Source organism: Equus quagga, chromosome 12, assembly GCF_021613505.1.
Source record: "Equus quagga isolate Etosha38 chromosome 12, UCLA_HA_Equagga_1.0, whole genome shotgun sequence".
In the NCBI taxonomy this organism is placed as follows: Eukaryota; Metazoa; Chordata; class Mammalia; order Perissodactyla; family Equidae; genus Equus; species Equus quagga.
In genome coordinates, this window is record NC_060278.1 from 82629716 (window position 1) to 82771401 (window position 141686).

Below are 141686 nucleotides of genomic sequence, written 5' to 3' on the forward strand. Positions count from 1 at the left end.
TGTCTCTGTCTCTCTCTCTGCCTGTCTCCATCTGTCTCTGTATCTGTCTGTCTGTCTCTCTCTCACTCTTTCCGTCTCTGTCCTTCCCTACCTCTCTCTCTTTTTTTCTGTGACACTCTCCAGGGAACGCATCGAAAACTGAAGTGGCCGGATTTCAAGTGACAAACAGCTCTGCACCCAGGATCCACCCCCCTCCCGGCAGGGCTGCCTTCCTCCTCCACATCCCCTGTCACGAAGCCTATTGTGTCGGGCCCAGGGAGTTCAAGTTGAAGGGCCCGGGGGTCTGCGCCTCAGACTGCTCGGTGCTCCTTCCCCATTGGCTCCGAGCAGCCTGTGCTCAGCAGGGGCTGAGCGACAGGGGGAGGCTCTCGTTCATAAAAGGGGGGTGAGGCACCAGAACTGCCATTCGAAGGGGCTTTGGTGGTGCTCACAGCTGCCTCTTGGGCACCTCCTTCTGAGCCGGAGTCAGTGAGGCCCCTGAGTCTTGGACCGGCCTCCTGCCACCACCATCCGACCTGCTCGGCCAGAAGCTGCCCAGGGAGAAAGAAGAACGCAGGTAAAAACCAGAGGGGCACCGGCATCCTTTCTCTGGGCTCTGTTTGTTCTTCCTGGTCCTCCAGACCTGGAGGCAACAGAGCTCGGGCTGGGGAGGTTTCAGGTCTGAGTCTGATTATCCGGGAGAAGTAGTTACAGCCAGGAGGCTGGTTTACAAAAGCCAGGTCAGTGGGAGATGGACTGCTCTTTGGAATTTCCCTCTCCCCGCAGCCCTGGCTTACACAGGTGGGTGGCTGTCTCCCCAGAGGACCACCCCTCGGTGTCAGCTCCAGGGTCTTCTTCCCCTTGCCACCTGCCACATAGTGGTTCCCGTGCGGGAATGGGACGACTGGGTGGAAGAAGTGAGAGGTTGAGTTGATCAGCGTGATTTAAAAGGTCCTGATTCTCACTGGACTTAGAGCACAGGCTTGGGGACATTAACGAGATTCAGGGCTCGGGCTTTCCCCACGCGCCATGCACATCAACAGACGACCAAGTTCAGCCTTTTCATTCTTTTTGGGTCGCGTTTAATTGCTGACAGGGTGCTGGTTGGAGTGGCTTCCTTTGACGCAATTTTACACAGAAATGAAGTTTGGGGTGGTTTTTTTGGGAGGGAATGGCGAAAGAGAGTGACAACAGGCCAGGAGACCCAGGCTGAGCAGGATTTTTCTTGTCAGTGTTACTTTGAAAGGACTTGTTGCTTTCGTGTAAATTCCAGAGGAGTCTAAGTTCCGCAGGGGAGAGGCTCAGAGGGGGCAGCCGTTATATAAAGACATCCACGGTCACAGAAAGTATTATAGAATCTCGAAGTTTGACTCTAGCAAAAAAGCCGGTGAGCTTCAGAAAAAAACCTGCCGATGACTCCGAGGTTGAATAGTAAATTCTGCGACCTCGTCCTTTTCCCTGGGTATCTTTTATCTGGAATAGCTCTCCAAGCTTTATAAACATTCCTTAATTAAGCCTCCAAGCTTCCCAGGGGAAACGAGGTCTTCAGCTTATCGGATCTGATTTCAACTCCCCTCCCACAGACAGAAAGTCTTCATTACCATCTCTCTTCCAAGGGTTGGGAAAATACACAAGGCTTCTCTAATTTGACAGGCATTCCGTCAGGATCTATTGCAACATGTTTCAGAATGTCAGCCCTCTTCTCTTCATTTTCTGCCCCCACCGGCCCCTCCTGCGGCTGCCTCTGGCTTCTCTTTTCCCCTCACCTTCTCCCCCGAGCCCACCCCACCTAGCCTTTTGTTCTATTTTTGCAGGTCGTTTATCTCCGGCCTTTGAGATCTGCGTGGGGGAGCTGTTGCAGCAGCCGAAGCTGGTGAGTTATGCTGCCCGGGGGAGGTTTGCATTTGCTGACGGGATCTCAAGCCCACTGCTTTGCCCCAGAGGAGCTAGAGGTGTGATGGGTGTCAGGAGAATCCTGTGTCTCCGCTGGCAGCTTGGAGTGGGATGTTCCAGCAGCGGCTCCTGAGGAACCCAGCACGTGGAATCCAGCACCTTTTAGCAGAGCAGTCAAAGGGACCGGCACCAGGGCTGTTTGAGAAATGCAACCCCCTTAAAGCATATGGAAAGAGATTAGGGTGCTGAGGTAACTCCTGGGAGCCAGGAGTTTTCCATATATCATCTGAATGTGTGTCTCACAACACCCGAGATGGTGCTGGGTTCAAATCACCGATCCCACCACTCATTTGCTGTGTGATTTTGGGACAGCAGCTGTCCTTCTCTGAGCATTAATATCCTCACCTGTACAATAAGGATAATAATAATATTCGCTTCCTGACGTTATTGTGAGACTCCTATGGGATACTGTAATGTGCTTGGCTTTTAGTAGGTACTCAGTAAATGCTAGTATGACTGTTCAAGTTCGAGGTGGCAGAGTTGGGCCCCTCCCTCTCCCCCCAATCTTTTATAAAGTCCTTGATGTCCTGCTCCATCATGCTGTGCGCAATGTCCAGGAAATAGGATCGAACATCTACTGTTTCTGTTTGTGGGGCTGCCACTCCTCTCCCCTCCCCGTCCCATTCTCTCCACACCAACAGAAGACTTTATTTCTTCATCTGCCGCCCCGGGACCATGAAGTCTCTTCTCGATCGATCCTCCCTAACTCCCCTCCTTGGTTCATTCTTGCACACCTGCTATATTTATTAGATGTCTTCCATCATTCTAAGCAGGATCAATAGTTGGTGGTTTGATTTCAACGCATGTCTGAGAAAATGCGGTCAGCTAGCTGATTCCTCTCCCTGTTTCCCTCATCTCAGCCCGTAAATGTTGGTTGATCTCACTGAGTCTGACAAACGGCCAAAACGATTTCACTGGGACAGAGCTGGCCATTGTGGCGGGCAGTATACATTGCTGGAGACAACCAGGCAAGCCCAGGATCAGGCCCTGGAGATGGAGAGGTGGCCCTGGGTCCTCTGAAGTTGGACCTTGTTAATCTCTCCCAGCCTGGGTTCAGATTGATGCTCCTGGCGGGACGGTCAATGGCCCAGATCCATGGTGGCCATCCCCTGGCTCAGGAGGCTTCTCCCTGAGGCCATCCAGCTGTCCCATGTGCCAGAGTGGTCGCTGCAGGCATATTCACCAGGAGGCAATTTGTCTGTCATCATTTGGTCCCTTGATCTATTACTGGACAGTTCAATTTAACCTGACAAGGGTTTACTGAACAGTTACTATGTGGTGGGGTCTCTGGTCCCCTGGCAGGAGCAGAGAATTGGTGTTTGTGACTCACAGGAGGTCAGCCTCCTGCATCCAAGCCCACTCTCTCTCCTGCCTTCTCTCTCTCATTTTGGTCCCTTCCCCCTTCTTTTTCCCTCTCCTCGCCTCCTCTTCCTCTTTCTTATACTCTCTCCCCTTCATTCTCATTCGCCGTCACTCCATCTCTAGTTCTCATCTTTATTTTCTTTTCCCACAGGGGCCGTCGTCTCACTCGGTGCTTTTCTAGGTGTCTTTATCTCTTGCTCTGTGTATGCAAGTCACATCTCTGCTGCTCTTTTTGCACCCCCACTCTGCCCCGCCGTCTGTCTGTCTTTTTCTGTATCTCTTCATTTCCATCTCTCTCTGTTCCACCCTCCTCCGCCTTTCTCCCCATCCCTTAATTACAACAAATGACAAAGGGTGGGGATTCCATGTGAATCCTGCTCTTGAAAAACATTCTTTTAACCCCACACTTAATGACCTACTGTGACGGTCATGGAAGGGCCGTCTCTCCTCTGGTGTCCGCACAACGAACGGCCTGAGAGAAGTGGCCGCCCTCCCCGTGGGCCCTCATCCTGTGTTCTGTGTTTCAATTCTTGCTGGACTAAATGGTGGGTTCACTTTCCATTCAGAGCCCGAGCCCCCCGCCCCCCCCCCCCCCAGTTGATGATCCATTCTTTGTTAATGATGCTAAAGGCCTGACAAGGACATAGTTTCTCCAGTTTTCGGAGTCTCCATTTGCCAGCCCACCGGAGACCCACAGAGATGAACTTGATGTATTTTCAAGTGCAGTAGAACTCCTGAAATAGGCTCATCTTCAGGAACGCGAGAGTTGGGGAGGGGGCGTCCACTGGGCGTTTAACGCATGGCTGAACCCCAGGCATGGTTTGTGGGGCGGAGGCTCAGACTGACTTTTAGGCCTGCTTCTGCTGTGTCCTTGCCTCTTGGCCTTGACTCAGTCATTTTGTTTCTCTGAGCCTCTGTTTCCCTATCTAGAAAATAGGGCTAATAGTGCCCAGGCTACTGGGTTCTCCAGAGGGTGAAAACGCAATAACTGAGATTAAATGCAGAGCAGTGAGCTTGGCCCCCTGGCTGTGCCTTACACAGGGGATGCTGTGGGCTCAGAGGATCCCAGCTCCGCCGTGCGCGTGCTTGGGACCTTGGGGCTGCTCTGTCACTCAGTCCGCACTCTTCTGACCTGGAAGCTGAGCCTGTGATAATAGCGCCTGCCCCACAGGGCCCACGGGAGGCCCCAGGCCTGGCCCAGAGCAGTGGGGCAGTGCTGTTGGCTGTGTGAGTGTGTCGTTGGAAGGTCATTGAGGACACCATCTCCTCAGTGCGAGTCACGGTCACCGCCCGCGTGTGGGAGGCCCCAGCTCTGTCTCCATTTCCCTCCTGACTCATGATGTGACCTTAAACAAGTGACTTCATTCCTACCTTTTCCCATTTCCTCTTCTGTCAAATAGGAATAATCACATGCGATAAAATGCTCTGAGAGATAATTGCGATGTTAAATCAAGCCATTATTATTCCATGCTGGCTTTTTAAATAAAAGTGCTTGCTGCTTCTGCGAGCCCTCCGACTATAATATAGAAATATCATCAAGAGGAGGTAAGAGGGCAAGCAGTCCCTTCCCTTTCAAGGAACTCTGGGCCCTGGATGAAAAAGGACCCACTATGCGCTGGCCTTTAAAGGATGCTGAGCCCATTTACAGATGGGAAGAAGGAGGCTTGGAGCTGGGGGTGATTCCCCTCTGATTGTCCCAAGAAAATGAGCTTCAAAATGATTAGAATAATTAGAATTAGAAAATGGTTATAAAAATGATGAAGGCAGAGGTCAGCAAACTTTCTCTGTGAAGGGTCAGATAGTCAATCTTTTTGGCATTCCGGCCCATACAGTCCCTGTGTCAACACTCAATTGTGTTTCTGTTGCATAGACTTAGTGTAAACAGACGGGACACGTGTCGTATCCATCAGGGTTCTCCAGAGAAACAGAAACGGCAGGATGTGTGCATATGGAGAAAGAGCTTTAGCGTAAGGAACTGGATCCTGTGATGATGGAGTCTGAGGGGAATCACGCCCCCAGCTGCCAGCGGAGCCGCCCTCACTGGGCTGTCTCAAAGCGCCAGGAGGTGGGGGCTGAGGAAGTGCTTCATAAGCTTGCAAGTGCAGAGGGTTTTCTCTGGGAGGGCCCACAGGAGGCCCCCTGGCCCACCAGGTGTGTGAAAGAGGCCCCTCCCCATCACAGACCACACAAGCCCTCCACTGGGGCGGCTGTGCCTGGGGCTGCCCCTCGAACTCACCAAGTAGGCTCTGTTTCCACTTCCCACACCCGTGAACGGCCGAGTTCCTTTTCTCCTCAGCTCGTCCCAAATCAGAGATGAGGAGCAGGCAGGGCTATCTCTGATGTGCGGCTTCCAAGCAAATCCCAGTAGCAAAGGCGGAGATGCTCCCCCTGGGACCCATCTGACATGGCTCAGTAATTTATTTATCTTACAAAAGGAAGGAAACAGGATTGCTTAAGGAAATCTCAGGGCTGATGTGTCTCTATTAGAGTCACCTTTTAACCCAGAGAGATCTGGTCGGAAACCTGACCCTCCCATTTGCGAGCCACGTGAACTTGGTAAGCAGCTTCTCCTGAACCAGCCTCAGCTTGTCCTCTGTGCAGCGGGTATACACACCCTCACCACTGGGTTGTTGAGAGGATTAGAATGACAGGAGCACAGCCTGGCATCCAGTAGGCTCTTGAGGGGTGGTGGCTCTCGTTGGATTGATGGGACCATGAATGAGGAGCACTCAGCCCCGCCTGACATACAGTAGGCCCTCCACATAAGGCAGTTAATTCATTTGACAACTCTTTTTGGGTTCCCCCTGTGTTCCAGGCCCTATGTTGTTGTTCCTTTTTGCCCTTTTCTTTTCCCATCTCCCAGAGCCCACGTAAGATTGGAATGGAGCCTTCCTACTCTACTATTTAAAGCACCTACTGTGTGCCAGGCACCGTGCCACGTGCTCTATACGTGGTCTCATTTAATTCCTACACCAACCCTCTGAAGCCTTATTATCAGCCCCATTTTAGAACTAAGAAAACGAGACACGGCAAAGTTAAATAATTTCCCCAAACCAGTGATAAGTGGTGGCTGGCATTTGAATCCACATCACTAACCACTTGGTGATCCTGCTTCTGGGTCAGGAGGGGATTGGAGGTCTCACCTCTCCTCTGTCACATGCTGTACCCCTCCCACCCCCTGCTGCACTCCCCAGTGATGGAGGAGGCCATTCAGATGTCGCAAACTCAAATGTCTGTCAGGCGCTCGGCATGGACGGACATGAGAGAAGCTGCTGGTGGGGACAGTGGTGACAGGGCCACAGGCATCTCTCTGTGACTATTGCCAATTCGAATGCAAGCCTGATGTTTTCAAGGCCTTTGATCTTTTGGAGACAAGTGGGAAATTGAGACTTTTTTAAATGTAAAAATCTCTCAGTTTTAAAATATTGGCAACAAAATTTTTAAAAAATCTTTGTGCAAGTCCAAACGCTTGTGCCCACCAGCTCAGCTTGTCCTGCAGGCGAACAGTTTGCAACCTCTGGACGGACATTCGCCGTGTGCAGGGCTGCGGAGGAGGGAGCCAGAGGCCTGGGTCCTGCTCGCCTGCACAGCTCTGTCCCTGTCCTCAGAAGGGCCTCGCTGGGCTGCCCCCTGCTGTTGGCCCCATCCCCTCAGAGTCCGCGTCCTGGCCCTCCTTCCTGGGGGACCCCCTAAGGCCAGGGCGCGGAGGGGGGCGGGGGTGTGGGGGTGAGAGGCTGAAGTCACTGTGCCTGAAGATGGTGATTCAGGGCTGAGCCCTTATCGTGTCAAGGAGCCATAGCTCGTGAGCACCACCTGTAGCAAGCCAGAAAAAAGGTTAAAGCCTCAGCATACAGTCCCTAATATTCAGCAAGTGACGGCTGGTCCCTTCCTTCTGCCTCTCCCTCTGCCCTCAGGCTTTCTTCCTTCTGTGTCTCCCCCTCGTTGTCTCTATCCCTCCTTCTGTCTCTCCATCTCTCCGCTTTAGTCTTTCTCCCTCCTTTCCCCCTTCCTTCTCTCCCTCCATCTCCCTTCGGACTGTTTCTCACTTCCTCCTTCTCCCCCTTCCCCCTCCCCTGTCACTCTGCTCTCTTTCTCTGCCTCAGTTTCCCCCTCCCTCATATCCCCCCCAATTCCTGCTGCCTCCCCTCTTCTCTTACTTCCTCTTCCCTCCTCTCACCCCTCTCCTGGCTTCATTGACATTTGCTGAAATTCCTGTAGCAGGTGTTGGTTTTAGACAACCTGCAGACCTTGAGGTTTCTCTGGGGGCATAAAGGTGTGATGCAGAAAAGTGTAAACTGGGCTTCCAAGAGGTCAAGGGGTTGCCTGTTGTTCACTGGACAAACTTGTGTGGAGCTCCTGCTCTCATTCCAGCCCTGTATTCAGAGCAGGGACACCATTCTTTCATTCATTCATTCACAAATCACTCAACCTTCCTCAGTCTCCCCATCACCTTAGAATGAAATGCAAACTCTTTAACCTCAGCCTGGGAGGCCCACGCTATCCAGCCACTGTCCACCGTTCTGCTTTTTCTACCCCAGTCTCCTCCCTTCATTATCTTCATCCGCCCTGGGCTCCCTGTCACCCTCAAATACACAACACACTCACCTCAGGGACTTTGCACTTGCAAACTACCACCTGGCAGGGGACTCAGGAAGTAAGAGGCGATTATGTGATAGAGCTGGCAAGGGGATTCTGAGAGCTCAGCAGAGGGGCCTAATTCAGACAGACTTCCTGGGGGAGGCAACCAAGGCTGAGTTTTGAACAAATAAGAGTTAGCCGGGTCAAAGGGAGATGGGAGTGGATGGGGGGGTGAGAAATGTGTTTCAGGCAGAGGAAACCCCTTGTACTAAAGCTTGGAAGCTGGGGCAGTGGGCCTTCATTTTGGACTTGCAGGTGGTTTGGTCAGGCCCAGGTCAGGCGCTCATGCCCAGGCTGGGTGCTGCCCATGCGTGGGGATACCTTGAACAGGCGACGTAATCTCTCTCTGCCTCCATCTTCTCATTTGCAGAATGAGGAGACCATCAAGCTTGCAGGGTTGTTAGGAGGATCCCTCACATTAAGATGCTCAGCCCAGGGTGACCCCTAGTAAATGTCAGCTGGCCCCATCCCATCATGGAGAACCCGTGAGCACGTGGCTGAGGGGCGGCTTCCTCTCAAAGGCACGGGGAGCCTGGGAGACTCCTCTGGCTGCTGTTGGAGAGCATCTCAGAGGTGAGATTGGAGGAGGCAGATACGGACCCCTGAAGGGCAGAGCTGGAGGCCGGGGAGCGGTGGATTGAAGGGGCGGGGTCAGTACACAGCGGTAAGAGAAGGGCTCCAGAGCCGGCCTGCCGGGGTACCAATCCCAGCTTTGCCACTTACCAGCTCTGGCGTCCTGGCAGGTGTCTTAGTTCAGTTTCCTTGTCTGTAAAGTGGGCATGACAACAGCACCCACCCCACAGAGTTGCTGTGAGGATAAACGAGTTCATCCATGAGAATCGCTCAGAACATCTCAAGTCCTTAACAACCATCAGGTCAGCTGTTCTTATTAAAGACAAAGTTAACGGAGGAAGGGGAAGGATGCTAAAACTGTCTTCGTCTGGGACACAGATCTCAGGTCGGGCTTCCTACCTTAGCAGCCAAGCTGTGCGCGAGGCCTCCGGCCAGCAGTTAGAGGGTGGTAGGCTCCCCCGCCCCAGAGGTTAATTCACTGCTAATCTTGTAACAGGCCAGCCCAGCCATCGCTGATATCAGAGAAAACATGAGCTGCCTGCCTCTTATCTGCACAGAAGTGGCACAGCTCACTCGCCTGGAACCCAAATCCGCTCAGCAGCCGATAGAGCATGAGAGAAACCCGAGGGCAGGGCAGAGACGTGGGATGGACACAGGTCCGCTTCCCTGTGTTTCCTGCTCTGAACCTCCCTGCTTAAGGTGGCAGACCCTGCCCAGCCTCAAGAGAGGCAGGTGGGCCTGAGTGCTCACCTTTAATCGTTGTGTGACCTCAGGAGGTTTGCCAAGCCTCTCTGAGCGTCAGTTTTCTCATCTATAAAGTGGGGCTAATGATGCCCAGCTCTGAGAGTTGGCGATTGGACTGAGAACAATATGCAAGTCCAAGACTCTGCACATGGGGGTCTCTGGGCCTCAGGGAGGGTTCAGCTATTAATGAATCAAAGTTATTCTAGAAATGGTAGTCATTGAGGGCACACGTGGGGAGTCAAACAGAACAGCCTTGCCCAATAGCACCAATAACAGAGCCCCAATATCACCGCTTGCTGTAGGGCATGGGTAATCCACTGGACTGGAAGTGCCTGCCTCGCTGGGGAGGAGTAAATGAGATGATGGACTTAGGAGCTTAGCTCAAGGCCTGAAATGCAGCGGGGGCTCCGTAAATGCCGGCTGGGATCATTGTTAGGCATGCTTTGGTGGGGAACCTGCTGCGTGCTTTGAGGAGGGAGACCAAGCTCTGAGGTATGGTGTGGGGCTCTGGGGTCTTGGAGCAGAGTCTTCTCAGCCCCCTGAACACCTGAGCAAACAGGGAAGTTAGCAGGAAGGGGCACTGGAGGGGTGAAGGACAGCCATCCCCGAGGGCTGCGTTAGAGGCGTCCGCTCTAAGGACCAGCCTGGGAAGAGCATGGGGCCCCTGCCCAGGCCGGGGTGTCTCAGGGGGTCTCCCCATGTCCAGTTGGGAGAATGCACTACCCCCCATTTGAACAGCTTTGAGTCTTGATAATTGGTTTATAAGAAGTTGACTGTGAAAGGGACAGCTTTTAACAGGCTATTTGTGAGCATTAGTGCTTACTGAGTGCCTGCTGTATGCCAGTCAGGATTCTGGGTGCGAGGACACAGGAGGAGACACAGGTATGGCCTGTGCCCTTAAGGAGCTAGCTTTCTGGTGGGGGCGATGATAACAAACAACACCAGCAAACATCAGGTAAACAGGACTGCACGAGGCGGTGAGCGCTCTGTGCCACATAGCAGGGCAAAGCCAGAGAGACGCAGGAGGCTGCTGTGAACACAGCGGTCAGCAGACGCCTCCCTGGGGATGTGACATTTAATTCATTTGATTACAAGAAGGAGCAAGCCATGTGAAAATCTGAGGTCAGAGCAGTGCAGCGGGAGGAGGAGAAAGGGCAAAGGCTCTGAGGCAGGAGCAGGCTTGGCATGTTTGAGGAACAGAGAGTATTTCAGAAATGGAAACAAGGCACAGCTCCTGCCTTCATGGAGCCAAAGTCTGAAGACTCACGTAGAGAATTACCAATTAGTGGGATATTTTGATGGAGGAGGCACAAGTTTCTGGGAGAATAGAAAGGAGGAGCAGCCCATCCAGCCTAGGAGATCAGGGAAAGATGCCTGGAGGAGGCGATGTCTTAGCTAGGACCTAAATGACAGGTAACAGAAGAGGAGAAGGAGGGGTTTCCAAGCAGAGGGAACAGCATGTGCAAAGGCCCAGAGGTAGAACCAGGCCTGATACATTCTTTAGGGGAATTGCAAGTAGCTGGATGTGGTTGGAACCCAGAGCTGAAGCATTAGGGTATAGGGATGGGATTGAGGGTGTCCCTGTCATTTAGGAGAAGGGCCAGGCCTGACTCAGTCCAGTGGGTCTGATCACAGAACTGATATACCGAGAAGGACATTTCAGGGAGGGCAGGAGAGAAGGAACTGGAGGCGGGTGAAGGTGGAGCTATAGCCAGGGTCAGGAGGAGTGCTGGGGTGGAAAAGACAAATTCCAGAGTCCTCTCACAGCAGAAAGGATGGGCTTGGGGACAGCCTGGGGAGTAGGGGACAAAGGCAGGTGACAGAAGCCTCAGAGAACTCAGAAAAGCAGATGGCCAAATGTCTTCAGCTTGGTGGGTGGTTAAGGTGGGTTTTGAAGCCTGTCAGCCACAGGTCAAGTCCTGGCTTGTCCACTGCCTAGCTGTGCGGGCAGTCACTTCCCCTCTCTGAGCCTCAACTTCCCCATCTGCCCAATGAAAATAGCACAACCCACCCTAAGAGCTGTTCTGCAGACTGAACGTGAATGCTGTGGGGAAGCTCCTAGCACAGAGTAGGTGCTCAGCATGTGTTAATTCTCTTCCTTGACCCTTAGCCTTGGGCACCCATGGCACCTCTCGGGACCTCTGTTTTCTCGACTGCAGAATGGGAACGAGCATGTTTGCCTTGTGGTGCTGCTGGCAGAAGCTGCCGAGATGACGCTGCAGGCTCAGGAGACCCCCACAGAGTCGGTGCTCACAGATTTCATTGTCTTCTCTTTCTCCCTTCCCGGCAGGAAGAGCTGAGACAGAATGGCGTGGCAGGGGCTGGTGCTGGCTGCTTGCCTCCTCGTGCTCCCCTCCGCCACAGCGGACTGCCTGTCCGGCTGCTCTTTGTGTGCTGTGAAGACCCAACGTGGACCCAAACCCATCAACCCCCTGGTAGGTTTCAGGCAAGCTTCTAGATGCCCAGGTCCTGGGGCCTGTGTGTGAACAGCACCATCTGTGTGAGGAGCCCAGAGAGGGAAAGGAGCTGTGTGCCTGTCCTGTAGACTTGTCCCACCTGGGCAGGTCATGTCCTGCCCTGTGGTCAGCCTGGGCACCAGGGGCTGCTGTTTTGCTACTCCCATCCCCACCCCAGACCTCACCACCACGGGCTCACTCCAATCTGGGACAGACACTCTGGTTTCCAGGGAGCCTGATGCCTGGCAACAAAGAGCATTATCCATCAGGTGGTGCTGACTTTGGGAATCGGCAGCCCTGGAGTAGCTCCTCAGGGCTTCTCACCACCAGGCTGATGGCACCTGCAAATCTAATCACTCCCATGGATGGAGCTCTTTCCACCACCCCTGATCTGGTTGACAGGATCCAAGCCTTGACCCCTCTCCTAGGTCTTGGCATCTCTTGGTCCAGCCTTGTTGGCTTTGCTTTGTGTCACACTCCCCCATGTGCCTCTCCTGTGACAACAGATAGGCTGGAGTAGAGGTACCAAGGGTTTCGTGGACAGAACACAGGCTTTGGTTAAGCCACTTTCTAGTTCCATGACCCTGGAACCCCCTCTCAGTTTCTTCATCCACAAAATGAGGGCAATTCCGTGAGATGATGATGCAAAATATTAAGTATACAATTCTAGCCACTCTTCATAGAGATGCACACAGAGTGCCAGGAGCTGCCCAAACGTGGTCTCAGAAGAGCACAGTGATTAAGCACGAGGACTCATGGCATTGGACTGCCTGGGTCCAAGTCCAGTATTGTACAAAATTGTCATCATGGTCATCATCATGATCATCGTCATCATCGTCATGTTTGAAATCACCCAACGCTCTTATGAAGGAGATAGTATTGTCCCCCCAGTTTTGATGAACCCTCAAACGTCCCCTTGCATGAGTTCTTTCCACCATTCTGCATTGCTTCCGTCCCTCTCTGTAAAGTGTTTGCAGCATCCTTCACACTCAGGAAAGGTTGGGAGAACCAACTACTCCCTCTGGAGTCAGAAGTGGAAGAGGAAGGGTGAGCACAGCAGAGCACTATGGGAAGATCTTAATTCCAATTTTGGCCTTGCCACTTGTAGCCATGTTTCCTTGGAAAAGCTGTTTTACCTCTCCACGCCTGTTTCCTCATCTTCCACTCGAGCACAAAGTCACCTACTTGTATGCACAATTGGGAGCATTAAAGTGGGCAGCCCGGGGCTTAGTAATGGCAGCTACTTTTGCTTTTCTCAGACATTGGACAGGGGGCTCTCTGGCACAGGGGAGTGCATGTGCTTTGACAGTTTGATGGGGTGACATTACCACTGTGGTATTTTTGGATCTCTTGCAGATTTGCTCCTTGGAATGCCAGGCTACCCTGCTGCCAGCTGAGGAGTGGGAGAGATGCCAGGGCCTTCTGTCTTTTCCCAGCCCCTTCACCCTTGGGCTCAGTGGCAAGGAAGATTTGGAGAGCTGGCCAACTTTGGAAGAGCCCTATCGTGAGCTGGCCAAGCGCATGGGACCCTTCTTGAAGAAGCTGGAGGAAAACAGACTCCTCCTCAGCACCCCAGCGGAGGAGAATGCTCTGAGCAGGAGCCTGGTGGAGAAGCTCAGGGGTCTCTCTGGCAAGCTGGGGGAGGGTGTGGAGTCTGAGCTGATGGGAGATGCCCAGCCAAACGATGGTGCCATGGAGGCTGGAGCACTGGATTCTGATGAGGAGGAGCCCAAGGAGCAGGTCAAACGCTATGGGGGATTTTTGCGTAAATATCCCAAGAGGAGCTCAGAGGTGGCTGGCGAGGGGGATGTGGATGCGGATAGGGTGGGCCATGAGGACCTGTATAAACGCTATGGGGGCTTCTTGAGGCGCATCCGTCCCAAGCTCAAGTGGGACAACCAGAAGCGCTATGGTGGTTTTCTCCGGCGCCAGTTCAAGGTGGTTACTCGGTCTCAGGAAGACCCCAATGCCTACTCCGGAGAGATTTTTGATGCATAAATCCCTCCCCATCGTGGAGTTGAGTCAGGAGCTTCCCCTCAACCCTTCCAGACTGGAGTGCACTCATTCGTCTTCCCCTGTGTCCCCCGGCTCCATGCGCAGTTCAGCATTGTCTACGCAACATCCAAACCCAGCCTGCTTGGGGTGCAGTGTTTGTGTGAGGTCAGTGAGGGGGAAGGATGGAGTCCAGTAGACTTAGTGCTTGGCTCAGACCCCAGACCTCTGAAACTACCACCAGCAGCAGCTTTTGATATCAATCCTCCACCCCATGCATATGACTCCCCAATTCCAAAAATTTGGACTGACTTGTTCTTCATCCCTCTGGATCTGTGATCGCCAAACTTTACTGATCACGTGCCCCTCTCAGAAGGAAAATGAGCATATCCCCTGCTGTGCAGGTATATTCATCTAGATAGCATATAAATGTATCATTATACATACAAATGGTAGAAAGTTAAAACCAAGACAGATAAATGAATAGGAATCCTAACATTTTATTCCTAAACCTCAAAGGATCTCTTTGTGCACCCCACTTTGGAGACCATGCTTTAGGTAAAAAGCTCAAACTTTGCCTTTTATTGGAGCAGGAATTCCTACTAGTCTTCTAGTGGGTTGAATGGTCAGTTACTGTGGTCTGACTTCTCATAGCGTAGAAACACGTGTCTTGAAGAGCGGAGTTCCCGGACTCCAGTTCATGTTGGTACCCTGGACAGCGCCCAACTCCTCACCGGAGAGAAGGGCGTGAAAATGCCTCTCCTAAATGGTTAATGAGAGCAGTTCTCCCTGTGAATGCTGGAACGATCAAGGAGGGAGCAAGGCAAACCAATTTTCTCTGTGCAACAAACTCAAAATGTGGACCAGTTCCCTCAGCCCTCATTAAGCTAATTAAACTGATGGGTATCACTCTCCTACCCCAGGATGAACTGAAGCTGAGTCAAGTTGATGAGGTTAAGCACAACCATGTTCTTGAGCAGCTGAATTGGCCGCCAAGAGTCCAAGCCATCTGGTCAAACATATGCAGTGGGCATTGGGTAAGGGAATCCAGAAGCAACAGCTAGAAAGAGAAAAAGATGCTCTTCAACCCCCAGCATGATTCTTTCCTCTTAATATCTCAAAATAAAACCAGAAAGAGGAATGAAATGATTAAGTGCTTGAGGCTGAATGAGTTCCCTTGATTCGAATAACCCAGAATCAGAGGCAGAGACCTCCTGATGCCTTGGTTTCAATCAAAGCCCCCTCCCCCTGCCCCCCGTATCTCTGTCTCTGTCTCTCTTGCTGACTCGTCCCTAGGAACTACGGTTTGGTTTGTGGATCCAGAAGCCTGGGCTGGATAAGAGAGAAAATACCCTTGGCTTTGGTTAATTTGTACGAGATGCTACCAAGCACACCTCTTCCTGCACAAACCCCAGATCTCTCATGATGTTTTGAAATGTATAAGTTGTTTTAGGGTTGTTTTGTGTGCTTTTAAAAATTCCACTTACGCAAATTACTTGGAATTTGCTTAGTCCTCAATAGGCCTGTATTATTTCCTACTCCTCCAGTATAATAAATAAAAGAAAGATGCTGATGACTTGGGGTGTGTGTGTGTGTGTGTGTGCGCCTCAGTCCCCAGAGAGTGAAAAGACCATTTGCAGAAAAGAGTGCTGGGGAATGAAAAAAACATATACACATACACACACGTGCATGCCCACACACACACACACATTCAGATTAGAAAGCTAAATATAGGATAACAGAAATAGCACAAACTTTAGAGTGTCATCACCCTACAATTGAGATCTGTGTGCCCTTGAGTGAGTCATCTGACCTCTCTAAGCCTTAGTTCCCTCCTCTTTAAAATAAAGACTAATGGTGCCAACTTTGTAAGGTGGCTGTGAGGAATTAGGTGCACTCATAGATGCAAAGCTCCTAGTATATAGCAGGCACTCAGTAAATGAGTTTCCCTTCCTACATTGTCTTAAGGGACAGTGGGAAAGCTCAAGCCTCCAGCAACACAGTGGGGAGAGCTGGGAGGGGCTGCAGAGGGAGTCTGAGTCGCAGGGAACTCCCAGGGGCTGTCTCCTGGGCTGGATGACAGGGTGGGAGGGAGAAATGTTCTAGACGAGGGTGAGTGTGCTCCGGATGGAGAACACTCTAGAGAACGGGTGCCATAGTGTCCTTTACTAAAGTGACATCCTTCACTAAACGGCATAGATGAGATGTCTCTACATAGGGTTGGTGTGAAAGACACCGAGTGGCTCCAGATCTCAGGGGTTCTCTTTGGACTCTGGCTTTCTGACTGACTCCGTAGAAAACACACGTCCAGGGAAGCCTCACTCTTTCTCTCACGCATTCAACAAAGTACTAATTGAAGGCCTACTGTGTGTACGCCTTTGGCCAGGTGCTGGAGGTACAGGAAAATAAAACGGACAAGGTCTCAGCTCTTATCGAACTTAGTCTTGTGGGGGAGACAGAAATAAACAAGTAAACAAAAATATGAACCTAAAACTGGAAATAAAATTAAGTAAATTAGAAGTTAAATAAAATTTAAAATATTGGTAATTGTTGTGAAGGCAACAATTGGGATTTAGTAATAATGGATAATAGGGGTAGGGGAGGAATTTTCCCAGGGTATTCAGGAAATCTTTCTTGAGGAATATTCTAGTCTTGACATTCATAGGATCACCAAGTTGGAAGGAACCTAAGGTTGGGATTACCTCCTCCAACCACCTACCCTGTGTCAAAGTGACACATTCATAACAAATTTAAATCTACTTGAATACTTTCATTGACTGGATTCCACAACATATTGCTATTCCTTAGTGATTCAGTCTTGGAAAGTTCCACCTTACATTGGGGTGAGATTTAGGTTCCTGTTACTTTTACCTACTGGGTCCTTATCCTGCTGTCTGCTAGCCCAGGAGCTTCTCTAGGGAAGAATTTTCTGTTACTTACAAACAAACGGCTCCTAACTCTCTCAAATAGGTTGAAGAAACAAACAAAAACCAGGTAATTTATTGGCTCACATCAATGAAGAATACAGAATATTTAGCTTCAGGTAGAGCTTGATCAAGGGACTCAATAAGGACACCAGGACCTCTCCATCGCTAGGCTCTTTTCTCCTGTGTTGGATTTATTCTAAGACTCCATATGCTTTAAAGATGGCTGACAGCAGCTCCAGGCTATCCCACGCAGGTTCAAGTCTTGCATGCTATTTTCCCAGCAAATCCCAATCGGTTTCCTTGTACCTCATTGGCTCTGATTGCCAATCAGCCTGAGCGGATGCCAATCATTGTGGACAGAGTAATGTGATGCTCTGATTGATCAGGACTGAACCACATGGACACTACCACCAGAGCCAGGGATGGATTCAATCCAACTCAAACTAGCTGGACTAGGAGTGGGTAAGGGGGTGGTTCTAGAGAGGAAAATTGGAGCATGGGTCCCAGGAGGACAGCGAATAAATGTTAGCCTACCAGACAGTAGATGGTCACCCCCTAGTAAGTGAAGGTGGCTGGGTGGAGACTGGGGCAAAGTGGAACATGATGCCATGGGGACTGCGGACCCGGAGCAGCCAGATTTGATTTTTAGAAGACTGCAGAAATCTAGATTTGCATTTTTTTTCAAGGTAGGCAAGTAGTTTTTTTAAAAAGTACTGAGCAGGAAGAACAATAATATGTTTGGGATGAGACATCACTTTCTCATTTAATTCTATTATTTCCTTGTTGATTTTCTGTCTGGATGTTCTGTCCATTGGTGTTAATGGTGTGTTGAGGTCCCCTACTATTATTGTATTGTTGTTGATGTCTTCTTTTAATTCTATTAAGAGTTGCTTTACAAATTTTGCTGCTCCTGTGTTGGGTGCGTATATATTTATAAGCGTTATGTCTTCTTGGTGGAGAGTCCCTTTTATCATTATATACTGTCCCTCTTTATCTTTCTTTATCTGTTTTGCTTTGAAATCTACCTTGTCTGATATTAGTATAGCGACACCTGCTTTCTTTTGTTCATTATTAGCTTGGAGTATTGTTCTCCATCCCTTCACTCTGAGTCTGTGTTTGTCTTTGGGGCTGAGGTGTGTTTCCTGGAGGCAGCATATTGTCGGATCTTGTTCTTTGATCCATCCTGCCACTCTGTGTCTTTTGATTGGGGAGTTCAATCCATTTACATTTAGAGTGATTATTGAGACGTGGGGGCCTACCACTCCCATTTTGTGTCTTGTTTTCTGGTTTTTTTCAGTTTCCTTTGTTTCTCGTCCCATGGTTTAATCTGTTCTGATGTAGAGCTGCTACTCTCTGTTGTTGTCCTTCTACTTATCTCCTCTGCTCTTGGTTTTGTAGCCCCTTTCCTTTTTTGGATTTTTCAGGAATGAGGGTTTTCCTGAGGATTTCCTGAAGAGGAGGTTTTGTGGCAATGAACTCCCTTAATTTTTGTTTATCTGGGAAAGTTTTTATTTCTCCATCGTATTTGAAGGATATTTTCGCTGGGTAGAGAATTCTCAGCTGTAGATTTTTGTCCTTCAGATTTTTGAATATATCATTCCACTCTCTTCTAGCCTGTAAAGTTTCTGCTGAGAAATCTGCTGATAGCCTGATGGGAGTTCCTTTGTAGGTTAGTTTCTTTTGCCTGGCTGTCCTTAATATTTTCTCCTTTTCGTTGACTTTTGCTAGCTTCACTACTATATGCCGTGGAGTTGGTCTTCTTGCATTGATAAAGTTTGGAGATCTATTGGCTTCTGTCACCTGAAGATCCATCTCCCTCACCAGATTTGGGAAGTTCTCGGCCATTATTTCTTTGAATAGGTTTTCTGCCCCTTTCTCCTTCTCTTCTCCCTCTGGTATACCTATAATCCTTACGTTGCATCTCCTAATTGTGTCTGATAATTCTCGGAGAGTTTCTTCATTTCTTTTAAGTCTTGCTTCTCTCTCCTCCTCTGCCTGCAACAATTCTATATTGCCATCTTCCAAATTGCTAATTCTTTCCTCCATATTATCAGCCCTACTATTCAGAGCATCTAGATTTTTCTTAATCTCCTCTATTGTGTTCTTCATTTCCAATATTTCTGTTTGGTTCTTCTTTATCGTATCAAACTCTTTTGTAACATAGCTCCTGAATTCGTTGAGTTGTCGGTCAGAATTCTCTCTTAACTCATTGAGAATCTTAATGATGGCTGTTTTGAAGTCATCGTCATTTAGGTTATACATCTCATTTTCTTTGGGATTGTTTTCTGTGTATTTGTTGCTTTCTTTCTGTTCTGGAGATTTAATGTATTTTTTCATATTGCTTGATGTTGTTGATTTGTGCCTCCGCATGGAAATAGAGTTTAGTTGCTCCTTTCACTTGTTTCAGCTGCTGCGGAGGGAGGAGCAGCTGTTTATATTTCACCAACCAGGAATCCTGCCCGTAGTTGCTAACTGGGCCTGGGCCCCTCTTCGTAGCCACAGTGGCCCTTTGGATTCCCTCCTCTGCTGTGGGGGCCGTCACAGGGGGGCTTCAGGCTGCAGGTGCCTACTGTTGCAGCCCACCTAGATGTGCTCTCTCCTTGGGGTCTGCAACGGTGTTATGGGCTTTTCCAGCAGCCAGGGGTGGGATCACTTATATTTGTCGCTCCGTTGCTGTCGGCACCCACCAAATCTCACTTGTCCTCTATAGGTCACAGGATAGCTATTGGCATCTTCTACAGTCTGTGGTTAGTACACCTAGCTATGCTGCTTTTGCCCTGGGGTCTTCCAGCCTTGTGGCTGGCGGCTGGGTGCCTTCTACTGGTGCTGTGCAGAGGCTTTCCCTAAGGCTGCTGTGAGCCTGTAGGGTTCCCCCCTAGGCTACTAAGCTGGGTCTCTGGAACTCTCTCCAGCCCCAGTCCTCTCTGAGATCTCCAGCAATCCCTAGCCTCACGGGGTGGGCAACGGCAGCTGGAGGTCGCCCCGCCCTCAGGGCTTCTCTCCGGGCCTCTGCCGGAGCCGTGAATGCTCAGCGTGGCCCCTCTGCTAACGGCAGGCAGAGAGTTTTGTCTGCTGCCCGGGCGGAGCTCCGGCGCTTCCCCTCCGGGTCGCAGGACCGGCCTTTGAAACTTCCCCCGGCCCTGGTCCTCTCCGAGATCTCCGGCAATCCCTAGCCTCACGGGGTGGGCAACGGCAGCTGGGGGTCGCCCCGCCCTCAGGGCTTCTCTCCCGGCCTCTGCCGGAGCCGTGAATGCTGGGCGTGGCCCCTCTGCTAATGGCAGACAGAGAGTTTTGTCTGCTGCCCGGGCGGAGCTCCGGCGTTTCCCCTCCGGGTCGCAGGACCGGCCTTTTGAAAGTTCCCCCGGCCCCGGTCCTCTCCGAGATCTCCGGCAATCCCTAGCCCCACGGGGCGGGCAACGGCAGCTAGGAGATCTCCGTGCCCTCCGTGTCTCTCTCTGGGACCCTCCGGGCGCCCCGAGCACCAGGCTGGATCCCCCCGCCAATGGCGGGGAGAGACTCTCCCCGCGGGCTCAGGTGTGCAACTCCAAAGTTTCCCTCTGCGTTTAGGAGTAATTGCAGGGGGTTTAGGTAGGGTTCTGGTCACCTGTTTCCAGCGTCGCTCCTCTGTTGTGTTCTCGCTCCTGCCCTAGACGTGCGTGGATCCTCTGGGGGCGTCCGTTGGAAGAAAGCCGCTTGCGGGTACCAGGCTGCCCGTCGGGGTCGGAGAGCCCTCACCTATTTCCACCTCCTCCCGGAGGAAAGTCCATCCGCCTTCCGATGTATAGTCGCGTGTGTGTCTCAGACGTCCTGAGATGCTGTCTGGATATCCTTTGTCAAGCGATAAGTGTCCAAATAATTGTAGACTCGAAGGGCGAGAGACAAAGAGGACTACTCACGGCGCCATCTTGGCTCTTCTCCTCGAGACATCACTTTCTTACCACTGTTCTGTGACCTGTTTTTTTTAGTGAGAAAAACTTTTTTTGTTGTTTTTAAATTTTCCCCATATACTACGAATTCCAGAATGCTGTTGCTCTGGATTCTCCTTTCTGGACACAGTTCACTTGGTCAAGGGGGCATGCCCACATGAGGCGGAAAGAACATGGCTAGGGGTCACGGAGACCTGGGCTCAGATCCCACTTCCCTGGGTGGCTCTGGGCAAGCCACTGCGCTTTGCTGAGCCTCAGTGTCCAATCCATCAAATAGGGAGAAGAATACTGACTTCCCTGGATGGAGGCAAGGATGCAGGGACATGAAGTCTGTGATGTGCCTGACACACAAAGTATGTGGTACGAGTTGCTGTCCCCTCAAGGGTAGTGCTTCTGATTACAGTATTCCAATGTCACCTGAGTGAGGCAGGCCCTTGCCTTTTGAAAGGACAAAATTCTCCTGGTGGTAAGAAAAGGACGAAATTAAAAAATAAAAATGTATCCAGCTATAATGTATGTGCTGTAAAATGTTCTTAATCTTGCGTGCAGGTCCATGGAGTCGTACATATGTATCCACCCGTGTGACCAGCACTCAGATCGCAATACAAAACACTTCCAGCGCCCCCAGAGGGGTGATCATTTTTTATGAGCTATTTGTGGGGATGGAGAATGAGCTAGAGGAAGAATTGGAACAAAAACATCACAGGCCTTGCGGAGTACTGATTCTTTGTCCATGTCACCAAGGCCACTGGGCAGCAATCACAGAGCAGGCATCCGTTAAGGGATGCCAGCATCCCGGTGACCTTAAAAGAGCGCATTACTAATACGCGTGTGGTTTCCACGACAACGCCATACACCATCGCCGGCGAGGCAAGTCTTGTGATAATGATCATGACAATCATAATGATCCCTCGGATTTGGATCGCCCCTCCCCCACCCCCAACTCCAAGCCCTTCACACAATTGAGCCCAGCGATGGGCTTGTCTATTAATTAAAGGCCCCAAAGTGAACACAAAAATCCCCACGACAGTGTCAGGAACAATGGTTCCCTAATAGATGTCATTCCGGCATCCTTGATTCATGCACTGGGTCTGTGTCGCCTCCCGTTATAACAGTGGAAATTTATAACAAAGATTTATAATTACTCTTCTCATATGTAAATTTGTACATAAGTTGCCATCCCGCATTACTTATCTTGTCTCTTGCCTAATTTAAGCCAAGCCCCATTATTCTTTGTCCCCAGGGCTCCCCTCATCCTTAATCACCTTTGACATGACGTTTGCCATCTGAAAATGCCATCTGCCTCACTCTCAAACCCCCACTACAGCCACGTGGCTCCTCAAGGACCCGCCCTGGTGTTGGGGAGATTCGGGAGGGCTTTCCCGTCACTGGTGGGATCCACACGGGATTTGGACTTGGAGAAGGAGCACTGGGCTGAGAGTCTGGGGACCTGGAAGCCTGAGTGTGGTCCCAGGTCACTAACTGCCTGTGAGAGATGGGCTTTGAATTCTTCAGGACACAGGTTTTTCTTCTGTAAAATGATGTAGATAATATTGTAAGGGCTTTTGTCCTTTCGAAAGCTGACGGTAATAAATACCCACCATGCATCAGGCACTGAGTCAATGAATGATGAACAGAGCAATGGACCCCCAGTTTCCTCATCTGAAAATAAGGGTGATGGTTTCCACTCCGGTGGGAGGTGGGAGGTCACAGGAGACGCAGGGACCGTCCCGGCCCAGGGTTGCTGCCGTATCAGTGCTAACGCCGCCCCCCCCCCCCCCCCGCCCCCGAATTCATCTCCTCACCTGATGACTATTTATTAAGCACCTGTTGTATACCCTGCATGGGGTGGGGGCAGGGGATTCAGTGGTGATTAAGCAGAGTCCCCGCTTCATGTGGCTCAGTTTCTAGTGTGGGAGACAATCCCCTATAAATGAATGCAGGGGTCAGTGTTCCGGATGCGTATGAATGCTGGGCAGGAAAAGACAAGGGTTGGGGAATGTCAGTGATGGTGGGTGGGAGGTGTCAGAGGGTCACAAAGGCCTCTCTGAGGGGGGACATTTGACTGGAGATGTGTAGGAGGTGGGAGGGGAGCCTGTGGGTGTCTGGGTAGAGGTGGGGGAGGCAGCACTCCAGGCAGAGGGAACAGCAGGTGCAAAGGCCCAGAGGAGGGTTGTGTAAAGAAGAGTAAGGGAGCTAGGGGACAGGTGAGGGCAGAGGGCAGGGAGCAGGCTGCAGAAGCAGACAGGGACCAGATGGCACATGGCCTCTGGGACCAGAGCGCTGTCCCGGGTCACACTGGTATCCCGTGGGATTACTAGAGCCTCCTTTACTCCCAGAGTGCCCTGGTCTGGATAATATATCCTATTGTTGCCCAACTTGTGGGCCATGGAAAGGACCTTGACCTTTGCTCTGCCTGAGATGGGAGCACTGGAGGGTTTTAAGCACAGGAGGGATGTTATCTGACACAGATTTAGAGAGACCAGGCTGGCTGCTGTGTGGGGAGCAGGCTGCAAGGGGCATGAGAGAACATTCTGTGGTCCTGCCAGCAAATGGCATCCTCCGAAGTGAACGTGAGAGATTCAGGGTACCAGGAATGATGCTGGAGATTTCCTTTCTTGAGATCAAGGCCCCAGCACAACGTTCTCCCCTTAAGAGGCAGCGATGGGCATCAGGACGGTCAGGCAGCAGCGAGCTCACCATCCCCCACTCCCACCCCCAGCCCCATCTTGGCCTTGAAAAATGTAGCCTCGGTGGTTTGAGCTTTGAGCTTTTGGGGAGAAAAGTCCCTGAATTGGGATTTTCTTTGCATAAAAGATGCACCATTGGAAAGTGTATAAATCAAATTTTTGCAAATTGAATTGTATTTTAATGCACTTGGGAATAATGCTATTCAATTCCCTTATTGATTTTCAGATTACAACGGTGTCTCTCAACCATTTAAGAGCAGTTGGAGAAACTCAGAAAAGCATCAAGAAGGCTCATGTGAAAGGGATCAACAGGGTTCAGATAGCAGATGCTTCCTGGGCCCCTGCCCTGGGCCGAGGCACAGTGGGGACCAACACACGCATAACCTTTGCCCTTGAGGAGTCCACAGTTCAATAGAGAAGCCCTCCTAGAGCAAGGAACCGGGGAAAATAAATGAAGAGTTCTTCTGGGGAGGAGAGTGCAACAAAGGGAGCTGCCAGTGTGGGGAGCAGGAGCCTGGCCTCATGGGGTGCTGAGAAGTCTTTGGGAAGATGGGACTTTGAAGCCGAGGTCTGAAGGAGGAGCAGGAATTAGCCCCGTGTGAGTGTGGGTGAGCGCTAGGAGGGTTTTTAGTAGAAGGACCAGCATGGGCAGAGGTCCCGAGGTAGAAGCAGCACTGTGTGTATAAGAGTCTAGAGGAAAGCCAAGGCATGGAGAGGGAGCTTGATCACACAAGACCTGTAGGCCATGTTGTGATGGGTGGGCTTTATTTCAAGAAGAAGGGAAGCAACTGGAGGATTTCAAGCAAAGAAGTGACATGGTCAGATGTGCTGAATCTGAGTTTTCTGGAACAAGGTGAGGCATAAATATTTATATATAATGCTACAGCAACAAAAACACCTCCTTTGATCCCACCTCTAAGAGAGAGCTGCGATTAATGTTGTAGCATAGCTCCTCCCTGGGTGATTTCTCTGCTTGTCTCTGAACACTGGAGGACGTACTTTTCTCTTTTAACATTATATGCCTTAAGCATTTCTTGCACGTTTTTCATAAGTGCCATTTATAAATCTGCAATCATAATAGTTAACAAATTGGATATACCATAATTTACTCAAGCATCTTCCAGTGGGAGAAGGACTGAATGTCCCTGTTTGCCAGGGACATCCTTGAGATTGTGTCTTTCCTCTGGTATCATGACTAAAAGCATTTATTTCACTTTTAAAAGAGTCCTGGAGGAAAAATTATACAGTCACCCTTCCTAGGGGATAAACATTTGAGTTGCTTACGTTATTATTAATATTATTGTCATTGCTGTTTGTAAACAGTCCTGTCATGAATATATTTCAGCCAATCAGCTTAAACAAACCACATAATTGCAACCAGCCTTTGCTAAAAGGACCCTCAGAATTCACCCCGTTGTGTTTCTCAAACTTCCGGAATGCACATGCCACCCGCCCCAGCCACGCCCTCCCCACACTGCCCTGCACTTAATGTTCTTCTTCAATTCGATTTACTTTTTAAAACTTCTGTGAATGAGTTGATTAAGGAAGGAGATTTTATGTTACCACCTTGAGTGGAAAGCCAGTATTATATTCTATTAATAGAAATGGCGTTAACAATGAATTCCAGGAACAATATTAGGAGGGACCAGCTCTGGGCCGGAGCCTGCCGGAGACAGAAGAGAAGGAAGCTTTGCGAGCATCAGAAGGATGGTAAAGCAACAGGGGAGCCTTTCTCTTTAGTACAATTGGAAGGTTTCAAAGAGCATTATATATATTCTCCTCTGGGGTCGCAGGTGGGAAAGCCGGCCCTGCGTCACCTGAGGGAGTTGTGTTCATTGAGGGCTGACGCTGCCTAAGGTCGAGCTTTGTGCACCATGGTGAGGAGTTTGGAATTTCCTCCGAGGCTGTAAGCCTGAGGGTGCTGTGGTTATACAGACGTACCTCGGAGACACGGCGCATTCCGTTCCAGACCACTGCAAAAGGCACACATCGCAACAAAGGAGTCACGCGAACTTTTTGGCTTCTCAGTGACTATAAAAGTTACGTTTATCCTAAACTGTAGTCTACTGCGTGCAATAGCTTTATGTCTTAAAAAAAAATGCGCGTACCTTAATTAAAAAATACTTTAATTTGCTAAAAAATGCCAGCTATCACCTGAGCCTTCAGTGAGTCGTAATCTGTTGGCTGGTGGATGGTCTTAGAAAAAATGGAACTATCTGTGAAGCACAGTAAAGTGAAGTACAGTGAAAGCCTGCCTGCTCCCCGTTTCCATGGAACGAATGCTGCTCTATGCCGAGCCCTGGGCTGTCAGGTGACTCCCTAAGTCACTCATTCATTCATCACAGGGACTTACACGCCGGCTTCCTGTTCTCCTGGCGTTCACGCTCCAGAGAATGAGATAGCGATAAACAAACAAAACCCCATTTTCACTTTACGTAAGTTAAGTGCCATAAGAGCTTTAATTTTTACAAAATTAATAGACTGTCTTTTTTAATTTTAGGTTTACCGAAAAACTGAGAAAAAGTACAGAGTTCCCATGTACCCCTTCTCCTCCCCCAACACATACAGTTTCCCCCACTATTAACATCTTGCATTAGCACGATACATTTGTTACGACTGATGAGCCAATATTGATACACTGTTATTTGAGTTCACTCTTTGTGCTGTACATTCTATGGCTTTTTACAAATGTATAATGACATGTATTCACCAATACAGTATCATATACAGTCGTGTGGCTTAACGACAGGGACACGTTCTGAGAAATGCATCACTAGGTGATTTCATCGTTGTGCGAACATCCTAGAGGGCACTTACATAACCCTAGATGGTGTAGCCTACTGCACACCTAGGCTCTACCGTGCTATTCTTATGGGACCACAGTGTATATGCCATCCGTCATTGACAGAAATGTCATTATGCGGTGCATGACTATACAATAATAGTTTCGCTGCCCTAAAAATGCCCTGTGCCCCACCTATTCACCCCTCCATCCCTCCCTTCCCCAACCCTTGGCCCCTACTCATCTTTACCGTCTCCATAGTTTTGCCTTTTCCAGAATGTTGTATAGCTGGCATCACACAGAGCGTAGTCTTTTTAGACTGGCTTCTTTCACGTATCAATATGCATTTAAGTTTCCTCCATGTCTTTTCACAGTTTGATAGCTCATTGCTTTTTAGTGCTAAATAATATTCCCTTGTCTGGACGTACCACAGTTTATTTATCCATTCTCCTACTGAAGGACACCTTGGTTGCTTCCAAGTTTTGGCAATTATGAAGAAAGCTGCTACAAACATCTGTGTGCAGGTGTTTGTGTGGGCATTAGGTTTTCAACTAAGAGCTGTAATTTTTGTTAAAGTTACAATTTCATTATGAAAGTTATTTTTATTTCCTCCGACAGGTGGAGGTAAGATGGGATAGGCTGGCTCTTTCAACGATACGGTCAGGGAAGATGACTTTTGAAATAAGACCTGAAAGGTGGGGCAGGAGCCAGCAGTGGAAGAAGAGAGGGAGGAGCATCACCTACAGGGAACGCAAGGGCAAAGGCCCCGGGGTGGGGACACAGAGGGGCATGAGGAACAGCACGAGGCCAGCGTGGCCGGTATGGAGTGGAGGAGGCGGAGAGTGAGGCAGGCCTCCAGGCCCCAGTGAGCATCTGAGACTTTATCGCCAGTCCCCTGGGAAGTCATTTGGGGCCTTAAAGCCCAGAGCAAAGGAGCTGAGAACCCCAAGGTGCGCACAGACATCATCTCAGGGATCTCCCAGCAGCCCCATGAGGCTGGAACAGTCTCCATCTGCAGATCAGAAAACTGAGGCTCAGAGCTGGAGAAGGCTCACAGTCGCTGTCTAACTCAGCGTCAGGGACGCTGTAGCACAGAGCATGGAAAAAGACAGATGCGGAAGCCAAAAGGAAGCCTCTGAATAGCTATCTGACTTGCAGCCTGGGCAGACAGCGAGGGTAAGAAACGGCTTTAGAATTCAATTAGGCTGTAAGGAGATTAGCGAAGGAAGGGCTTTGACCTCCCGGGCAGGAGTGGGCAAGGCAGGAGGGTGGGGAGGTTACAGTTTCAAATCAGACAGAAGAATTAGGTAATGGGTATGGCCAGAATCTAATTGCCCAGGAGACCAATCTCTTTAGAGGAAATGGAGTCCCTTGTTGTCATGGCAACCAACTAAGAAAGGGCTCAGTATGCCCGTCAGCAGCAAGAGAGAATCGCCCTGGACACTGAGGTACCACGTCCCCGCACGAATCTCTGGTCGGCCGGTGCGTCACTCAGGATCCACAACGATGACGGTTCAAACAAGATCAAAGTCTCTTTCTCAGGAAAATGTCAGAGGTGGGCAGCCTACGGCTGTTTTATTTAGCTTTGGCTGTGTTAACAAACTGCCTTAAAACTTAGTGGCTGAAAAGGATGACAATTTATTTCTCCTATTCTGTGTGATGCTGGCACCTCCCCGGTAGGCTTCACCCGGGCTGCCTCATGCAGCTGCCATCAGCTGGAGGGCTGCCTGGGCTGGGAGTTCCCACAGGGCCTCACACGCATGCCTGGCAGCTGGTGCTCCTGGCTGGGCCTCTCATCCTGTGGTCAGCTAGACTGGCTTCCTCATGTGGGGTCTCGGGTCAGCACAGCAAGAGGGCCAAGGTGGAGGCTGCACGGCCCCGATGGCCTCAGAAACCACCCAACACTGATTCTGCTGCATAGTCCCGATCCAAGCAAGTCTCAGGACCAGTGCAGATTCGGGAGAGGGGTGTAGACTTCATTTCTTGAAGGAAAGAGGGCAAAGTCACATTGCCAAGAGGTATTGGGGTGGGAGGGATCCTTCCAAACCATCTCTCACCAGCTGAAACGGATGCTCTGCTCCATGAAGTCATCTGAATCCCAGGACCCTTCCGTCTCACCTTCTCCCTCCCCAGAGTGGGGCCCTGGTCCTCCAGGTCCAAGAGCGTAAAGGACATCAACCATCACACCCATGGTTCAGGTGGCCAGATGGGGGAATAGACAAAAAACAGGGGGAAAGGACACACACCCCGTTTGTCTTTTCAGAAAGATTTCTGGGATTTGCCACAAAATATTTCTGCTTGTATCTCACTGGCCAGATCTTAGTTATAGGGACACACTTAGCTGCAAGGGAGGCTGGGAAATACTGTCTTTATTCCAAGTGGCAAGCACCCAGTCAGAACCTGAGGTTCTGGTTCTAAGGAAGAGGGGGAGCATGGATATTGTGACCCAGCGGTTTCTGCCACCATATGAAACTTTTGCCCTTGAGATGGCACAATGTACTGAAGGACGTCACCCCAATGCCCTTAGGATGGAGAATTGTCCCCTTACTAGGCAAATACCTGTAACTCTGCAAAGGTTTAGAAGTCAAACCCATATCATTGTGTATTTAGTACTTAAAAGTATTCAAAACATTGAAGGGACTTTTTTGGGCATGTTAGAGTAGGAACAAATTAGCCTTGTGACTCCAATTTAGAACATGTAATTGATTTTAGACTTGTGATCCTGCTGTCAAGAAGCATGTGAATCTTCTTATACTAAATTTATAAATGATCCCAGAATATATGAGATCTTGAGATTAATTGTATGTATAAGTTTTTGAATTAGATTTTCCAAAATAGTTGAAGTACTTTGGAAAGTTTTGGTTGTCAGGTCAGGCAATGGGAGTGTTTGAAAAAGGAAATTGAATGTGTTAAATTAGTAAATCCTGTGTAAAATGTTGAAGATAAATTAATTAACCAGGTTTGCTAATGGGATGGATCATTGAACTGAGTATGAGCGGACTGACCATTAATCGAAAGCCTCTTAAAAGTGTCTCATAGAAATGGAATAATGGTTTGTAAATGAAACTTAAAAGCTTAAGAATGAGTAGGGTTTTTTTCTTAAAAAAGCTACTGTAATACATGGAATATTAATTAAATAACAAGTACTTGCAAGGAACCTTTTCTGTACAGAAAAATTCTCCCCTGACACTGACATTCCCAAGCTCACTCAGGAGCTAAGTTGGGTTTTGGGTGACTCCAACGCTCCAGCTTGGCCCCTGGTCACACAGCCGCTGCCAGCCCAGGTGGGGAATGGGACAGGGATGGAATTGGCAGGATGTGGCTCCTGCCTGGATGGGGGAGGGCAAGAGAAAAGGCATCAAGGATGAACAGTCCACAGGTCAGCACGGTGTGCGCTCAGATTGCCCGGGCGGGCTGCAGGAGCCCCTGGGAGAGTCTGCACCGCCCCATCCCACTCATCCCCACCTTCCAAGGTTACACGTTGATCTTCAGTGAGACTTTCCTTTGGAGAGAGGAAGGACGTACCTGGAGACACTCATGAGAGTAGGACAGAAGAGCCCTGGAAGCAAGGGTGTGTCCTAGAACCATCTCTGCACTCTGCCTGGAATGGACCATCCTGGGTGTAATAATAATCCAGGAACAATCGTTGCAGTGGGAGCCACACCCAGATCCCTGTTTCCGGCCTGTGCGCCCCTTCTCCGTGCTTTGAGTCCAGGTGCTCACCACCGCTACCCTCTTCTCCAGAATCCTGCCCTCTGCCTGGGGAGTCTACGCTTCCCCGTCCCAGACCTGGGGACAGGAGAGCGGACTCTCACCTCGTGTTGGTGCAGTTCACGCTCCAGAGCTGAGTTGGGATGGCGCTGCAGCTAGTCTGCAGCCCAGAGCACTTTCTTGCTTAGCAACGTGTTGTGGGAAGCAGTGCTGGCCGCCAGTCAAACTCATCTGAGGGTCCAGTTTCCTCCCATCCTGAGAGCCACCACCAAAGGCCCTTGGTGCTTGTGAAGGGAATGACTTAAGTTATGTAAATCCCTGGCACATAGTAGGGCCTCCATTTACTTCTCATTGCCTCCCCAGAGGCCCAGTCTCTTTTGTAGTGATCCAGGGAAGTCTGAAGAAACATCCTGTTCCTCTACAGTGACCTCGCTCCAGTCTTCAAGCCTGCATCTGGTCTTCATGGAGATCTTAAGAAGGTAGGAGCCACCTGGTCCAGCTCTCCTGGGTAAGTCTGCAAAGACGCTGCATCCACAGGAGGTGGCAGCAGAGAGACAGGTGGCCTGCAGCCACCTGTGTCTGATCTGGGAGCGCCCCCTTGTGGCGAGACAGAGCAATACATGTCGAGGAAGGTGTTCCCACCATCCAGTTGGTCTCGTGGTTCCAACTTCAGGAGACAGAAAGAAAATGAGAATTTAAGGCGGGAGCTCAGGGGCCTATACAATATAAGTGGGCGGTCGTTAGCACTAAGATGAGAAGTCTTCTCTGTACTTCCTATTAAAATAGGCTGTTCTTCAGCGCTGTCTTTTCTACTTGGCTGCAAATGATTAAGCAATTTCCTTACTGGAAAGACGAGGCAGTAAGGCCTGCCATAGCTCTTACCTGAACCAGTGGAGAGTGAGCTTGGGCTACTGGCTTCCAGAAATTTAATCCTCACTCGAGAACAAAGCGCTTTTCTTTCTCCACTCATTCTATCTTTTCTCCACTCAAAAATTTAAAATGGAGAAAAAAACAGGCTCAACTTACTTTCTCACCTGGCCCTACCTGAAGCTCTGGGGGAAATTTTAAATAATAATGATGACAATAAAAGCAACAGTAATGAACAATAAATGCTGAGGGCCCTCAACTAAGATTGAAACGCCTGAGTGGAAGAGCATTTCATGAGTACAGACCAGAATCCAGGAGGTGCCACGGGTTAAATTCAGCTGCTTGGATGTATAAACGACAGTGCGCTTCTGTGAGAGGGGAGACACAGTGGGGCTTTGTAATATTGAAAACATATATCCAGAAGGTATTTCAAATAGTACAAAAAGAGTGGGGGACCGGAAGGAACCAACCTCTGCTGAGCCTCTGTTATTGTCTCGTAGCTCTTATTACTGCGTCTTTCAGTAGTCTTGACAAATAAGGACAATCGTCCCATTTTACAGAAGTGGCTCAGAGAAGGAAAAGGATGAACTCAAAGGGACATAACTGAAAAGTGAAGGACTGGGATTAGAATCCAAGTCTCTTAATATCAGTCCCAGTGTTTGCCACAGCACTGGGTCAACTGGTCTACCAACATTCATTCAGTCATTCATTTATTCAACAGATGTTTACTGAGTACCTACTATGCACCAGACCAAGTTCCAAGCTATGATTGTTTGGGTGGCCCAGATTACCCATGGCATTCTCTCATTCACCAACTTTATTCCTTGACTTGTTCACCCGTCTAATTGTTCTGATTTTATTCATGCAAAGAGTTTACTTATTTATTATTTATTCTCTCAGTCATTTATTTCTTTTTTTTTGTTTGTTTGTTTGTTTGTTTTTGGCTTGTTTGTTTTTTTTTTTTTGGAGGAAGATTAGCCCTCAGCTAACTACTGCCAGTCCTCCTCTTTTTGCTAAGGAAGCCTGGCTCTGAGCTAACATCCGTGCCCATCTTCCTCTAGTTTATACGTGGGACGCCCACCACAGCATGGCTGCCAAGCAGTGCCATGTCCGCACCCGGGATCCGAACCAGCGAACCCCGGGCCGCCGAGAAGCGGAACGTGCGAACTTAACCGCTGCGCCACCGCGCCGGCCCCTATTTCTTCATTTACTTATTCACTTACCCCACTCATTCATCAATTCACTTGCTTATTCATACTTGATGATCATTTACTTATTCATTTGTTTATTTATTTGCCTGTTCATTATTTGCTCTTTCTCTTACTCCAACCATCATTCACTCGTTTACTCATCTCTTCACTAATCCATATACTCCCTTATCTGTACGTCTCTCCATCTGTCTATCCTTCCATCGCTCCACCTATCCCTCACATATCCATCCATCCCTCTCTCCATCGATATCTCCATCCACCCAGCCATCCATCCTTTCATTCATTGATTCCTCCATCCACTCCTCCATCAATCCCTCCCTCTATTCATCCATGCCTCCATCTGCCTATCCATCTTTTCAGCCCTCATGTTGACCTCGAAAATCAAGAAGTGGATAAAACCCAGTTCCAACCTCCAAGTCACTCATCATCAAATGGTGGTGAATAAGAAGAAAGACCATCACTTCCTTGTGATTAGAACCATGACAAAGGGCTGGCAGAGCACAGAGGGATCCTCTGTCTTCTGGGGGATGGGAAATCCTGGAGGCGATCGAGGCCAAGTCCTAAGGGAAGAACTGGCCAAATGGAGCAGGATGGAGGCAGCAGGAATTTCAGGCAGAGGTAATAACACGTAAATAGGCTGGGAGGCAGAGCAGGCACAGAGTGATCACTGACCTCCAAGTGTGGCTGGGACTTAGAAACAAACAGGGATGGGTAGGGAGGCAGTAGGGGTGGGGCTGACCGCCTGGGATCACACTAATTACTCTCCCAGGTATTGACTCTTAAGATTTTTAGCTTTGGGCACTGTGAGGGCAGCTGTGTTAGGCACTCTGTCTGCCTAAATCCCCTTCTAGCCTCCAGCAGCTCTGAGAGAACAGCCCTGCAGGGCTGCAAGAGATCCAGTCTCCCCACGGTGACCTTGGTGACAGAGCCCACCTCTCCTGATCACTGGCAGAGGCGTGGTGAGGAGTCCCCCTCAGCCCTCTCCTCTGTCTGTGGTCATAGTCTGAGCCATGGCGCCTCCACAGAAATATCTTCTAGATCAACTCCAGCACCGCCCTCCCCAGCTGCCACTCGCTCCCCCACATATGATACGTCTCCAGGCCCTGACCATTCCACCTCTTCACTCCATCCACCTCCTCCTTGTCAGCCGCACTGACATTTACCCAAATCAGAGCCCTGTTATCTCTTGCCAGCATCTCCCTACCAGCCCCCCTCTCATCTCTGCCTCTAGCGGCTTCCTTCAGCCCCACATGGCAATTCCTCTGCCTCCAGAGTGGCCTGTCTGAAACACCAATATTCTCATGTAATCTACTTGCATCAAACCCTGAAAGGGCACCTTTTTCCAGGGTAGGGGGTCAAGTCCAAACTCGCTGGACAGCTGTTCAAGGTCCTTTCATTCTGTTTCTCCAGCTTGCCTGGCTTCACCTCCTCACACGTGCCTTCATGCTGACCCAAGCCCCAGAAGCCCCCCAACACACCCGCTCCTACCCACCTCTGCCCCTGCCTCTGTTGCCCTCTGCCTGCCATGGCCTCCCTGCCCTGTCTCCCCAAAAGACTCCTGCTCATCCTTCAAAACATGGCAGGATGTGTCCATTATTCCTTGTCATGACTCTTATTTCACCAGTCCTCTTGCTTTATTGCAAGGACTTATTTTCCATCTGTCTGTCTCCCTCCACTAGACTGTGAGTCCCTGGGAGGCAGAAGACCATTGACAAAGGCCCACGTCTCATCGCCTGAGGATGCTAGGACCATTTTATTGCTTGGCATTTGGGACTGGTTTCCATGGGCTTGTCTTCCCAGAGAGATCCTGTCTCTAATGCTGATGGGCAGAACAACATCTTGAGGGTGGGATGGGCCGCCCAGAGATCATCCAGCTGCTGGGCTGTTGGTCAGCTGAGCTCTGGAATCAGAGCCAAGGCCCTGGGAGAGAATGCGGTGGCAGATGAAGATTCACTCAGAGGTGCTAGCAGCTGCTTCCCGAGGCTGACTCATTGCTACTCTGTGCTCACATTCCTGCAGCACACGCTGGGAAGTCCTCCCCATTCTCAGTCCCAGGCACAGATGGCCCTGCCTTCCGCTTTGGCCTCACATCTAAGAGAGGACGTTAGAGCACAGCTGCTGGGGCCGCCTGGCTCCATCTCTGACTAGGAGGTGACCTTGACACCTTCCTTCACTTCTTGGGACCTTAATGTGGGGGTGACATTAGTCCCTACCTCATGGGGTTGTTGAGAGGATTAGATGAAACAAGACATCTCAAGCCCTTGAAACCCTATCAGGCATGCAGGAATTGTCCAGTAAGAGTTAGCTGTTATCACTTCCTGAGCCATTACTATAAAGGCAGCAAACTCAAGAGCCTAAAGGGGCCAAGCGTATTTTGGGGTCTTGATTTTTAATCCAATCTAACAATTTGTGCCCCTTTAATTGGGGGTGTTTAGACCATTTACATTTAATGTGATAATTGATAGGGTTGGGTTTAAATTCACCATCTTGCTATTTGTTTTCTATTTGTCCCATTTGTTGTTTGTTTCCTTTTTTTCTGCTTTCTTTTGGATTGAATATTTCTTATGATTCCATTTTATCTCCTTTGGTGGCTTATTAGCTCAAACTTTTTATTTCATATTAAAAGTCTTTATTTTTTTAGAGCAGTTTTAGGTTCACAACAAAATTGAGAGGAAGGTACAGAGACTGCTCTCTGCCCCCACACATGTGAAGCTTCCCTCATTATCAATATTCCCACAGAGGGGTACATTTGTTACAACTGTTGAACCTACATGGACATGTCATAATCACCCAAAGTGCATAGTTCACATTAGGGTTCATTCTTGGTGTTGTACTTCCTATGTATTTGGACAAATGTATAATGACATAAATCCATCATTACAGTGTTGTACAGAGTATTTTCACTGCCCTAAAAATCCTCTGTTCTCTGCCTATTCATCCGACCCCACCTCAACCCCTGGCAACCACTGATCTTTTTTTACTATCTCCATAGTTCTACCTTTTCCAAGATGTCATATAGTTGGAATCATACCATGTATATAGCCTTTTCACACTGGCTTCTTTCACTTATCAATATGTATTTAAGGTTCGTCCACATCTTTTTATGGCTTGTTAGCTCATTTCTTTTTAGTGCTGACAATATTCCCTTCTAAGGATGTACCAATTTACTTATCCATTCACTTACTGAAGGATGTCTTGGGTGCTTCCAAATTTTGGCAATTATGAGTAAAACTGCTATGAACATCCATGTGCAGGTTTTCGTGTGAACTTGAATTTTCAGCTCCTTTGGGTAAGTACCAGGGAGCATGACTGCTGGGTCATATGGGAAGAGTATGTTTAGTTTTGGAAGAAACTGCCAAACTGTCTCCCAGAGTGGCTGCACCGTTTTGCATCCCCACCAGAAGTGGATGAGAGTTCCTTTCGCTCCACATCCTCACCAGCATTTCGTGTTGTCAGTGTTCTGGATTCCCGCTGTTCTAATAGGTGTGTAGCGGTATCTCATTGTTGTTTTAATTTGCGTTTCCCTGATGAGGTATGATGTGAAGCATGTTTTCATATGCTTGTTTTCCATCTGTATATCTTCTTTGCTGAGGTGTCTGTTAAGGTCTTTGGCCGTTTTTTTTTTTCAGTGAGGAAGATTCACCCTGAGCTAACATTCGTTGCCAATCCTCCTGGGTTTTTTTGCTTGAGGAAGCCTAGCTCTGAGCTAATATCTGTGCCAGTCTTCCTCCACTTTGTATGTGGGATGCCTCCACAGCACGGTGCTGAGTGGAGCAGGTCCGCACCCCGGATCTGAACATGTGAACCTGCTTCGGCCCATTTTTAAAATGAGTTGTTGCTATAAGTCTTTGTTGAGTTATTTTAGGGTTTGTTTGGAGTTTGTAATATACATCTTTAATGTATCACAGTCTGCCTTCAAGTGACATTATACCAGTTCTCATAGGAGAACCCTACAACATTACGCTCCCATGTCTCCTCTTCTTCTGTTGTTATTTATAGTATTGCTACATATATTATGTGTATATACGTTATTATTTTTGCTTTAAACAGTCAACTTATTTTAAAGAGATTTTAAAAATAAGGGAAAGAAAGGATTTTTATTTACCCAAATAGTTACCATTCCCAGCGCTCTTCATTCCTCTGTGTGGATCCAGACTCCACCTGGTGTCGTTTTCTTTCTACGCGGTGAAGGACTCCTCTATGTAGAACAGGTTTGCTGGTCGTGACTTCTTTCAGCTTTTGTAAATCTGAAAATATCTTTATTTTGCTTTTATTTTCTTTGATTAAAAGACTAAAAAAGATATTTTTGCTGGATGTGGAACTCCAAATTGACTTTGTTTTTCCTTCAGCACTTTAAAGATGCTACTCTTCTCATTTGTCCTGTTTCTTTTGAGAAATCTGATGCCATCCTTACATTTGTTCCTCTGTATGTAATATGTTTTCCTCTCTTGTCTGCTTTTAGGAGTTTTCTTTATATGTAGTTTTGAGCAATTTGATTATAATGGGCCTTGGTGTTATTTTCATAATGCTTCTTTAAGGCTAGGAGGGGGAAAATAGGAGTATAATGTTATAAGATCTCGAGGATAAGGTTGTAAAGTTCTCATACTGTATGTGAAGTAGCATAGTATCACTTGGAGCAGGAGGCAGGCTGTGATAAGCTAATGTTGCCTGCGTTCATGGAGCTTCTTGGATCCGTGGGTTTATAGTTTTTATCAAATTTGGAAATTTTTCAACCATTATTTCCCTTTCAGGGACTCCAAATCTCTCTCTCTCTCTCTCTCTAGCTATCTGGCATCTATCTATTTATCTATTTATCTATAATCTGTCTATCAATCGTCTATCTATCTATTTAGTTCAGCTTGAAGTCATCCCACAGCTCACTGATAATCCGTTCATTTCTTCCTTCAGTCTTTTTTTACGTCTGTGTTTCATTTTGGATAGTTTCTACATCTTTAAGTTCACTAATATTTTTGATTTGGGTCCTTTTAATAACTTCCACGTCACAATTTAACATGTTCAATATTTCCTCTACTTCCTGAACGTATGAAATCCAGCTGTAATCACAGTTTTAACGTTTTTGTCCATCAATTTTATCACCTATGTCTTTTCTGAGTCAATTTCAAAATGATTGAATTTTATCCTTATTAATAGGTGAATTTCCCCGCTTCTCTGCATGCCTGGGATTGGTTTAATTGGACACCAGACATTGTGGGTTTTACGTTGTTGGAGGCTAGTTTTTTGTTTGTTTGTTTGTATTTCTGTGAACATTGAAGAGCTTTCTCGGGGGCTGCAGTTAAGTCACTTGGTTTACGGTTTAAGATGGGCCCCGAGCAATGTTTGGTTTAGAGCTTATTTTGTCCCACTACTGAGGCATAATATCGCAGGGGTGCCTACCTCTCATAGGCATTTGGTGACCGTGACACCACAGACCCAAGCACATGTGATTGGACCCACACCCCGTGCAGCAGAAGACAACGGTAAACCACTGCTGTCTTTTCCTTGTTTTTTAAAAAAACTTTTTTACCTTGAAAGCCCTATGATGAGATGGTCCAAAGTGAAATATGAGATAGTGCTGGGAGAGCAAAGAACAAGGGCGAATAGCACTGCTGCTACTGCTGCGACGAGACCAAAGCCGGGAGACAGCTAGGGTATGAAGTGCACAGAGGGGCAAGGAATGTCCGACGCTGTACCGCACACAGTTGGAACACAGGGTGTGGGAAGCAGGAGCCAAGGTGAACTGGGCATTGTAGAGCAAGAAACAGAACGTTTAAACATCGCGGGGCTTGGCATTAGTGAACGAAAATGGATGGAATGGGACTCTTCCAGTCAGACAACTACGAAACGTTCTATTCTGGAAATGACAAATTCAGAACAAACAGAGTGGCTCTAATCCTGAGGCAGGATGTGGCACAGGCAGTGAGGGCTCTATGCAGGGATTGATCAAATAATATCAACCAGACTTCTGGGAAAACCTGCTAACACAACCTCATCCGGGTCTGTGCTCCAACTGCAGACGCTGAAGGAGATGAAATGGAAAGTTTTTATGCAAGTTTCCAAGAAGAAATTGATCATACGCCAAAAGAAGACGTGGTGTTAATTATAGGTGACTGGAACGCAAAACAGGAAATAAAACGGAATCAAATGTCATTGGAAAATTCACACTAGGGGTCAGAAACGAAGCGGGAGACCGGCTCGGGGATTTCTGAGAAGCCAACAATCTGTCCATTGCAAAGACGTGCTCCAAGCAACCGAACGGACGACTGTCTACGTGGACGTCATCAGACGCCGAGACAGAGATCAGACTGACAATGTAACTGAAGCAGGAGCAGGAGAAGCTGTATTCTCTCGGGCAAAACAAGACCAGGAGCAGATTATGGTCCTTCCCACGAGCTGCTCATATCAAACATCACAGTAAAGCTGAAGAAGAGCACTAGAAGAAGCCTGGTGCCAGCTGTAACATGAACAGCATTCCCGATGAGTTTACAGTCAACATACAAGACAGACTGGCTTCGTCAAACTTAACAGACTGACAACCAGAAGAACTAAGAACCGAACTCAGAAACAGTGTTAAGGAAGAACGTGGAAAGATAATACCTGAAGTAAAAAGAAACGAAACATCGAGATGACAGAAGAGACACCAAAAATTGTTAAGGAAAAGCAAGAAGCAAAAGTAAAAGGTGATAAAAGCAGGGTTAGAATCCTGAATGCAGCTTTTCAGCGACTGCCACGTAGAGATAAAGAGAACCTCTCTAATGGCCAATGCAAAGAAACAGAAGAAAACCACAAAAAGGAAGAACAAGAAGTCTTTTCCAGAAGATTCAAGAAATCAAAGGGAAACTTAAACCGAGACTAGGAATGCTGAATGACTAACAAGGAAGCACTGTCTGATTAGGAGAAAATAAAGGGAAGGTGGAAACAGTCCACGGAAGATCTGTACAGAAGAGGCGAAAGGACGACAGACGCCTTTGAAGAAGGTTCCTCTGAGGAAGAGCCCGTAATTCCAGAAAGCCAAGGGAAAGCTGCCCTGACAGTACTGGGAAGAAATAAGTCACCAGGGGTAGAAGGGATATGAATAGAATTATTTCAAGCCACACAGACTGAATCTGTTGAAATCCTAACAAGAATACGCCAACAAACATGGAAAACAAAACAATGGCCTACAGACTGGAAACGCTCAACATACATCCCAATCCCCAAGAAAGGAGATGCCAAGGAGTGCAGTAGCCATAGGACCACTGCTCTGATTCCTCATGTGAGTAAAGTGATGCTCGAGGTGCTGCAACAAAGGCTTTTACCTTATGCCTGATGTCCAAACTGGATTTCGAAAAGGGAGAGGCACACGAGATCTAACTGTGATCAGTCGTTGACTACTGGAGTGCTCCAAAGAATTTCTGAAAAAGGTTATTCTATGTTTTATAGACGACACTAAAGCCTTTGACTGTGTGGATCAAGAAAAGCCATGGGCTGCCCTGAAAGAACTGGGCGTGCTCAGCGCTTGATTCTCCTTGTGTGTAACCTGTACTGTGGACAAGAAGCCACTGTCAGGGGACAGAATATGGAGAGAAAGAGTGGTTTCCTATTGGCGAAGGTGTCAGACAAGGGTTCATTTTATCCCCCTATCTATTTAGTCTATACGCAGAATGTATCATACGGAAAATTGGCCTGGACTCAGAGGAAGGAAGAGTGAAAATTGGTGGGAGAAATATCAACAATCTGAGACGTGCAGATGACACCATCTTTATGGCAGAAAACGGCAATGACTTGAAACAACTTCTGATGAAAGTGAAAAAGCAGGACCGCATTTGAAGATCAAGAAGCCAACACAACTACAGAAGAGCTACACAACTTTAATATAGCCAGCGAACACTTTAAAATTGTTGAAGATTTTGTTTACCTGGGTTCAGTCATCATTGACTTCAGCCAAGAAATCGAGAGAAGACTGAGCCTTGGAAGGGCAGCAGTGAAAGAATTAGGAAAGATCATCAGTGTAAGGAAGTGTCATTAGAGACCAAGGCCAAGAGTATCCATACCCTGTATTCCCAATTACAATGTACTAGTGTGAAAACTGGACAGTGAAGAAGGCCGACAGGAAAAAAAATGGATTCATTTGAAATACAGTGTTGGAGAAGAGCGCTGCAGATACCCCGGAATGCCAGAAAGACAAGGGGGTCCTACAGCAAATTAAACCTGAATTAGCACTGGAGGCAAAAATGATAAAACTGAGGCTCTCCTACTCTGGGCACGTCATGAGAAGGCAGGATTCTTCGGGAAAGACAATAATGCTGGGAAAAGTAGAAGGCAGCAGGAAAAGAGGAAGACCAAATGTGAGATGGATTGACTCCATAAAGGAAGCCATAGGCCTGAGCCTGCAGGAGCTGTCGAGGACAGGACACTGCGGACATCACTCATATTCGTAGGGTCGCCGGAAGTCAGCTGACTTGACGGCATGTAACACACACGCTCAGGCATAAGCTTCGTGAGTACTCTACCTAGTGCCTTGTGAATTATGAGATTTTTCACTCGGCCTCCCAGGAATAGGAACTATTCCCAGCCCTACGTGGGCTCTTGGGATTGTTTCCTCTAATCTTTTCAAGTGCTTCTTTGCTGGTCTCAGGTAGTTTCCACACACACATGTTGTGATGGCTAATTTTATGTGTCAACTTGATTGGGCTAAGGGATCCCTAGATAGCAGGGAAAACATTATTTTTGGGTGTGTCTGTGAGGGTGTTTCTGAAAGAGATGAGCATTCGAATCTGTAGGTTGAGTAAAGAAGATCACTGTCATCAACGTGAGTGGCCTCATCCAATTCATTGGGGGCCTGATTAGAACAAAAATTTGGAGGAGGGGCAAAATTGCCCTTTGCTTGAGCTGGGACTTCCATCTTCCCTTGCCCTCAACGTTGGTGCTCCTGGTTCTCGGCTTTTGGACTTGAATCAGGACTTATACCGTCTGCCCCTCTCCCCTTAATTCTTGGGCCTTTGGACTCAGACTAAATTACACCAGCTGCTTTCCTAGTGAGACTTCTTGGCCTCCATAATCACGTGAACCAATTCCTATAATAAATCTCCTCGGGCCGGCCCTGTGGATGAGTGGTTAAGTTCGCACTCTTTGCTTTGGTGGGCCAGGGTTTCGCTGGTTCGAATCCTGGGCATGGACATGACACCACGCATCAGGCCATGTTGAGGCGGCATCCCACATGCCACAACTAGAAGGACCCATAACTGAAAATACACAACTATGTACTGGGGGGATTTGGGGAGAAAAAGCAGAAAAAAAAAGAAGAAGATTGGCAACAGTTGTTAGCTCAGGTGCCAATCTCTAAAAAAAAAAGAACTGTTTATAGAGACACGCACAATATCTGCATTGGATACTCCTCATCAATCTAATCAATAAGAAGCTAGGAGCTGGGTGACTCTATATATGATACTTTCAAACATTTTTGGAAAACTCAGGAATATAATGACGTTGGTTGGTTGTTCCTAATGTCTCTGGACAAAGTGGAGAAGGAAAAGGATGAGCTCAGGGATTCCAATTCCCAGCTCAAGTGCTGCATAAATGACCTACGAGTTCTCCGTGTGCCCTGAAGGAGCGCCTGCCTCCTGTAGCCAGCCGCAAGGTTGGAATTGCTGAAAATCAAATGCAGAGCATTATCCTTTGATTGGCTGCATTACTGTGTAAGCTGAACTCTCGGTCTTGCAAGGTGTCAGCAGTTAAAGTGAGGGCATTGATTGGGAAGGAATGGGGTCCTAGGAGGCGAGAAGGGGACATGTAGAAAGATTCTGGCGAAGCTGGGGATACCAAACCCCTATATTTTGATGAGTCTTCTTTGCCAGTGGAAGACGTCTCCACACCCTCAGTGGAAGTGGCCACCACCCCCCAGTAGAATTGACCCCTCTGCCTCCAACAAAGGTGGCCTCCCCAACCTCAGCCTTTCCACCTGCAGGCTCAGGGAATTAACCCTGCCTTGCCTGAAGAAACTGTAATGGCCTCCCCTGAGGCAGTTGCCAGCAAAACCATGCTGATACTGATACCCAACCTCTTAATCTCACATTCGTGTGCCGTGTGCCGTGGGCAGTAAACCAATCACTGAGACGTGGTGCTTCTAGATGGAGAAAGCTTTATTAGAGTCGGCCAGAATGAGAAGGTGGGATGATAGGTTCACTCAAATCCACCTTAACAAAAGGAGACAGCAGGGGGTTTTATAGAGCTAAGGGGATTGGAAGGAGGAGTTTCAGAGAAACAAATGGGAAATCCCTGTTTCTTTCACTCTGGATAAGCCCTTGGGCAATCAGACTTCCGGAAGCTGGGAGCTGGTTATCTGGTGGCTGTGACTTCCTCAAAGGCATTATTTTTCATTTGCAAAACAAGCTCATAAATCCTTGTGACCCTGAGTCACCCCTCCAGTTAAACAAGGAAACAGCAAATTAACAAGATTAGCTTCTTTTCATCTGTGTCTGTGTTGGGAACAAGGTCAAAGGGTAATCATGTTCTCACTGAAGATTTACAGTAACCCTCAGGTACCCCGCTTCAATGCTCCTTAGGATCCACCGCCACCTCCACTCTTTGCTTCTGGACCTATAACTAGACTCGAATCCCAGCCCCTAAATGTGAGGTACAAGGTGAGCTACCCTCCCAAAGAACTACTTGACTCTTCTAATTCGTACAGACAACATCCTAGGAACATTTCTGGGAAAGGATGTTTGGGTACGGGATAATGGTGGAAGGAACATAAAATTGAATCAGGGCGAATTTATTGACTTGGGCTCACTGAGCAGAGATTCTGCGTTTAATGTTGCAGCCTGGGAGTTAGGAAGGGCGCTAACGGTTTGTTTGGTTGGTTGGCTGAAACATGGACCAAAAGGTGGCCCACTGTGAGTAAATTGGAAATGCTTGACCTCCCATGATTTAACGTAGAGGAAGGGATCCGGAGGCTGAGGGAGATTAGAATGTTAGAGTGCATTTGTCATTTAAGACCTGCTCGCCCACACTGGGAGGGCCCAGAAGACATACCATTCACCACCGCTGTGAGAAATAAATTTGTGAGAGGAGCCCCAGCATCCTTGAAGAGCTCTGTGATCACTCTTCTCTGTGGGTCAGACCTCACAATGGGCACTGAAGCCACTCAATCGGAAAACCTAAATGTAATGGGAGTAATTGGATCCTAGGGTGGCAGGGGCCCAGTGGTGGCCCTCATTACCGAAGGCAAGGTGGGCATGATTACCATAACGGGCAGCAGAGCCAAAGCACTCAGGATAGTCTGACTGCATGGACCTATGGCATTGGCTAGTTAATCGCGGGACTCCTAGAAGTGAAATAGATAGGAAGTCTGCTAAATTCTTCTTGATCTATACAAGCAGGGGAGTTCTAGGTCAAATGAACAAGCTAACTTGAATCATAAAAAAAACAGAGTCATGGCCCCTCAATTAATTCCCAGACTTGAGTCAGTTTATAGACTCAACCCCTCGAATAAACGGAATGCTGAGTCCCCTGCAGCATGGACCCCGAGACACTACCAAAAATTTATACCGTTAATCTTTCTTCTAACCTTCCCCGACAGGGACATATAGCCTTTTACCAGGGCAACTATACATTAGGGAAAAGGAAATAATCAGACATTTTTGGGACTACTGGACACTGGTTCTAAATGACACTAATTCCAGGAGACCCAAAATGTCGCCACGGCCCACCAGTCAGCGCAGGGGCTTGTGGAGGTCGGGTGATCCAAGGAGTTTTAGCTCAGCTCTGTCTTACAGCGGGTCCCTGAACCCAGACTGTGGTTATTTCCCCAGTTCTGGAATGCATCATTGGAATAGACATACTTAGCAGCTGGCAGGTCCCCACATTGGTCCCCTGACCAGTGGAGTGAGGGTTATTATTGTGGGAAAGGCAAAGCAGATGCCAGTAGAACCGTCTCTACTTAGAAAAATAGTAACCCAAAAGCAGTACTGTACTCCTGGAGGGACTGCAAAAATTAGTGCCACCATGAAGGACATGAAAGATACAGGAGTGGTGATTCCCACCACATCTCCATTCAGCTCTGTTTGGCCTGTGCAGAAGACAGATGGATCTTGGAGAATGGCAGCGCATTATCATAAGCTTAACCAGATGGTGACCCCAATTGCAGCTGCCATACCAGATGTGGTTTCATTCCTTGAGCAAATTAACACATCCCCTGGTACCTGGCATGCAGCTCTTGGTCTGGCAAACGCCTTTTTATTCATACACATCTATAAGGCCCACCAGGAGCACTTTGCTTTCTGTTGGCAAGACTATCAATACACTTTCACTGTCCTACCTCAGGGCCATGTCAACTCTCTGCAGCCCGAATTTATCATTTAGCTCATGTCGTAATTTAGTTCACAGGGATTTTGATTGCCCTTCCCTTCCACAAGACATCACACTGGTCCATTCCATCGATGACATTATGCTGACTGGACCTAGTGAGCAGGAAGCAGCAACTACTCTAAACTTAGTGGTAAGACATTTGTATGTCAGAGGGTGGGAAATAAATCTGAGAAAAACTCAGGGGCCTTTTACCTTGGTGAAATTTCCAGGGGTCCAGGCGTGTGGGGCATGTTGAGACATCTCTTCTAAGGTGAAGGATAAGTTGTCGCTTCCAGCCTCTCCTACAACCAAAAGAGAGGCTTGTGCCAAGTGGGCCTCTGTGGATTTGGGAGGCAACATATTGGGTGTGTTACTTCAGCCTATTTACTGAGTGGCCTGAGAAGCTGCTAGTTTCGAGTGGGGCCCAGAACAAGAGAAGGCTCTGCCGCAGGTCCAGGCTGCTGCCCACGCGGCTCTGCCTCTGGGGCCACCTGGTCCAGCAGATCCAGTTACAGAGACAAGGGCTGTAGTGTCACGAGTATTTCCTTTTTATTTTATTATGAATATATTTGCGTGTATATAAACAAATGTTAAGTAAATGTCTTTGTTTTCTTCTCTTGTTACCTTAGCATGTAACATAAGATGTACTGACTTCATGTCAGTATTTAAGTATTGTTAATTTTACATCACAGTGTTTAATCTACGGGATATCAGGAGAAGAGGAAACATCACTCAAGGACTTTATCTCCTCTTCTGGGGAACGGGTTAGTGCATTTTTGGTTGTACACAGGGTAATTTTCATCATGTTCGATGGAATTATGGCCTCTTATTGTTGTTATTTGGAAATTAAGTGTGGTGTAAGGAGATATGTGTGTGTGCCAGATTGACAAGGGGTGGACTTGGGAGGGTTATGACCTGGAATAGTTTCCACTCGTGCATGTGATGGTTAATTTTGTGTGTCGACCTTATTAGGCTAAGGGACGCCCAGAAAGCTGGTAGACCATTACCTCTGGTGTGTCTGTGAGGGTGTTTCTGGAAGAGATTAGCATTTGAACCAGCTGACTGAATAAAGAAGACCTGGCCTCATCAGTGTGGGAGGGCAGCATCCAACCCCTTCAGGGCCTGATAGAACAAAAAGGTGGAAGAAGGGCAAAGTTGCTCTTGGCTTGAGCTGGGACATCCATCTTCTCCCGCCCTCGGCGCTTCTGGTTCCTGGGCTTGCAGGCTTGGATTGGAACACAGACCATTGGCTCCCCTTGTTCTCAGGCTTTTAGACTCAGACTGAAAAACACCACCGGCTTTCCTGGGTCTCCAGCGTGCAGACAGCAGATTGTGGGACTTCCTGGTCTTCATAACTGCATGAGCCAAGTCCTACAATAAATCTCCTCTCATCTTAGCTATCTCTATATAGCCTATTGGTTCTGTTTCCCTGGAAACCCTGGCTAATACAGATGTGCTCATCAGTGGTCAGAAGACTCGAGGGGTCCTCTGCAGATCTCCAGACTTTGCTCACGCTCACTCTCTCTCGCGTCTTTCTCTCTTTCGCGATCCTTTCATCTCCCTTTCTCTCTTTCTGTACAGCTGTCTCTTCAGGAACACTCTGCCCTGTGAACTCTGGCCACCTTGGCCTCCCAGCTGCATCTCCTCAACTCAGGGAGACCACCGGACTCCACCCAGGTTCCCCTCCTGCACCATGTCCTGAAAACTCTCTCTGGATAGTAAGCTGGGATGAACTGTGGGCTCCCCTCTTTTGTTTTCTCTCTCTCAGGCATCACTGCCTTTGTTGTCTGATGTACAGTGTCTTGAAAACAGTTGTTTTGTATATCTTGCCCAGTTTTTTGTTTCAGGTGAGAGGATAAACTCATTCCCTATTACTCCATCTTGACCAGAAGAAAAGTCAAGGAATGAGCCCAGATCTCTTCTTAAAGAACCCATATATCTCCTGATGTTTCTATTGGGCAACTAGGCTGGAGAACTATTGATCTAAGCCATCCTAATTCCCCTTTAAATGTTTTTTCAAAAACACTGGGTGGACCAATGACCTTCTATAGGCTATGTTTGATCCTTGGCTCACCATTTTGAGATCCATACCTTAACTATTTCCAGACATTTTTTGCTTGTTATTTTAACTTGTTTAAGCCTCAAAATAGATAGTCTTCACATTTCACAGGCTCAAAAATTAAGACCCAGAGAAATTAGGCAAACTCCCCGGAGTCAGGAACTGGAAGAGAAAGGATTTGTATCCAGGTCTCTCTGACTTGAAAGCCAGCGCCGTTTTCCTACGTGAAATTCCACCCCCTTTGTCTTCATCTGCGTGGATACACTTCACATTGTTTTGTGTGTCTTGACTGCGGGCTTCTTCCCCCTCCCGCGGGCTTTGAGACTTTCTCGTCTTTGCGTTCCCACCCCCGCGTGTTGAGCAGAGGGCCTGACCCGTAGGAGATGATGAGGGAATTTTTGTTGAACAAATGACTTCTCTCCTTCTGTTTGCCCTCTTAATGCTTTATGGCTTCCCTAGCCCACACCTGTCTATTAAGTGGGAGGTATGTTACCAGCAGCACAGGTGGGATTTAAATCAGGCAGCTGTTACCTGAGAGATGACGCCTCTGCCACCACAGAAGGCGGGAGTGGGGAGTGATGCCAAGACAGGGTCGGTTCATTAGAGAGGAGAAGAGCTGGTTGACATCATGTAAACACAAGCTTTGAGGGATTTTTAAAAGAAATTTAAAGTCCTAAGATTTTAGAGGGTGGATATTCAACTTCAGTAGTCATCAAAAAATGCAAATTAGCAAGCAAACAAAATATTAGCATAGTTAAAGAAAACAACAACACCAGTGTTGATGAAAATATGGGGAAAAGATGCTCTTGGATGCTGCTGATGGCTTTATAAATCAGTATTATTTTTCTGGAAGGCCAGTTAGCAAAGCTTGTCAAAAGCCTTAAGTATGTTCATCCCATTTGACTCAGCAATTTCACATCTAGAACATTCTATCCTAAGGAAATAGTCAGACAGGTGCACCATGATTTATCCATGAGAATGCTCATTGAAGCACTGTTTATATTAGTTGAAAACTGGGGACCAGATAAATGCATCAATTCAGAAGACAACCCTGCAGCCTTTAAAAATAAATATGCAGAAGAATAATGACATGAAAAATGTTTATGAACAATTGTTGAGTTAAAAAAACTCAATTATAAAATTATATGCATTTTCATCGTAATTAATACTTCCTATGTGCTCTGCTGATTTAATTAACTCATTTATTCTTTAAGATAATCTTATGAGGCAGGTACTGTCCTTGCGGATGTAGAATCTGGAGCATGAAGAGGCTGGCTGACTTTCCCACAGGCAAGTGGCAGGGCCAGAATTGCAACCCTGATGCTTAGACCCTGAGTCCAGGACCTTAACCTCTACACCCAAAATGTGGTCCCTGGACCAGGAGCTCTGCCTCACCTGGAATTTGCTAGAAATGCTTGTTCCCAGGCCCGACCCCAGGCCTTCTGACCAGAAGCTCTGGGGGTGGGGTCCAGCAACGTGTGTTTGAGCAAGCTTTCTGAGTGGATGTGTGCTGGATTTGGAGAACCCCTGCTCTACAGCATTCCACCTTTGCTTGAAGTTTTGTTTAAAAACATGTACATGGGGCTGGCCCCTTGGCTAAGTGGTTAAGTTTGCGCACTCCACTTCGGCGGCCTGGGGGTTCGCTGGTTCGGATCCCAGGCACAGACACAGCACTGCTTGTCAGGCCACGCTGAGGCGGCATCCCACATGCCACAACCAGAGGCACTCAGAACTAGAATCTACAACTATGTACTGGGGGGCTTTGGGGAGAAGAATAAAAAAAAAAGAAGAAGAAGAAGATTGGCAACAGTTGTTAGCTCAGGTGCCAATCTTTTTTTTTTTTTTTAAAGATTTTATTTTTTCCTTTTTCTCCCCAAAGCCCCCTGGTACATAGTTGTATATTCTTCGTTGTGGGTCCTTCTAGTTGTGGCATGTGGGACGCTGCCTCAGCGTGGTTTGATGAGCAGTGCCATATCTGCACCCAGGATTCGAATCAATGAAACACTGGGCCACCTGCAGCAGAGCGCGCGAACTTAACTACTCGGCCACGGGGCCAGCCCCTCAGGTGCCAATCTTTAAAAAAAAAAGTATATGTATGAAAAACGTCCAGTGACAGTTGCTAAAATATCGACAGCATCATCTCTGGATGGTGGGATTTCGGGTGATTCTGATTTTCTTCTTTGTGTTTTTTTTCTCATTTCCAAAAGTGACACAGTGAACATTTGAGAACAGAAAAAAAGAAAGGTGTTCCTAAAAAAAAAAGAAAAAGAGGTTCCCCAGGGAGAAGGGACCTTTGGTCTAAAGCTGGGCGAGGGCGTATGTCTGCAGCGTAGGGGATGTGCAGAAGGAAATAGTTCTGAAGCTTGTAGCTCAAGCAGCGCTTCCCGCATGCGTGTGAATCACCGGGGGTCTGGTTAAAATCCAGACTCTGCTTCAACAGCTCGAGGTGACGAGGGGCTGGATTTCCAACCAGCTCCCAGGGGATGCAGATCCAGGGGCCACACTTGAGAAACAAGGGAGCAGAGAGATGTAAGCTCTCCACTCCCAGAATGAAAGCTCCACGAGGGGAAACCTTGCTGGTTCAATGATATACTCCTGGTGCTGAGATCAGAACAAAGAAGAGTTATCAGAGAAATGCGTGGAGGCATCGCAAGCCAGGGGTCCTGCTGGGGACCCAGGAAACTGGATTTTGGTCACGGTTCTGCACCTGCTGCCGGCATCCTCCTGGGCAAGCTGTGGCCTCCCAAAGTTCATGGGCAGGGTAATAGCGCTGGGCCCTCCTTGGCTATGACCCAGTGTGGAAGTCCCGCTCTGCTGGACCAGGGCTGCCTGAGATTTCGGCCTTGCTCAGAGAGTCCCAGGGACTTGGCACCTTGCGACCAAGTGGTACTCTGAGAAGCCCAAGGAGAAGAGTTGGAAATGAAGAAATGTCTAAGTTGAGGTTTCCGTAGAAACATTAACTCATCCGCAGGGGCTGCGCACTGCATTTGGATTACAGGTTAGGCTCGTAAGCCTGAAGTAAATTATATACTCTTCGTATTATTCAGTGCTGTACTGTATAATAATAAATTATACAGTTATAGGCCTCAGCCCAAGTTATAACAAATTATACCACAGCGTATAATTACCCTGCACTGCACCATATAATAATAAATTAGACAGTGCAAACCTACGTTGTGATTCCAGAAAGAGATATGAGAATGATCGGGGGCTGATGATCCATTACCGTGATCAGAACCTTGTTGTCACACAAGTGGGTGGCCAAAGGAGAAAAGGGGACAATCCTTCCTTCTTCTCTCCCTTTCTTCCTTCTCTCCTTTTCTCCCCTCCCTCCATCCTTCCCTTCTTCCTACCCACCTTCCTTCCTTCCTCGCTCTCTCCCTCCCTTCTTTCCTCCCATCCTTCCTTCCACATATGTGGGTGCCTCCTTGAGTCTTGATTAGCACAGGTTAACTCCTCATGGCCCTGCAGGGTGAGTATCATCATCTCCATTTGACAGGTGAGATGAGTAAGTCTGAAGCAACTCGCTCAAGGTCACACAACTAGAGATGGCAGGATGGTGATTGTAGCCGGGGACTGTCTGCTGGTTAGCCAGCCCTGGTGGTCTAGTGGTCAAGATTTGGCCCTCTCACCTCTGCAGCCCCGGTTCATTTCCAGTCAGGGAACCACACCACCCATCTGTGGTTGTCATACTCTGGGGGCTGTGTGTTCCTGTGATGCTGAAAGCCATGCCACTGGTATTTCAAATACCAGTAGGGTCACCATGGTGGACAGTTTTCAGTAGAGCTTCCAGACTAAGACAGACTAGGAAGAAGGAGCTGGCCACCCACTTCCGAAAAAATTGGCCATGAAAACCCTGTGAACAGGAGTGGAGCATCGTCTGATACAGTGCTGGAAGGTGAGAGGATGGCCAGAGGGTGGGGTTCTGTTCTGGTGTCCACAGGGTCACCAGGAATTGGAACTGACTGGATGGCACTAACAACAAATCTGCTGGTTATGTTCCTCTGAGGTGCTATTCAGTGGAGTCAGCTTGGAAAGCAAAAATCAAGTATAATGCAAATTACACTTGCGACAGCCCCAGGAGACACAGGGTTGGAGACTGCCATGCTGTCTCTGAGCGAGTCCGGCGTAGCCAGGCTTCTCGGCGGCGCTGGACATGCTGCTCTCCCTTCCCCGGGGCTCATGGGCTTGGTGAAATCTTAGATTGTGATGTCAGTGGGTATTAGGCGCTGCTGTGAGCACCTTACATGTTGCAAGCTGATTTCATCCTCTCAGCAACCTTATGAAGCTGGTACTCTCCTTACACCCATTTTACAGATGAGGAGCCTGAGGCCCGGGGTGGTTAGCAACTTGCTCAAGGTCACACAGCTAGTAAGTGGCAGAACTGGAATCTGCACTTAGGCAAGTCTGGTCTGCCAAACCCCTCATTCTTGAATCCTAGACTGCTAGATTAAAAAAAATTATCGGGGCCGGCCCTGTGGCCGAGTGGTTGAGTTCATGCGCTCTGCTTCGGTGGCCCAGGGTTTTGCTGGTTCAGATCCTGGGTGCGGACATGGCACTGCTCATCAGGCCATGTTGAAGAGGCATCCCACATGCCACAACTAGAAGGACCTACAACTAGAATATACAACTATGTACTGGGGGGCTTTGGGGCGAAGAAGAAGAAAAACAAAAGAAGATTGGCAACAGAGGTTAGCTCAGGTGCCAATCTTTAAAAAAAAAAACAAACGTCAAAGTCTAAACTTACCTTCAGGTAGTTGTAGGACAAGAGGCCCTGGGGGACTGAGCCCCCGAGAGCAGACTCCCACCTGTATCTGACATCCACTCAGGGCGTGCATGTGCTCAGTGGGCCACTGGTGCTCTATTTAATTTTTCACCTTTCTTTTCTCTTTGTCCTCAAAGCATATTAAACATGCACAATCTGTGATTCTATTGTAATCTAAGTGTGAAAGAAGACCAAAGGGACTGTGAAGTGAAGGCAGGTGCCTCTCTGCCTGCAGTGGTCAGGGAAGGCTTCTGGGAAGAGGTGGCATTAAAGGTATAAAGGGTGAATAGGAGTTTAAATGGCATTCAAGGGAGGGAGAGACATTCCAGGCAAGGAGAAGAGTGAAGGTAAAACCCTGCAAGTAAGGAGAGACTGTCTTTGAGGACTATCAAGTCCTTGTAGGTGGTTGTGTGAGCCAGGCAGGAGGCAAGGGCAGGGGGCAGGCCGGGCCCTAAATGCCTCACTAAGGAACTGGGACTTTATCCTGAAGGTGGTGATGATCAGTGTTTGGACTTGGGGTTCCCTGGGGACTTCCCAGCTTCACACTGTAGCCCATGAGGGGAAACTGAGGCCCTGCAAGGACCAACCTCAGCCTTCCCTACTCCATTCCCCAAGGCTCTGCCATGCTGACTGAGTGCCTCCTCGAGTGTTCTTCTCATCACGTCTGGCAAATGAAGAGGCTCAGTTCTGTGGGTCCCCCTGGAAGGGCGTCTCTTGGGGGTTGGAGGTAGGGTGGCCAGATAAAACCCAGCATGCGCACGCTCAGGTAAATTTGAATCTCAGATAAACGACAAGTGATTTTTTAGTATAAGTATGTCCCAAATATTGCGTGACATATATTTACCAAAAAAGTATTCATTCTTTGTGTGAAATTCCAATTTAATTGGTTTTTCTGTACTTCTATTTGCTCAATCTGTCAAATCTAGGTGGAGGGGAGCAGGCCACTTTCCAAATACAACTCAACCCCCTGTGCCTCCGTCACGGTCCCCAGGGAGCAGAACCTTCATGAGTGATCTAGAAGGAAGGATATGCCACAGGGTGGGACCTCCTGCAGGGTGCGAGGTGGTGGGGCTATCTGTGCAGGTTGTCTCCTCGGCTTCTATGTCTATGTGTCACCCCCCCAACCTTGATGCCACAGTGACCTGCAGGAGGACTCAGAAGCTGGAGGAGACCTGACGGGAGCTGCAGGATCTGCCACTCTGAGCTCTGCGCCCCTCGCCCACGAGATGAACAGCAGGTCAGCAACAACCTGAGTGAGCCGCCTCTCTGCTTGGCGCCCTGCACAGACCTTCAGAGCGTAAAACGATGGTGGCTCCTTCACTTGTGCCTTTGAAATCTTGAGCAAAATGGCACACGTGGCCAGTGTCAACCCAGAACCATGCAGGAAAGGAATTCTGGGACATGCAGCTCCAGCTTAGCCAGGTTGACACAGTTCAAGGCCCTGCAGCTGGTGAAAACCATGATTACAAGGAAGGGTCCTGGGGCTACGGGGCTGCATCCCGGCTCTGCTCTTGAGCAGCTCTGCAGCCTGGCGTAAGTTTACTTCTCTGTGCCTCAGTTTCCTCACCTGTAAAACGTGTACAAAATGCACACCTCCCTTGCAGAGTCGCTGAGAAGATAAAATGAGGCCACGGGTCCAATCTGGCAGCTGACCCCTCATAAGCAGCTAATGAATAATAATTACTATCTGCATCAAGAGTTTGCTCTCCATCTATTTTGCTCTGGAAAGAAAAAGTCACTTGTCTTCAAAGATGAAATGTTAAGAAGCAGACTCTTGCAAAATCCTCTCTCAATTAAGTTACTCACCAGGTTAGTCTTGGAAAGATAACATAAACCATCTTCAAAAGCTTCTCCACAGGCCAAGATTAAAAACAGACACCACACGCACACTAGTTATGAATCTCTGAGGTCTTAGCAGCCTTTTCCCTTCCCCAAAATAAACAACACAAATAAGCCCTAGGTGATGAGAAAATACTAAAATTATGCTTCAACACTGCTGCAGATCTTGTGGCTGCTGATTAAAAGAAAATCCTTTCCTTAACAAGGCCGCTTATGAAAAGGAAAGTCTGGCAGTGGGGCAGGTATGGAGTGGAAGCCAGGAGGCCGGCCAGTGGGTGGTGGCCACCACCAGGGGACACTGACAAAGCCAGGTGGGCCCCGGAAGGATGGGGGGCAGAGGGCTCAGAGGACAGTGGCCCTCTCCATTCCTAGTGCTCAGAGTGGTAGGGAGAAGGGTGTTCCGTCTGGCCCTTCGTCATTTGTGACCCCAGGACCTGTTTTCTCTGCTGTCTCAGTGCCGTGCCTTATTTTCACAGCCGAACAGAAAAAAAAGAAGCAACTTCTCTCTCGGTGGTTGGAAGAATGGGGTAAATTGGCGCTCTGTGGAGTGTTGGAGGCTTCTCTCTGACTCCCACTGGAAAAGGCAACCGCTGGGCAGTCTTTTGAGCACTTAGCCTGATTCTGAGATTGTCTTCTAAACGACTGGTAATTCCAGACTGCAACAAGAAATAGGAACGCATTCAAGACTTGTGGGTTGGTGCCAGGGCTGGAGAGGTGGGGGAGAGCGGTCACAGGAGCAAAGCAGGCGGAGGACGTTCAGAGAGGGAACTGCAACTCCAGCGTGGATAACGGCAGTGCAATGAAAGGCAATGTGGCAATCTGGATGTGGAAAAAAATGTTTTTGTGTTAAATCCGACCATCCCACTTCTAGGAATTTCTGGGCAATGATGCTTACGGTAAAATTGTTTGCAAGCAGGGAAAAAATAGAAATAGCCAAACCTCCATCAATGGGGAATTCATGACCTTCTTCGTTCCTCCATTAGTGCCCCTCCGGTCCATCCCTACCCAGCAGCCAGAGTGGTTTGTAAAGATGCATATCAGAGGGGCTGGCCCAGTGGCGCAGCGGTTAAGTTCGCACATTCTGCTTCAGCGGCCCAGGGTTTGCTGGTTTGGATCCCGGGTGTGGACATGACACCGCATGGCATACCATGCTGTGGTAGGCGTCCCACATATAAAGTAGAGGAAGATGGGCATGGATGTTAGCTCAGGACCAGTCTTCCTCAGCAAAAAGAGGCGGATTGGCAGTAGATGTTAGCTCGGGGCTAATCTTCCTCAAAAGAAAAAAAAAAAGATGCATATTAGAGCAGTCTGCTCCTCTGCTCCAGCGGCTTCCTGCTTCTCTCAGGATAAAACCCCAGCTCCCCACCATGGCTCACAGGTCCTGTGTCACCAGCCCCAGCCCACCTCTCCACCAGCATTTCAACAGTGCTCTTTCTCTACCTCTAGCCAAACCACACGGAGCTCAGTCCAGCCTCACGGCCTTTGCTCCGGCTGTTCCCTCCGCCTGGAATATTCTAGCCCAGGTTCTTCCCTTGCCTTCCCGCCTCTTTCTGCTGGTGGCAGAAGGAAGGCCATGTCCTGGGGGGAGTTAGGACTCTGTATGTAAATAGTTGTCTCTCCTCTGTCCAGGATCTTGCCATCACTTTTTTCCTTCATCTTGTTTCCTTCCTAGCACTCAGCATAAGGTGAAATGACCTCAGTTAGTTATTTGTGTGCTTCTTAATCGTCTCTCCCACTAGAACTGAGAGCAAGGACTCAATGTGTTGTGCGCCTTGGCCTGGTGCATTGAAGCCGCCACTTACAAATGAATGAATGAAATGAGAATACTATGAAGCCATCTGAAAGAACGAGGTAGGTCTCTAAGTCATCCTTGGAAAGGTGCCTCAAATATATAAAGAAGTTGGATATGAGCCCATGGATGTAGGACAGAAGTCTATACAATAGGAAAGCTACCAGTTTTTTGAGGGCTCACTGCCATCCAGGCCCAGTTCTAACCACGTTTACCTTGATTGTCTTGTCTCATTTGATCTTCACAGCAACCCTTTGGGGTAGGTACAGTTTTAGGCACCATTCTGCAGAGGATGAAATCGACACAGAGAGGTTAAGAAACTTGCCCAAGTTCACACAGCTGGAAAGTAAGGAGCCAGAAAATGAATCCAGAGAGTCTGACTTCCAAAAATACATTCACTAAATGGTGTAGAGTGGTTATCTTAGGGAGTGGAGAGGGGCTGAGGTGAGATCCGGGAGGCCCCGGGATGTCAGGGGAGGGGTCCGGCTTCCAATGTTGTTCTTACAGCACTGTGTGAACTTGAGCAAGTCACTTCCCTTTTCTGTGCTCAACGAGGAATCCAGGGTGGTGGTCCAGAGCTACTGAGAGGAATAAATTGGATAGTGCACCCAAAGGGCCCAGCACAGGCCCTCAACACACGGTAGCTCTTAGCAAAGTTTATAAATGTTCGGGGAACCAGCCTTCTCTGCCTGAAAACCGTGTTCTGTTTCTTGGAGCCAAGGCCACACCGGGTCTCCACAGGGCCTTGGCTCAGGACAAGGATCTTCCCTTAGGGCCCAGACGCTCCTCCCAGCTGTTGCCCACTGCTGCTCCCACTGCGCTGGAATGCGACTCCCTGGGCCCCTGGCCAGGGGAATGCGCAGGGGTCATTCTTGAAATAGCTGAGCTCCACGCAAGGTGTCAAGAGCAGGGAGGGCGATTTCAAGGGGCCTTTGCTGCATCTCTTGAAAGATGAGACTTTAAAACCTGTCCTGCATCAGCGGAACACACGGCTCGGAAGGGCAAGCAAGTGAGAAGCAGGTGGCCCGGGAATTCCGTGGGCGCCCGGGCAGCGCTCATTCCTCACAGATACAGGAGGAGGGCGTGGTCTTGGGCAAACTCTGCTTGGGACTGTGCATTTGGGGCCCCTGCAAACCCCTCCTCTGGGCACCCATCCCTGACTGCAGCTTCACATTTATTTTGTGATTTGGTGACCCTCTCTCATGTGTCTCCTCATCCCCCAAGAACCAGGGACTTTCTGCTGCACCCTACGTGTCCCCGGGGTGACCTGCCGAGCATGCTGGGTAAATACTTCTGGAATGATCGAATTTTCCCCTTCCACCAGTTTTGTCATACTGAAAAGGCCCTGGGGCTTCATCCTGCATCTAGCACGCATTAGTTGGGTAACTGAACTTTCTTTCCAAGGCTGTAAGGCTCCCTCCGGAGTCAGTGGGTCTGGATTTGAACCCAGGCTCTGCCTCTCACCAACCACTCACCTTGGGGGAAGTTTCTTAACTTCTCTGTGCCTCAGTTTCCTCATCTTGAAAATGGGGTCCCCACAGTGCTCACGTCACAGACATGGAAAGCATTTCCAATAAGGACTGGCACAGAGTAGGGTCTAGACACATATGAACTCGTATTTTTTTAATTATTATTATCAAATCACCTTTATTAACCTATAACTTACAAACAATAAAATGCACTCATTTTCAGTATGCACTTCGCTGCGTGTTGATAACGATATACACCCATGCAAAGCGCCACCTCGATGGGCACAAAGGACGCCGCCATCTCCCCAAAAGTTCCCTGTGCCCCTTGGGTCAAGCCGCTCCCCCGCCCCGCCCCCACTGCTCTGTTTCCTGTCCTGATGGATTCGTTGTCCTGGTTCTGGACTTGACATCAGTGGAATCACACAGCGTGCGTTCTTGAGCATCTGGCTTATTTGGCTCAGCACGCTGTTTTTCTGAGATTCATCCACACTGTCCTGTGTATCAGGAGTTTGCTCCTTTTTATTGTTCTAACTCATGTTATTACCCATTATTTTCTCAGTCTCTGTTTCCTCGTCGGTAAATTGAGGTCAATAATTTCCACTTCACGGAATGTGGTGAAGAACAAACAGGACTGTGAGAGATGCTGAGGCCTTGGGGATCTCCCCACAGAGGACCCGCATCCCACACTCAAACAGCGTCCGCTCCTAGCCCCTCTCCCTTCGTCCCCGTCGCCGAGAGGGCCGCTCCCAACCTTCCAGGGAGCCTGGAGCCCAGAGGTCAGGGGCGTCGTGGAGCCGACGGAGAGAAACCTTCCGAATGGATGCACAGCCACGCGATGACGGCCGTGTTTATAAAGCAGATTGTTATTTTTTAATTCTCTGCCTGGTGTCCTTTCCCCTACTTCCCTCTTTTGAGGATAATTAAAATGCAGGCTGGCACTCCCTGCAAAGAGACAGCAGAAGATTTAATTGCCCCAAGAAAAATTTTCCAGCAAAAGGTCCTGCCATAATGGCAGCTCCCAGCCAGCTGCCCGGGCTCCTTTGCATCCCGCGCACGATATTAGCGGTAATGCGTTCATCTACGTGTGCGCCGAGTCCATTTACTGGCACTGGGGGAGCCGGGGCAGGACGGAGCCGACAGCCGCAGTCAGGCCACAGGCTTCTCCCCATTAAACTCTCACCCGGCCTCATTCTGGAGACAGGCTGTGGCCCAGATCCACGAGACCGGCTGCCGCGCCAGCTGATCCTGCCCAGGGCAGGCCTGCGGGGGCAGAAGGCTCGGGCGCCTGGGAACGGCACCTTCCACCAGAGGGCTCGGCCTGTTGTCCTTGAAGTGGGGCCAGGAGGACACGATTGCAGCGCCCGGCCTGCTCTCGACGTTGGGCCATCCACCAGCCGTGCCAGGGTTGTGCAATTGCAGGATGGAGAAGGATCATTGCAATCTCTCATCCTGTTTTCTAAGTATAGGCCCAGTTTTCCCAGACGAGGCATCAAAGACTCAGACAAGGGTCACTGGCTCCTTGCCTGTTGGGGAGCATGCATCAATTTTTTATGAAGTGATTGCTCTGAACCCAGGATCACGATGAAAGGCAAAGGGACTCAGTGGGAAAAGTCAGACGGACCGGGGTTTGAGTCCTAGTTGCAAACCTGCCAGCTGGGGCACTTTCAGTTCTGCTAAGATGCCGCCGTCTCCTGCTGCTGGGCTTTTCTACATGCTCTTCATGCTCTTCTTTCCTCACCTTTTCTTCCTTCCTCCCTCACCCCCTCTGGCCCTTCCTTCGTCCCTCCTTCTTTCCTTCCTTCCTCCCCAGCCACACATCCATCCTCCCATGCATCTAACCATCCATCCATCCATCCATCTTCCCTCCCTCCTTCCCATCCATTCATTCATCTTCCCATCTTCCCATCTTCCCATCCACTCATCCTCCATCCTCCCATCCCTCCACCCCTCCTCCCATCCATCCACCAAACATTTATTTGATGCATCTATGGCTGAGCACAGGAGTAACACTGGTGAGCAAGCCAAGACCCTCCTTACCCTGAGGCAGCTCCCAGGGCAGTGGGAGAGAGAGATGTTCATTAAGTAATCACGAGGTAAATGTGTAATTACAAATTGTGACAAGGGCTACAAAAGGGAAGTTCTGGACAGGGTTGTTATGGTGGTGTTTAACAAAGAAACTTGACTCAGTCTTTGGATGGGAGGACAAGCAGGAAAGACCCAGCAAGTGTTCCAGGCAGAGGGAGCAGTGTGTGCAAAGGCCCTGTGGCTCATTCCGGGAACTATTAGGAGGCTGGTGTTGCCAGTGCAGGGGGTGATGGGGAGAGTAATATAAGATGGGGTTGCAGAGCTTGCCCAGGGCCAGCCCACATGGGAAAGGCTTGCGTCTGCCTGGTGCTGGCTCCTCCGCACCCTCTTTATCTGGCTAATTCTTACTCATCTCTTAGGTCTCAGCTCTGGAATTTTCTCTGCAGGGAGCCTTTTCTGTCCCATGCAGGCTGAGTGAGGCCTGTGAACTTTCCCCTAATAAGAAAAATATCCGAAACTTGGAAAGAAGGCAAAGAAGGTGGCACTTCCTTTTGTTGCCACACTGGTGCATTGTTTAAAAGGCCCACTAAAGGATGATTAATTCTATGGGGGGTATACTTGAGCTTGACTTTCTACTCTGTATTTGTATATATCATGTTTTATAACTTCCGAAAATTACACATTGACGCCCCCTCATCCCAGTGGCAGTTGTCCACATGTTGGGACTTCCAGAAGTTCTGGCTCCCTCACACCCCATGAGCTCATCAGGTTGTGATTCATCTTTTGTCAACATTGTATCCTCAGAATTTTGCACAGGGCCAGGTTCACAAGAGAAGCTTGAGGAATAATTACTGGCTGAATGGGTGATCTTAAGCTTATCTCTTCTCCTCTCCGAGCCTCAATTTTCTTATCTGCGAAGTGGACATCACAGCTCCCATCTCCAGAGGCAGTGACGGTTCAGGGAAATAAAGAATGCAAATGCTCGGGATCCTGTCTGGCACCTGGTGGGCTTCAGGCCCGCTCCTTCCAGGGCCCGGATCCCAAAGATGGGAAATGAAGTTCTGGTGTTGGGGAGCTCAGGGTCACGGCGTGGGGAGGAACCACGTCACTGGGGCGGAGGGTGATTCACTGTGGGACCGGGGCGGGCAAAGGCGGCCCTGCCTGGTATTTGGTGGGACAGGAAGACCAGCCTGGCCAGAGTCGAGTCCAGGCTGGGGAGGAGCAGGAAGAGGTGGGGTGTAAGGAAGGGGCGTTGATGGGTCAGCTGGGGTGTAAGGAAGAGGACCCTGGAAACCAGGCTGGGGTGCTGGAGTCCCCAGAGTGGGTAACTGGGAGCCACCCCAGGCTGATGAGGGAGGAAGGGACTTGATAAAAGTATTTCAGCCAGGAGAGGAGACCCGCCATTGTTGAGCTCCTCTGAGGACCTGGCCTTAGTGTGTGCGTGTGAATGGTGTGTGCGAGCGAGTAGGTGTGAATGCGTGAGTGTGATTGTGCAAATGTGTGTGAATATGGGGGGTGGATGTGAGTGTGTGTGAATATGTGTGCGGGTTCACTGCGGTCTGCCCCACACCATTGCAGACGTCCTCAGAGCTGTTCCTATTTAACCTTCCCTCGGTCCCCAAGGGGAAGACTTGTACTATGGCGTTTCACAGGTGACCACCGAGGCTCAGAGGTGGAGTCCTTTGCCCGAGGTCACAGGGTGAGGACTCAGTCCACGCTGGCTCCCGTGCCCTGGGTGGAGGGAGGAGGGGTGTGGGCGGAGGGTGAGTGGGGAGGGGAGAGGAGTCAAGGGAATCTCAGTAGACGTGGCGAAGACAGATAAATGGTTCATCCTTGTCTTCGGCCTTGGCCTCGCTGCCCAGTTCGGCACTTTTTCTTTCACCGTTTCGTGTGCTATTTTGGTCCCTTGGATGCTATCTTTCATATGAACTCAGCAACGCTCCCCGAGCCCCTCACCTGGGCCAGGCGCTGGGCTGGGCGCCGAGACCAAAGATGTGGCATTGACACTATCTTTAAGAAAATGTCAGGTTGGGGCAGGCCTCAAAGCTGGGGTGGGTTGAGTCCCCAGGGAGACAGGGCACTAGTCTTCTTAAATTGTGTAAGTTATTCACAGGGATTGCAGACACGTTAAGTGTGCACTTGATGGATTTTTAAGGGATCCCATGTAACCACCACTCAGATGGAGATACAGAACATTTCGTCGCCACGGAGGCCCCCTCCGTCTCCTCCCCGTCACTGCCTCCTTCCAAGGATAGGCTCCTTCTGACCTCTGTCACCAAGGTTTTTCCCTGGTTTTGAATATCTGGGGCACATGTCTTTTTGGAAAGCATTTTCAATTTCATAATTCTGTATTCAGAAAAAAAACGGAGACCCTGGTCAAGCACAGGGCCATGGTTAAAGGGGGTGAGGGGGACAGTGGGGACCTCAGCGGTGGCAGGCTGAGCCCTGGGGAGGCCCAAGGGTGTGTCAGCTGGCTGGTGACCAGGCAGGTGACTGGGACCACTCTGATGCTCTGATGCTTCGAGGGTGAGAGCGTGTGGCATTTCCTGGCTCCTGATGGAGCCCAGTGCACCTGAAAAGTCTGTGGCGCCCACCCTCTCTCCAGGGACAGCTAGCCTCCATCAGCCATCCAGGGCCCACCCACAGCCACGGCAGCACCGCTTCCTGGCTGGCGGCCCTTGAACAAGATGGGTAATCCCTCTGTGCTTCAATTTCTTTATTAATCGGGGGATAATCATAGTTCCTACCTCATAGGTTTGTTAAGAGGATGGAGTGAATTAATATTAATATTTGGACCGAGTTCAGGAGACTGTCTGATACGTAGTAAACGTTTATGTAACAATGAAATGAAATAAATAAGCCTTGATGAAACCTTGGCTGGTGGGAATATGCTAGAAGACGCAGGGGCTTTTACAGCTGGGCATTAGCATTTGAGGAGGGGGCAGAGATTTTCCTGATTATCATGTAAAGTGGGTGGGGGCTGTGGATGGCTTCTGGGTCCTCAGGGAGCGGGGTCCTACTGTTCTCCTTTAGATGACATGGAGCCCGGAGGAGCTGCCCGATAAATGCCAAATGCTTGAGTGATTTCCTGGTGGGCAGGAAGAGGGTCGCTTGGCTCCCATCAGCTCGCATTCCGCCTGCCAACTCGCAGCCCTGGAGGTCTGGGCGGTGGAGGAGTGAGGCCCAGGCGCTGCATAAAATACATTCCCCGAGGTTCCTTGCCTGGACCCGCCGTCCGTCATCCCCCACCTTCCCAGAAAACGGAAGGCATCTCCCTGGCTTCTTGGCCTGGATTTGTGCCCTGATCCCCTCATCCCAGCAAGCGGCACATAGTTCCCAGGTTCAGCCCTGAGGGAGGCCGGGAGCCGGGTTCTGTGTCTCAGCCGAGGGCCTGGCCTGTGAGCAGGCGACCTCTGAGTCTTGGGAGGCTCCTTGCCTGCCGTGGTCCCTGATCACATGGAGCAGGCCCAGGGCTTGGGGGTGCTCCCAGGCCCAGCTCCACCAGAGTTCACTGTGTGAGATGGGCCAGGTCATGCGTGCTTCCTCAGCCTCAACTTTCCTACTCTGCAAAATGGGCGGAATGAAACGAGGCAGTACAGTGTGGTGGGGGAGAGCCAGACTCCTTGGGTTCAAACCCTGTTCTGCCATGGGACACTGGGGAAATGACTTACCTTCTCTGTGCCTCAGTTTACTCACCTGTAAAATAGGGTAATGAGAATTCCTACCTCACAATACTGTAAAGCACTTGGTGAATTTCTTACCGTAGCAGGCATTAGCTATTATTACTGCTAATAAATTTGCAGTCTGTGCCAATACACTATGCATTGATTATTAACTTGTGGTTAGAAGTTGAGCACTGAAGTCAGACAGCTAGAGTTTGGGTCTCAGTAACACCACTCATTTGCTGTGTGACCCTGTATAAGTTACACCACCTTTCTGTGCCTTGTCTATAAATGAGGTCAATAATGTTTCCTACCTCGAGTGGGAGGTTTAAAGGAGTTAATCGATGCAAAGTGCTGACACACAGTAAACACTAAGTATTATTAATATTATATTAACATTATTATCTAATTGTCACTAATATGATTAATATTCAGATGGAGAGGAGGTAAGGAAAGTGACGTTTATTGAGCACCTACTGTATACTAGCACTTGACATGAGTCATCTGGCAAGGACACTCTAGGACAAGCAGTAGGTTTCCTGCATTTGGTAGAGGAGGAAAGTGAGGCTCCGAGAGGGTGGCCCGCTTGTCCAAGATGCCCTGGGTCGTGAGGGGCAACCAGACCCCCCCCGTGCAATGTTTAGGGTGGGAAGGAATGACCCAACGCTTAGCAAAGGCTTCCTATGTGCCAAGCCTGGGGCTCGGTGCCCCACGACCCCGTCATCTTCACACTAACCCTGGCAGAAGGTAGTGTGGTCCCCATTGTTCCCATGACAGCCCGAGTCTCAGAGAGGCGAGCTGCTTGAATTCTCACAGCTACAAAGCGGCAGAACTGGGATCCGAACTTGGTTGTCTGTTGGAATTCTGCGTACACCGGCTCCCTCTGAGCCAGGGAACAGTCTTTGTGTCTATAAAACCCAAGCGAGAGGCCCAAACCCTGTGATGGTTCCAAGCCCTGGGGCCACAGGCGATCCTCTCCCAGGCTCCTGGGGTCGGGGGACACACTCCCAGAGACATGGACACTTGACACCCAAAGGGTCGTTGTTACCCAGAAATCTTTATTACAAAAATATTTTGCAAGCCAAAAAGTTTAAGTTGCAACTATATACAAAATGGGGCCTGTTTCCTTCCCAGCGGTCTTAAAATAAACTCCTGAAAACACGCTCCTTCCGCACTGTTGTTTCGACTTCTTCCTTTTCCTGGGGTTCATACACAAGGTATGGGACTCTCCAGGCTGCCAGGCTGAAGCTAAGCTACACGACTTCCTTGGCCTCATTCTCTTACTCCCCTTCCAAAAGTCAAACTTAAATTAAATTAAAATGGCACCAAGAAAACATTCTTTTAAAATTGTGTGTGTGTGTGTTCTCACACGTGCTCACTCTGGGCAGAAGAGAGGGAGACTAAGGTTTACAAGCCAACCTTCTGGAATTTGGAAATAGCCCGAGCCAGGTGGCTGGGCCACTGTGCTCCCAGATGCCACAGAGAAACTCTGGCTCGTCGGGCCAAAGCTGCCTGCATGGCTGTTGGCTTAGCTAATTCCTGGATGCTGTCATGTAAAACACCAAATCTTTGTCCCCCAGAGGGCTGGGTGCGCTGAGCATCCGGACTTCCACCGGGACGACCTGCTGAGGGGCAGGACAGCTCAGCTTCTAGCTCTGACAGCCTGAGCCAGGAATCCCCTGGGCATCAAATGGCTGGTCCCAGGGGGCAGTGAAGATGAGTGTCTTAGCTCTAAGAGTTGATCAGTTGCACGTGAAGACCACATAAACAGGGCCTGCAACGTCTGCTTGCCCTGGGCCCAGCCGGGCTCCCACACTGAACTGGAAGGGTGGGGGGGGTCAGAGGGTAACGAGGTCACAGCCTCTGCCCAAGCTCCTGAGACAGAGGGACAGAAGGCGGGTGAGTCCTGGCTTCACAGCTGCCCAGTCCTCCTGTCTGTTTTGGATTTATTCCAGTTTGATCCCAATAGGGTTTGAGAGCAGAGATGGAAGATTCCTCCTGTAAGGACCAGCTCAGAGAGCTGGGATGGGGGAAGGTTGCTAAAGGGGTGGGGAGAACAGCCAGGCACAGCTTCCTACCCTACATGGCCCTAAAGTGCTTGTGAGATGGAGGGGAGGGAGGGCCTCTTTCCTCTCCCCTCTGTGTGGGTGAGTAGACTGAGGCCTTAGGTCTCGGCAGGACTGCCCCAGGAAGGAGGCAGCCTGCAGGAGCACTGGGTGGGTTCGGACCACACTGGGGGCACGGAAGGCATCAGTACCAGCCATGTGGCTCAGCTGAGAACATGGCCAATTTAGTCCTGGAGAGAAAGCGAAGCATCTCCATGGAGTAGCCAAATTGGAACCTTCTTCGCTATCGTCAGGGCTCTGGAGGAACTCCGGGTCTGCTGTCCGAGAAGCCCTCCGGGACAGCCGGCTGTTAAACCTTAGACTGCACAAGAACCACCACGCACTTCAACACACGACAAAGAGCCAAGAGAACGCTGCTGTCGTTTTAAGAAAAAAAACAAAACAAAACACCACAGATCAAATTTTCTAACACCTCAGTTTCAAGATTGCACGTTTCACATTTCTCAATAATTTACAGGCGTCCACAGCGAGATGTTGCTGAATTAGTGCTAGCTGGAGGAAGCAAGCTCAGGTCTAGAAAGGAGAGTTGGGTCCACATGGAGGGTCACGGTTGGGATGATGGGTCCTCAAGGAGTCTTGGAGGGTGAGGAGGAGGTGGGTTTTTTCACTCGCTCCTTGGTGGTGGTGGTGATGGTTCCTCGGAGGGTCCTCTCCTCCCTCAGGGCCTGTGGCTCATCAGTCCGGGGATGGGAAGATCAGGACTGTTGGCAGCAACCTCCCCAAGTCTCGGGATGCGGGTCCCAGAGGTTCTTTCTCCAGTTTCTCCATGGATGGGGCAGTTGGATCTAAAGGGAAAACTTTTCCCAAAGCCCCAGCTGGGTGGTGGTGGTGGGAGGAAGGGGTGGGGTTTTCTCCCTCCTCATCCTGGAAGATCAGGCTGCAGAGCATCAAGGAGGCAGTCAGGGGTCTCTAAGACCATGACCAAGACCCACACGTTGAGGGAGAGAGGCATGAGAGTCCTTGGACCCCCGGTGGCTCTGGCCAGTTCCCAGGTCAGTTCCCTGGCTGGTCTGGCAACATCAGCCTCCATGTGTGGCAAGACAGGGGGCCGTGGCCACCCTGGAAATGCTGGAGAGCCACCTGAGTTGGGGAGACAAGAGCCAGCCTCATTCTTGGGTCTCAGGGCCTGCGCCACCTCAGCCCTCTGGGAACCGGGCTGGCTGTCCTCATCACGGCTGCCCCATGTGGGACAGGAAGGCTCGTGGGGACAGGCCCTAGAGATGACTGCGGTCCTGTTCACTTCCTCTGGACCTGGACGCTGGCATACTCCGAGTAGGATGGCTCCGGCTTCGGGGCTGACTGCTTGGGGGCCCGGTTGAGGTGGACCATGTCCAGGTCTGCGTACGTGAGCGTGTCCTCGGTCCCTGGCGGCGGGCGTGCCTGAATGCTGGCGTACTCCGTGTGGTTGTTGGGCTCGGCAGCCGAGGGGGCAGGTTTCTTCCCCTTGGGCAGGTTCAGGTCAGCATACGTGATGTCATTGTTGTCCTGGATCTAAATGAGATGGAGAGAAGGTCATCCCGGAGCCCCCAGCCACTCATCCACCCATGGATACCCAGTCTGGATGCTTCTGTCTCCTCTTGGCTCCCACCGCTCAGCCCTAATTCGAAGCCCCATCTTCTCTGGCCAAGGTCACCAGCCTCCAGCCCTCACCTTCCAATCCACCTCCTCACACAGCCTGAGGGACCATCCTGAGCGCCAGTGGCCATCTCACAGCCCTGTCTCAATGTCATCTCCTCCAGCAGTCTGTCCCCCCTTTTCAATGCTCTTCCCTCTGCTTAGAGTATCTGCCCCTCTCCTTTTCTTTGTAAGGAAACCCAATCTGCCCTGTGCATTTCAGCTCGAGAGCACCGCTTCATCCTGAGAACCCCTTCGGCTGGGTCCAGGGCTCCTTCTCTGTGCTTCCTCAGCCATGTTTCTCCATTACAGCACCTGCCACCTAGGACTGTGTCTGTTTGGGGATCTGAGGAGATGCTGATCCCCACCCTGGGAGGGGACATTCATTTATTTACTCGTTAATTCAACAGATATTCACTAGGCATTTGTTAGGATGCAGAAACCAAAGGTGGCACAGAAAAAGCCCCATCAGTAATGAATGAATGAATGGATGAATGAATGAGTGGATGGACGGGTAGCAACAATTTCAGCCCTGTTCAGGGTGAAGCTGGGGACTGGGAGACGGAGGATAGGGGTGTGTGAGTCATTGCTGTCCTGGATCTAAATGAGAGGGAGAGAAGGTCATCTCGGAGCCCCAAGCCCCAGAGAGGATGGGGTGGCAAATTAGGGCTCAGCGAGCGGGAGCCAAGAGGAGTCAGAAGCATCCAGACTGGGTATCGATGGGTGCCAGTTAGCAGGTGGTACAGGTTCTGCAGTCAAAACCCGGAGTTTGAGTCCTGGTTCTGCTCTCTCCAGCTGAGGGGCTTTGGGCAGTTTACTTAGCCTCTCTGGGCCTCAGTTTCCCCATCTGTAAAGTAGGGATGATAATAGTGTCTGTGGCCAGGGTCACTGTGAGGATTGGATGAAGTCAGCCAGGTAAAGCTCTCAGAACGGAGCCTGGCACGTATGTAGTGAGCACTTACACTGAATAAATGTTAGCAATCACCCACCGCCTGGCAAACCTGCATCTCTCTCCAATCTTATCACCCACAACTGCAGCCTTAAAATTACCCATCATGACTTATAAACTTGGCTCCCTCTGTGCCTGGCACCTACGCTGTAAAAGAAGAGGGGAGCTGCTGACAACCATGACTCCTAGTTGGCAGTTCCCGATGGCTTCCGAGCCCCAGGCGATGACATGGGTCAACTTACTTAGGCCCTGTCACAACTCTGCTTGGTAGGAGTTATTTACCCCATTTTACAGGTGAAGAAGCTGAGACCCAGGGAAGTTAAATAATTTGGTCAAAGTCACACAGCTGGAAAAGAGTCAAAGTCTGTTGGACTCTGCAGCTGTGGTCTCACCACACAGCTCCTCTGCCCCTGCCCACTCCTTCTTCCCTGGGAACCCCAGCCAAGAGCACTAAGTCCCCTCCCTGGAGGGCTGGCCCAGGGCACTGGGAATCCTAGACGCAGGCTGCAAGCTCCAAGCACTGGGCTGCGCCTGCCCTGCTCCCTGCCCAGGGCCTGGCACATTGTAGGTTGCTCAGTAAGTCTTGGCTGACTGAGAATTTTGCACAGGTTTCAATGACCAGCTCTTCTCAACATCGTCCTTTCCCTGGAAGTTCCAGAAAGAAGTCCGGAGGTAAAACGACTAGGGAGAAGGTCCCCCTCCCATGCCTGGAAATTGTCTCGTTTTTCTAATTACCACACGAGTTCCTGCCCAGGGCCGCCGGGGGCCGTGTGGGGTCAGGAGAGCAGGCCACATCGTTTTGACCTACAAATGCTGTGCCTTTTACCAAGCCGACTCTTTTCAACAGATTACATCTAAAAGGATGACAACTGCGGGGAAATGTCAAGGACAGCCGGCGTGCTCTCCTTCTGGGTGCAGGGCAGGGCCTGTCTGCTTACAAGACGTGAGGAGCCCTGTGCCTCCAAGGTCTCACAGTGTCAGCGGTGAGCAGCAGGGCTAGGTTTCTCGGAAACAGGCCAACCGTGTTGCCTGTGAAATCCCTCAGCAATGTGGGGGGACGCGGCCAGCTCCGGGGAGTATGCCCTTGCGTGAGGTAATGAAGGACACAGGGTCTTTCCGTCAAGGGCTGGAGGAGGAGGTGGGAGCCAGCCGCGACGGGTACTCCTGGTGGAGGGACCAGCCTGGGCAAATGCATGGAGGCAGGACTCAGGATCCACAGCAAGGGAGGCTGCAGCCTGACTCCAGAGGCACCATTTACATAGAACCCATTGTGAAGGGGGCCCCCTGGAGTGGTGCAATGGGGGCACTGAGTCAAGGAGGCTGGGACGGACCCTCCTGGCTGGAGCAGAGGATGGGGGAAATTAGGAATGCAAGGATCCTCCACCCTCCCCAGCCTCCCGCCCTGGGGAAGGAGTCTTAATTTAGAACAGGATCTGCAACTCCGGTTGATGTAAGAAAATCACACCATCGGGTTTCCCGGGAAGGGCACCTCACCAAGGACTGTACCTGGGTTATTTCTCTGGTGTTCTTCTCGGGCTCATGCAACCTAAAAAGGAAAGAGACAGATAAAAATATCCTCGCTATCTGAAGTGCTCATGCAAACTGATAAGAATAACATTTAGGTTCCACTTCCTATATGGGCAGAGGATGTGGATGCGTGATTCACGACAGAAATACAACTGTTTATCAAAAGTCTGGAGAAGAGGGTCGACCTCACTAAAGAGGAATTTCAAGCTATGCACTATTTTTATTTTGTAACCTACTCTATCAGCAAGGCTCTTTAGGAATTATAATCCTTCGTGCTGGGCAAGGTATGGGGAAACTGGGACGGTCCCACGTGGCCAGGAGCAGCGAACTGGCACCACCCTTCTGGGAAGCAGCTTGGCAAAATCAAGAGCTTGGAAGGTGTCCTCATCTTTTGACTCATAATTACACATTTTTGGGGCACTTGTCACAGAGGGGGACGGGGGAGGGAGGTTTACACCTGACAGCTCTGCCAACTGGAAATTAGGATAGATTCGTAAAGATTTAAAAGGTTGATGAGGTTTTTTTTTTATTACAAATGATTACATTAAAATGGTAAGTGAAAAAGCAACATTCTCTGTGGAATGATCTCAATTATGAAAAATGTGTGGGCAACTCTGGAAGGAATCACAGTAAAATGCTCCCAGCAGTGGTCTTTGGGTGGTATTTGTTCCTGCTTTTTAGTTTCCCATATTCTCCAAGTGTTCTATATTATACGCATCTAGGTGTTATAATTCAAGAAAAAGAAAAGAGAAGGACCACATCTCCGGGTTAATCAGAGAAGCTGTTCATGCACTTGATTCTGTAATTGGAGGCGGTGGCTTGGCTCACGGCAGGGTCATGGTCAAGGTGGAGGGCGAGCCATCTGCAGGAGCTGTGTAAATTCTCGAGCCGGCAACTCTGGGGATGTTAGCCTGGATAATGTCAGAAATGAGCAATGGGGCTTGGCAGCGGGGTTATTAATGGGTTTGGCATGACTGCTTGGCTCAGAAAGTGGTTCTGGGGCATGACAGGCCCCACGTGGCCAGAGAAACGGAACCTCCAGGACCAGGGGCACCATCTGGGGAGAGAGATCATGCAGCTCTAGCTACACCCCTCCTGCTTCCAAACCTCTGGGGCTCCCTACTGGGTCAAGTCCATCTCATTTGCTCCCCTGCCCTCATTTACCCACTTCTTCACCCACTGAATATGTCAAGAGGGCTACTTCACGTGTCAACAGCAGCCTTCAATGAACCCCTTGGCCACTTTTTCTCCTGTTAACTTCTGTGTATCCTTCAAGACATGACTCTGGGGTCACCTCCCTGGGAAGGCTTCTCTGACAGTGCTGGGCTGGCTGGGCTGCCCTTCTGTGACAATTTCAAACCTCCCTGTGTATTTTCATATCTGGTTTCTGTGTCCATCTGTCTGTCTGTCCGCCTGCTATACTTCCTCACCACTAGGTCCAGGAGCTCAAAAGTGACTTGGAATGAATGCCAGTCAGACTGCCCCAGGGCCTTTGCACACTCATTTCTTCTTGCCTCTTCATCTGCTTCCCTCCTCCTCTTCCCTCAGATCCTGTTTCAAACAGCCTTTTCTTGGGGAAACCTTCACTGAACCCCTGAACTCCATTCTCAGAACACTGGGTTCCTCTCTTTCAGAGCCATGTTACAGACTGGAAGCAATTATCCGTTTCTTCATGTCTGTCTCTCCCTGGTCTTTCTTATCTCAGAGAACAGCAGTGTCCACACAGCATGCCCCTGTGCTCAGGCTGCGGAAGTGGGAGCAATCCTGGGTTCTCCTCTCTCCTCCTTCCAGCCCATGTCTAATCCACCACAAGGCTGGTTGACTGCCTCCAAAACACATATCCGACCCAACCGTTCCGTCATCTCCACCATCCCAGCTCCCTGGATTCCAAGGGGCCTCCTTCCTCTCTCCTTGCGTCTATTTCTGCCCCTCTGGGGTCCCTTCTCCACATGTAAAAGGCGTAACTGATGTCACACCATTTTTCTGCTCAAAACTCTCAGCCCCTTCTCGCACAGTGAACTCTATCTCCGTGTCCTAACCGGCGAGGTCAGCACGATCGGCCCCTCGGACGCTCGCGTCTTCCACCTTGCTCTCCCTTGCTCACTCCACTCCCTGCCCTGGCCTCCTCCACGTTCCATGAACACATCCAGCTGCTCCTGCCTCAGGGTCTTGGCACTGGCCATTCCCTCCGCCAGATATTCCCACGGCTGGAGCCCTCTCGTCCTTCAGCTATCTTCTAAATGACCCCTCCTCAGACCAGCCTTCGCTGATGGCCCACTGCACCCACCCCCCAGCTCTGCTCCATGCCCGGCTTTATTTTATTTAGTCAGCATCTGCATCACATCGTGTACTAACCTCCCCGTTTGTTTGCTAACCTGCCCCACCAATGGACCATGAGCTCATGGGGAGGCAGGCCAGGGACTTGGTCCCTCTCATTCACCACAGAGCCGACACCTAGCAATGGGCTGGTGCCATGTTAGCACACCACAAATCTTGTGGAATGAACGAACGAATGAATGAACATTTATCCCATCAGATCAAAAGCGCCATGAGACCAGGGCCTGTGTCTTTTTCTCTTCCCTTTGCAATCCCCCAGCTTAAGGCCTGGCACTGAGCTGGGCTCAATCCAGATGAATAAATGAAAGAATCGGGGAAACTCTAAATATTCCAAGTATAAAGGCAGGGAATGTCTGACAAGTGAGCAAATAGCAACCGAATGAACCCCAGTGCCCAATTAAGGGAGCGGAGACATATTTTTCTCTTGTCTGAGGCAGGAAAGATTATAGACAGTGTTCTGCTTGTGCATTCCCAACCCAGGGAGTTAGAAGGAGCCAGTCCCTGCACCAGCCCTGCAACCTGAAGGGCCCTTTGAGCTCAAAGCGGCAGCATCCCCTTGCGCCCTCCCTGAGGGGCTCGGCTGCGACCTACGCCCACATCCTCTGGAAAGCAAGCCTGTGATCCCAGCCAGCCGAGCTGAAGCCGGCCGCTGTGTAGGAAACCACCATTACCGCTCACAAGCTATTGCTTTGGTTTAGAGAGATGAAAGGGAGCAAGTGATCTCGCGGCTCCCCTGGTAGGCTCCTGCTAGAAAAATTAAAAACAGGCAGAAAATGGTTGGCTTTTCTGGGGAAGAAGAAATAGGCAGCAGGAGGCATCAGAGAGTGGGGAAGAGCCTTGGCTTCAGGGTCAGAGAAATCGGGGCTGGAGGCATAGGCCCAACACTTACTGGCTGTGGGACCTCGGGGATGTGACACCACTTCTCTGAGCCTCAGTTTCCTCAACCACGCATAGGGATAGTAATAACCTTCTAGAACAGGGGTTCTCAAAGTCCAGCTTGGGAACAGCCGCATCAGCACCACCCTGAGAACTTGTTAGAAATACAAGTTCTGTATCTGAAACTCAGGGGGCAGGGCCCAGAAATCTGTGTTTTAACAAGCCCTCCAGGGGACTCTGCTCCACACTCAAGTGTGAGACCCACCGTGCAATTAAATTGGGATAATCGTAAATCACAGGGTTTTTGCGATAATTAAAATCACCAATGGACTAATCTAGGTAAAAGCACAGATCCAGGCCTGGAAGACGGCGCACGCTTGATAAACGTTAGCTGCTGACGCTGTTGTCATTATTATTGACACTGCCCTTTTCTTCCAGAAATTTAGTGTCTAACTGGGGAGATAAGACAAGTAACAAATAATGACAACAATAAAAATAAAACAAAAAAGAGAGATCCTTCCATATTTGGGGCCGTGAAGCCACCGAGAGGGAGAGCTTTAGGAGTTGGGAGCAGGAAGAGACTGGGGATGCTGCAGTGGTCTGGGATGGCACTCATTCATTCATTCAACAAACCTTTAATGAGCACCTATTCCATTCTAGGCATGGTGCCAAGTTTAGTGGCTTTCAGCAGTGAACATGAGGGAAATGGTCCCTGCCCTCAAGAGGGGTGGGTTATAATATAGGGACAAGTGCAGAGACACCTTGAACACACCAGGGTGTCAATGCAGGGGCATCAGTCGAGCTCACAGGAGGGGCCCCTGTCCCTGGGGGTGCTGATATCCTCTCTGAGCCCAGAAGGAAGAGCAGGAGGCACACAGCTGAAAGGAGAGGTGCCCACTCTAGCGTCCATGTCACACAACTCCAGGGGGCGCAGTGCACAGAGCCCACTGTGACTGCTGTTCCTTGGAGAGGTGGAGACCCTGGGTGGTACATGAGCAGGGGTGGAGGGCACACCTCATGGAGAGAGGCCGGTGCACAAAGCCTAGGAGGAAGGCGAGGATGCAGCGTGTGGGAGGATGCGAAGGAGTGCAGCGTGACTGAGCTGCAGACTGCGAGGACTGGAGGGTGGCGGGCAGTGGAACTGTCCAAGTCAGTGGGGCCGGACCATGAGGGGCTCGAGGGCCCCAGCAAGGCATCTGGGCTATCCTGAGGGCCATGGGGAGCCAGTGAAGGTTTTAAGGCACAGGATGGGAGCCGAGTCTTGCCCTTGGAAATGAGCAGACTTGCTGTACACACACAGCATCTCCATTGCCCCCAACCGTGGGACTGTCCTTGACCCTACGTCTATCACCAGCAAGTCCTCTTGGCTCTCCCTCTAAAATATATCCAGAATCTGACATTTCTCAGTCCATCCCACCACCCTGGTCCAGGCCACCATCATCTGTTTGGATCCTTGCAGCAGCCTCCGCCCCAGCCTCTCTGCCTCCACCCTCACCTCCTGGGGACTGCTCAACACATGGTGGCCAGGGTGATACTCTTAAAACAACAGTCAGATCATCTCCCTCCGATGGCTCCTCAACCCACTGGGAGTAAAACCTGAGTCCTAACGGCCACATGTCCTGGACCACTGGCCTCCACTCCAAATCCTCAGTTCCTGCCCTGCAATTCTGAAATCCACAAAGCCCTAAAAAACCAAAAGAGCTGCAAAACCTGCGTGGTGGCAAAACCTGGCCTGAACGAACGTGAAGCTATTTATGGCTTTTGTTATTGTCCTTAGCACGGATGTTTGCGTGTTTCCGTGCAGGCACATCACGTGGCAGATTATGGGGAGCTGCGTCTACTCTGGGGGTGACAGCAGGGGCCTTCCTGAAGGCTGAGAAAGTCTGGATTAGTAACACGTCTGGCTGCAAGGGCTTCAGCTAAGAGACTGTGGACCTGCATCCCCCTGACCTCATCTCCTGCCCTTCCCCTCGTCCCTTCTGTTCCAACCGTAGAGGCCTCCTCCAGTCCTCCCGGCACATCCCACCTCCGGCCTTTGCCACACCTGCCCTGTCGCCCAACAGGCACGACCCCTTCGTAGCTCGCTGCTCACATCTCCTCTTTAGAAGAGGCCCCCTCGCCGGCGGCCTAAGATAGCCCCCACCGTTAATCTCCATCCCCTTGCTGTGTTTGTCACCACCTGATGTGACATGACATATCATTTCGCCTCCACACCTACTGTCTGGTTCTCTCACCAGCATCTGAGCCCCATGGCTCTTGCTGACTGCTGCATCCCCAGCGCTCAGCACTGAGCGGACGCACAGTAGGGAGTTAGCAAAAATCACTGAAGACATGAATCAACAAACTAATGTACTGTCTGTGATGTAACGTCATCGCCTGAGCCTGGGACCAGGCCACGGGCTTCAGGACGGCACACAAGCTTTCTGTCCTCCTCACCCCGACATTCCCAGGGCCACCCGCGCCAAGGTAGTCAGTAAATATTTACCGAATGAAGGAAAGAGCAAAGTACACAACTTGGATCTGGGGGTGGCGCGTGCAGGATGTGTGGAGGCTTCTGCCACAGCCCAAATGGGATTTGATAAGGGTCTCGCTGTCTGTGGACAGCACGCAAGAAGTCAGTGCCTCCGCGTGCTGAAATCCCCTCATTTGAGACAAAAATTAAAAACGGACCTGGTGCGAGGAGCTTACAAAGGAAAGAAGTAGAAAGGTTGATGGCATGGGAGTGAGGGTCAGTGGGTGTGGCTGTGCTCTGCGGTGTTGGGGGCGGTCAGTCAACCAAACCACAACTGCCAAAGCATCCTACCCAGCATGCACTTACCTTGTAGAGGAAGTGGAGCCCTTGGCTGAAAGAGAAAAGAAACAAAAGCTGGTTATTTAACCTAGAAATACACTTTTCTTACGTAACATTTTTTTTTTTTTTTTTGGCAAAGGTCACCTCCAGGGACCTTGGGAGGTTGGGAGGAATTGCTGAAATCATTTCCTTCAAACCACAGGAAACTCCCACACCCAGCCCAGTGGGGTGTCTATTATCTTCCATCCAGAAAGACCAGGGAGCTGAGTCTTCCTGCTTTCCTACCTCTGGGAGTTGCCAAAGGTCAGATCCAAAAGCAGCCTCCAGCCTGGGAGGGGCCAAATGCCCTACTCTGTCTGGGCCTCACCTCCCTTCACCACACACCTTACCCAAGACCCTGTGACAAACCTGGGTCCCACTCAAGGCTTTTCACTGCCGAAGAACAGCTTCTAGCAGGGCTGGGAGTTGGGGGAGCAGGTGTGAATCCCACTTCTGCCACCAACTCACTCGCTGTGTTACCCTGGGTGGGTCATTTTCCCTCTCTGAGCTTAGATTTCAGTGCTTTAACTCACAGCGTTGGGCTGGACATCCATTTATTTTAAATGTCACCACTTTCTGAAAAAGGATCTTGAGGCAAAAAGGGTCCATCTGGTTCAGAGATTCTAAATCTGTGATACAGGGCATCCCACAGAGCAGTCCCCAGGGTTCAGCCAGCATCTGACTCCCATTTCACTGTAAAAGTGTAATTAAAAAGCAACACGCACACTCAAATGTGCTCCGCACCGCATTTTAACAGGTTGGAGGCTGCCGCGAGGCAAGAATTCTCACGGCCAGGTTCACGCTTGGTGCCCGGGAGGTGTTGCATGTTTAGATGAGCAGGTACCAGCTAGGAAGACTGCAGCTTAGCATCTAATGTCTGGATGGAGGAAGGATGGGTGGAGGGAGGATGATGGGTTGCAAAGCGCTGGGACACGAGTCGTCTCAGGGAGTCCACTGATGGGACACTGATCACCCCATTTATACCAAAGAGACTGGGTGACTCCTTAGGGTCCCACGGCTGCTAAGTGGTGGAGTTGAAATCAGGACGTTTCACTGTGAGTACTGAGGTAGAGGATGGGCAGACCCCTTCAGGGACCAATGAAGGGGTGTCTCATTAGTGGGGAGGATGTGCAGAGTCTCAAATGTGGTCCCTGCAGACCCGCTGCCCAGGTGAATCCTGGCCCCATCACTTACCAGTTGTGAGGCCTTGAGTAAGTTTTATAGCCTTCCCATGCCACAGTTTCCTCATCTGTAAAATGGGTTTAGTAAAACCACTGCAGGGGTCTGTGATGAGAACAGTGCCTGGCACATCAGAAGAGCTGAGTGAGTGCTAGTTGTCACTGTCACTGGAGATGATACTTGAGAGCTGGGCTCTGCACACAAACAGACCCACCAGGGTCTGCAGCTCTCCAAACGCCCATTCCTCCTCTGGACACCCGGTCACTGACGCCTAAGCTCACAGGAATGAGCTCATGTGTGCTGGGAGCCTGGCATGGTGCCCAGGGATGGGCCTCAAAGTGGGGCTGGGATTTTACTAAGCGTGGCTGCCATGAAGGCCATCTGATGGGCTGGCCTGTCACCCTTGGTGGGTGAGTCGCCCCGCTTCCCCACCCAAGGAGGAGTCCTTCCTGTGTGGGGCTTTCCAGGAACTTTAGAACCCCTGCATGGATCTCCTGGTGGAACCTCTTTCCAGATTCCAGAAAGGTGGGCCTGATTCAGCTCTCCAGGATGGGGAGCTTGAGGCTCGGCTGGTACTTAGAGCTGAGTCCTTCTAGCCAGCCCACGTCAGAGGGAAACTTGGGGGGCAGAGGTGAGGGGGTGCAGAAGGGATGCGTGACCGATACACAACGTGCCCATCCGAGCTCAGCCTGTGGCCTGGGTGCAGAAAGGCAGCTCAGGACGGCAAGCTGCACTTCACAGGCTGTGGCACACAGCGGGTCACAACCAGCACTTTTAAGAGAATTTAGTACAGAGTAAGACAAAAAGGAAAATAGAGTTCCAATTTCATCTATAGGAGTGTGTGTGTGTTGAGTTGAGACATGAAATGTATGCACTTCTATCACATGTAGTAAAAAATGTTTCAGAAACACTGGCTTAAAACTGTCTCCTCCAAGGGTGGGAAAGAGAACAGCATGATTTGAGGCCTGAGGATGCGTCAGAGCTGTTATTTCACAGGAGCTTATCTGTGTCTCATAACTCTCCTCCCAGGTAGGTATCACTATACATTCCCATTTTACAGATGAGGAAACCGAGGCTTGGGGAGGCCACACTGACTGTTTAGAGTATATCACAAGGGTCTGGAACCCTGGTTTGTCTGATTCCAAAGTCAGAGGCCTTGCTACAGCACCAATCCCCACCACACACACACACACACACACACACACACAAAGGCACATAAGCCAGGGGACCATGTCTTGGATCTGGACTTGTACCCTCCAGCTGTGGAGTCCAAGGCCACACACCTCGCCACCGTGAGGAGAGCTGTCCAGAGAGGTGGCTCATGGTTCTGGGCTCACACGCAACACTGACGACAAGAGCCAACATTTATTGGGCACTTGCTGCGTGCCATGCACTTCCCTCACATTTTACTTGTCGTCTCCCATTTAGTCCTCCCCACAGCCTTGGTGGTACTATCCCCCTCCCTTTGGGCCTCCTGCCCAGGGCTGGTCACATAACCTGGACAGGGAAGGTGAAGAGATGTCTGCTGGGGGGGCTCCTGGGAAATATTACCACCCCCCGAGACCCTCTTGCCCCTTTGGCAGCTCCCTGCTTCCCACCTCGGTAGTGGTCCCCTGAGGATATGAGGCCAGGAGCAGGGATGGGTGTCTTGCACCCACGAGGGGAAGGCCGCAGGAGGGCCCCACCCAGAGGCCAGCCTGGTGCAGGTGCTGCACCAGCCATGGCACTGCTCCCTCTGGACTTCCTGTAACCAGAAGGGACTGGACGTCTTCACGGCTTAAGCTACATGTAGCCCAAAGCACTCTCATTGCCTTTCCCTCTGGAAGGACAGCCCAGGGGCAAACTCTTGCAGGTGAAGAGAGGAATCCACTCACCTTTCTTCTGTCTGATTCGGAGGAGGTAGAGGGCAGCGATCAGCAGGGCCACCAGCAAGGCACACACCACGCCCACTGCAATAAAGATTCCGTTCCAGCTGGAAGACTTGTCTGGGGATCAGAGGGAACAGAGGCTTCATGCACACAAACGAAAAACGCGAAAATTAAACCCACCGCCCCTTTTCACCACCAGGCAGGCGTCATCAACCGAGAACATCTGGCTGGGCCTTCTCAGATATTTCAAGCCACACAGGCACGTTCACGCGTCTGCACACACTTCCCCACGCGGCTCACCCACGGGCAGTGAAAAACCACGCTGAGGTGCCAGGAGGGAAAATGCTTGTGGCTGCCAGCCCTGGAGGAAGCCCAGCTGCAGGATGTGGGCAGAAACCTCACTCCCAAGGAATGGAAACATGTTCCCCATCATCTGCGTGGACCACAGAATAGCCACCAAGGCAGCACAGGTCCATCTGAAACTGACTCACCACTGGGGTGTCCCACAGCAGCTGGGGGGAAGGCACAGTGAGGAAGGGCAGACATCTAGCTGGGCTATGGGACTCTGCAAGATCTCAGGGGCTGTCCACTGATCTCAGCCTGGGACCTGGGCTGCTTCGGCGCCAGCATACGAGCTCTGAAACTACACACTTGAAATGGCGACAGGGACTTGGCTGGCCCCACGGCACAGGCAGGGGATCCTACACTAGAGCATGCTAGGTAGTCAGGAGCAGGGCTCTGAGCCACAAAAACATGGGTTCAAATGAATGCCCCTAGTTGTGTGACCTTGAGCAAGTCATTTAAATCTCCACACGCTGGCTTCTTCTGGTGTTATTGAGACCCAAATCATCTCTACCTCATTGGAGACCTAACTAACCAATCAAACAGCTAACTCACTCTTTTATCCTTTCAAAAGTACTTCTTGAGTGTCTACTATGTGCCAGGCTGTGCCAGGTCCTGAAGCCACCATGCTGAGTGAGACAGCCATGGTCCCCAGCAGCTGAGACTCAAAGCTGAGGAGTCACGAAGCTCATCTTTCAACACTGCCAAGAGCAAGCACAGAGGCCCAGAGAGAGGCAATGACTTGTCCAAGGTCACCCAGCAAGTCTGTGACAGAGCCTGAGTAGAAACCCTCACATCCTCTCTCCCAGGGCAGTACTCATCCTATGAAAACCAGGAACCGGTGACATCAAAGGGACATCCTGACAGGGCCCTACACCTTCTTTAGAGCTCCTCGTTCCCTTGAAGGATGCACGAAGGAAAAAAATGGTCTCCATTCTAATCCATTCCAAGAGTCTGCTATGTGAAAGGCATAGCCATGCTAATGACAGGTGATGGAACATTCCACAGTGGCACCGAAATGCCAACTAGGTACTGCCATTTTGAAGAAAAAAGAGAGATCCATCAACAACATGTTGGAAGGGGGCTGAGAAAATGGCACCCTGCACCCTTTACTCTCCCAGGAGAGTTGCAGTGGTATCACTGTCCCATTGGGCATGCTCTTGGCCTAGAAATGCTCTTTGGGAAACTGTCCCACAGAAAGAGCTGCACATGGAACAGAAGATGCACATGGACATTTACTGCAGCTGAGATTACAGTGAGATAAGCCACAAACATCCTGAGGCTCCCTGCCCCCATGCCCAGGGTGGCAAGCTTGCAATGGCAGCCAGGGGGACTAGGCAAGGGTTAGAAAGAGCAAGGAGGAGGGGGGTGGCTGACATGGATGGTGACGTCATCATTGTCAGGTGAAGAAAGCAGGAGGCAGGACACTATGAACAGGATAAGCTCCCTCCCTCCCTTCTTTCTTTAACGTGTATTTATGTCAAAATCTATAAAGACACGCACCAAACTCTTACCAGCACTGACTCTTGGAGGGTGGGATTTGGGGGAGGGGAGCGCACTTCTAAGTTCTACCTTATATTTATAGACTTCTAGATTACTCTATAATAGCATTAATTGCTACTTTTTAAAAAAAGATAAAGTTTAAAAGGAGCCATGTCAGTTGGAGTGGAGGGCTCACCAGGGGTTCCACCTGTGTCCTGCTCCTTCTGGTGGGCAGAGGCCTTCAGCGTATGCCGTTTGATGACTGCTGGCTGCCCGTCATGCTCCACCTGGCAGGTGAGCAGCGCATCCTCCCTGTGGGCAGATGAGTTCACCAGGAGCCAGCTCGTCCAGCTAAACGTCCCATCCTTGTTCTCTATGAGGGTTGAGGCTGTTTCTGTTCGGGTCACATTTCCGTTCTCCAACCAGGTCAGCTTTAGGCGCTGAGGGTAGAACTTGTTCGCCTGGCAGGTGATATTCTCTTGGTTCCCTGCCATGGAGTGTTGGGAAACCTCCAAGGTGGGCGGAACTGAAACAGCACAGGGCAGAAGCTCTGACCTTATGGAACAGACAGATCACAGAGGAGGGCTCCATATCTGACCTGCCACTACAGATGGGAATCACCCGGGACAGTGCCAGGCATGCAGCAGGTGCTCAAACACTGAGGCTACTGTTTGCATATGAATGAATCACAAACCACAGTGCCGGGCACACAGCAGGTGCTCAGGGACTGGTAGCTCCTATTAGGGTCATAATAAGTGAAATCAACAAGCATAGCCCTTGGCATACACCGGGAGCATAACTGTAGCAAAATAAATGAAATCACCAAGCATACAGGGGCTGGGCTTAGAGTAGGTGCTCAGTGACTGGAGCTGCTATTGGTAAGTAGATGACACTATCTAGCACAGAGCTTGGCACATGGCAGGTGTTCACTTGGCAGCCGCCACTAAAACAGGAGTGAATGACCAGCACATCCAGGAGCCTGGTGATTGGGAAGGACTGTCAGGAATTGGATTCCAGGCAATTCAGGCCTGGAGGAAACAGCAGGGGGAGGAGCTGGCTTGGGGACTTGGGGGCAGGTGCGGGCTTGGGCTGGGGGTGAGGGGCATCTACCTCGGATGGTCTCAGACAAGTTGGCCGTCCCACGAAGAGGAGGGGCCCCCTGCAGGGTGACGTGGGCCACCTCACAGATGACCTGGGAGCGAACATCCCCCGGGGCCAGCACCACCTGGGCTGTGCTGGAGACACTGTAGGACATGCTGTCTCCCTCTGGGTCCACGTTGGTCTGGGAGGCTGGGAGCTCATTGCCATTTTTGAACCATTTCAGGGTGATGTTTCTGGGGGAGAAGCCGTGGGACTCGCAGGTGAAGTTCACTGTCTGCTCGGGCGGGGCCCTCGCCGTGGGGCCCGATACCACGGGGGGAGAGGGTTTGGCTACAAAAGGAGCATTTACAAACAATAAACATGACTGTGACTATATCACTGATCATAAGTGTGTGACACTGTTAAGAAGCTTCACATATATTATTTTTCACTCCTCCTATTAGTGCTGGGAGGGCGGGTCATCCTCATCTTACAGAGGAGGACAACAGGCTCCAGAGGTAGACTCTGAGTAAGGGGCAGGGGCATGGAATTCCAGGCCCGAGTTCAAGGTCCAGCTTCCTTGCTCTGCCAGCTGATTTCCCACCAATCTGGGCACAGGAACACAATTACTAGTGGGTCTCACTCTGTATTAACTGTTCCTGGCTGGCCTCCCCTGGAAACCTTACTCACTTCAGAGAAAGCGTTTACAGGAGTGAATGCATGAGAGCAGTGGCACAGCGGGCCCGCCATGAAAGCTGGAACCAGGCTGGCAGGTGGATGAGAGGAGTGGCTGGGGCACATTCCAGCTCCTCCTCTGTGAGATGGGCGGCCGGCATTTCTCCTTGCCGGGTTACAGTGAGGGTTAAATCAGGCAGTGGAAGCATTTTTGCTTTGAGTAAAACAGAAGATGCTTCAGAAAAATAAACAAACATAGATGTATCTTTAACCCAGACTGAATTCATATCCAGAGCTCTCCCTGCAGGTTTTTATGAATTTACTCCATAGTTTTATTTCATTCTACAATTGATCCAGCAGGTCTAACTGTGCCAATGCCTGAATTGGAAAGAGTCGGGGTGAAAGGATGTTTTTCTGAATCTGGATTCTTCTTTCGTGACAGTTTTGGGTTGATAACAAAGATCACTGAAGCTGAGAAAGCCGAAGGCGGTTAATCTCTTAATTGTTGTTAAGTCAGAAGAGACGCAGACACAGGCTTATGGAGCAGTGTCCTGAAACACACACAATCAGTGAGTCAGAAGTGAGGGCAGCCTCTCCCTGTAGACGGGTCCTACAGAGTGTCTCCAGATTGTCAATTAGTACCCAACACCTTCTGCAAGAGTCACAAATATTTGCCTTTGTGAATAATAAACTTGCTCCCTAAAAGTCGTTAAATATTTTCAGAACAGAGGGTCACTTGAATAAGTCAAGTCATAAAACACCAGCAGCCCCGATGCCCCTAGACGGACAAGATGCTGTGATCAGTCACCATTTAACTGAACTTTTTGGGAGGCTGACCCTGTCTGATCCCTCTGGGCCCCTCAGCTCCTTAATCCTCCCACCAGCCCTGTGAGGGAGGCCTGAGTGTGGTCCCATTTATGGAATGAGGCTCAGAGAGGAACAGGGCTGGCCGAGAGTGCACAGCGGGTAAAGGGCAGAGCACATCTCACCACACACACAACTGATTCATTTTAGCATCTCTGTTCTTTATCCTGAGCCTCAGTATCTGTTTCTGTATAAAGTGGATCAAGACACCACCCTGGGAGATGGGTGAAGATGTGTGTAAAACCCAGAGCCTGGTATATAGTAGGTGCTTAATAAATAACACCTGTGACTGTTATCATACGATGTGGTCATTCCTAGTCCTGAAACTACCCACTGGTTTTAGGTAAAACAAAAGCTTTGCAGAAACACCAAGAAAAGTCTTGAATCCTGTTCATGCAGCTGCCATGAAAAACTCAGTAGAAACCCCCAATATATGATTCTTTCCCTCTTTTTTTTAATAATGCCCTCAGGAAACAAGTTTGGTGAATTGGCTTTCAAAACACACAGGTGATCACAGGCGTTTGCTGCAGATCAGCTCTTTACAGAAAGCTGAGTGTCTGAAAGGACGAAGGACTGATTTCCTCAGGGCTGTCTTGGTGGGTGGAGGCAGGGGGTGCTGGGGGCTGAGCAGGAGTGTTTGCAGGGATCCAGCCTGTGAGACACATGTGTTTAGAGATGGGAAGGTTTCCCCAGCGATGAAGCTCGGATCTGAATGGGGCGTCTGGGCTGCCCATCTTTGGGGTGGAGAGCGCAGGAAGCTGCTCTCAGCCCCAGGAGCTCCTGGGAGGGGTCCTGACACTCCACTGGGGCGTGTGATCTTGAGCTCCAAAGACCTGTCACGGGCACCTGCTATTTTGAGGCACCCACACCCCAAATGCTCTTCTCGCAGCCCTAGCAGCACAAGGAGCCACCCTCGTCAGGGGAAAAATCACCAGGCTCTTGTATTCCTCACACATCCTGGAGAGGTTGCATGATCATCCACTTTCTACTAGTGAGGGCATTGAGGCCCAGCAAAGGGAACTGGGTCCCAACCTTGAAGTAACAGCTGGATTTGGGGGTGCTGCTCTGTGCTGGGTGATTTACACAGAGCGCCTCAGATCCTTTCTACTGTCCTAACAGGAGTCTGTGATCATCCCCATTTTACAGATGGGGAAACTGAGGCTGAGAGAAATGAAGGGACTGTCTCCTCCCCCCACTGCATCCCAGTGGGAATCTCCCATGGCACCCAAGCTTTCATGTCCATCACAGGGCAAGTGCCCACCTCCCTGAGTCCCCATGCTGACCACCACCCTCCCTCTCCCTCTGGGATTCCTGACTTCAAGCATTTACAGGGAGGAGTCCCCTTGGAGTGCCCAGGCTGGTGATCCTGCAGCAATAAAGGGAGGACATGGGCTCTGTTCCTGATGATTCGTCTACAATTTGAACTCTTGCTCTCGCAGGGGCCCAGCACCTCTAGGCAATGCCTCCCCTCCTCGTCCTCAGTCTGCAGAGTCAGGAACGGGCTGCACGGTGTTGCTGGGAGTGCGGGCCCCTCTCTGCTCGTCCACACTGCCCTTCCCAGAGCTGCTCCCGCAGGCTGCTCGGTGAAGGAGCAACATCACCACACGGGGGGAGACTCCTGAGTGCTGTGACGTATGCTGAGCCCGGTGTTTCAGGAGCAGGCTCAGCCCATCATGAGACACCTGCAGGATCTGTCTGACCTGGGGGTGGAAAGCTAACCCGCCTCCCCAACAGGGCTTTTTAAAAAAAATGCTTATTGCTGAAGAACAGAGCAATATAAGATTTTAAAGGGAAGAGGGTCGGAGCTTTTCCCCACACTGTGACAAGCACAGCAGGGTGCTGCAGAGCAGGGCTGAGTCAGGCTGCTGGGGGTTCAACCTTGGCTCCCCTGCCTGCTCAGGTCAGGTCCCCTCTCTGAGCCTCAGTGTCCTTCTCTGTAAAAGAGGCAACAGATGGCCTCTCCCTCACAGCACTGTTTATAGGCGTGAACGCCATGATGGAGACACAGGTGTGGCCCACTGCTGCTCCCTGTCCCCTCTGCCTCCCTCCTTCTCATCCAGGGCATCATCAGGGCAGCGGCTTGGGGGAGAGGAGTGAGCCCTCTACTAGGAGGCAGCAGAGCTGAGTGGCGGTGGAGCCACTTACTAACTGGGATCATCTAGGGAAGGGAGACACCATTGGGAACTTCAGCAATATCTGCAACGTCAGGATAAAGCCAGCTTTCCTGCCTATGTCTTGGGGTTGTGAAACTCAACTGCTCCCATGTCTTGGAGGGAAATTTGTCAATATCCACACAAATAAAATACACACACCCTCTGACCTAGCAAAGCCACCTCCAGGGCATCTCCCACTTGAGTAGATGGTGCGTGGAAAAGGTTATCGCCTGCAGGGCTGTTTTATAAGTTTGTGTTTTTTAATCTTTTTTTTTTCATTTTGAGGAAGGCTGGCCCTGAGCTAACATCCATGCCCATCTTCCTCTACTTTATATGTGGGACGCCTACCACAGCATGGCTTGCCAAGCGCTGCCATGTCCGCACCTGAGATCTGAACCGGCGAACCCCAGGTCACCAAAGCGGAATGTGCGCACTTAACCACTGCACCACTGGATTGGTCCCTGCAGGGCTGTTTTAATATCCCAAGGTTGGGAACAAGTTATATTCATAGACGGAAGACTGAAAAATGAAGGAGGCGATCTCCATTCGACGGATTTTACGCAGCTGTTGAGACAGTAGGCAGCTCTGGGTGCTGGTATGGAAGGCTTGACTGGGGTTGATATGGCTGAAGGTGGGGAGAGGCTCCCAAGTAACTTGGGCCTAAGGCTCTGAATGAGGGGCATTCTGAACTGAGGGGAAACTGACCAAAGGAGAAATGCTGGCTTCCCGTTGAATGGTTTGGTGTAAGGAGTTTTTATTCATCCTTACTATGCACCAGGCTCTTCCATGGAAAGAGTGTCCAATGCCAGGCAGGAAGGAGCCTGCCTGGAATCAGATCAGGTTCTGGAAAGATCCCCTCACTCACTGGAAATGTGACCGTGGGCAAGTGTCCATCTTCTCTTGGCCTCAGGCTCCCCATCTCTACATGTGGGGTTGGGCCAGATGAGTCTAAGGTCCATTCTATACTGACATTCCAAGATTCAGGACCCCGGCCTCTGGTAGAAAACCCTGACCTCTGGTAGAAAAACCTTTCTGGTAGAAATCTTTGCTGCCTCAGTGGGGAAGCCCTACGTCATCCACATGGGGTACCTCTTCCCTGGGTGAAGGACATTGAGATGCCTCAGCTCTGTCTGGAGCTTTCAGTGACTATGTGAGTCGGTCCCTGAATCACACGAGGGTTTTCTGGACAGATGCACAGCAAACACCCAACCTCTGTGCATCTCCTCCAGTCAGGTTGTCAGAGTAAACAGTGATTCTGTGCCTCCAGGGATGTCCTCTCAGTGTGATGTTCTGAAGATGAAACGAAGAAACACACGTCCTCCCCTCCCCTCCCTGCCCTGTGTGGATTTCCCTCACAGGGAGGGAAGAGAACGTGAGCTTCCTGGGAGAAGAGCCTTTGCCTACTGTGTCCACTGTGGCTTCCCCAGCACCCAGGGCACAGCCTGGCACACAGTAGGTGCTCAGTAACTGCTGAGTAAAGGGAGACTCAGTCACACTGAGGGGCACTCTCTGGAGGCAGGGCGAAGTCTGGCCTTGTGACTGGGCGAGTCACTCAGACTTTTGGTTCCCTCGTCCCTGGATCCAAAGGGCTGGACGGGATTGGAAAAGGCAAGAGCTGTGGAGCCAGGCAGACGGCGGTTCCAGACTCTCCCCACATTTACCAGCCTTGGGGCCTCGAGCAACTCGCATGACCTTTCTAGGCCTCAAGTTCCCTGATCTATAGAAGGGGGTGAAATCAGATCATGAGTATAGACACCCACTGCCATGCCTGATTCTTCTTGTTCAAATAATGGAGGGCGTTGTTTTTGACATGTTGTCACACACCAGGGGACAAAGGAGGCCCACGCTGTACTCACCACTCACGGTGAGCTGGGTGCCTGGTCCAGACTTAACTTCCGCATCAGGACTCCCTTTCCGGAACTTCACGCAGTAGTAGATACCGGTGTCTGCTGGGGTGATGTTACTGACGCGGATGGAAAAGTCCATGGTGTTTCTCTCTGTGTTGTCTGAAACATTTGTTACTCGGGGGAAGTGGCCTCCTTTGAAATTGTAGATTAACTCCCGGTCTGGCCCTGTCCCCCTGAACCACTGGACGGGCCCCACGGGGTACAGGGAGGTCATAGTGCAGCGCAGAGTGGCCGTCTCTCCAGCTGCGACCGACACTGACTTGTCAGGCTGAATCACCTGCAGCTCCTCACCTGCCATGCCTGGGGGGAAACAAACATTATTTATTCATCCTTCTGTGATCCTGCAGTTTTCTCAAGTGTTTATCATTAACAGCTCTCCCTGACTGAGTGCACACCGTGAGCCAGCCTTGAGCACAGCACATTGCATAGACACTGCATGTAACCCTCACAACAAGCCTGTAATGTGAGACTATCACAAATGAGAAACTGAGGCACAGAGAGGTTAAGTGATATGGCAGAGAGTAGGTTTGAGCCTCTGAGCCCTCTCTGGAAGAGTCATGTCTGAGCTCAGCTCTGAATTCAAATGTGAATTCCTCAGGAAGAAAAGGCACAGTCCTCCTGACACAGGGAACAGCCTGGGCAAAGGCTCAGAGGTGGGTGGCAGCCTGGTGTGCTGGGGGCTCTACAAGGAGTTAAGATTCTGATCTGGGCCTGGCCCAGGAAGCAGGGGCCAAGCAGGGGAGCCGTGCTTGGCATTTGGGGCTTGTCCTGGCTGTGGAGCAGTGAGGTAGGAAGACCTGGGTTTGAATCCTGGCTCAGGGCTTACTGCTGCGTGACCTTGGCCATCACTCGCGTCACTGAGAAGATCCTGTGCGTGTGCTGAGCACTGCCGAGTACCACATGAACACGAGTGCTGCCCTTAGTCTGGGCAGGTCCCTTTCCTGCCCCTGAGCCTTAGTCTCCTCATCCGTCAGTTCTACGACCCCATCTCGATGGAGCTCTGGTAGGACCAAACCACAGGCCTGGGCCAGGACAGCGCAAAAAGCAGCATCTGGTCTTTGGAGTCATCTCTCCTGGTTTGAAACCTCGCTTGACTTTTATTCACATGTGACCTAGTTTACCCATCAGTTATGAGTCTCAGTTTCCTTATCTACAAGACAGGTAGATGCCCCCCAGCCCTCTGCTTTGTTCAGAAAAGAAAACGAGGTCAACAGAGAAGTCACTCAGCACCAAGCTGGGCACAGGGAAGCTACTGTCTTACACAATGAATAAACGAGGGAGGGTCTGTTGCTCAAACTTCACTCCCACCCACCCTCGCTGATGCTCCTGCAGACCAGACCCCTGCTAGATGCTGGCGACTCACAGGAGGTGGGCCCAGGTCAGGCCTCAAGGGCTCCCGGGCTGAGCAGCTAGAAGGATCCTAGAGGTTGCTGGTGGGGAGGGGCCTGAGCCTCAAATTGGAAAGCACTGGGGCTGGTGAGCCAGGGGCTCCGGGGAGAGGACACAGCCAGGAAGACGAACGGGCCCGTGCAGTTGCTGTGAGATGTGCTGCAGGTGCTCAGAGCAAGGCTCAGCCAGGGCCCTGATTCTGAACAAGGTAGGGGTTGGGGGAGAAAGGACAGATGATGAAGACCCTAGAGAAACAGAGAGGGAGAGAAGCACAGAGATGGGCAGAGGGAGAGGCAGACAGACAGAGACAGTGAGAGAGTGAGACGGAGTCAGGGGAAAAGAAAATACGAAAGACAGAGACATGGAGAGGCGGCAGCTTGGTGTAGGGGTGGACAGGCCATCTGGTCTCCACCTGGGCATTCCACTGACCCACGATGTGACCTTGCCCTGTCCTGACCAAGGCCACCTGTGCCTTGCACATCAGACAGGGTTCCAGCCAATGCCCTGAGAAGCCCCCTCCAGTGCTGGCTGAGACCTTATAAGTCTGCCCACCAGCCCACGGCCTGGTACCACCCGGCTGGCAGGGTCAGGTGCCCAAGGAAAGGAAGGCCCATGGACTCCGGTCTGCCCTCACTATGGGCAAGCCCAGAGCCTCAGGACAGGCCTCTCATCCACCTGCCCATTGTCCCAGCCCTGACTCCCACGCCAGGGATCACCCTCATGGAGCAGGGGAAGGAACCAGAGTCCACAGAGGGCAGAGGCTGGGGTGGAGCTGGTGGCCAGGTGTGTGAGAGACACATGGAGGACCCAAAGAGGCAGACAGCGACCCAGAGACATGAGAGGCAGCACCAGCAGCTGCCAACAGCATCGAGCCAGGAACACTCTCAGGGGGTCTGCACTCCAGCATCGGGACGGGGCAAACTGGAAATGCCGCTTGGAGGAAGCACAGGCGCTGGGCCTGTAGGCCTGAGAGAGCAGGGGTTCCCCTGCAGCCAGCTCCACACCCGCCCTCCCTGGGCCTCCAGTCCATCTTCCATAAACGGGGGGTACCAGCATCCATCCCTCTGCCCCCAGGCCAGTCATGAGGACGATGACACAGTTGGACATAAGCACCTGCCACATTGGTGCAGGTTAAATTGCAGTTTCTGTCCCCACTTATTACAGATACATTATTTACATACTTGATTTTCTCAGGATTATCATAGTCCCCCCAGCAAGGACGCAGGGTCCACAAGGACCTGTTCCCCACCCCCTGCCTGGAACACTGTCTGGCACACACTGGGCCTCAATAAATACATGTCAGATGAACACATCCACGAATGAAGGAAGGAGGGAGGGATTTTTCTGGCTCCTGGGCAAATCCCCTCTCTGAGCCTCTTTGCTCATCTGTAGATGGAGCTGCTATAGGCATATCTAGGAGACCTGGAGCCTGGGACCACGCCTGGCCCACAGACATGCGTAACAAATGGCAGTTATTATTATCTTATCAATAACACCACACAGGGCTGTGAGTCAGCGGTTGGTCGGTGAGAGGAGCTTCCGAGCAGGAGAGGAGGCTGCGGAATCAGGCGGGCGTTGTCGGAGCCGGCTATTCTCGTGGTGCAGCCAGAGGCCTGCAATCACACCCCGGGAGGCGACGCGAGAATCTGGAGATGTGCAGGCCTGGCTCCCCCCCCACTTTTTTTTTTTTTAGCTCCTCTCGAGCTCTCTCCACCAACTGCAACCAGATTTAGGAGGCTCAATTAATTAGCTAGTGTTTATAAAGCGTTTGAAGAATTTTAAAAGTGCGACGTAAGTGCCAAATATTATTTTAATCCGTGTATGTGTGTGTTTTTTCCAGCAGAGTTTTTCCTCGCTTGCTTGCTTTTCTTTTTCTTTGCAGGTTCTGTTCTGGGAACTGGGCTTGTTAAAACTCACTCCCGCGGTTCCGGGCCTGGGGTCATCACACTGGCATTGCCGACAAAACCATTCCCTGTTCTCTCTCACCCGCCTGGCAGACAGAGTGACGTCCAGGGGCCTGAACCGCCTCCAGGAGAGGAGGGCAGCTGGGTGGCCATTCCCACACGCTGCTGGTGGGAGTGGAAACTGGAACATCCTTTTGGGAGAGCAGTTTGGCAGGAAGTCCCACAGGTGTGAAAGCTGTTCGCCAGCCTTTGCTGGGCTGTTCCACGAGGACATAACCTCAAATATGGAGCGGGGTTCCCACATCACGATCTTGAAAAAGTTGGGAAAAAACCCAAACGGCCAAGGATGGGGATAGTCAAGTGAGTTATGGCCTAGACGGAATTACAGGCAGCCATAAAAAGCCATCACCATGAAAACTGTGGTAATCTGGAAATTTCTGCATGGCATAATTTTAAACGATATCGTGATTATGCAGGTAAAATCTGTTCTCTGCAAAGCATTTAGAGAAGACAAAAAAGTATAAACACAAAATAATAATCTCATAGAATACCATCAAAGCTAACTGCAATCAACATTTTGATGTAGTTAAAATACGAGTGAATAAAAACAATGCAAAATCATACTCAGATACCTAAAGATATGTGCAAACACTTTGCTTCATTCATTTAGGTGTTCTGATAAAAAGAAAAAATTGGAAATATCCTAAGGTCCAAGAAAAGGAGGCTGGTTGATCCCATGATGGTGAACTCACACGATGACCAAGTCTACAGCCATGAAAAAACAGTACAGAAGCATAATTACTGTCGCAGAAATATATTATGAGATCAGAGTCAGCTACTGAGTGATGGATTCAGTGTGACCCCAAAGTTCTAGTTCTGGAACAAATGTATATACCATATTAAGGATTAGCAGTGATTAATTGTGAGCAGTAGATTTACAAGGAATTTTACATTTTCTGTTTGCATTACTTGTGCCATAAAAAAGAAGGAAAAACTATGCTTTCAGTATGATCATGACTTTGTAAAATAAAACAAAACTATGCCTAAATAAAAACTGCAAGGTGTTAAACGAAGCTATGAAACGCGACTCTCTTTGGACCATGAATCTAAAACTTAGGGTTTTTTTTTTCCCCTCTACTTTGGGTGTTTTTCTGATTTTCTAAACTGGATGAATATTAAAGAATATTTACAGGACCCCATTTTGTAGTAAGAAAAAGCTATACGTGTAATATGCATATTCCATACGCATTTATTGTTTGAGTGAACCTGCCCTCTAGGAATTTTGCCCATTTTGTTCACTGCCAATTTCCCGGCTCCTGACACAGTGCTGGCACACAGTGATGCTCAATAGATACTTGCAGACTGACTAACAGATTGAATGTCTAGAGAAAAGGTCTAGAATGATCACCTCCATGATGCTGAGGTGTGTTACATCTAGGAAATGGGACCTGGGGTCGGGGTGGGCACAGGAGTGGATGTGTGTGTGGTTTTTTTTTTTTTTTGAGGAAGATTAGCCCTGAGCTAACATCTGCTGCCAATCTTCCTCTTTTTGCTGGGGAAGGCTGGCCCTGAGCTAACATCCGTGCCCATCTTCCTCTACTTTACATGTAGGACGCCTGCCAGAGCATGGCTTGCCAAGTGGTGCCATGTCCGCACCCGGAATTGGAACTGGTGAACCCCAGGCCACCAAAGCGGAACATGCGCACTTAACCACTGCGCCATCAAGCCGGCCCCTAGGTGTGTCTTATACTTTATAGTAAACAATATATTGAAGTCTCTCTCTCTCTCTGTTTTTTTTTTTTTTTTGCAGTGAACCATTATTGCTTTTGGAAAAAAAGTAATGAAATAAAACTTTCGAGTAAGTTTTCTAATGGGGGAAGTAAGCACAGTGGGTGGAAGGGCCCCGTGCATTTGTTGCAAGAGGAACCCAGTGTGCACAGGATGAGGGGGCCACAGCACAGGGGCAGTCAGCGAGGAATTCCTGGAATCTACCAGTAATGCCACCAGCACCAGGCCCTGAGCTGAGGGCTGCGGAGCGGCTGTGTCCCTGGCCTCATGGAGCTTGCACACGAGCGGAGAAGACAGACTTTAAAGAAATAACTCTGATGATGACATTTGGAATGAACCCCAACCCGTTAGCCGAGTGACTCCCCCTGGCATCTCTGACCCCATCTCCCACCCCCTCCCAGGGACCGCTGCTCCCACCACCCCATCTCCTCTGTCTTCCAAGAACAGGCCAAGGAGGGGTGAGAGACGCAGTAAGATGGGGCTGAGAACTGACCAGCGGGCTTGGAAAAACATACTTGATTTTTTTTTTACAACATTCATATGTGGCTTTTGAGATGAAAAAAGAAGAAAACGCCTTGCATCAGAAGCGAAAAAATAAGCATGGATGCTTCTCTAATGGAAAAAACAAATCAACTTAGAACTGAAACTTGCTGGGAGGGAAACAGACCGCTGTGATGCCCGGGTGTGACTCCGCCAGGGCCTGCCTCCTCTGGGTGCAGAGGCACAGCTGAAACGTACATTTCGCAGGAGCCAGCCTTGCCCAGCTGGGTGCTCACTGCCACTCGCTCGGGAGCCTGCCTGTCCCCTGGAAGCAGTGGGCCACCAGGGCAGGGCCCTTGGGGATGGGCTGGAGGCCACCCCTCAGGCTTCCACAAACTCAAGGAGCCTGGGGCCTGGGAGACCATGGCCAGAGCTCTGCCAGTATCTGGGGCTCAGGACCCCAAGACGGCTCGAATGACACCCCGGCCCCCACAGAAAGGCAGCTCAGCATCCCCTGCCCTGAGCACATCACTCCTGGCCATCCTCGGGGGCTGCTGGTCTATCACCCACACTCACAGCAGCACCTCATCAGGCACCGCCTTTGGCATCTTCCAGGTTATGATTTGGTGGCTGTGTGTGAGAGCGTAGTGCAGGAGTGTGGATGAAAGAGCACACACACAGGAGCGAAGGAGAGCAGATGCGGGCATGTGTACACACACATGAGTGGGCTGAGTGCAAGCATTCACACACACTCATGCATGGGTGGACCATGCAAGGGGGCATGGGCACATGTGAACGTGTGCACGAGATGATGCGTGTGTGTGGGGATGGGCAACAGTGTGGCTCAGGAGTGTGAATGGGGGCCAGTGAACAGGGGCACAAGGGAGTGTGAACTGTGCACAGGAAAGCATCTGAATCATGGGCGGCCTGGGTGTGCGCGAGCGTGTCAGTGGCATGAAAGGGTGTGTCTGTGCCCGAGGGTGTGAACAGATGTCTGGGAGGGGTGTGAACACGGGGGTGCATGTGAACATGCCTGTGGGAAAGGGAGTACAGGAGTGGTGAGCACGTGAGTGGGATGCATACATGTCTGTGTGCAGGGAGGGTGTGTGTGTGATGGGAGTGGTGTGTGCACGAGTGTGAGTGTGACGTGTGCTGACATAGGTGCTGGGGAGCACCGACTGTGTGCCCCGCTCTGCGTCTGTACACCCGTGTCTGTGTCTGTGCCCAGCTGTGAACGTGCCCGGCACGTATGAGCTTCCACGCACACACAAGGACGCTGAGAGAAGGAGGCGGCAGAGACGCTTCCCTCAGGTCCAACATCTGCTGCCAGTGGGCGCGGTCCCGCGTGGCCCCTGGCCCAGGGTGCTGCCCCTGACCGGAGGCTCAGCTTCTGAGCACCTGCTTACTGTGAGTGAGCCCCAGGGCACAGCGGTGAGGCAGCCAGCCCAGAACCGCCCTGCTGGAGCTGACCCTGGGCGGGAGGCAGCATCCCTGGGCTGGATTCATGGGGGTTTGCACAGGCAGATGGTGATGTGGACCCTGCAGCTCCCAAGGGGGAAGCACAGGGCACCGGTGCAGGTGTACCAGGGCTCCGACAGCCACAGGCAGGCACTGAGTTTCCTCTGGAGTCGGGCTGATTCATTCATGCCCTCTCAAACCTCACTCTGCTGCCAGGTTCTGTCCTAGATGCCACAGGACACAGAGCTGAGTAGGATGGGTCCCTGGTCATGTGGGGCAGAGTCCTGGACATGGGCGATGACCCACTTGCAGGGTAATCAGTAAGGAAGAAGAAGCTTGGGGGTGGAGTCTTAGAAGAGGGGTGGGATCTGGGAAGACGTCCTGGAGGCGGTGGTCCCTGAGCTGGGTCTTGAAGGCTGACAGAGGCTGAGGAAAAGGGAAGGCATTCCAGGAGGGGGGACCCACACGAGCAAAGGAGCAGAGGGGAGAAAAGGGCTCTGCACAGGCCAGGGATGAGGGCAGAGTCCTTGGGACATGCTGGTTGGCTGTGAGCAAGCTGGGATACGGCTAGCCTGGAACTGGGCTAAGCTGGTAACTTAAAGGATGGCTTCAGTCATTGGCCGTCTGAACAGCAGGCCATCACAGGAGCAGTCTACTGGTACCAGGGGATAAAGGCATTGGGTGGGGACGCCCCGGGTGCTGCCGTAGAAACTACCACCTGCACTGGAGCCAGCAAAAGAGGGGACACGTGTGGCCTTGCAAATAAGGTGGGGGTGGCCCAGCAGCCTGGGGTACTCTCTCCTCTGCCCTGCTTTAGGCAGCTCTGGGAACTGGACACTGTGCCATAGCCTTGCAGGGAGAGGGCAGACCCTGGTGGCCCCTCCAGGTAGCAGGTAAACTCCTAAGGTGCTGAGACAGTCTAAAGTCGGGTTCCGGAGCCAGAAGACTGTATGTCTTGTCCCTAGTGGGGTGACTTGACAAAGTCACTTTTCTCCAAGCCTCCACTTTCTCCCTGAAACAAGGGGGTGCCGCCATCTTTCCCCCACAGTCAGCCGTTCAGAGGGCAGAAGAGCTGGACTGGGAACTGCTCCTTCCTCGGCTCCCTCTCCCCATGTCCCACGATCCATCAGCGGCATCTGCCGGCTCAACATCCAAGACATGGCCAGACTCCGGCCTCTCCTCGCCACCTCTACTGCACCACCGTCCCTCACCTGCATCCTCGTCTCAGCTTCCAAACTGGCCTCCCCGCCTCCACCTCCCCTCTCTACAACACGCACTGCCCCTGCACCCAGAGGACCCTCTAAAACCGAAGCCAGGTAACACCCTTCCTTTTCTTAAAACCCTCCTGCAGGCCCCACACACTCAGCAGGAAACCCAGAGATCTGCTGGTGGCCCCAGGGCCCTGCAGCCTTTCTCTCAACCAGCCCAGATTCTCCACTCACCTCAGGGCCTTTGCACTTGCCATTGCCTCTACCTAGCACTCTCATCCCCTAGGTAACCACACTATGGTTCCCCCACCCCCTTCAGGCCTATCTCAGAGGCCTTCCTTGGCCACATGTACAAACCACTACCCTCTTCAAGGCCCCTGGCTCTGCTTTATTCTTCTATGTATCACCCACCACACAACACATTATGTAGGTACTTGTCAATTTCCTTAGCATCCATCTCCCTATCTGAGACTCACTTACAAAACTTTGAGAGCAGGGACTTAGTCTTGTTCCCTGAAGTACCCTCCAGGTTTACACCAGTGCCTGGCATTGGTTAATGTACGCTCTGGTTTGGGTTCCAACTCTGCCATTCACGAGGCCCTAGGAAAAGTCTTAACCCCTCTGGACCTCTGGTTTCTTATCTGCAGAATGGGGATGATGATAATAATAATAACATTAGGGTTGTTCTAGGATGACCCGGGCTAAGGCGTGTGAAGAGTCAGCGCCGGCCTGGGCACAGGGAGCACTCAGGGCAGGGCAGCCGTCACCTGCAGCGGATGCTGAGGGATGAGGGGTGACAGATGGCCACAGACTAAGCCTGGGAAGCTAAGGCTTCTCTCTGAGGCAGAACCGGCTCTCCCCCAACGTGACCACCCAGGGCCAGACCCACGAGCGGGCTGAGCACACTGTCGGCATGGAGGCCTGGAGGGCCAGAGGCCAGGGTGAGCGTTCGCTGGGTGTATACCAGGCCTGGAGGGGATGAAGAAATGCTTGCAAAGCAGCAGGGAAGACCCATCAGGATGTGTGTGCGGTAAACACCCTTCATATTTCCCAGGCCTGGGGGACCAGACGAGGCCGGGAGACCATGCAGGGGCACCAAAGTCCCCATCCACTGCCCTTGGTGCCTCGACAACCTAAGGGCCTTCTTCTCCCCTTCCCATTTTGCAGGGTGAGAAACTGAGGCCTGGAAGTGAGTCCTGGAGAGGCTGAGAACCCAGTGGTGTCCTTCCAACCTCTGGGCACCAACCGTCCCTCTAGGACAGGCCTGGTGCTGCCCGCCTTGCTCTTGTGGGTACCACGTGCGGATGAGGCCAGGTAACCGGAGGCCCTGATTCAGCCATCTCGACAGCCAGGGGAGGCAAGCGCTACTGTCACCAGCCCCTCCTACAGGTGAGGCAGCTGAGACCCCGGGAGGCAGGGCTCAAACACAGACGTCTGCCGTGGGAGCGCGTGTGTGATCGCTTCCCCTGACGGGGTCCCCTCCAGCTCGGGCTGTTGGATCTCGGGCTGCCAAGGACGTGCACATTTTCCCAGTGGAGATAAAGGGCCCCTTAAAAGTGATGTGCATTTATTAAACCACGTTTGCCGAGGCTTCAGCTTACGCTGCTGCCGACAAGCAGACAGTCTCCAATGCGATTTCTCCCCAAGCTGACACTACTCACCGATGCCTTTTATAGCGCTTTTGCAGCTCGCAAGAGCCCTTTCCACAGCTCTTCATTCTCTTAACCCTCAATAGTCCCCGTGTGGGAGGAAACAGTGGTAGTGTTCCCATTTTGCAGATGGGGAAACTGAGGCTCAGAGCAGGAAAAGACACTTGCTCCAGAGCACACAGCGAGTAAGCGGCACATCCTGGATTCAAACTCAGGAATGTGCTCCACAGTGGGTGCCCCTCCACCGCCTCCCCTGCTCGAGAGGGGCCTGGGGTGTCATCAAGACGAAGGGCCAACTGGGCATTCAGGCTGGAGCATCAGAGCTGCAAGGGACCTGCAGGAGAGCAGCCAAGCTGAGCCTCCACTTCACAGAAGGGGAAACTGAGGCCCAGAGTGGGGCATAGTGGGTTTTAGGTCTCCCCCCTGGTAAGTGATGGAGCTCCACCTGCTCTTTAGAGGCCAAACCATAAAATGATGACCACACAACAATAGCAGTAACAGTAACGACGGCTAACAAGCATTGAGCATCGACATTACCAGGAACATCACAGGCCTCACCAAACCTCTGCAGGGACCCAGCAGGGGAGGGCTGTCAACACCCCCCTTCACAGGACAAGACTGAGGCTCAGGGAGGTACGGCCACCTGGCCAAGCCCACGGGGCTGCGGAGTGACCTGACTCCACCCACGTCCTCACCCATCGCACCAGGCGGCCTGTGCAGTGAAGGACCCTTCGGGGGAGACTGACCCTCAGTTGGGCCCTCCAAACTGAGCCCCATTAATTACGTCATGTTTCAGGGTTTGCCTGCCCATCTTGGTGTCTACACCAGGGCAAGCAGTTTCGTGGAGCCAGAATGTTATGTATAAATGCGGGGGTGTCCTGGCCGCTTCCCCCGACCCCGGCTGGTACTGATACTTTTGTGTTTCCTGATATTTTAGGGCTCCCTGTGACAGCAGGATGGGCAGGACTGTGGTACGGTCATGGCCCTGGCCACAGTGGCGGGACTGTGCAGTGGTTAGGGCGCAGCTCTGCTCTGGGCCCAGCGTTACTGCCTGTGTGGCGTCACGGCTCTGAGCCTCCTCCTCAAATGGGCGTCTCAGCGCCCGGCTGCTCCTTCAGTCAGCCAACAGGTATGAGCTGAGTGCTGTTGCCAGGCCCTGTGCCAGGCCCAGCAGTGAATAAGACAGATGTAGGCCCCACTCTCATGTAGCTTCCAACCTAGTGGGGGAGACAGGCCTGAAATAATGAAACCAATATAGAGATGGCCATGAGGGCTGGGAAACAAACAAATCTGACCCCATGATAGAGACTAACAAGGGGGACCCTCTTTTAGAATGGAGGGGTTGGGAAAGGCATCTCTGAGGAGGTGAGATTGCAGCTGCAACCCACATGAAGCAAAGGCCAGGGAAGGTGTCCCTGTAGGAGAGGACAGCAAGTGCAAAGGCCCTGAGGTGGGAAGGAAGCTGGCGCATATGGGGCCAGAGAGAAGGCAGTGGTGGCCGAAGCCCAGGGAGGAAGGTGAGTGTGGTATAGGATGAGGCTGGAGAGAGACATGGTCCAGAAGATGCCATACCTCATGGACCATGGTAAGGACTCTGATTTTATTCCACGGGGTGTGGGAACCACTGAGAAGTTTGGAGCAGGACCAAAGAGGACTGGATTCACTCCAGCTGCTGTGGGTGAAGAGCCAGAAAGGGGCAGGAGGGGGAGCAGGAAAGTAGTAAGGATGCTACAGCACTGATGGGCCTGGGCTCCCATCCTAGCTCTCCACTTACAAACTGTGTGACCTTGGGCAAGTCACTTCACCTCTCTGAGTCTCAGTCTCTTCACCTGTCCAATGGGGATAATAACATTTCCCATCTCACAGAACTGTGGTGAGAACCAAATGAGATGATGTACAGAGTTATGATCCTACCACATGGCCCGACATGTTCAGTGTCAGGTGCTCAAGGAACCAGATCCTACTTGGTCTGGCTTCGACCTCTCCTAACTCCCCCACCCCATCTCCCTTCTCTCCCTGCACTGGCCTCCTTGCTATTCCTGGAACATAGCAAGCTCATTCCAGCCTCAGGGCCTTTGCACTTACTATTTCTCAGCATGGTGTGCTCTTCCCCCAATATTCCCACAGCTGCTCCCTCAATTTTATCCAGGCCTCTGCTCCTGAGAGAGGCCCTCACTCTGTCCCCATTCTACCTTCTACCCCCTCATCCTGCTTTAGTTTTATTCACGGCACTTGTCAGGGGCACTTGTCTCCACCTGATGTAATGTTTACTTGGGTCTGTCTTATCTTCCTCACTAAAGCGTCAGGTCTGTGAGAGCAGGTATATTTGTCTGTCTGGCTCCCAGTCGTATCCCCAGCATGTACAGTCACGCCTGGCACACAGGAGATGCTCAAAAATATTTGTTGAATGAATATTTATAAATGACCATAATAAGGACAGCAAAGTGGTTTTAAGAGTAAACTGAGGCTTGGATCCAGCTTTAACTCTCACTGGCCATGTGGCCTTGGGAGGAGCCCAGCTTGGCTTTGGGGAGTCTGGTTTCCTCATCTGTAAAATGGGGGTGCAGGACTCCCCACTTTTTGGCTCACTGCAAGGATTAGACGGCAGTGCATGTCGGAGAAGCACATCAAGGTACTGAGGAATGAAGTGATCCTGAGATCCGACACTTGCTTTCCCATCCTGCCCTGGCCCCCACCCCAGCACACTGAGGGACGGGTGCGACAGGAACAAAGGTCAGTGTTGAAGCTGGGTTTGCCCCGCCACTCCTTCTCATTTTGCATATGTCTGAAATTTTCCAAAATAAAAAGACAAGGAAGAGACAGCAGGGATGGAAGGCTCAGCTAGCGCCCAGCACGGTGCCTATTTCCTTCCGCCACGGGCTTCCGTTTCTGCAGGACACTGTCGGCTTTGAAGAATGCGGGCAAAAGAGGCGGCCCTGGCATCGTCGCCCCCTCCCCGCGCAGGCCGGCCCTCCGGGCTGCAGGCTCCTCGCTCACTCCCTCTTCCCCTCTCCCTCCTGATCCATGCACCTGATCTCTGGCTCCTGGCACTCATCTGCAGCCATCGGACACCCTGCGCCCCCAAATGGATGTGCCAGGAAATCCTACAGACACAAAGAACCAATTCTGCATCCTTTCCGACTTCCCCCTCGCTCTGCTGCATCTCTCTGGACTGAGGGACTGGCAGACCCCTGGCAGGGAGAGTGCATCCTGCAGACGGCTCCCTCGGAAGAGCTGTCCCAGGAACGCCCAGGGTCATCGGGAAACCATTTCAGCTGTGAAAATAGAGGCTTCCTCCTCCAGCACGGGATGGAAACACATCTTGGGAACACCCGCCACCTCTGTCCACCTCCAGGAAGAAGACACCGATGGAGAGAAATATGAGAAGAGCACCAAGATGCCAGCACCCCTGGGCTCAGTTTCCCTACCTGTTAAACAAGGTTAAGCAATGTCTAGTTAACCATAGGGGCTCTGTGGTCAAGCTGATCTGGGTCACTGTTCCGACTCTGCCACTTACTGTGTGGCCTTGGGCTAGTTGCTCCGCCTCTCTGAGCCTCGTTTCCTCACTGGTCAAACGGATCTGATAATAATTGTCCACATTGCCCAGGGTAACTGTGAGAATCACTGGGAGACACACAACAGGTGCTGAGCCCACTAAGTGGCCGGAAATGATGGTTCTCGTTATCATTACTTCAGCATTTTCCCACGGAATACAGGTCCTGTCAGATGTTCAGCTTTTTTTTTTTTGAGGAAGACTGGCCCTAAGCTAACATCTGTGCCCATCTTCCTCTACTTTCTATGTGGGACACCTGCCACAGCATGGCTTGTCAAGCAGTGCCATGTCCACACCCGGGATCTGAACCGGTGAACCCCGGGCTGCTGAAGTGGAACGTGCGAACTTAACCTCTGCACCACTGGGCCGGCCCCAGATGTTCAGCTTTAGCGATAGAAACTTACAGTCCAGCCCAGGGGGTAGAAGCCTTGGCCCGGACGACGGGGGCTGGGTGTCTCACCCAGGCCTTGCCACGGATCTGTGTGCGAGTTCCTGCCTGCCGTGGGGCTGCAGTTTTCACAACGAGGCACTGGACTGCCAGCTCTCTCAGGCCCCCTCCAGCTTCCCGGGTCTGGGAATCCAAGATTCCAGACCTGTGGATCAGGACAGAGACACCTAGAGGCAGGCTGTGCCCACAGCGTGCAGTCCTGGTAACAGACAATTCAACAATTCAATCTCACTCGCCGGCTTCCGCTGAACCTGTCCATCCCCCAGCGGCACAAAAGCTACAGGAAAACATCAGACAGGACGACCTTCGCTCCCTCGAGAGCTTCTGTCATTTTGTGAGGACCCACTATGTGCAGGGAGCTGTGCTGGGCGCTTGACAGAAGTCAGTCCCCTTCCATGGACAAGGAGATCCAGGCAGAACAAAGCAATGATGATGACAACATTGGGTGATAGGTACCGAGCATCGGCCACACGCCTGGCCTGGCTTCACGCATTCTACAGGCACGAACTGACTTCATCCTGGAAACAGAGTTGTTGATGTCATCTCTGTCTTACAGATGAGAAAACTGAGGCACAAGTCCAGGACACTGTCCGAGGAGGAGGGGGAGCTGGGATTCACATGGAGGGGGCCTGGCTTCAAGCCTGCGACTCGGCGCTCGGCTGTGCCGTCTCCACAGAGAGGCTTAATGATCACTAAGGTTGCAGAATCACCATGCCAACCAGGTGTGAGAGTCAAAGGTGTATGCCTGTGGCTATCAAACAGGGAGAAAGCAACAGGCAGCCTCAGCAGGGCAGGTAAAGTCCTGAGGGGAGGGCTCGGGAGGAAGAGGCCCCTTGGAACACACGGCAGCGCAAATTGGACCACGAAGGATGAGGGGCATTTCGACATCGGAAGATAAGGAGATACAGGGAAGGACATCTCCGATGACAGGAACGGCATAGGCAAAGGCACAGAGATGTGAGAGTTTAGCTGAGGGCATGGGTTTGTACAAAAGCATTTCCCAAACTGGGTGAGGCCGCATGTTAATGGGTGTTACACAAACCAAACGCCTCTTATTCATATGTTTGGGGAACATTGGAGTAAACAGGTTCCAACTTGGGATTCCAAAACCGCAGGCCTCCTCAGGGTCTTTTAGATGCTAACGGGCTTGAGTAGCCAGGAAAGCTTGGCCTGTGGGGAGGCGGCCTGGGGACCTTGCAGCATCTCAACAGGCCAGCTCTTTGGAAAAGACCAGGGCTGAGAAATAAGGCCTGTCAGGGAGGAAACCCAGGCCCCGTTACAGTTTGGGTTTTTTTTAAAGAAAACTTGGACCCACTCAACAGTTTTGAGCAGGGGAGTGACATGCTCTGGATTGTGTTGACAGGCCAGAAATCTGAGCACATTTGAAATGGGGTGGGGGGAGCCTACCATCAGTCCAAGACTGCAAATAAGAAAATAACCTGTCGCACAGAGCCATTGGAAGCCTCGCGCGCGCGTGTGGGATCTGCACAACAGTTTTAGACTCCTTCCTCTCACTCACCCCCTCTCCATCTGTCGCAAAGGGCACCAGGAAGAGGCAAGGAGGAATATTCCAGCTCTGGGGGCTCCAGAGCTCGGCGGCCCAGGTGGGGGGGTTCTGACGGGAGCCGCATCGCTGGCTCCCATGAGTTGTTACTATGAGGGCCAAGGGGCTGCCAGGGTCTCCATCCTCAGCGCGCTCTCAGAGAAGCGCTGTGACTCAGAACCTTCTGCCCCAGAAGGAACCCTTCCACAAACCAGCTCCTGAGCCTGAAGGGGCCCCTCCTGCCGTCTCCAGCTCAGCCTAAGGAATTGTGATTAAGTCAGGGAACTTCGTCCCTCAGAGGCCACCCAGCCAGGAGGCTGGGATACAAAACTCACTCACTCCTGGACAAGTCACCTCCTCCGTTTTGGACTCTATTTTCCTCTTCTGCAAAATGGGGAAATAACAGCCCACTGTGCTCTGCTTCGCTGCCTGATGAGATCACACAGAAAGACGCTGTGCGTGCAGCCTGGAACGCAAGCAACACTCAACCATCATCGGTCCTCCCCACTTCTCCCAACACATGGTTCACTTTGGGACGTCCTACGTGCTGAATGACTGCAAGGACGGGAATGAATCACAGTGCGAGTCTCCTCTCCACGGGGTTGCTAAAGGAATAATTAATGCCAGAAAGCACCCAGAGCACGCCAGGCTCGAAAGGACCTTCTAACAGGCAGAGCCCATTGGAGCCAAAGCACCCCACTACCTGTTCTTGTGAAAGAGGAAGTGAGAGGAACTTCACCACTTGGGAAAGTACAGACAGCCATCAGCATGTCACCCTTTGCCAAAGGGCCAGGCGCTCACCAGAGGGCCTAGCTGTCCCCCCAAAGCCGGAAACCAAGCAAGAAGCCTGCAGGGTCAGTGGCAGGCGCTGCAGCTGCTGCAGAATCAGGCTGCCCAGGTATCCCCAAGCCCCGGACCCTTGCCCTTCTCCCAGTCTCAGAATCTCCCTCAGTAAAGTTGTTTTACGAAACAGACCTGTCGTTTGGCTCCAAGAACATAGGTTGGTGACTTTACTGGCATCTTTTTAGAATTTCCCTTTGGCAGCATTAGTGCTGAAACCAATCTTGAGAAACTTCTTGCCCTGCCTCCCCAACCAAGATAATTTACACGACCAGCCCCCTCCAGACGGCGATCATGTGAAGCCACAGCGATCATGTGACGCCTCCCGGGCTGACAGCTCTGCTGAGACACCAGTCGTCATTCAATCCCAAGCTGCCTTCCAAAGCTGACATTTGAGTTTCTCACTCGAACAAATCCATTTTCTTAGAAAATTGGACAACTGCCTCCTTCTACCTCTCTGCCCTTCTGTCCTGCCTCTCTTCTGCTTTGTCATAAATTTCACGCCTGGAGCAACCGAGGGAGGGGCCTGAAGCCCCATCCTTCAGCCAAACCAGGGAACTCCATGCCAGGGCCTGGCGTGTGACCAAGACCCCCCCCCCCCCCCCCCCCCCCCCCCCCCCCCCCCCCCCCCCCCCCCAACACGGCACACGGGAGCGCCGCCCCCCCCCCCCCCCCCCCCCCCGTAGAACGCAGAGCGAAGGATGCTGGGAGGTTTGAGCTATGACGGGGACACCCCATCCCTTCCCCACCACCCTCAACCAAGAAATTTATTCTCACCTTCTAAGATTTATTTATTTCAAAGTTAATCTTGGCCCCTCTGCTGCTCCCACTTTTTCAGGCTATTGATGCTGAATGGATTGGAACGGAAGTTTTATGGCCTAATCTTTATCGTTTTACAGATTGTTTTTATAGGCAAAAGGGGGAGATTTGCTCACAAGAAGGGTGTTGGTGTTCCCAGCCAGGGCCCAGGAGAGGCAGGCTGCCCATCCGAACACTTGTTAATCAGCGTCACAGCTCATTTGCCAGGGCATGAACCACAGGGTCCTGGGTGGAGAAGGGTCTGGAATAGACATTTAGAAATTAACTTGGGCCCAGTTCCCCGCTTCAGGAAAATGAAGCACTTCTGAAAGCCGCTCATGCATTTGCAAGCCAGGAAGGACGGCAGGGCAGGCCCTGGACTTGTGCAGGGTGTAAATGGCTGGCTCAGGCAGGAAGGAGCAGATCGGAGATGCCACTCGCCAGAGAGACACGAAATGTATCAGTGCTTCCTTCTGCCCAGCAAGGACCCAACTGTAACTGAAAGCTCCCGGGTGCGGTAGGAGGATGCCTATGTGGATTCCCGGGGCTCAGGGGAAACTGCAGGACAGAGAGAAGCTGCTGTCCACCCCCACCTCTCCCTCCACCCACTCTTTGCTAGCTCTCCCTTTCTCGGTGCTATCAGATGGTTGCCCGTCTCCAGGCAAATGCAGAAGGGGGGGGTGGTGGATACTGAGCTCATCTTTACCTCCTTCCTCAAGGGAGGGAGGTGCAGAGACCCCTCTGCTGGCAACACAGCTTCAAAAAACAAGTCCCATTCTTCTCCCCCACCCCAACTCTTGAATGCCGTTTCTCTGCCCCCACGCCTTCCCAGGAGACCGTGGTTTTGCAAAACCCCTTTAAGAAGCAGGACTCCTGAATGGTGACCTCACCCCTTGGCGAACACACGGCAGGGCAGCCTTCAGAGCCCACTGCTGGAGACAGCAGGCGTTTGATGCAGGCCAACAGAAAGGCTTGCTCAGAGCCACAGGTACAGCCCCATGGACCACCTGAACCGCAGGCAGCCGCCTGGAAAGCCTGGGGAAGGCAGGAGGAAGTGGGGGGCCGGCTGGGAGAGAAGCAAGGAGCAAGACCATCCAACCAGGGGCTTTGGCAACCAGTGAACAAGCGACGGTGTTTTCACATCGGGATCTGTTGCTCACAGCAGCTCACCCTAGGGTTACCGGGCCTCCTTTCCCCTCTCTCCACCAAACACAGGCTAACGCTGTTTTACTCCGTGCACCAGAGGGAGAGCTCACTCTTCCCTAATTGCACCAGCCTGTTTCTGTTCCATCCCAGGCAGTATCGGAGGACCTCTGCCCCCACTCCCTCTCTCAGACCCTAAAGTCAAACGTGTGGAAAACAGGTCCTGAGAAAGAGCTTCTAGAGAAGACAGGGCTCCTGCTCTGAAAGCGGCTGACAGCCTGCCCCTCCCGTCAGATTGGGCAGGGGCCCGGTGAACCAACTCATCTGGGTATGTCCCAGGGCCTGGCACAGTGCCGCACACTCAGAGTGCAGAGAGACCAGCTTCTATCCTTGCTGTGTGACCTTGGGCAAGTCGCTGGCCCTCTCTGGGCCTCAGTTTCCGCATCTGTAACCCTGGCTACAGGCATTTCTCCCCCTATTACTGCTCGACATTAGCCAAGAGGATCCCAGTGGCTCCCAGTGGCGGTCTGAGAGGCCTGAGCCTGCAGTTTGGGGACGGCAGCGGTGGAGCGTAGGGGGTGCTTACCTGTCCAGGCGCAGGACGCGGCGAGCAGCAGGCAGAGCAGCGGCCCGAGGCGGCCGGGGGCCGGGCCGGCGGGCTCCATGGGCCGCGGCTGCGGAGCGAGGAGGGAGAGCGGCCGTGAGTGCGCGCTCGGGCGGGCGCAGGCTGGAGCGGGGAAATGACTAAGACTCCCCCCTCTCCCCCCCACCTCCCCTCCCGGCCGGGCTTCCCCCCCCCCTCCCCGGAACGGGCGCCCGGAGCGGCTTAGGAGCTGCCGTCACCGCCACGATTTTCGGAGAGCTCCCCCTTCCCGGGAGAGACCGAGAGACAGGAGGGGGAGAGACCCCGAGCGCGCGCGCAATAAAGCCAGGACGGCCGGAGAGAGAAACAGACCCGGGGGAGCCAGGCGGAGAGCCAGGGGCGCGGAGAGCGAGCGGGGAGAGGGGGGAGCGCGAGCGAGCCAGGCGCGCGCAGCCCGAGACGCACCGCGCGGCCGAGGGGCACCACCGGCGGCCGAGGGGCGGCCCGGCCGGGTCCCCCCACCCCCGCCGCCCACCTGCCCCGCCCGGGCTCCTCGCGGCGCCGGCGGCTCGGCTCGCTCCGGCCCACAGTCCGGCCGCTGCGCCCGCCCTCCCGGCAGCCCGGCCCCCTCCCGCCTCCTCCCGCCTCCTCCCCCTGCCCGCCCGGGAGGCTGCGGGCTCGGCCGCGCCGGCACCTTGTCGCCTGGCGCCCGCCCGGGGAGGGAGCGAGGGCACCGGCGGCCCCGCGCCCCCGCCGCCCGCCCGGCTCCGGACTGGACGAGCCTCGGGCTCCAACAATGTGCCAGTTGCGAAGCCGCGCCGCTGCCCCGGCCCCGCGCCGTCCCCCTCGCCTGTCCCCTCCCGCCGCCCGCCGGGCTCGGACCTGCGCCGCCCGCGAGGGCTGGAAGGCGGGGGGAGCGCCGCCGGGGGCTGCCCAGAGGCCGGGCCCCCGCGCCACTTAGCGCAAACTTGTTTTCCTAAGGTCAGCGCCGCGAGCTGGCGACATCGTCCTCTTAAGGTGGACTGGGGAAGTTGTGGCCGACCCCCCTGGCCTCGGACTCCCGCCGCGGTTGGTCCCTGCTTCCCGCTGGGCAGCGGCTGGAGGCGGGGAAGGCGTGGGGGAGTGGAGGGGGACACGGGGGCGGGGGGTCTGCCTTTTGCCCCTTGCCAAGCGGCCTGTGCCCCACAGCTGAAGGCCCCTCTTTGGGGTGGGCGCCGGCCGGAAGGGCCCAAGTCTTTGAGAGCTGGGCCCCAGGTGGAGGAAAAGCAGGAAGTAAGTGAATGTAGGGGGAAGGGGGAGAGGAAGGAGAGAGTGATGGTACAAAAATAGCGTGTGTGTAGGAAGGACTTCGCTGCTGCCTGGAAAAGAGGCGCAGGGGGAGAGGCAGCGAGAGGGGGGCTGCGGCGGGGAAACCAGAGGGGAAGTGTCCGGTCCGGGCCTCCCTGGGCAGGTGGGCCCTCTCGGGCAGGGCAGGTGCCTCTCTGTCGGGGATGGCCCACTGGGGGGTGGGGAAGGCCCAGGCAGGGGTGTGGGGGGGAGAGGGGACACAAGGCCTGGGCTCCAGGGAGATGACAGACAGTGAGGAAGGTCAGGGAGAAAGAGCAGAGCAGGGGCCTGGAGGCGAGCTCCTTTCTCTCCCTCTTTCCCCACAGGGCAGGCTGTGTTCCCAACAGCAGCCAGGTCCCTGTCAGGGAGTGGGCGTCCTGGTCACCTGGCAAAAGAAGGCTCCCCGCTATGGGAAGGGAAGGGGTCCAAGACCCTCTGCCAACTGGAAGGTTTGGGGTTCGGAAGTAAGCAGTAACCAATTTTGCTTCACATGGTCAGTAAGAGGATGTGAATGAAGCAAGGTGGGAGAAGGGCCAGCCCTGTAAATGGAGGAGTCCTGGCCCAGAGAGGGAGTGAACTTGCCTAAGGCCGCACAGCAAGGCCTGGGATAGAAACAAGATTTGATTCCTGATTCTAAAGACCTTTGCAAAGTGACCCTCCACCCCCGGCCCCCCCCTGCGAAATGCCTGGTCCAGGTGTTGGGCTAAGACAGGGAAGGGGGCCGGGTGCCAGCGTTGAGAGCATGGAGCAGACTCCCTGGTTCAAATCTTGCCAGCCACCTCTGAAGGGCTGCGTAGACTTGAGAAAATAACATTTCGGTGCCTCAGCTTTCTCATCTGAAATGAGGCCAACATGAGTATCAACCTAAAAAGGCTGGTGTGTGCGGATTAGATGACTTAATATTTGTACAACACTTTAAAAAGTGCCTAGCATGGACCAGGTGCCACATAAGCATCTGATAAATAAGCAACGTGTTTGGCAACAGTCCTCAGAACCCACAGGGCCCTGGGCAGTGTTTGAAGGGCAAGGGGTTTTCTTTTCTTTGGTTATGGGAGATACAATGACCCACACAAGGTCCCCGTCCATGAGGAATTTACATTTTAGTGGGGAGACAGATGTGTAGACTAGTAGAAATAATTAATGAACAACAGAACATGGAGCTTAGAGAGTGAGAAAGCTGTGTCGATTTAAATAAGGGTAAGGCCTTCCTGAGAAGCTGGAAGCTGAATCACAAGAAAGGCCAGCAAGGTGAGGATTTGGGGATTCACTGTTCCAGAAAGAGGGAGCAGCACATACAAAGGCCCTGGGGCCAGCTTGGCTGGAGGGAAATGAGCGAAGGATGGGGGAGCTTGGTCCAGCAGGGTGGCCTTGCAGACCTTGGTAAAGAGCCTGCATTTATTCTGCAGATAGGAAATCTTTGGGGGGCTTTAAGCAGGGGAGCCCCTTGGTCTGGTTTGTGTGTCTAAAAGGCCACTCTGGCTGAGAGTGGAGGGTGGGCTTGAGGGAAGGGAGCATGGAATCAGGGCACCAGTGAGGAGTTTGTTCTGGGGTCCTCTTAGTATCTGAGGTCCGGGGAGGGAGTCTCCAACTCTTCAGGCGACATCCCACCAAGCTGATGTGACCAGCTGAGGCTCCTGGGAAAATCCATCACCCAAATCCGTCTGGGGTGGGAGTGGGGTCAGGGGCTGCTGCTGAAGGTCAGAGATGAAGTGGACTCCTGGCCTGGGCTTCCAGAAGGCTCTGCCATTCGCTGTTCCCCAGGACACACACACACACACACACACCCCTGCCCTGGATTAGGATGCTGTGGATTAGGCCAGGCTAATCATTGCATCACCTGCTATTTATATACAGCACTTTTGGCAAAGGCGTCCAGGAGGGCTGCCCAGCATGGGGGCCAGTTTCATCCTCAGGCTTCAACCTCTGCCTCAGGAGGGGACCTGGGCCCTTGTCTCCTGATCCAGCATCCACATAAAAATCACCCTTGACTGACTGTCAAGGCTGGGAGGTCATTGAGACCGTTGGGCAGCTGGGTATCGGAGGTCACACAGAAAGATTATGGCAGATAACTGAGGTGAGTCAGCCACCTCCATGGGAGCCGTCCTGGGCTGCCCTGGATGAAAATCGATCTGCCTTATACATGTACCATTCATTCACGCTCTCACTCACGATATTTATTAAGCATCTACTAGGGGCCAGGCTCCGTGCTAGGCACTGCGGATGCAGCAGATGGGAAACAAGAGACAAAAACTCTGGCCCCCTGAGGAGGAGCTGACACTCTAGTGGGGCAAACAAATAGGTTTGTAAAATATTTAGTCTCCCCGATGCGGGTAAGTTTACAGGGGGAAATAAAGCGGGGAAGGTGCCCAGGGCCAATGAGAGGGGAGAGGAGGGGCTCAGAGAGGCCTCAGAGGAGGTGATATTTGAGCAGAGACCTGAGCGAAGGCCATGGGAAGCCCTCGGTGGCTCCATCCTTGCATTGCCAGTGCAGTCTGCCGGCACGTCCCGCGGGCTCCAGCTTCCTCGCGTCTAGAAGCAAACCACTTCTCAGTGCCTCTGCTGCTACCGCCCTGGCTGCACCTCCACTGTCTCCCACCCGGGCACCATCTTTCCACCCTGGTGCCCCTCTACCCCATCCATTCTCCGCTCAGCAGCCAGAGGGATCCTTTCATAGAAGTCAGATCACATCCCTCTCCTGTTGTCCAGGGTGGGCTGGAGAGGAGACTGGAAAGAGCGCAAAGGGGCTTCAAAGGCAAGACTCTGTCAATTTGACTTATGAATTGACTTTATGAGCCTCAGTCTCTTCATCTGTGAAATAGGAATAAGCAGGTCCCCGTGATAGGAGGGGTCGGCAGTGACATAGATGTGAAACCAACCAACTGTGGAGGGAGTGTCTCTGGAGTCTGCCTCTGCAGGTGGGGTCCTGGCGCCCAGTGTGTACCGGGCCCTTCCATGTGGGTCACCTCATTGAAGCCTCAGGAATCCCACTATGGTCCCCAAGGTGAGGAAACCAGAGACTGGACCAGGGTGACTCGGCCTGGGCCTGCTGGAACCTGCAGGGACCCAGCTCTGCCTGGCGCCGGCCCTGCCCGGGCTCCGCTCCTCGCTTCCCATAGCCCTGGGCTGGCGTCAGCCCACAGGCCCGCCAGGCCGCCTTTGTGTGGGGCCTGTCAGGAGGCTAGAGCTGCCAACGACCTATTTTTCTGGGCAAGAGGAGCCATTTGGAGTTAGAGGCCTCAGCTGTGGAGCCAGAACAATAAAAATAAAAACAGTAAGGATTCCTGGACCGGGGAATGAACTGCCCCAGAGAGGAGCTGCTGACGGGCTGGAGAGAAAGCGGGTGGGGGGCAGGAGCTGGGGGTGTCCTTACTGCGCCCCTGCTCTGTTCTCTGACCCGTAGTGGATTGTCCCCAAGGCTCACGGCAGCCATTTTATAGCCGCGGAAGCTGAAGTTCAGAGGGATGGAGTGACTTGCCCGGGACACACAGCTGGCGAGTGGCCCAGCCAGTGAGAATTTGAACTCAGTTCTCCGAGTAGTAACAACAGTTCCCATTTGTTCAGCATCTGCCATGCTTTACAGGCACGTTCTTGTGACATTCATACCACACCTGGGAGGGGGTGCTAATAATTCCTCCATTGGTCAGTCCAGCCCAGGGGCCCAGTGCCGGGCTCTGGAAGCACATCCTCTGGCACAAACCCCAGCGCAGCCTCAGACTAGCCATGGAGCAAGTTACTTTCTCATCTGTGCCTCAGTTGCCTAGATTTGGGGATTGATAGAACCACACCTTAAAAAGTTTCTTGTAAGGGTTAAATGTGTTAATGCAGGAAAAGATGTTGGCTATTGCCATTGTTTTCTCCCGGCATGGTGGCCCCAGGGCCTTCAACAGTAAACAGTAGGTTGTCAATAAATATGTATTCAATTAAACAAGTGACCTGCCCGAGATCCCGCAGTAAGAAATCGGCAGAGCCTGGATTTGAAGGTGGGTCTCTGCGAGCCTGCGTGTGAATGCATCCCGCTTATAATCACCTCTGCACAGCCTCCCATCTTTCCCCCACGGCTGCTTGGGAAGCAGGGCTGTGGTTCTCCAGCTGAGCAGGCGTGAGCATCACCTGGAGGGATGGTTAAACACGGATCCCAGGGCCCCACCCCCAGAGTGTCTGATTCAGTAGGTCTCAGGGGACGTCTGAGAATTTGCATTTCTCACAAGGTCCCCGGGTGATGCTGAGGCTGCAGGTTGGGGACCATGCTTTGAGAACCGCTGAATACACTGGTGGGAATGTTTCATGGGCCCCATCCCAGCTTTCCTGTTGGTCTGTCAGTGTTCTGTCTATCCCTGTGTTTCCCCACCCAGGAGAAAGCAAAGGGGGCAACAGCCCCCACTCAGTGACTGCAGCCAGTGCCCCGGAGCTGAGAGACTGTGACAGATCACCGAGCCAGGGCCTGGGGGAGCCGTGCTGTAATTAGAGCTTTGCGGGGAAGTCAGCGACTAAGCAACTTGGCAGGCCGGCAGGCAGCCCGCCTGAGCTCGTCAGGGGTGGGACGGCGCTGTCAGGCCCTAAACACTGTTCTCAGGCTCTGGGGATCTGGCTCTACCCGGAGCCGAGCCCAGCTGCGCGGAGCCAAGCCTCCCCCACACGTCTGGGTGGGGGTCCCCTGCAGGGGGGTGATGCAAGGACTGGCATCAGGACACAGAGCTGACGCCCCAGTGTCCACCGGAGACCTGAGTTCAAGTGCTGACTCTGCCCCATTAGGACGCTGGTCGTAGCCAAGACGTAGGGGCGCGTGCCAAGCCCAGGCCTGAAGGATTTCAGCGGATTCCTCCCACTCCTCGCTCCCCCTCTTACGTGGACACAATTCTTACCCCCATTTCGCAGATGAGAAAACTGAGGCACAGAGAGGTTAAGGAGCTTGTGCAAAAGCACACAGCTTGTAAGCTGCAGAGTTAGGCTCTGAATCTGGGAGTTCTCATTCTCCAGCCCCTACTCCCAACCTCGCCCATTCTGACTTCTACTTTGAAACGAGCCAGGGGACCCCGCAGTGCCCTCTCTGGGTATCCCTCACCACCGAGGGGCTGGCTTGACGATTTCCAGGCCCTCTGTGGTGCCCAGCACTGGGCCTGTTGATGCGATGTAGACAGGCAGGTATCTGGTGACTGAAATAAGGAATGGACACAGGAGTCCGTCTCTCCCCAGCTGTGATGGGACAACACAGCCCAGCGGCTGAGAGATGTGCGGTCATCCAGGCTCTGCCCCTCCCCAGCTGGGTGATCTTGGGGGGTGGGTCTCAGCCTTCGTGTCCTCATCTGAAAACAGGTTGAGAGCAGGATTGATGGATAGAAAGGAGGGGGCTGGTGAGAGAGAGAGACAGACAGACAGACAGAGTCAGCACTGCCAGCCGAGACCTGTGTCTGGCCCCTGCCTCTGTCCCATCCTCTGCATCTTGGTTCCACTCTTGCTCAGGCAAAACACCTTGGCGTCCTCCTTGAGACCTCTCTTTCTCTTCCTCCCCTCTCAGTCCTGCTGGCCCATCCTCTTGGCTCTACCTTCAAAACAGACCCGGAATCTGACCACTGCTTACCCCTGTATCACCCTCTGGCCCCACCCACCTCCATCTCTGGGCTGGATTAATGCAGTCACCTCCTCACTGGTTTCCTCCTTCCTGACTGGAGTCCCCATCTTGTCCCTCCTTCAATCAAAACCCCCCAAAGCTCTCAATGTGGCCCACAAGGCCCCATGTAATCCCAGCGACCACCCCCTCCCTCCCCCTTGCTCCCTCCACTCCAGCCATACTCTTCTTCTCTGTATACCCTGAACATGCCCAGCAGGCACTCACCTCAGGCCCTTTGCACTTGCTGCTCCCAGAGCCCTCTCTTCCCAGCTAACTGCCTGGTTTGCTCTGTCTCTTCCTTTGGGTCTCTGCTCAAATGTCCCCTCCTCGGAGAAGCCTGTCCCCACCGCTCTATCTAAAAGTGTCCCATCATTTCTTATCCCTTTACCCCACTTTATTTTTCTTGATAGCATGTAAACATTATCTACTTCTTGTTTGCTATGGCTTTCCCCAACTCAAGTTTGAGCCCCCCGCAGGGTCTTTGTGTTTCTTCTCCAGCACCAGGAGCTGTGCCTACACGGAGAGGGCCTCAGGGCCTCCACAGACAGCTGCTGCCAGTGAAAGGTGGAGTCTGGCAGCGAGCAGCTCTGCCCATGAGGCCGAGGGGTGCAGGCTGCTCTGCCCCAGTGGCCCAGCTTGGCCTGGGCTTCCTCGAGGAACAGATGTCCTCATTGAACTGGGTTCCCTTCCCAGGCAGAGACGCCAGGACTCCAGTTGGCCTCATTCCTGTTCCCGAGAGGAAGTATCCATCCCCAGGCAGGAAGCGGCCTGGCTCCCAGGGAAAGTCACACACAGCACTTTCTCTGCTCCCAGCTTCGGATGACCTTGGGGCAGCGGATGGCCACGCCGGCCTCCACTCGGCCACTGCCACTGGAGCAAGGAGGAAGGTGGGCTGGGAAGTCCCGTAGGGCTCTTTGGCCTGTTGCCTCATCGGAGCCTCGCAGCCTTGCTGCATGCGGCGGGGCGTGGATCAGCCTCACCTGGCTGGAGTCCGTTCTTCTCGCTTCTCCGCATTGTGCAGACGAGCAGACAGAGGCTGTGTGAGGGGCAGAGCCTGCCTGGGTCAGTGGCAAACAAGGTCTTTTGATACTAAATCCCATTCCGCATCCTTATCCCCAATCCCCCTCCCTGGCCCCCAATCCCTGGGCACTGGGTCGCCTCATCCCTGAAATTCACCACCAGCGTCCCCTCCCTCCCTGAGTCTCGTTCCCTGTCCAGAGAGAAAGCAGCGACTGTCCCATGTGATAGGTGAGGAGACCGAGGCGCAGAGACGGACGCGGGCTGGCCAAGTCTCACCGCCTAGAAGCATGGCGGGCCGAAGCAGAAAAGGTTAGTCTGCATTCGTCCTCCTGGTGTTTCTTCTCATTTCCAGCAAATAACTGGGCTTAGTAAATCGGTACTGAGGGATTTTGGCTGAAGGGTGCGCCTAGTAAGGCCCGCTTAGTTTTCAGTAAAGTCTAAAACTGAAGAAATAACCAGAGAGAATTGGGACAGGCTGGAGGAGAGGAGAAGGCAATGGAGAAGCTGAGGGTCCCAGACAGGCGGAGGGTGCTGCCCGTCCCTCCACAGGACTGGTGGATCGGGGCAGGGCCTCTGGGGCAGGCCTCACAGTGACCCGGGAGCTAGACCTGGGTTCCACGGCCTCTGTGTCCCCACAGGCCCCACAGCCTCACAGTGCTGCTGAGGCAGCTGGGTCCCGCGGGGTGGTACAATGGGCATGGCCTTCATTCAGTCAACAGATATTGATGGAACACCTACTATGGGCCAGCTGGGTGATGGAGGCATTCGCCTTCTAGTGGGAGAGATGGAAAAATGAACACACGAGGTATGAAATACACTGTATACTCCATAGGCAATGATGGCTGGTGACAAAAATGAAGCAGGGTGAGGCACAGAGACTGATGGTGGCGAGGCGGGCTGCTAATCTATGCAGGGTGGCGGGGAGGCTCTTGCTCAGGGAATGGAATTTCCTAAAGGAAGTAAGAGGGAGAGCCATAGGAATATTGACAAAAGGAACAGCCAGTGCAAAGGCCCTGGGGTGGGGTGTTCAAGCACATGGGGGTAGTTGGGAGACCAGAGCTGAGTGAGTGAGAGGAGTGTAGGGGGAGACAAGGCTGGAGAGGAAGCAGAGCCTGGTCCTCACAGCCTCACAGCCTCACAGGAAAGGCCTTTGGCTTTTACTTAGAGCAAGATGGGGCCCAGGAGCTACAGGGAAAGCAGCATAGACAGATCCCTGGAAGGCACTCAGATTTTCTGGGACTCGTTTAAGACTCTGGAACTGAGCCAGCTCTGGAGAGGAGGGAGCCCCCAGAATGACCAGGGTTGGGCTTGCTTCCCATCCTCCCAATGGGATAGGATCACAGAGCAGCTGAATTGAACATAATGCAGGGCTTCTCAAACTTTAACCTTGTTTAATGTAGATTCTGACTCAGTGGGTCCGGGGTGGGGCCTGAGATTTTGCATTTCAAACAAACTCTCAGGTGCAGCCGAAGCTGCTGGTCCAAGGACCACACTTTGAGGAGCAGGGTGCCGTGTCCTGCCTGCTGCTCCGTTTCAAGCCTAAAACCTTTCGGGATCTGTTTGAGGCTCTTGACAAATTCTGTAGCCCCTCCCGCTCGGCTGAGGGCCTGAACCTTGCGCCTGTTGCCTACAGGACCAGGATGGGTCTTTCTCCTCGGCCCCACCCGCTCCGCGCGAGCCCCCCTTCCGGGCCTGACGTGGGCTTGTCAGGGTGCAGCAATGGGCCCGGAGCCGCCTGCTGCAGGGGTCATGACTTTGGGAAGACTTTGCCCTCCGTGCTTCCGTTTCTTATCTGTAAAAGGGGAAAAACATGATAGCCTTTTTTACAGGGTTGTTTTGAAGATTCAAAGAAATAATATATATCAAAAGGAGTTATGTCACTCTCCCTCCAATTCCACTTGTCCTTTAAGATAGTGATCTATGTATTTTCATCTCATTTTTTCAAGTTTTTCTATTTTTGTGTATGTTCTGTGAAGTACATATTAGCCCAAAAAGTATATAATAGTTTATAAATAAACATACGTTCTGGGTGCATGTTTAAAATGTTCTTCCTGATAGGGAATATGATAAAAATAATTTTGAAGACCACTGTTTTGAATCCCAGTGGAATTGACAGAAATAGAGAATATTAGAGCTGGAGGAGATTTTAAAGGCCTTCAGTTCCCCCAGCACTCCCTCTCCCACCTGATACACAAACCTCTCTGTTATACTAGATTGCCGCTAACAATGGGGAGCTCACTACCTTTCTGGGCATTCTATACTGTACGGCTCTGGGAACAGTTTCCTGAACTCAATGCTGACATGAGCTCCAGCTGCTCCTGAGCCCCCATGGCCTAAGTGAACTGCTCCCTCCTGCTCCACTGTCACAGCTCTGGGCTCTCCCAAGGGCCCAAAGCCAGGCTGTGTGCATAGTAGGCCTTCAATAATATCCCATGAATGAGTCGGGGTGGGAGGGGGATGAAAACAGAATGAGGAGGGTGACTTTCCCACCAATTCTCATCTGGAGGGTGCCCTAACAACTTGGCGCTGTGTCCCCATGGGAGTGTGTCATTATATGTAATATACATCTGTCTGTCTGGGCTTGTTTGCATGTGTGCGTGTACTTCTCTGCACGGCTTTGTCTCTGGATGCGTGTGTGTATGTGCGTTGCACTGCAAATATCCATGTGTGCTGTGCATGTCTCTCTCTGTGTCTTTGTGTGTCTGGGTGCCTGGGGCCTTTCTTTGTGTGTTTCACAGTGTGCGTGTGTCCAAGTGTGCATGTGAGTCTCCCTGCCGCTGCCCAGCCCCTGCTCAGGGAGCCGGCTGACTCTCTGCAGCCTGGTCGACTTAAGGCCATCTGAGTGGCAGGCAGCAAGGGTTTCACACCCTCCTCTCCCGCTCGGCTGTGCTAATCACTGGGTTACATGCAGATGGCAAATGTGCGGCTGCCAGGCTTGGAGGAGGGCCCGCGGAGGGGTGTGCAGAGCAGCAGACACCGAGGAACGAGAAGACAATCTAAAGGCAGAAAGGGAAAACCAGCCTGCTTGGCTGCGGAGTTAGGGGTGCGGCGTTCTCTCCAGAGGCATGGATTTTATTACGAGCACGTGATGGCCGTGATGTTTTCCTTCCTCTAATGGAGCTAGAGTCTTAGAATCACAGGATTCTAGAATCTTAGGCTTCTGGATCTATAGAATTCTAGAATCTCAGCCTCATGCAACTCTAGACTTTTAGAACCATAGTCAAGGATTCTAATCTTCCTGGGATCCGAGCACACTCAAACGTGTTCTCTTCCTCCCCTTCTCTTGGCTTTCTTTGTACCGAATCATTGCTCAGGAATGACCTTGAAAATTCATCCAGTCCACACCCCCTGCCCCCAGCCGCCCGGGGTGGGGGGGGGGGGGGTTCCGGGTAGGGCAGTGGAGAGACAGGCCCCGTCAGTGGGGACGTTCTTGGGGATATCAGACTGGATTCTGCCCTTGCCAAGGACTTGTCTCCTGAGTGGTCTGGGTTCTCTGGTTACCCCCGCCACCTTCTGCCTGCCTGGACTGCGTTCCCCTCAAACACAAAGGCGCCTGTGTTCCCAGGGCATGTTTTCAGCCGTTCAGGAGCTGGCACAGCAGGCTGCAGGTGTGAGGAGAGCCAAGGGGCGGGGCTCCTCTGAGGTCCTCAGCCTGGAGGCTCAGGAACCCAGCCCGGGGTGGGGCGGGCGGCTAACCGGGCGGCCACATTCCCCAGAACATCCACTGGGGTATCTCCTGCCCCTCATTGCTTCTCAGGATGGCAGCTTAAAAAGCCAGACTAGGTCTTATCCCAGGGATGCTGGGAGCCACGGACTGTCCCAGAAGGAGGTCACTCCACTGTACTTTGAATTGCTTATGACTTATGCAAACTCCTCAGCGTGGCAGCTGTTCAGGCCCTGACTACTAGCCATTCCATCCCTCCCTCCCACACGTGTCCAGGCACACTGAACTCCTTGCTTAGCTTGAATCTATTTTACTTCTTCACGCCTCCGAATCTTTGTGTAGGCTTTTTCCTTTCAGCTTCTCCTTCATGGTGCAAACTCATTCATCCATGGAGTGCAGGCTCCTGCTCAATTGTAAGTGCCAGGAGAGAAAGAGTTTGACTTAATTAATACTTTATTTCCCAGAATCTACAACAATGTTTGGCACGCAGTAGGTATTCAATAAATGTTTGTTGAATGACCAACTACTTGAACGTATCCTTCAAAATCAGCTTATTTCCCCTCTGAAGGCTCTATGACACGTGTTTCCCTGGGACCGGCACCACCCCTAGGATTACCTGCAGCCCAGAACTTCACGACACTACACCGTGAATCTTTGCTTACTTAGTCCTCTTTACTAGACGGGAAACTCCTTGAAGCTGGGACCATATCTAGTCAATCCTTCGACCTGCAGCATCCAGTCCAGAGCCTGGCACCCAGCAGGTGCCCAGGAAATGCAGAGCAGTTGCCAGCAGTCCAGCTTGGTGACTTGAAATCCCCTGTTGGTCCCAACTGTGAGCACTGGTCCAAGCTGTTGGCAGCATCTGCTTCAAAGTCTCGTTTGCAATTATACGTTCCCCGGCTCTTGCCACTTAATATTTAATAACCGGGCGGCTGGCCTTCTCTGGCAGCCACTTAAGCCCTTGATTGCCTCTTGTCTGAACCTGGCCCTGGGTGAGGCAGGGACCACACTGGGGTTAAGTATAAAGCCCGAATCCTGAGTCTGGGGCCAGCAGGAGGCTGGAGCCTGAGGGACAGGAGGGAAAAATGCCCGCTGGCTTGAGGCTCCTGGATGACCTCACCAGAGAAGGTGGGTTGGGCATTGGCTCCAGCTGGCTCCACCTCTCCTCCCCGCCACATAAGGCTGTGCCTCCTCGTCCCCTCGTGGGCTGTGGAGGAGGAGGCAGGAAAAATGTCAATGGGATCTTCCTTGACTCACATCCGAGCTACGAGAGGAGGGAGAAAGGGGGATTCCGCCAGGGCTGTGTCCCAGCAGGAAAGGTGGATCTATGCTGTGTGGCTCGGCCCCCAGGAGCCAGCGCCTGTTCATGTGGGAGCCCATGGTGCCACGGAATGGGGGCTGGCAGCCACGCTGGCCTCTCCTGGCTTAGGGCTGGGGACTCCTTCCAAGTTGGCTTTGGAAGGAGATGTGGCAGTGCTGATGACCTGACCCTGGGGATCGCCCAAGCTGCCGCCCAGCTCTGGGAAATCCTGCAGGCCTGGGGAGGCCGGGGTCCCCTCTGCAGGCCAACCTCTGCGGGCTTGCTGGGGCAGGAACAGCAAGTGGAAAGGTTCTGAGTTTGGACTGTCGGCACCACTGAAGCCGCAGGGTCCAGGGGAGGGTCAGGAAACGGCCCTCGGAGTCCGTTTCTCAGCGGATGCTGGGAAGGTGCTGATGGAATCCATGCCGGGGAATCTTGCAGGCGTTTCAGATCCCAGAGGGGATTTTCCAGGGTCAGGAGACTCCATTTCTGGGTCTCGCTCTGCCTGTAACAAACCCAGTGACACCGGGCAAGTCCCTGCCTGGTGTTCACGTTGTCACTGCACACGTTGGATAGCATGATGCTCTGACCCCTTCCAGCGTGGAGAGTCTTCCCTTCTTGCCTGAGCAGTCATCTGATGCAACTCAGGAAACGGAGAGCAGAAATGCCAGGGTGTGGTCTGCAGAGCGGGTCCCTTTACAAGGTCGGGCTCGGTGCAGAACGCTCTGCTTTTATGACGGGCACTATTTATCCAGCACTTCCTATGTGCAAGATGCCATGCGAAATAAATCCTTCACTGACACACCTAATCTCACTTAATCCCTGTCATCCCTGTCCCCTCTCCTTCCCTCACCTCCTTATCCATCCACTGGGCCTATGGACAGCATCTTTAAACCTAGTTCCAGTCGTTTGCTCCTGCCCACCTCCCCCAGTGCCACCCTTACCAATGGCCATCTGCTCCCACCTGCAGCTGCACCAGCCTCCTCTCAGCTCTCCTGCTCCCGTCCTGGCCCCTGCAGTCCATCCCAACCAGCAGCCGGGAGGCCTTGGAACAATCTACATTGGATCCTGTTCCTCCCCTGCTTTTGAACCTCCAGGGGCTGCCGTGGTGTTTAAAATAAAACCCAAATGCTACAGCCGACACTGCTTTATATATCCGGTTCCTCCATCCTCTCCATCCTGAGGTTGTACCATCCTCGCCGCCCACTCTGCTTCAGCCACACTAGCCTCCTTGGCTGTCCTCGACGTGCCGGTCAAGTCTAACCCGGGCCTCTGTGCCTGCTGTCCCCTCTTCCTCAGTCCTTCTCATGACTGCTGGCAACTGGAGGTGCCAGGGATGCGCTCCTTGATTTTGCCCCCAGCTGGGTCTCCTGCCTTGAGGCTGGGGGCTGAGCATCTAGGATGAAGCCCACCTTCACCCACACCCCTCTGCCCAAAGGCCACCCCCTGCAGTTCCTGTCTGGGCTGCTGAGCCCCCAGGAGGCCCCCAGGCAGGTTGCTGGTCAGTGATCTCAGCCCCCCCACCCTGTGGGTTTCCCACGTTCCTTCCCTCTGCCGCAGTGGCTCGGCAGGCATTGCTACACAAGTTAATGGAATAACAAGACACTTTACCCATTATCTGATGCAAATATCTTTTGTTGCCAGCGCCAGCTTTACAGCTCTGATCTCCCCGCGGCCTAGCCCCTGGGCCTCCTGCTCCAGGCCCCCGCCAGGCCAGGGGGAACCCCCTAGAATCCCAGCCAGGAGGGGGTCAGGAGGCATCAGCCCTCCTTCCAGCTACCTTCCAGCGAAGCCCGCTGTGTGCAGGCCTTTCACATACTTAATCTTCACATAATTACGTGCAGTTCTGCCCCCCGTTGTGTAGACTTGGAGACGGAAGTCTGCGTTGCTGTCAAACGGGGCATGGTACAGTTGGGGTCTGGACACGTACCCCAGGGCTTGACCCCATCCCCCACTCATTCCTTAGGACTTTATCCTTCTGATCCCTCAAACCCTGTCTCTATTAGTCACATACTAGCATCTCTCTTTACAGATGAAGAGGAGGAGGTGACTTGCTCACAGCCACACTATTGGGACTCTATGCTCTTGCTAGGGAGCCAGGAAGTTGGACATGTGAGTGTAGGGGTGCAGTGGGGGGTAGGATAGCTCCCAAAGCTTGACCCCTTGGAAGCTTCCATCCCGTGACCCCACCCTGCCAAAACCCGCCTGGCCTAGTTCTTATTTAGTGCCTCATGCGTGCACAGGGAACCTGGAAGGTGTTGGCGTCACTGGGACAGAAGACGGCTCTTCTCCAAATGATCGTGTGAATCTCCGAGGACGGACAGCAGGACAAGCAGCACCTCCCCCTCCCACCCGTCTCTCCTCCCACCCATTTCCCCCTCCCCTCCCCGCTGAGGATGTGGGGAGGAGAGATGGGTGTGACAGTGCACAGGGAGAGGTCTGGTCAAGGAGGTGGGACACCTGGTGCAGGCAAAGGCTGGGAGGCTAGAATGCGAGGGTCCTCCCCTCGTCACTTCAGCTCTCGGTGGGTGACCCCACCTGTCCTCAGCCTTGAAGCTGCGCCCACCCTGTGACTCCCACCCAGTATCTCCAGCTTCTTCCTGGACAGCCCTCCCAGGTACCCACTGGCCTTCAGACTCAAAGTGCCCGTAGAGGAGCTCACCGCCTCCCCTAACTGCTCTCCTCCTCCTGGGTGCCCTTGTCCTCCCAGTTTCCAGAATTTTCTCACACCCAGTTGCCTGCCTCCCTCTCCCTCTGTCTCCACAGCAGCCCGGCCCCAGTCCTGTTTGGTGTACCTCACATCTGCCCCACGCTCACTGTCGCTGCCCAGCTCAGCCGCACCTGCCCTGCCAGCCACAGGTCTCCCTGCCTGCAGTCTCTCCGTCTTCATTCCGGCCTGCCCATGCCACAGGTCTGGCTTTCTGAGTGCTGGCTGTGTCCTCCACCCTTCAGTGGCACCTCTGCCATCCTCAGGCTGTAGTCCAACTCCTTAGCCGGGACTTCAAGGCCTTCCTGAGTCACATGGCATTTCTCTGAACATGCCTCCGGGTGTTTGTATAAGAGCACCGTTCTCGCCACCTCTGCCCAGCAAACTCCTGCCCATCTGTCAGAGCCCAACTCTCGAGAGCCTCCTCTGAGAAGGCTTTTCCAACAAGCTCCCCCTGTGGTTGAGGGGTTACTCTCCTGTGCTTCCCCAGCCCGTGTGTGCCCCTCCCCTGGTGAACGTCGCCATGATGTTTGCGAACTGTGCCTGCTTCTTCCTTTCCTACAGCCGGTGGGCTCCAGGCCCGGCCTGGCGGGGAGGGGTGGGCAGTTGGGGACAGGACACTGACCTTAGCTTAGCAGGAAGAGCGGGGGCTCTGGAGCCTCCACCTCAGTGGACCTGGGTTCCAATCCTGCTCTGCCACTCTCTGGCTGTGCACCCTTGTACAAGGGAACTTAAGCTGCCTGTGCCTCAGTTTTCCCACCTGTAAAATGGGCAAAATAATCTTAATACCTCCTCCGTGGGGTTGCTTTGAGGATGAAATGAGCACAAAGCACGTGGAAGAGGACCTAGCACATAGTGGATGCTCATTAAACCGTCGTTCTCACCCTCCCCTCCGGATCCCACACGGGCAGCTCTTCTGAAGGTCTATTCACCGAACAAGTAAAAAGCTAGTTCTGTCTAGGTCAGAACTGTCTCTGAGCCAGCGGTTCTCAAACTCGGGTGAGCATCAGAATCAACCAGGATCATGTGAAAAAGGCAGGTTAGCAGCCCCGGCAGCTCCAGGATGGGCCAGAATGAGGTGTCCAGCAAGCTCCCTGCGTCCCATTCCGATGCAGGTGGTCCGAGGCCAGACTCAGACCCTCTGCTCTGGGAGACGGTAAAGGAGGGCTCGGCCATGGCCACGGGACTCCAGTGACCAGCCCCTCCTCCCGCCATCCGCTGCCCCAGCAAGGAAGGCTTAAGATGTGGCAGAGCAGTCAAGGCCCTGCCTCTGGGACCAGGAGGCCTGGGTTCAACTCCTGGCTCCCCTCACCTGGGCAAGTGGCTTCCCCTCTCTGTGCCCCATTCTCCTCCTGAGAAATGGAGAACTTGCAAGTTCCCACCTCCCTATGGTGAGGCTTGCAGGCCTCCCCATCCAGAGACATCCCCAGAGTGAGACTTGGGGCGCTCAGCAAGCAAGGGCGGCTGGTACCTTTGCCCGCCCTGCAGCCGTTTGTCTTCGGAGGCCTGCTCTCTCTGAGTGTTTTATTTCTGCTGATGGATTCCAGCTCATGTTCCGGGCCTGCACCTGCATACCAATGCCGAGAGGACGGGCGGCCCAGGATCTGTCCTCGCCTGCTCTCTGCCAAGCCCCAGGCTGTGGGTTCCCAGCGGGCCCGGAAGTCCCAGGGCCTCCTGCGAGGCTGGGACCACCATGCCCTGTGGTGGCCGGAAGCAGCCAGGCTGCCGGCCCCTTTGACAGCGGCTGTCTCTGTGAGATGGTGGCTGCTGGGAGGTCTTCAGGGGACTTGGGAGCTGCTGGGACAATCGGTCGCTGTTTGGGGGAGTGAGGTTGGCAGGGCCTTGCCCCTCGGCACTGAGCCCCTTTCGAGCCCCTGCCAAGCCCGGGCCTGGTTTTCCACTGCCTGCCAGTTCCCGGGCACTCGGGGAGGGGCCCAGGGAGAGGCATTGCCCCTGGCTCCAGAGCCTTAGCTGTGGTCCAGGAGGAGGCCTGAGCAGGTTTGCAGAGCGGCAGATGTGCTCTGCCGGGGCCTTGCTGTCTGCCAGGCTGAAAGCAGAGAACTTAGAACCAGACCCCCCGCCCCAGACGCCGCCACTGGGCTGCCCGGGTCTGCACAGGCCACGAGGATGCAGACGGCCTGTGTGCTGGGTGACCCTACTCACGTGCTTTGAGTGAACAGAACAGAGTCTGCCCTCGTACAACCTACATTCTTGTACACAGAGATGGGAGTCAAAGCTGGAGACAGTGCAGGGGAGAAAAATAAAGCAGGACGAGGGGACACAGGGTGACGGTGCAGGGGCTATTTCTACCAGGCTGATGGTCTCTCTGAAAAGGTGATATTTGCGCTGAGAACTGAAGGGTGTGGGAGCGAGAGAGACTTGTGGATCACTGGAGGAAAAGTGTTCAGGCAGAGGGAAGAGCATGTGCAAAGCTGCTAAGCAGGGAGAGGACCTGGCATGTTTGAGAAGAGCCTGGAGGCCAGTGTGGCTGGAGTGGAGGATGGAGAGGGAGACGGAGGTCGGTGAGGCCAGAGGGTGAAACACCTCACAACCTCCTGGGCAGTGGTCCCACCATCATCTGCATCTTACAGATGAGGAGACCGAGCTCAGAGAGGTTAGACAACTTGCCTGAGTAAACAGAGCTGGTAAACAGAGGCATCTGGATTCACACCCACCCATTCTGACGCACAGTCTCTTATCGCCGTGTTACTAAGATGCTTGATTATAAAGTACAGGGGGCACCTTGTAACCAGTGACCCTGGGTTCCCTGGGGGCTGGTTCGCTTCCCCTTTCACATTCGGTGGGGCTGTGTGCTGGGCACCCAGGAGCTGGGCCATCTCTCAGGACCTCCCTGGAGACCTGGAGTCTGACAGGCCAACTCTGTGCTTACTAGTCCTTGGGCTTTTCTGGGCCTTGGCTTGCTTACCTGTAAACTGGGCCTAATTCTTCCCCCTCAGAGGCCTGGCAGGGGGCAGATGAGCTCAGGTCATGGGGGCGTGTTTAGAAAACACTTACCCCTACCCCTCCAGGCCTCTAAGGCTGTGCTCCTTAAACAGCCTTCCCAGGGGATTCTGAAGCAGGGGACTGGAGGACCACCCTGGGGCAAAGCTGCTGTAAACCCTGGTACCAATGGGAGACGTGACGGCCCCCTCCTGTCTCCTCCCAGGGTGCGCTTTGCTTGTCCTTCATGGCATCCATCATGCTTGTAATTACTTGTTTAGCATCTGTCTGCCTCTCTGGGCTGTGTGCTCCTTCTCGGCTGGCCTTGTTCATGGCTGGGTCCCTGGCACCGAGCAGCCTGCCTGGGGCGTAATAAATGTTTGTTGGGAAAACAAGCAAACAGGCGCCGGCTGCTGAATGAGTACAGGGATGGTCTCCGGAGCAGCTGGACTCAGTGTCCCCCCGAGGCCTGGGTTCTCACCCTGGCTGTGCAGCCACACTCTTCTTGTGTGTCCTTGGGCCAGTCACAGTGTCCTCTGGAAAATTAGACTGATCAGTGAGGAGGGGGAGGATGCAGAGGAGCCTGGAGAGTTCTAGAGGCACACCTGGGAACAGGTTCTAGGGAGAGGGAACTGCGTGAGCAAAGACAAGGGGGCACAGAGTGTGGCTTGTTCAGGGGACGCCAGACATCTGGGGCACCGGTGCTGTCCTACACTGTGGTGTGCAGCTGTGCTACTGTGCAAAGTGTGCTGTGTGTCTCAGTGTGCGTGTGTGTGTTTGGGAGTGTACATGAGTGTGGTGCGTGTCTCAGAGTCAGAGGGAGCTAAGGCACAGAGAAGGTGCAGTCTTCGCTTGATGCAGCTCAGAGGGAGGGTGGGAGGCAGTCTCCACCCCCTTGTGGGGACCAAGTCTGGGGGGCAGTGCTATGGAGTAGGGCACAGGGCAGGCCTCTCTGGGGAGCCCTTCGGGCCAGTGCTGGGGGCCTCGAAGATCAGGCTGAGCAACCCAGATTTAGGCCTGGAGGCCCAAGGAGCCCAGAGAGGCCTCAAGGAGGGGAAATGCACCGGTCGGAGAGGCAGGGACCTGGCACTGTGGAGCAATCGTCGCCCTCGTGCCACTCACTTCTCCTTCCCTTCCACGCACAGGAACCCAGCCCTGTGTTTCTCAACTGGGGTCAGAGGTTGGGCAGCTTAGCTTGGTGGCTGGTTGTGTGTGTGTGCCTGCACATGTGTGTGTGTGTGTGCTTGCATGTGTGTGTTCGAGGGTGACTCAGAGAGGACCCCGCGCCTTTGTGAGAGGGAATTCTATCATGGAAATCGTTTGGGGGCCCTGGGATGGCACGGGGTCGCACGGCAAGCTGGCACTAGAATATTTTGAGCTCGCGGTAATGAAAGCAAACGGCAATTTGGAGTGTCTTCAGGCTTGAGAGCCGCTGCACGGCATTCAGTCACTGGCAGCCGTTATTACTCGCCGCTAATGGGGCTGCTGCTCCCAGGCCGGTGAGGGAGGGAGGGCTCAGAGAGGTTAAGTGACTTGCCCAGTGTCACACCGCGGGAATGGGAGGGCAGAGTACAAAGTGCAGAGTTTGGCCTCTCCCCATCCCCCAAAGCCGGGCTGCTCCCCGGAATGGATCATCTCTGAGTGTTTCCTAAGTGCTGGTTTCCATAGCAGCAGGGCCATTCCTGCACAAAGCATCTCCCCATCTTCCCTGGGCTTGGCTGCTGTGGAGGCTGCAGGGGTGGGAGATGCTCTGTCTTGGGGGACAGGCGGGTGTGCGGCGGGGAGGGTCAGGCCAGGCCATTGGGATGGCCTTGGGGCCTCCAGCCCTTACAGAAGGGCTGCTCTGTGTCAGTGCTGCCATTTTGGCTCTGGGGTTGGATTCACTTCCAGGCAGAGGGTGGGGAAGGAGGAGAGACAAAGAAGTATGAAAACACCAGACACAGAAATTACACAAAAGAAAATTATACCAGAAAAGAAATTATACAAAAGCCAAGACAGAGAAAAAATGGTGAAGCACACACTGTTTTCCAGACAAATTTCATTTCATCTTTCCAATCTCGGGAGGTGAGTTCTGTTTATTCCCGTTTTACAGATGAGGAAACTGAGGGCATATGCAGCGTTTCTCAAAGGACAGTCCAAGAGCCAACCTGTCTCACCTGGATTGGGGGCGAGGGTACTGGGTAAGATGCAGATTCCCTGACCCGACCCTGGACCTGTGGAACCAGATCTCTGAGTGGAGCTGGGAATCTGCACGAGGGAGCTCCCCAGGAGAATTTTCTAGAGAGTAAAGTATCCATTGTCAGGATGGCCGTCGTGCATTCGGTTTTAAGTTTATGCAGCATGTAAACACACAGCTAGGATTTAGGACCCAGAAGGGAGCAAGGAAGAGGGAAAGTGACAAAGAGAAGCTTTTCAAAGCAAGACAGATATACCTCCGAAGAGAAGGCAGAAAGCAAGAGAGAGAAACAGGCAGAAAGAGACACCCGGGGAGAAGTCCCCAGAACTAAGAGAGGGAGCAATCTGGTGGGCCCAGGGCAAGCCTTGTGACTATAGACTGTCTGCCTCTCTAAACATAGCCCACACTTGATCCTCACACAACCCAATGAGGCAGGTCCTATCACTCCCATTTCCTGGATGAGGAAACTGAGGCATGAGCCATGCTTTGAACCCAGGTCCTGGCTTGGGAAGAGGTCATGGCTCTAACCACCAGGCTAGGCTGCCTCTTAAGTGGGAAGCTTCTTTCGAGAGAGGAGAAGCCAGACTGAGAGTCGGGCTTCAGCTCCAAGAAGCAGCAGAGCTCCCTGCCATCCCCAGAGTGGACCCTGACGGCCCCAGTCTGGAGTCTGAGCCAGCTGTGAGTGGGCTGAGGCCAAGGCCACTGGGACCGCCAGGCTGGTGGCCTTCCTGCTTTCACTCCCTCACCAGGTGGACAGAGCAGAGGCCCAGACCTGGGTTCAAATCTTGGCTCCACTGCTTCCTACCTGTGTGACCCTCAGCAAGCTACTTAGCCTTTCTGTGCCTCGGTTTCCTTACCTGCAAATTGGAGATACTAATAAGACCCATCTCTTTGCCTGAACTGGGGCAAGGGATGGGGAGAGGCTCCCAGTGAGTCCTGCTCATCTCTGAGCCCAGGGTAAACCTACCAAGCGCAGAACCACTGATGGAGCAGAAACAATGACTCCACTCTCATCCCACCTGCTGCTACGGGCCCCCCACCAGGTCTTATCAGGAGCCCTCGACCTGCCGTGGCTCTGATGGGCATCCCCATGTCCATGGGGCCCCTCCCAGGTATCCTCTGGGCAGCTCGGAGGGACCCAGCTGGGCCATGGGAGCCCTGGGGATGCCCCCATCACCTGGCAGGAGGAAGGAGTCCTCCCATTTTACAGACAAGGAAACAGGCTCAGAGGAGTAACGTGACTTGCCTCAGGCCACACACCTGGGAAATGGTACAAGCAGGATACACATCCATCTCTAGGTGTGCTCAGGTCGCCTCCAATGAGCATTTATTGAGCCTCTGCTGCATACCAGGCATTGGTGATACATGTGAGCGTGGTCATTACCTGCATCCCTCTGACAGGCTGGGGACGAGCAGAGGAGGAAGGTGGTCCCTCTGCTGTGGTGTGACGGGTGCTGCAGCACCAGGTGACACTCACTGAACACGCCAGGCACATGCCCAAGGACATTCCACATACGGACTCATCCCCCTCTCCACAGGCGGGGAGCAAAACTCAGGTGGAGAGGAGCACCCATCCCTGCTCCAGCCCCTCTTCTGAAATGTGGGTGGTCTTGGGTTGAGTGGGAATCGGGGTGGGGAGGTTAGGAAACAAGCCTTGCGACCACTGGGCCTCCTCCGATGGTGGTAGGCAGTGTGTTTTTCGTGTCTTTGCTCCCGTGACAACCCGCTAGAAGCTCTGATGTCCATTACCCTGCGATTGCACTCTGCTGCGTGTTACACGATCGGATCTCTGGGACTCCACTTACTACGTGAGGGTGGGTGTTTAATGGTCTGCTGGTCAGCGCCCCCATTTTACAGATGAAGAACACTGAGGTACAGGGATTCTAAGTTGGGAGGATTTGATTCTGGTACTTGGGTACCAAGACCTGTCCCCTGACCAGATGGGAAGATGAGCAGGAGTCAGACAGAACTGGAGGGAGGGAGGGGGAGAGAGCCCCGGGCATGGCGTGTGGAGTGCCAGCATGGGGTTTGCTGGTGGGCTGAGTAGGGCTGGCGGGCTGAGCCGAGTGAGCCGAGAGCCACGTGTCCTCCAGCAGAGTAGGTCAGAGGCGGCCCACAAGCCCATCTTGTCACCCAGGTTACGCTCTCTCAGTAAAATGAAGTGAGGTCACGCCCTCCTCTGCTCGGGAGAGCTTCTGCCGCTCGCTCCCTGTTGTGTGCAGACAAAAGCCGAGTCCTTATATGGCCTGCAAGGCCCTGCCCTGCTGACCTCTGCTGCTCCCCTGACCTCAGCTCCGGCCAGTCATCCCTTGGTCACACGACTCCAGCCACTCCTCCCCGAACAGGCCAGGCCACTTGTGGCCCTTCTGTCTGCAACACTCTTCTCTGAGGCATCCACATGACCTCCTCACCTGGCTCAATCCTTTTCTAGAGAGGCCTCCCCTGACCATCTTATTTAAAATTGCACCCCTCCCACTATTTCTCCCTATTCCTATTCCTGTTTCTGGTCTAATTATGGCTCTTCCCCAGCACTTATCACCATCTGATAGGCTATGTATGTTACTTATTTGCTTAGTGTCTGGCAGCCCCTGTGAAAATGTCAGCTCCATCAGGACTGGGGTCTTGTCTGTTTTATTCACTACTGTATCCCCAGAGCCAACCACAATGCCTGGTATGTAGTAGGTGCTCAATAAGTGCAACTGTTGCCTGAATACAAATAGTAACAATGATCTCATGTCATCATCATCATCATCCTCACCCCTCCACAATTCATTTTCTCTATTTTGCCAGTGAGGAAATTGAGGCTCAGAGAAGGTAAGGGGCTTACCTAAGTTCACACAGTGAGTAAGGGGGCATGGTGGGTGCCCAGCTCCCTCACAGGAAGGAAGGACTTACTGCCCAGCTGCTTGGATGTAGTTAGTGGAATCCCAAAGATCCACTAAGTAAAACGCAGCAGAGTGTAACCACAGGTTAATGAGCACCAGAGCTTTCAACTGGCCTGCACTGTCGCAAGAACACGTGAAACTCACACTGTCCGCCACCACCGGACAAAGGCCCACTGGTCATAGCGTGTCATGCCCCTGACTTGTATGAACTCATTTAATCTTCCCAGCAACCCTCTAGTGTGGTTACTGTTATTATTATCCCACTTTATAGATGAAAACACAGAGGCTCAGATAAGCTAAGTAGCCCAAAGTCTCTTAGCTTATAAGTAGCCAGAGCCAGGATTTGAAGCCAGGCATTCTGGCTGCAGAGCTCCAGTTATTAACTACTACTTACACTGCTTGGACAGCCCGCCCCAACCCCAGCCCGGGTGAGCAGTGTGGACGTTATTCTAGGAGCCTGGGGCTAACCTGTCTCCAGCAGGTAGGACCAGGTGCAAGGAGTTAACCTTTCTTGAGACAAGACTTCAAACTCCGAGCGGGAAGCTTTCCCGCAGAAGCATCTCTGCATCCTGTACTCACCTCCACACCCACTGGGGGTGAGGAGTCTGCTCGCACAGCAGAAGGCTTCAGAAGGCTGCTTCCCGAAGTGTTGCCTCACCCCTCCCACAGCCCACACCCTCTGGGCTGGGGCTCCGGGAGAGGAGCAGTGGGTCCCCTCCCCTGCCCTGCTCTGCCCGTGCTCTGCCTCCCCCGTGGAGTCTGGGGCCCCCAGGGACCAGAGAGAGCTGACTCCAGAGGGTTTGGGAGGGACAAGTCCTGGCTGACGTCTGCCCTCCCTCTGGAAGCCCTCCCCAGCCCACAGCTGTCTTTGTTTAGTCCCTTTCACTCGGTGGGCATTTGCTGAGGACCTACTGTGGGCCATGTAGCATCATAGTCAAAATCTTACCAAGCCTCATGATGATTTTGTGCATCTGGTCATTTTGCAAAGCCAATAAATTAATATTTACTGGGCACTTACTATGTGCCTGGCACTAAACTAGATACCAGGGACACAGCAGAGAGGAAGAAGACGGATAAGGACGTGGCTGTTGGGAGCTTAGGGTCCAGGGGGAGCAGACAGACAGCCAAGGACAGAGGCAACTGTGGGCAAAGCAGGATAGAGAGAAACGCAGGGGCTATGTAAGCACAGAATAGGGAACTCAGCAAATATTTGTGGTTGAATGAAAGCCTCTGAGACTCTCACAGAATCATAGCTCTTGGGTCGCTCCCCGAAGTGCCACCCTACCGTATTAATCAGGCTAGGCCAGCTGATGTAACAAATCTCAGTGGTTCCACACAATAATGTTGATTTCTCACTCATATCGCAGTCTTGTGTGGGTCAGCTCCTCACAGTCATTCAGAGAGCCAGGCCCTGCCATCCAGTGGTCCCGACATCCTTTGGGGTCTGGAGTTCTTTTCTGGATCTTCTGAATCCCCCAGCGGAGAAGAGAAAAGGGCAGGGTGTGGAGGACTGTGTAGGAGGTTTATGGAAAGCCTTGGAAGGGACTCATGGCCAGCTCACCTGGTCTGTTTGGGGATGCGGTAGTGACCTAGGAGCGCAGGTGGGAGGGGTGTCAGCACCCGGAAATCCCTCCAGGCATTTTCAATGGGGGAGAGACACTTTTCCTGAACAATGAGGATGCTTAGGAAGGAGGCATGAATTTGAGTGGCCAGGACTTCTAACCAATAGATGCCTACTCCAGCCTGCTAGTCAGGATCTTCTCAGTTTCAATTGACAAAAACCCAACTTGAACTCACTTAAGACAAAAAGAGCATGAATTGGTTCTGGTCAGGGAAGGCAGTTTTAGGGGTGGCTGGACAGAGGGACCCAACAGAGTCGTCTTCTCTGCTTGTCTTTATCCTAGAAGCAGGCTCTCAGCATGTGGCAGGAAGATGGCCACTAACAGGTGGACCCAGAATCACATGCCCCAAGATTGCGTGCGGAGAGTTTCTGTCTCCTGTCTGTCACACGTTCGTGTGTATGTCCATATACCAATCCCGGAAATCCACTTTGGTTCTGCGTGGGACCCTTGTTTGACTGGCCTTGATGGAGGCCCCGTGAAGCCCATATGGTATTGGGGAGGGGCCATTTTCCCCAAATGGAACTCAGACAGATAATACTATCAAGTCCACTACAAGGGACCTTACTAGAACTTTCCAAGAGCGTTGGGCCTATCACACAGTCCTAGACATCAAAGGGGACAGGAAACTTGAGAAAAATCGGTGGCTAATTAATATCTTTATTAATAGCCAATTTCTAGGAGCCAGGTGTGGACCACATGATTTTATGGTATACACATAGCTTTTCTTTCTCCCCCACTTAAGTTCAGAAAACCAAGGAGTCTAGAGACGAAGAACGAATGTCAGCTTACGGACAAAGCCGTTTAGAGAACGTGGCTTGGGCATGCAGGTGGAAGGGCTGCTGGCACGGATCCTCAGAACTGGACAGCCTCGCCTCTCCCGTCACAGGCAGATGGACAAGCACAGACCACTGTCCTCGGACCCCGGGCAGAGCGCGTCGTCTTCACAGGAAGGCTGGCAGGAAGCTGGGCTCCTCCTCTCTACTCACCGACCAGTCAGCCCAGAATTGTCCTCCATGGTGAAGGCCCCGCCCCTTCCCAACTGTGCAGGGTTGGGAGTGATGGGGGCGGTGAGGCCAGGCCTGAGACCCTGGGAGGACCAGCGAGCATCCCCAGAGTAGGGGAGCTCCTGCTTCCTGAGGAAGCAGGTGGAGTTTGTGAGGGGCAGGGAGTCAGAAAGAGAGGCTTGTCTGTTTTCCTTTCTTTTTGGAAAATGGCTATTCGTATAATATAATCCACTGTGAAATTTTAAAAGAAAAAGACAAAGCAGAAGAGAATTATAAAAATGCAAGCCACCTTCCATTCCACCATCAAGTGTTAACTGTTGTTACATGTTGGTGTCTGTCCCTCGGGCCTTTGTGAGTATGTGTGTTTAAACAAAATTAGAATCATGCTTTCTGCATAATTTCCTATCCTGCTTTCTTTAACATTCTATATAAAGCCTTTCAGCATGTCCATGAAGCTGTAGGCAGTGTGAGGTCAGGGCTGGAACCGAGGCGCTTGTGGACCGATGTGTCCCTAGGGCCTAGCAAGAATCGTGCTCAAAAAATACCATAGAAAATAACAATACTAACAGGTCATATTTACTAGGTGACTTCTGGGCATCACAATGTGTCATCTAATTGCATCTTCACCACGAGCCTAAGCAGTAGGTTCTTTTATGAACCAGATCTTATTACAGATGTGGAAACGGAGGCCAGGAGAGGTGAAGTCACTCTCCCAAGGTCACACGTCCTCGCTACATCTCTGCCTGAACTCATCCCCACGCATGCATTTTCCCCGCTAGACACATTTTCTTGCCACATTCCACTTCTACTCAGGGACCTAGGGGACAGCTCTGCTTCCCTGAGACAGGACCCTCCATTTGGAAAGAAGGTCTGGCCCACCCTAAGCGGGGCCCCAAAGGCTGCGCTGGGGCCCGCTGCCCAGCATTTGGTCAGTCCCCACTTATCCAGCCTTAGCTGGCCTGGTTGCAGGATGGCCTTGAGTCTGTCCTAACCTGGGACATGTTGCCCCAGCCCCTGTACCAGGCTGCATGTGCTGGTGTGTCTGCCCACCGTCCCAGACGTCAGGGTCTGCCCTTATGCCCACTTACTATCTTCTAGAATTCCAAGGGGCAGATGCTGTGAATGCCCCGCCCACATCCCTTTGGCCTTTCCTTCCTGTTTCAGGGCACTGGCCCTGCGTCCAGCTGCCAGCACGTGAGTCTGTGTGCTGGGCACTCGAGCCTGCTCTGCTCCCAAGCCTGCACGGCAGGTCAGAAGTGCCAGGAATGGATGCTCCTGGGAGCGGTTCCCAGCCAGTTACTACAGGCATGAATACAGGAACTGGCACTGACATCCTGCAGCTTCCTCACCCTCAGGAGGCGCAACTCTGAGCCCTGGCGCTGGGTCCCAGACTTCCTCAGCAGGGCTCAGCCCCAGCCACTTGATAATAAGCTCTCCTTGGCCTCCTTCCCTCCTCTGTCTCACTTCCCCAGGCCCATCAGTGCTTCCTGGGATGGCCTCCCATGTAAACTTGAATCCTGGGCTCAGCGTCTGCTTCTCAGGGAACCCAAACCGAGACCTCCCCATCTCTTCTTCCCTTCAGCCACCACCCACTGCAGGCCACTCCCACCCACATTCCCCACAGGCTCTCTCCACTCCAATCATTCCGCACACTTGTCCCCAAAGTCACTTTTTAAAACCATGTTTTGTCCACCCCCACTACCGTGCTGATGTCCTCTCGTCTCCAAGTGAGGTCCTCAGCATAGCGTTCCAGGCTTGGTGCGCTTCCCCTCCATCGACCTCTCCAGCAGCCTCTAGAATGACAGCCCTCACCCTGTGCTTGGATCCTGCTCACCTGTCTCTCGTGTCTCTGCCTTTGCCCTTGCTGTTCCACCTGCCTGGCATGCCCTTTCTATCTTGGTCATTCAGAAAACTTCTACTCATCCAGCACGACCCATCTCAGAAGCCACCTCCTCTCTGAAGCCTCCCTAGGCCTCCCTAGCTATCGACAACCCCTCCTTTCTTTTGTGCCCCATTTGTGTGTTATTCGCCCTTTTTATCCCAGACTTGCCTCACTTATTGCAATTATCTGTTTATAGGTCTGCCTCCCCCACAGACTGTGGACTCCTTGAAGGCAAGCTTGGTCCTCCTCGGCTCCCTCTCCCCAGTGCCCAGCCCTGTCCCTGGAACAAACTAGGCTCCAACGAATACAGGAGTCCCTTGCTAGCCAAACTCTTGCTCTGCTACTTTCCAAACTAAGAACCAAATGGGTTAGGATAACGTGGCCTCCCTCGTGATCCTGAACCTGTGTCCACCATCCTGTAGTCTGCGCTCAGGAGTGGCATGGATTTGGGCGGCAACAGATGCTTGTGTGTGAATGAATTAATTACGAAATGAATAAGGGAGTTCAAAGCCGGGAACGTGCATCAACTCTGGGCACAGACCTGCGTGAAGTCAGTAGAGAGGAGGGAAGGAGGGACACGGAGATGCCAAGCCAGAGCCAAGAAAGTTGTTTTGCTTTGGAATACATTATTTTTGCAGGTTGCTATAGTTACCGCTGTGAAATTAAAAATTAAAACCTTGTGAAAGAGAGAGGGTTGACTGAGATGAGGCAGTTCCTTGACAGGCTGAGTTATTTATCTTTTCCCCATGTAACATCTGGTTATGTGCTTGCAAATTTATTTTTAATTCAGAGCTCTAAAAAGGATTTCGTGGCGGTGCGAGGTGCCCGGATGAACGGCCTGGGAGGGGAAGGTGAAGCGAGTGGTGTCCTGGGGCTGCTGGTGACCCCAGCTTGTACCCTGGCCCTCGTTCCTGCTTTGGACACAACCTCCAGGAGCCAGGGGGTGGTTCGAAGGCGTTCCGGACCCCTGCCAATCAAGAGGCAGCCGTAACCATGGTTCCCAGATGCACAGCCAGGAGCAGGGCTGCTCTCTCTGCGTTCCTGTGGTTCTCTGAGCACGGGGACAAGCATGGCGGGGGGTGGAGGGTGACTGTGAGTTTCTCTTTCTCTGGTCTGTCTCTGAAACTGTGTGACCCCACGTGTCTCCTGGGATCTTCCTGGAGCCCTTAATGTGACACCCAGAAGGGCAACGAGTGGTTTCGTGGCGACAACACTGGCTGGAGTTAGGAGCTGTGGGATCTGGGTCAAGCCCAGCCGTTGCTGGCTGTGTGACCTTGGGAAACCCCCTTCCCTCTCTGGTCCATGTTCTCCCAATTCTTCAGGGAGGGGTGGGAGTCTGGGATTACCTCTCGGGCCCCTATTCTAGGAGTCTAAGTGAGTCTGGGGAGTTGCCAGGCATCAGTGGTGCCTGTTTTTGTGCTTCTGTCTGGCTGTTGCCCTCAGCAGCCTGGGAATCCAGGGCAGGAGACCCTGTGGGCTCCCTTCCTTCCCAACCTTCTTCCTGCCTCAGACCTCTGCACCTTCTCTGCCCTCCGCCTGGAGCTCTCTTTCCCCAGAAGTTCACCAGGCTCCCCCCAACACCCCTCCCAGGTCTCTGCTCAGACGTCCCCTCCCCAGCAAGGCCTTCCCTCACCAGCTGATCCAAAATGGCCCTCCTGCCCCTCTCTCCTGCAGCAGCCGTCAGAACTGGGGGACAGTGTGCTTTCTGTCTGTCCTTCTGTCGTCTGTCTGCCCTTCTAGGAGGTAAACTCCACGAGGGTAGGGACTTCATCTGTGTCAGTCACAGCGGGCCTGGCACAGCGTAGGACCAAACGAACGAACGAGTGAGTGGGTGAAGAAAGATTTATCGGTCCCTACTAAATGCCAGGCTGGGCCGGGGTAAGTCAGGATAGGCTAGGACTCAGGGGAAATGGATCAGACGGAAACCTCACAGGCTAGAGGAGATAAATATCAAAGTTAACTTTGAAGGGGAAATAAATTCCCTCAAAACCGTTGGCACGTGTGTGCTTGCATGCATGTGTGTAAGTGTGTGTGCGTATGCGTGCATGCATGCATGTGTGTGGGTAGGTATGTGTGCGTGTGTGTATGTGTGTGCATGCATGCATGTGTGTGGGTAGGTATGGGTGCGTGGGTGGCACAGGGGGATTCTTCTCTGCTATGGTAAAAATCATCTTACAGGGGAGGTGATACAAAATAATCGTATATTTAAAGTGTAAATTCTCTTATAATAACAAAAGTAATCGTAATGACCACGTATTGAGTCCTTATTAATATGGGACACAATGCTTTAGGTCCAGGAACTCTGATCCTTGCAAAGCCCCACTGTGAGAGCAGAAACTTGTCCACTATCTTCACTGCTGTATCCCCCGCGCCTGTGCATTTTGGGGGCCTAACACACATTTATGGGATGAATGAATCTCCTTTTTATATTTAAGGTGCCTGATCAGAAAGGGTGAGTGACTTGTCCAAGGACACACAGGTGGAAAGTGACAGAGCTACAATTTAACCCAGGTCTGTTTGGCTCTGTCCATGTTGAAAAAGGAGATCTTCCTATCTGGTGGCTTCTTTGAGTCACTGCCTGCCACCCATGCCCCTGAAGAAATGACTCTCCCCTACTGTCACCCCTCATGAACCCTCACAGCTTGCCTAACACTCTGCTTAGCTCAAAGTCTGAAAGACCTGGGGCTGGATGGAGTGAAAAGGCCAAGAGGTTTTAGTCATCAAGTTTGCAAACCTAGGCTGGCCCTGGTGTCTCTGAAGCATCCTGGCTTGTTGTCATCCTCCGCTGTGCCTGACGGGGCCGGTGTGGGAGGACCAGGAAACATTTTGTGGGCAGACAGATTCCAAACTTCTTGACAGGTCTGGACTCATTACCCGGGCTCCCCCCATAGGCGAGCTCCAGAAAGCATGGCTGAAGCCCTAGGCGCGCGTGTTCAGCGAGGATGAATAATTGAAGAACCATCAGGCGCCAACAGCTTGACGAGGGGGTTGTTGTGTAGCTGGCAAAACTGTGTCCCAGCCAGATTCTGTTTTTGGGTTGAGGCCGTTGTTTCTGATGGCTGTTTCGGTGGTGCCCGGAGCCACAGATCCCGCTGGCAGAGGGGCCTGGTTTGATTGTCCTGGTGGACGGAGGGCGTCCCCTGGGGCGGGCGGTTGCAGCCAGACCAACCTGGGGGCAAAGCCTGTTGCCTCCTGGACGTGGCGGGGTGACCTTGGGAGTCTCTTCTTAGGTCCCATTCGGGGCCTTTGTTTCTTCTGTAAAATGGGGAAATGGCCCCTACTTTGCAGGGTCATTGAGCAGATGGAGTTAGGTTACGTGAACTGTAAAGTGCCTTGTAAAGGCGAGGCTGGTGTCAAGAAGAACACATCTGCTTACTTGCTTATTGTCTGCCTCCCTCCTAGGCTGTGAGCTCTGACAGCAGGGACTTTGCTGGCTTTCCTCACCTGTGAGCACCTGGAACTCGGCCTGCCCTCAATAAATATGCGTTTCATAGTCGAATGAGTGATGGGTGCATTTGGTCATTGGGGGCCAAACCCAGACTGGTGCCTGGAGGCTCCCTTCGGAAGCCTGGAAATTTCATGGTATGTGGGCTCAGGGCTAGACCCTCACTCCGTTCCTCACAGTCTCGAGTGGTCCACACTGGCGGTCTGTGGGCTGGTGACACTGGGGCCTGAGGGGCAATTGCTCAGGGGTCCTTTTCTGATCCCTGATCCAGGAGAGGCCTAATGCCAGTGGATTCTGGGAGAGATGGGAAGGGAGAAAATGTGACCCCTGGGAGGCAGCATGATTCCACAGAGTGAGTGTGGGCTTGGGGTCAGGCTGTCCTTGGGTCCCATCTTGTTTCCACCATTAGGAAAGTTAGGAATGCATTCAGCTACATATAACAGAAACCCTACTATCAAGGCCTACCTGGTTGGTGCTTATTGTCCTATATGGCAGGAAGTTCAGGGTAAGCCAATGGGACAAATATGGCTCTCACTGATGCCACTGGGGACCCAAGCTCTACTTGCCAGTGCCTTGGACATCTTTAGCCAGCAGCCCTTTGTCCTCATCACTGCTGCCTCGTGGTTGCAAGATGACTGCTAGGTCTCAGGCATTGCATCTTTGTTCCATATGGGAAGAAGGGGAGGGGATAAGTGCAAAGGAAAGGGCTTTCTAACTGTGGAGAAACGCTGTTTCTCAAACTTCTACCTAAATCTCATCAGCCAGACCAGTGTCACATGCTCCCCCTAGCCAAAAGGGAAGCTGGGATGATTAGTTTTCTGGGTTTTTTGTAGCTAGTATGACAGGAGCTGTTGGCCTTGTGGAAGGCAGCTGCCCACACGCAGTTTCAACAGCCTTAGAGTGGTTCCCCAAACCCTGAAGTTCCCTTCACCCCCTCACTGATGTCGAACTTCTGCAAAGAGGGTCCTCTCCCTGCCAACAGAGTAGCGATCAAGATGTGGGCTGTACAGCCAGACTGCCGGGCCCTCGTCCTCCCCACACCAGGTGCCAACTGTGCGGCCTCAGGCTGGTTCTGCAATGTTGACGTGCCTCAGTTTCCTCATCTGTAAAATGGAGATCATGGACCTTCCCCGTGGGCTTGCTTTATGAGGATGAAATTAGGATTGTGCCTGCTGTACAGCAGGCTTTCAAAAAAGGTAGCTCTTAAGTTATTGTTGTTGTTATTATTATTATGACTGTGGTTTCTAGGCTTAGGCTTTGATGCCAGTGAAAACAATACGGCCCCAAAGGTCTGAGGGGGCTGGTCCCAGCTCTGCCCGACCAGCTGTGTAACTTTGGATGAGCTGCTGCCCCTCTCTAGGCTGGTGTCCCCTCTGTACATTGAGGGTCTGGGACCCTCTGGTCTCTACAGGCCTCGCCTGATGGGACTCAGACAGAATCCTATCCGACGCCACACCTCAGGCAGCCTGGGATCACGCCGTCCCTGGGGTGGGTTGTCTTATGGAGGGCAGCAGTGGCCTGGGGAGGGAAATGTTGGCAAATCTGGGGGCTCTCCCAGGTTTGCTGAGTCCAGGCCCCCCCCCCCCAGGCAGCGGCCCGGTGGAGCCTTCCCGTCTCCGGGAGGCCTGAGCTGCCCCGGCCCCCTGCTCCTCCGGCCCAGCCTCAACCTCCTCTCCTCTTGCGTCACTCACTCTTGCTCCTGTCACTCTTCTTTCCTTCTCTAAATCTTACTTCCTCTTGCGGATTCCCCACAGTCAACAGCCGTCCTCTGAAGCCATCTCCTCGCAGGGGGAGGCCCTATGTTGGGCGGGGGCACCGAGGAGGCTCCCTGGGCCCCTCTGGGCCCCCGTGTGTGTTTTTTTCGGAGAAGGGGACTGAGAAGCACTCTGCTCTCCCAGGGGAACTTGTCCCTCAACTGGCTGGTGACCTTAGTGAGCTCCCACGCCTCTCCAGGCCTTAGTTTCCCCATCTGTGAAATGTGGCAGCTGAATGCCATAGTTTGGAGAGGCCCGAGCAGACTGGATTTTGACGGCAGGCAGCATTTCAGAGCCTCTGAGCCGGAGGGCCTGCGGTGGCCTCGGCTGTGGTCGGCACTTGGGCCCCACAGACCCTTGAAGTGGTGTTGAGACTGCTGTGGGAAGGGGGCGGACTTGACAGGGCCCCCGTGCCCTGGCCCGCACCTCCTCAGGCGGGCAGCTTCTCTTTGTCTCTTTCTTGTATTGGCATCCACTCCAGTTTTGACTGGAAGATAGGACTCCAAAGTTAAAATGAAAAGTTTGAAAGTAATAGCTAAGGCTTTATAGACTTACCATGTGCCAGGCACTGCTAAATGTTTCATACGCATTAATTTGTGTGATTTTAGAGCAATACAATGAGATAGGTCCTATTACTGGTTCCGTTTCAAAAGCAAGGACATTGAGCAAAGAGAAGTTTGGTACCTTGCCCGAGGTCACACGGCAAGTGGGATTAGAACCTAGGCGGTCTGGCCCTTCGCTACTGTTTTCTCCCAGAGAGTCCCTGACTTAGCTCATCCTCTCTGCCTCCTTGTCTGGCCTTGGAATCGTTGCCACAGCATGCCCCCAGATTCATTGCCCGGTCTCAGCTTGCACGCCTGCAGGAATGGGGAGCTTACTGTCTCCCTGGGGATCTGTGGTCACCTGTACCAGTTTGAAAACTCTCCCCCAAGTTTGTGAACTCCTTAATAAGTCCTCAGGGCTCCAAATGGTTTCCTGGGAAACAGAGCAGCTTGCTCAGCCCCCAGGGGCCTGGTGTGGTCCGGATTACAGATGGAGAAATTTAGAAGGAGCCAACAAGCCTCATGTTTTGGTGCCATGGGAGAGGACTTAGCGTGGCTGTCACAGTGGCGGCTCAGAGCATGCGCTCTGGAGCAATTTCCCTCCCTGGGCCTTAGTCTCAACTCGGCAAAATGGCACTTACAATAGCACCGTCTTCATAGGGTTGGCCCTATGGGGATTAAACAAAATAATCTACAAAATAAGTGTCTGGTGCATGACAGCTTTAAAGCAATGTTAGCTAGTGTTTTGGTATCACCATCGCCACCTGCAAAGTCCATCTCCTCACTCATCTTTAGAAGTGGCTGGATCGATGGCTTGATCATAGAATCACTGAGGTTGGGAGCTGGATTCTGGGGTGCAAACAGTCCTCTTTGGCGTATAGAAGAAATTGAGTCCCAGGGAAGGGTGGGGTCCTGCTCAAAGCTTGAGGCTGGTCAGCAGCAGAAAAAAAGAGAGTTCCATGGTGCTCTCATGGTCCCAAAGAGAGAGGGGGTTGGTCAGGCCCACTTGACTCTCTGGGAAATGTGAGGTCAAAGGTCAGAAGTGGCCCCCGGAGACTGGAGGTGGCTCATGGGCACTTGGTTCTGGGAGGAACAGGGAACACAGCACAGCGGGGTGGCCAGGCGTTCAAACCCAAGCACCTAGATGTGTTGTCGGCCTGGGGGTTTCTGTGCTATTTCTGGATGTGAGACACAGTGTGGAGGGGTGTAGCCTGGACTGGGCAGCGACTGGAGACTTTCTGGACTATTTTTAGGTGGTGTGGGGACACATGAGGTGGGATACCCGAGAGATCCAGTAGAGAAAGTGAAGACTCAGGAAGCACACGTGGGCTTGACTCCCAGCTACTCCACCCACTTGCTGTGTGAGCAACCACTCTGAGCCTCAGTTTCTTCATCTGGAAGATGGAGATGGGGTTGTTGAAAGGATTAAATGTGACAATGGCAGCTGAGAAGCTAGAAAATTTGCCGACCCAGAATTTGTCTTAGCCATATTTAAAAATGAGGAGATTTGACATCTAAATCCCGTGTGCCTCTCTCTCTCGAAAAATCAGAAAGATGCAGCCACCTTGAACCGCTTTCTCAAGAGGCCAAGCTGGGCATCTCTGAGCCCCGAGTACTAAGTGGAGGACCGTGTGCTCTCTGATCTGCCAATCCACCCTATGCCCCATGCCAGGTAGGGTCAGCTGGTCCATCCTCCTGCCCCAGGCCGTGGAGGGAGGCAGCTGCCCAGCTCCAGAAGGAGGGATCCCCAGGAAAGGAGAACCCCCCCCAACCCCCAAACCCCCGCCCCCAGGTGTTTGCTCAGGGCTGCTACAGGATGAATATTTCCTTTCATAATGTGGCTAATCATTTTCCCCTCCAGGCAGGAGCGGAGGCTCTCCCCAGCTGTTGCAGCTGCGGTGCCCTGTGGGCTCTTAATCAATGATACATGGTAATTAATAATAGATCCTCCTGCTCCAGCTCCATCACTCTCAACTCCCCACTCCCTCTGACAAGCTGGCATCTTCTGGGCCAGCTGAGGCTGAAATCAAAGGCCTGAAATTGGAGCCGAAAACTTTTCTTCCAATCACTTGCGGGAGGAAATGCGGAGAGCTTAAATTCCTGTTGGTCCAGCCGGGTGAGAGTCTCATTCTACCCTCACTATGACCCTCCCTGGTCCATCAGCCCTGCTTCAGGGATGGAGCAACGGATCCGGGGGCATCCATTTGTTTATCCCCGTGGTTCTCACACGGCTGTCACACATTGGTGTGATCTAACATGTCTGCAGGGGGACCTGGGAATCCACATTTCTAACATGTTCCAGGTGATGCTGCTGTGGCTGGTCCAGGGACTACACTTTGAGAACCACTGATTTATTTAACTAATACTTATGCAGGGCGAGCTTCTCAGTGCCAGGCACGGGGAGTCCAGGGTGAATAAGGCAGATGCAGAACCTGCGCCCTCATGGGTGGAATCCACCTGGAGCATCACGTGGCGGGTAAGGAAGCAGGTTCTCGTGTCAGACAGACTTGATTCAAGATCTGACGGCTGGTTACGCTCTCTGCTTCTGGGCGGCTTACCTAACCTTTTAGAGCCTCAGTCTCCACAGCTGTCAAATGGGAATAATTACATGTCCTGCCTCACTCACATGGTTGATCTGAGGGTTAAATGAGGGAAGGAATGTAAAAATATGTGCTCAGAAATGTTGCTTATAATAACAATGTCCCATCAATAATTGTGTTATTATTGTTGTTGTTGGTTCATTGTCCAAGATTGCGTAACTAGATCCTGAGGGACTTGAGATCCATTGATTTATTCATTAATTCCTTCAACACTTGTGTCTTGAGCACCAAGTATGTACCAGGTGTTGGAAACACAGAGGGGACCCAAAAGCCACACTCTCACGGAGTGCACTTTCTTGTCATAAGCAAATACTCATATCAAAAGTCAGAAGGGTGATAGTGCCATGAAGAGAAACCAAGCAGGGCAGATGCTGGGGTTGGGTTGGCCAGGTGATGTGCTTCTGGGGATGGTGGTCAGCTGAGGCCCCTCTGATAAGGTCACCTTGGAGCAGAAGCTGACTGGGCAGTTACAGCGAGCCGATAGGTCTCTGCATGGAGGGTGTTCCAGGTAGAGGTACAGCGTGTGCAAGGACCTGGCGAGGACTAGGTTCTGCTCATGAGCCCCACCCGGATGTGTCATAGCATTGCACTGAGGGCTTCTAGAGCTTTGCGCTTTGTGGGCTCCTGGCAGCCTGCAGCTCTTACCTCCTCCCTTCTTCCCCATCAGAGGTACCATGGTCTTGTATCCCAAGGCTGCCTATCCTGGTCCCAGGCACCACTGGCTTATGGAGTTGATCTGCCCCTCCCTCTGTGACCTTGCACAGGGCACTTCCCTTTCTAAGCTCCGCTTCACCTGCAAAGTGGGGCGGATCATCTTATCTACACCTCAGCGTGTGGTGAGGGTCAGAAGGGCTCCAGGCTGTGGAAATGCTTTG

At 52.1% G+C, this 141686-nt stretch overlaps 2 protein-coding genes across 6 annotated transcripts; one reads left to right on the top strand and one right to left on the bottom strand.

The window, feature by feature from the left end:
• Nucleotides 1–63: 63 nt before the first annotated feature.
• Nucleotides 64–14210, top strand: PDYN (prodynorphin). The gene is made up of 4 exons (XM_046679967.1): nucleotides 64–556; nucleotides 1794–1852; nucleotides 11540–11684; nucleotides 13062–14210. Exons 3-4 carry the CDS (start codon nucleotides 11556–11558, stop codon nucleotides 13701–13703), a joined length of 771 nt encoding a protein of 256 aa, XP_046535923.1. The 5' UTR covers nucleotides 64–556; nucleotides 1794–1852; nucleotides 11540–11555; the 3' UTR covers nucleotides 13704–14210.
• A 48571-nt stretch (nucleotides 14211–62781) lies between these two features.
• On the bottom strand, nucleotides 62782–105249 carry SIRPA (signal regulatory protein alpha). 5 transcript variants are annotated; one of them, XM_046678658.1, is made up of 9 exons: nucleotides 105219–105249; nucleotides 104340–104427; nucleotides 85502–85852; nucleotides 79984–80304; nucleotides 79070–79399; nucleotides 77056–77166; nucleotides 73991–74015; nucleotides 67939–67978; nucleotides 62782–65360 (listed from the first exon to the last, which is right to left on the bottom strand). In XM_046678658.1, the coding sequence occupies exons 2-9, from the start codon at nucleotides 104416–104418 to the stop codon at nucleotides 65106–65108; spliced, it is 1512 nt and encodes a 503-aa protein (XP_046534614.1). In that variant the 5' UTR covers nucleotides 104419–104427; nucleotides 105219–105249; the 3' UTR covers nucleotides 62782–65105. The 5 variants fall into 5 exon arrangements, with proteins under 5 accessions (XP_046534614.1, XP_046534612.1, XP_046534611.1 ...); XM_046678656.1 differs by lacking the exon at nucleotides 105219–105249 and adding an exon at nucleotides 105031–105167; XM_046678655.1 differs by lacking the exon at nucleotides 105219–105249 and adding an exon at nucleotides 104872–104935.
• Between the last annotated feature and the right edge of the window lie 36437 nt (nucleotides 105250–141686).

Coding starts and splice junctions, on each gene's coding strand:
- PDYN (XM_046679967.1), top strand. CDS start 11,556: ATGGCGTGGCAGGGGCTGGTGCTGGCTGCTTGCCTCCTCGTGCTCCCC. Junction 11,685..13,061: donor CCAAACCCATCAACCCCCTG/GTAGGTTTCAGG, acceptor GATCTCTTGCAG/ATTTGCTCCTTGGAATGCCA.
- SIRPA (XM_046678658.1), bottom strand. CDS start 104,418: ATGGAGCCCGCCGGCCCGGCCCCCGGCCGCCTCGGGCCGCTGCTCTGC. Junction 79,400..79,983: donor CTTGTCTGAGACCATCCGAG/GTAGATGCCCCT, acceptor GTGCTGTTTCAG/TTCCGCCCACCTTGGAGGTT. Junction 65,361..67,938: donor ACACCAGAGAAATAACCCAG/GTACAGTCCTTG, acceptor CATCTCATTTAG/ATCCAGGACAACAATGACAT.